The following is a 144,179-nucleotide window of genomic DNA, read 5'->3' as shown; positions in this document are numbered from 1 at the left end:
TGCAACTGCAAGAGGAATATATTATTCCTGCTTCACACAAAGGCACATTACAATGCCTTAGTTGCGAAATGTGTAACACAAAATAAATAAAGTCTATACCAGGGGTGGGCAACATACGGCCCGCGGGCCGGGGCCGGCCCCTGAAGGGATTTTGACAGGCCCACCGGCTGTTACCGACCATATTTTATTTCTATACAAATTAGTGAGTGTTAGTTTGGCTTAAACGGTCGTTTTGAACACGGTTTTTTAATTTTTCTCCTCAGGCGAGTGGCAAGTAAAAGTTAGTTGGTGTTTTCGCGTTATAGGATAATATCTTAAGGATAAGTGTCTTATGGTTACAACATCAATAGTTTTTCATTTAGATATTTTATTTAGAATTGTGATAAGGATATGTCTGATTAATATCAAAATAGGTAACACATGTGACCATTATTTTCTCACATGTGATCTGCGTGTGACACATATATTCAAATGTGAACTGTAAATGATTTGAATTTCATATATGTGAAATTATGTTGGAACACGCTGTTATATATTCTCAAATATAAATCACATATCAAAAGTAATCCACATATAAAAAGAACATGTGACTTTCCATTTCTTTTATTTAACCATGTGTGAGATAATTATCCAAATACAAAACATATGTAGTGACAACTAAATGACATATATTCAAAAAAACCTACTTGTGAAGCACATGCTGACCCTATGAGTTTTTTCCATTAGGAGTAACATTCTGAAATATTGTCCATGAAGCTTCAACCAAAGATAATTTTTGTAATCTGTTATGAAAAAGCATAAATTTCTTGCATATTTCTATAGTACCTTGCAATTTAACTTCAGAAAAACAACATCTGGTGACAAATTGTTTAAATTCTATAGTTAGAATTAAATAGTTAGGCAATGTTTTTTTTACAAACAAATCAACAATGTCTGTGAGGCAGTGTGGCCGAGTGGTCTAAGGCGCTGGTGTAAGGCACCAGTCATGTAAATGGCATGGGTTCGAATCCCATCACTGCCAAAAATCCTTTCAAAATGGACGTTTTTTAATCAGCTTTACAAAAATATCCAAAACTAACTTCTTTTTTGTCGTTTTTTATTCTTCATGTATTGTTTACAAAGTGTGTTTACATTTGAACGTAAATTTACGCGCTTTCGAACTTGGTCTATAACGGAAAATAATGGACAAACAAAAACGTTTCTGAGGCAATAGAAGCCCACCATTTTCCTGGAAGCAAATGGGGTTTTTTCACAAGTTTTTGGTAACTGTCAAATGGGCAGCGTGGCCGCGTGGTCTAAGGCTCTTGTTTTAAGCAACAGTCATGTAGGAAGCATGGGTTCGAATCCCATCGCTACTAACACGTCTTAAATTTAAGAGTTTATTTCGGAAATTTCAAAAAACCTTACGCATATGTGGAAATTTTACGTAAAATACAAAGGATGACAATTCTTAATTTTTGTACATTGATTTCATCATATTTTGATGAAATTTTGTGGTTTGTGAACTGCCATTACAAAATTAATAAGCAATATCAAAAGGTTTTACAAATTTAGGAAGTAATATAAAGTTTTCAATAAGGTTTTTCTAAATAAAAGAGTATGTAGTTAGAGATGGGTATTGTTTCCGCGTTCTTAAATGCACCATCTTAAGGATCCTTCTCTTAAGGTTACAGTACCAACAGTTTTCGAATTATGTATTTTATTTAAAAATGTGATCAAGATATGTCAGATTTATGTTCATAAAGAGGAAACAGGAAACCTGTAATTTCTCACAAGTGATCTGCATTTAAAACATACATTTATTTCACACATGTGACACAATGTGGGAACATGCGGGTTGTATTTTCTCATGTGTAATTCGCATGTAAACGATTAATCCTCTTATGAACTACATGTGAATTTCTATTTTACACATCGAATCATGTGTGAGATAAGTATCCATAATCAAAACACATGTAATAACACATAAATAGCCTCTGTCCACGTAAAACCCACCTGTGAAACACATGAGGTTTCTTTATGATTTTTTCATAGAAGTCATTCCAGACAATTTTCTATAATGCTGCAGTCAAAGTTGATTTTAGTCATTTTGTTAGTAAAAGCATAATCTGCTTGCAAAATTTTTTGCAGTACCTAGCATCCTACTTATCAAAACCATGAAAATCTAAAATGATAGTAAGTTAGTGTGGGCGAGTGGTCTAAGGCGCTGGTTATAGGCACCAGTCATATAATTGGCATGGGTTCGTATCCATGAACCTCAACCGATAACGACTTTTTTATTCAGATTTACAAAAATAACCCAAACTACTAAAATCCATGTCAAAATATAAGCTTTTTATTTAGGTTTGCAAAAATATTTAACTAACTTGTTTAGGTATGAAAATAAGCTTGAATGACAAAATCATGAGCAAAATAAACTCACCTTGTGTAGACGTATGTAGCAGTGATACAGTTTGCAAAATGGGTAGTTTTTCCGAAAAAAATAAGTGCAGGAAACAGTTGCTTACCAATGATTTGATCTGGTTATTGTAAAAAAGATCAGGTTTCAATTCAAAAAAGTTGCATTTTTTTTAATTGTCCATTGGAAACACGGACTTTTTAATTAATTTTTTTTTTGTTTTACATAGTACATTGCCTGTAAGCTTTTTGTTAGTTGTCCGTCAGAAAAATATAATTGTTAATTTTTTTGTTTTATATAGTGCCCGTAATTTGTCAAATGTTTTAGCTTTAATTTTACCATTAATATTCCAATTTTGCAATTTATTTTCTTATGAAAAACTAAATAAAAATGTAAATTGCACGTTTTTTGAACGTAACTTCTTTAAATTGCCATATTAATCATTAATCATTTTTTATAAAAAGCGTGTATTATAAATTTTGATGAACTTTTAAAATTATAAGAAGCATTTACAAAAAACAAGTTAATTTATTATTATGTCCTTATTAAACCAGCGCGAGGTTATTATAGAGAAATATCGAACAGAATTATTTTTGTACAAACCGAGAACATAGAGCAAAGAAAAAGCTTGTTTTTTTCCCGTCCTTTCTGTTTTGCATGGGTTGGCTTTCTCCTTTTAAACTATCCTCAATAAAAATAAGTCCTTTTACTTTGTATGGTCTAGTTAATTATACTTTTCTTCTAGTGTTTTACTTTCCACTCGCATTCATAAATGAGTTTTTTTGTTTTTTTTGGTCTTTTTTGTTTTCTTTACAAAGTATTTTTACATTTGACTGTACAATAACGCGTTGCTGACCGTGGTCCATTACGGAAAACTAATGGAGGGGCTAAAATATTTTCAAGGTAATAAAAGGGAGCGATTTTTCATGAAGTGACGCTCGCCAAATAATAAAAGACTTTTTTACATAATAAAAGAGGTTTTTTCGTTTTTTTCTATATATGCGAGTAGCGAGTAAAAGATCGATGTTGTTTCCAAATTCTTTAATGCACTATCTTAAGGATCAGTCTCTTATTGTTACAATACCAACAGTTCTCCAATGTTATATTTTATTTAAAATACGATCAGGATATGTAATATTTATATTAATATAGAGAATCGAACAAATGTGTTCTGTATTTTCTCACATGTGATCTGCGTGTAAAACATACACTCAGATGTTAACTGTACATGATTGAAATTTCGCACATGTGAAACTATGTAGAAACAGGTTTGTCATGCAGAAAATTAGAAAAAGGCGCATTATCGCGAGTCTAGAGTCTCAAATGATACTCACATCTATTATGCAAACATAGATCTACAAGCAAAATTTTATAACTATATAGTAAAATAAAATAAGACATGGATGTCTACAGTGACAATTAGCAATTGCAAACATCTCAATTGCGCGTTTGTTGATATCAGAGTGGCGAAAAGAGAGTTATTAAATAAACACCAATGTAACAGTGTTTGGGAGTCATAACTATATAAAATACCCTAAATCAATTTATAAATTTTATATAAAGAACTCTTACACCTAAAAACATGCACAATTTTTTATATTAAAAATATGAATTCAATTAGTTTTAATACTAAATTATTACAAAGCTGAACATATTATAATAATATCTAACTCCATTGCTGCAAATTTTGCCTTATCTACTTTACCTGTATAAAATTTATGAATTAGGGTCTTGTAGCAAGATATTTATGTTCCTGAATTGGTGACAAACGCCAGAAAATAAAATAAATTACTAAACAGCTTGTTTTTCAAAATAATATTTCAATTTTTCATTAATTTATGTTTAACACCATTTGAAATTTCATTAATTATCTACAGACTTAAACATTTTATCCATACATTTATATATATGTATGTATATAGCAATAAAATTAATTTCTTTTAAAAGTGAGAATGTCCTTTTTGTGGGCATATATTTCTTTCTCATGCTAGTTAAAGTCAAATTATTACACAGAAATTTTCCATATGAAAACGCATTACTATCGGAGGTCATCGTATTGCTATATTAATGGTGCGTGCCAAGAATCAAGCACATCATACAGTAAGACTTGTTCCTTTTTTGAATGTAAAGATTGATTTGTTGGTCAACGTTGTGAAAAGAAAGAATGTCTTGTCAAAATTATTTCGTTTGCTCAAATGACTGGTATAAATCATTTAGAAAAGAAAACAAAATTTGTCAAAGTCTCCTCTCAGTTAGATTCTGTGATTGCTTGGACATTGGTTATGCCGTATAAATTAAAATTCCCTTCTTACCATAGATACAAACCATACTATAAAAGATTCCCTCGAAATGAATCGTTCGAAACATGGGAAGATCACAAAGTCTCATTTCATGCAATGATCAGTATAAAAAATGATGGAAACATGTTCTGGCGTATCGCTTGCTCATACGTTGAGAAAGGCTGGAATGAAAGAGATTTGGCAATTGAAAACGATGAAAATGCACCAGTTTTGAAAGAATTTACTACAGTACCAGCTTGCCTAAATGTCAGTTATATCGATATCCAAGACTACAACTGTAAAGATTACATCATTCCATTTATTGAAAATAACCAATATATTTTTATACAGACAATAGCCATGGCTTATATGGAGAGAATCTAATGAATTTCAATCATCTGGTTATAACAATGACGGGTTTTATGGAGTAGAAGATAATTTTGGACATTATGTATAAAACAGAATGTGATTGTGATCTAAATGTTATAACAGAAAACATCGTTGCTCATCGTCAGGAAATGCAACAACACAACTATGGTTTGATTAACGTTTTTAGTTCAATTAACAAAAAAGAAACCCAGTATCCCTGTTAAAGCTAATTTAACATAAATTGTATATTGATTGTTTGTCGTTAGAAATTTAAGTAAAATTTTTCCTTAACAAGACAACTTAATCAGAGACGACTCTTTTGTTTAATCAGCACACAAGTATTTGAACCTATCTTTCACCTCTTTGTCATGTTAAACAAAAGAAAAACTATTAACAAAGAAGTCGGAATGTAACGCAAATTTATTCATTAAAGTTATTCATCAAAAATTGTTTGTCTTAAATTTTAATGGCCATAGTTGATGCGAGCACCTCAAAATTACGGATTTTGATGTCATGTGTATGAAGATTACAAAAATCAGACCAGCTTTTCTGTTGGATTGTTACATATTTAAGAAGTCACGCATTTCTCATTATATTGTTACGTTAAGGTACCTAAGTTTCAACGTTGCACGTCTTTCATTAATTGCACCTAGTACTATAAATAGAACAAAACTCACAAATGTGTAAGCGTTCAGTACTAAATAAATATACGTTGCTAAGACTTATTAGAACCTAGCCTGTTTCCTCTGCATCCGACGAAAGGACATTTAGTTGTTTAAAACGTGTCAAACCTATATGCGTAGCACATCGAAAGAGAATCGATTGTCCAACCTTGCATGCATCACCAATAAAAGGGAACATGTCTTTTCTTTTGCACCGAGGGAACTTAAAAAGTTATCTTTAAATGCAAGGACCTGAAAAGAACTTTTTAACCCATAAGTGACAATTTCATTATCTAACAAAGTTTTCACAGGGAGTTTTTTGTTACAACTGCCTCTGCCTTGTTTTTTTTTCAATTCTTCTAAATTTCCGACTCATCGGTTAATACAAGATGGTGTTTAAAAAACGAAGAATAAATAAAAAACGTAAGTTTGGAGTTTTAGCCAGTTACGAAATTTTGTGATCCATGCTGTATAATGTTTAGCATTTCCACTGAACTAAGCCACTTAATTGTTCGACTGTCTATTTTCAATATCCTAGGCATATAACCTGTAAACTTTTAATGGAACTGTTGCGTTATTTGAAAAAAGAAATTTGCATTTAGATAAGTGCCTTTTAAACCCATAAAGCCCGCCGCACACTGGTAAACTTGCCACGCGTACTTGTTACTTGTGACAAGTGTGATCGACAAAATTTCCTAATGTGAGAGGACGTTTTGAACAACATTTGTCATTCGTGACAGATGAGCCAAATATCAAACGCGTTTGATATCACACTTAACAAGTACGCGCGGCAAGTTTACCAGTGTGCGGTGGGCTTAAAGGACAATTGTATTATCGAACAAAGTTTTTACCGAAAGTTTTCAGTTACAACTGCCTCTGCTTTGTTTTTTTTCAATTCTTCCCAAATTTCTAACTCTTTGGTTGATATAAGATACTAAAAAAAACAAAAATAATTGAAAATCTTCCCAGAATCTATTTCATCTGCCCTTTCGTTTCCATAAACGCTGTAATTTTGTGCTCCATGCTGTGTAATCTTCAGCATTTCCACTGAAACTAAGCCACTTAATTTTATTTGACTGTCCATCTTCAATGTCCTGTGCCCATAGCCTGTTAACTTTCAATGAAGCAGCTGCGTTAATGGAAAAAAGAAATTTGCTTTAAATAAGAGACAATAAGTGGCAGACTCACAAATAACTAGTGATTGTTAGAAGAATGATTTTGGTAGAGTGCTAATTAACTAATGTTGCTTAAGCCCGCCGCACACTGGTGAACTTGCCGCGCGTACTTGTTATTTGTGACAAGTTTATTTAACGCGTTTCATATTTGACTCATCTGTCACGAATGACAAATGTTGTTCAAAACTTCCGCGCACACTAGGAAATTTTGTCGGTCACACTTGTCACGAATAACAAGTACGTGCGGCAAGTTCACAAGTGTGCGGCGGGCTTAAAATCACACCTGTCACCAATGACAAATACGCGCGGCAAGTTCACCAGTGTGCGGCGGGCTTTATATCCTTATGCATCAATCATAAATATGTATGCCTTGAATATACAAATATATCGATTTATCAACTATTTCAAGTTTTCTTATCGCTGATATATGATTATCGTCTTATTATTTTGTATGGTGCTACTGACTTTGAAATAAAATTATTAATATTTGATGACGTTTAAACTGACGTTTTGCTTATATTTGTTATATTTTCATACATTTTAGTAAATGGTACATTTTCATACTGAAGCACGTTCAAAAGACTAAGATGAAGATAGAACAATCCTTAACAGATCATATAGTTGTCGGTGATCTCTCTGCACATACAGCGTAAACTTTGAGTGTTAATATTTGATAAAGGCAATACAGTTATCTGCGTCAGAGAAAATTAATTTTAAATAGATCAATATCACTCTACATATTAATACATTTATTCTTTGATACAATCTTTGCTATAAAGACATTTGCTACATAATATCCTTCAATAAAGCTTATGCATAATCATCCACAAAAGTTCTAAAATAATGTCTCATAAACGAAATAAAACTTATCAACAATAACACACGTATGTTTCACTTTTTCATTTCCGCTTTTGAGTGGTAACTTGCGACACGTATTTTTTAATAAAAGGCCATTAGCAAAATTTAAGACATTCCCAATTCGCAGGTGGAAAGAAAAGTTTGTTTACATAAGCGCACTGATGCTTATAAAAATGGCAGTGAGGACATGAAACAAATGGAAAGTAAGAGAAGACGGAGACAACATATCAAGACGGCATTGCATATGATATCAAACGTACAAAGGTAATATCAATTACACAAATATATTTTTCACAGCCCAATATTGCACTAGTATGTGTAAAATTGCTGATTGATTTTAGAAAATATTTAGTGCATGATTCATCTGTAAATTGTGAAATTTTTTTCTCATATTTCTGCGAAACCACTATCAAACCACCTACAAATGCGTTAATTTTGTTTGTCACTGTGTTACTATCTGTTTTTTTTAATAGTTGTTTCATCTCCAGCAAATTTAATTAGTATTACCGACGTGATTGTCAGTTAAAATGTCTCTCATTTTTCAATTCTATAACATATTAGGGAGTCTTTTAATTTGAAGTTTTCATAAAAGGGTTAATAAGCAATTATTGGATGAAGATAACAATGACTTCGGTCTAGAATTATTCAGATCGAAGTCATTGTTATCTTTCGAAGCGAAACTGAGGCGGATAACATTGTCCGAAGTCTGAATAATTCTTGATATAATGCGAAAAACGAATTCAATAGTTTTTTTTATTCATTGAAGTATTATGAAAACATATCAATACAAAACATTTTTCAAACCTTCGCTAATTTGTTTTTGTCAGACGCGTTTATTCAAATTCATCTTGTTTAAAGTGGTTTTAAATGTGTTCAAAGCCAGCTTAACCGCTTTTTCTATTTAATTAAATAACCCTTTTAACTTTGGAAGCTACAAGCAGCGGGCTGTCCAAATTACCCACTTTAATCTCACAAGTAAAGTGGCACACAAAGTCATCCTTATAAAATGCTTAAAGCAATTTGAAAAGACGCAGTATGTTCCCAATTTTTTTGCGTTTTTTTTGTTACATAATCAACCCAAGCATTTTTACGTTTACTATCTTCTGGTCTGTGTCATTTGCCTATGGGATTCAACCGATAGCAAAGTCTTTCTTCGAATTTATTGTGTTTTTACATGTAAACGCGACACATCTGTGTGGCACCTTATCAAAAAAAATTTTTAGCAAACGTTTAAAAAATTTTTACCTTTGGGTTGCTATAATAAAAACGTTATCGACCATAACAAATGCCTTCCCGATGTGACTTCACGCAAGCCATTTTCTTCGTTAATCACCAGTCTTTTTATACTCACGGTCCATAGGAAGTTATGTTTAAAACCCGCAAATTTAAGAGGCTCACTCTCCATCAACATAAAATTTTTCATTTATAAAATATGTTGCAAATTTTTGTAAAATCGTATAAACTACTATAATATTGTCTGCTTGAAAACATGTCATGGATAATTTTGTTGTATTGCAAATTTTTTATTGTCTTTAAAAAATCAACATAATATGTTTGCCAAAATTTAGTGAATTTTCCAATATTGTAAAATGCAGCACACATGCTCATCGTATGACAACAAGAAGTGGCCAATTCTGACATTACTTTATATTTATATTGATATCTCGCTGTCACAATGGTCTATTTTGATGCTTCGTACCTGACTCGATAAAGAAATTACACATCTGACAGCTATCTACTGCTTTTGGCGCAATGATGCTGTAATTTTAATAGATGTTTTAATATAATATAGCAATTTAGCAGTACTGGATAGCTAATGTAGATGTTTGTTATGCTCGACCTGTGGGCTCCCTGTGGTATTACCCACTTGCGACACCGAATAAAAAGCCCTGGCAAGTTTAAAACTCCGTATACCCTTGGCGTACCAGGAATAATTACGCTTCACTTTTGACACCTATGGAAGCTATACCCAGTCAGATCAGTTTCTAGTCAACAGGTCTGTTGCGGGAACCCTATGAATTTTAATAAGCGTGAATTTCGCACTTACCATGAATTTTTTCGCTTAATATGAATATTTGCATTCTAGCAGTTTTGTCCGCTTGAGAGCCTCATAAGTGACTAAAACTAGTCTGTATACCTAATGGCATGGTTTTGAGTGCAATTTGGGAAAAACATGCTCGAGTAAGTTTTACAAAGACTATTAATATTTTCAAAGAAATATGACTGCTTATTTAAGGGATTTTTAACTTCAGCGCAGGTACATTTCAAGCGGCAAGTTATCGGCCGGCACGTATTTTTTCAATTCGCCCAATATTATTTTTTACAACACCTCAGCTTCCACACACACAGCTGGAACAAGATATCTATTTTTAGCAGTGTTTATATTTTCGTCCAGAAACGTCTTACAAACGATAAACGTAAAAAGAAAATATACTTAAAGCCATTAAGATTGCTTTGTTTACAATAAAGAAACGCTCCCGCATTTGAAATGTTTTATTTTGATGGGCTCTTAGATCATTGGTTGTTTGAAAAACCCGTAATGAGCGTATTTTTTTAATATAATTTCCATTCGTTTTTTCACCGGTGTTTTCATATCTTAGCACTAGTATTTAATGTAAAGTGCATTGCTCTTAACCAATCAGAATTGAAATTTTTTTCATGTAAATTTTTAATCCGAAAACGTTAATCATAATACCATGAACATTGTTTGTAAGTCTTTGCAGAAATAAAAAACATGGTTTATTTGTAACTTTTTGCTGTGTTAGTAAATTGATATGCTGTTAAAAAGTATGAAGTTGAAAAAAATAATCAATATTTGTTTTCGGTTAATAAATCTACAAGCAAGCATAACATAAGTAGCTCATGATTATTTCATTAAAAAACTTTCTTGCACGTTTTTAAAAACATTTAAAAATATAAATGAATATCGTTGATGACATGTCAAAAATCGGAATCAGTCTTTAATTTCATAATAATTGAGCATTTATGAACTTTTTATTTCTAGGTTGAAATTTATGTAACAATGCATTATTGGATTGCTGTACTCCAACTATTTTGCGTTCTTCCCTTTATTTCTACTAACTACCAAGTGGAAATAAAAAATAGTCTAGGAAGGCTGTCATCTCACTTCATTTTAAGAAATATCAGTACTTCCAGCATTCATCAGTGTCTGCACAACTGTTTCGAAGAAAGTTCCTGTTTATCTTTTCAAATTTGTGGTACAGTCTGTCAACTTCTTTCCACTAACGCAAATGAAAGATCTTTAGAAGAAGAGGATCAATGTATTCATTTTACCATGAACATTTCTAGTATCAAGGTGAGTTTTTGAGGTAAAAATATTGTTACGTCTGGCATTTTGAAAATAACAAATCGACGTTATTCAGCTATTTCTCTAATAATATTTCCATTATGGTAAAAAATGAAATCACTCTAAGTATTTGTCTTCATATTTTTATTTAAGTTAAGGGAGTGATAATGAAAAAACGTTTCTTTTCAAACTTTCAAGGCATTTGCAATGATTTTGGATGCTTAAACTTGCGCATCTTACTCTGCCAAATATCCCAAAATTTTGTTAGCTTGTAAAATATTTTTCAATTTTTTAGCTTTATTTGTTAAAAATTCTTGTTAATAATGTTATTTATTTGCATGCCTAAATTAATTTAAATGTTCATTCGGAAACACAAATATACACTTTAGAAAAAAATATTTCCAACTTTTGTTCCACAAGTCCTTACAAATCTTGCAAGCCTTAATTGACGAATTTAGCGTTGCTATTTATTTAATTTTTTGTCATATTAATAGGACCGTCGCTAGGACGTTGATTGGGTTTAGTGCATTTATATTACTTTAGGAAGTTGTACTGGATTGATTTCATTTGCAATCCACTAGGCTTTCTAAAAAACAAGAGGCATTATTAAACATATGAAGAAACACCTCCCCGATTAGTGATCTAGCCATGGCCCTGATATGTATATAAATCTTGCGAACAAAAATATTGCTTAACAAAATATTGATATTAGGATAAACAAACGTTGACGAAAAACACCGTTTTTTGCGTTCGTTGCTTTCTTAAAAAACTATCTTTAAACTTTTACTTTTACTTCGTAATGTTAAATGTCTCAAGAGAAAATTTCACATGTGAAACAAGTTCATATGTGAAATTTAAACACGTTTTATGTGAAATGAGTTCATATATGATTTGTTTGACTAACAAATATATTTCACATATGAACATAATTTACATATGAACACATTCCCATATGTATACACTTTACATGTGAAAAATTTCACAAATGCTAATAGCTATAGAAGTATACATGTAATTAAATGTTACACTGTTTCCCCAAACATTCTTAGTGGGCAGATGATATTCCAGATGTTATTCATGCAAAGTACTACAACTAACTTCTATTGCATTGAGGTTGACTGTTGAATGAATAAGAAAATGTTTGTCAGTGAGTTAAAACAAAAATCGTGCGTTTGCATTATGGAAAAAGCAAATTCAAACCTAAAATAACATTAATAACTGAGCTAGAAAAAAATCATTTGTTTCTTTCAAATTTGACGAGTGTAAAGTTGATGAACTTTTGTCTTGTACGTAGCAAAGCCTTTATCTTTCTGAATTAGAGGAAAGACGCCAGAAAATCTAATAAATGTCTAAGCAACAAATGTCTCAATGCAAAATTCACATATTTCATCAATATGTTTTTAACACCTTGAATTTATGACGGAATGCTAGTCTTTTTTGAAAATCTGCATTTTGTTATTTACGTTGAAATTTCAAATCATCTACAAAGTTAAACAATTGATTTATACATTTTAGTGATAAAATGTGGCAGTTAAATAGCCAAGACAATGTACTCCAAAGTAAATACACATCACCATACCTAAAAACGTAGTTGTTAACGAGGATTTTTAAAAATTTTATTATGATTTTCAATCGCAATTAACCAGCAACAATAAAATTTAATGTAAAAGTACATTTTTCAGGTATTTCCCTTATTAGATTTTTTTGTTTGATGTTTTTATCCAAAACACAAAAATTAATTACTTCTTAAAGTAAGATTGTCGTTTTAATTTTTTGTTTCTCTTGCTAGTTCAAGTCAAAATATTGTACAGAAAGCTTCCAGTTTCCATCGTATTGCTTTAATAATGGTACGTGTCAAAAATCAGCCGCTCCGTACACTGAGACATGTAACTTTTGTGAATGTAAAGAAGGATTTGTTGGTAAACGGTGTGAAAAGAAAGCAATATCTTGTCAAAATTTTCATGGCCAGTCTGATGGCTGGTATACAATATATACAAATAAAAATAAAATGGCCAAAGTTTATTGTCAGTTTGATTCCGTGAATGTTTGGACATTGGTTATGTCCTATAGCTTTAAACTACGTTCTCAATATAGATATCAACCATATTATAAAAATTTTTCTCGTAACGAAATGAGTGAAACATGGGAAGATCACAGACTTTCTTTCAACGCAATGATGAGTATAAAAGAAGAAGGAAACACGTTATGGCGTATCACGTGCTCATATGGTGACAAAGACTGGAATAAAACAGATTTGGTTGTTGCAACCCATGAAAATGCACCAATTTTGAAACTGAAAAATTACGGTGTCGTTTGCCTAAATGTCAGTTTTATCGATATCAAAGGCCACAACTGTACAAATTGCAGCATTCCTTTTTGGCAAAATGACAAACTTATTTTTCATACAGACAATACCCATGCCTCAATTAAGTGCAATCTGAAGAATTTCCAATCATCAGTCTGTAGCGATATAGGAGAAGATAATTTTGGATATTATAATTGCTATGACACTGCACATCGTTGTGCATCATCAGATAATGCCACAACACAATTATGGTTTGGTCAACGCCTAAATTCGAACTGATAAGTACTATGTACGACTTTTAAGTGAAGCCAATTGATAAAAAAAAATTAATTGGACGTTGTTGATATAAAAATTTCAAGTAAATACAGCTACTTATAGAAGAGACGGGCATTATTTAAAATATTTAGTCAATCGTATTATTAGTGAAGAGAATTCTACTTTGCTAGTTTAAGTTTACTGTAAACATAATTATTTAATAAATAATAGGGAAGAACTGACGAATTTTGAAAAAATTAAAATAAAAGATGGAACAGCTACTTTGCTTTTTAAGTCAAACATAAATATTTTGTTTGACCCTTAAGTTTCTTTAAATAAATTGATTGATAAATTTTGTGTTTTTTGTTTTTTTTCTTTAGCGAATCGTACCTGTAAAAAAGCATGTGTTAATAGTTTCGAAAAATTTTTGACATCATAAGTTAGACTTTTTCACAGAGGATGATAACCATAGATCTTTATAGTTGCACTCAAAGAATCGCACACAATAAAGATTATACAGAAGGGTCTCTTGTGTTGAAACTTTAGATGTTTTTGGCCTGACACAGATTGTGCTGCGCACAACGGTTGAAAATATTTGTGGAGCATGTCGTTAGAGTCGTTACCTCTTCCAAACTTATAGAATAGTACAAAGTCAATTCTTAAGACAAAATATTCTAGAATTCAATATTCAAAAATGACGTCATGTAAATTTAAAGGTTAGAAACAAGTGACAAATCCTAATTAAACGGCTGGAATAATTGCTGACGTAAGTTTTGAAAGAGCATTCTGTAAAATAAATATTCAATGCTTGCACAACTTTAATAGGTCAGTATTAGAAACTAAGCTTGAATAACCAATGTCATGATATGAGGAATCCCCCAGTCTGAGTTGTTCTTTTTATATTCTGCGCAAGCGTGTAAGATGATTGAATATTGAGCAGGAAGAAACTACGAGCTGAGAGGTATTTTACTGAAAATCAATGATTTTTATGTTTTAAAATACAATTGATTTGACATAGTTTATCTTCCATCGATTAAATAAGAATTATTTGATATTAAAGTATTATCAAAAATAATGATTATACAGAAGGGGCGATGAATTGTGCACTCTTTCCCATGGTCGCCATTATTCCTGCAAGATGCTTTGGATTTTTCACTTGTTTTCGCAACTGCAAAAATATTAAACCTGTATAACCTTATATATCACTTAGCCTTTTTTTTTCATATCCAATACAACCTATCCAGCACATCTTCTTTTAGACGTTTGTTCTTAAAGTATATTTACGTGTTTTTAAGACACTATTATAATCTGAGAGGGAGTGAATGTTAAATTTTGGAAAAAAAATGAATTGTTACCTTATTTGAAATATTATTGAAACTGTCCTGCAGTGCCGTAACTTAACAACAATCAATTAACATAAATAATATGAAGAAAGTTGAGGTGCTTTAGCACATATGTGTTTCTTATTAAAATATAATACTTGTCTTTGTTATCGCTTAGTGTATTCACTGAAACTGAAAATTTATATCACAACATAATATATTTTACATGTTAGTAGATGTAGATCGCCCATGTTAGTAGAGTCTTGAGAAGGACTGGTTTTTTTTGTTATTGTCTGATGTTTCGACAACCTTAGCGGTAGTCATCTTCAGAGTCAAAAATCTTCAGGTTGTCGAAACGTCAGTCAACAACAACAAAAATAGTCTTTATAAGGACCATACCAACCTGGACGATTCACATTTACAAACATGTAACCATACTCTCGGGTTCAAACCATTTACTTTATCATCCAAACTTGTTATCTGGCTTTTAAGTCATCGTATTGTGTGAACAGGAAATTTTTGAGTGTCTGGGTTTCGATTGTGTATTGCTATCGTGGATTAGTCTAAAGTAGTGTTAGTTGCTTGTTTCTTTTTTGTATTGTGAATGTTTTGTTTTTAAGGTGGTGGTAATTGTTGTGATCTGATCAGGGGGTTTTGTTCTAAGTTGGTATATTAACTTTCTAATGTAAGCCGTTGTCTATAGTCAGTGCTGTAAGTAATGCATTTTGCCAAGTCCCAATCAATGCTGTGGTTTATCAGTCGGTGATATGATTGGTTTTGTTTGGTTTTTTAATAGCTCGTTTGTGTTCATTAAGTCTTATATTTATGTTCTTGCCAGTCTCCCCGATATAGGAATCGTGGCAGTCGGAGCAGTTTAGTTTCTAATCATTAGGTTGTCGAAACGTCAGTCAACAACAACAAAAATAGTCTTTATAAGGACTATACCAACCTCGACGATATACATTTACAAACATGTAAACATACTCTCGGGTTCAAACGATTTACTACATTATCCAAATTTGTTATCTGGCTCTTACGTCATCGTATTGTGTGAACAGGAAATTTTTGAGTGTCTGGGTTTCAATTGTGTATTGTTATCGTGGATTCGCCTAAAGTAGTGCTAGTTGCTTGTTTTCTTTTGTATTGTGGATGAGTCGTTTTTAAGGTGGTGGTAATTGTTGCGATCTGGTCATGTTGTGGTTTGTTAGTTGGTGATGTGATTAGTTTTGTCCTGTTTCTATGTAGCTCGTTTGTGTTCATTAAGTCTTATATTTTTGTTCCTGCCATTCTCCCCGATATAGGAATTGTTGCAGTCGGAGCAGTTTATTTTGTAAACTGCACCTTGTTGTTCGTTGTGTTTTTCTGTATCCTTGATCATCCTTAGACCTTCTATTGATGGACACAGAACTCTTCTCACATAAACTCCACAACAGATGTGCTCCACTCAACTAATGCTGGGATTGTATAGATGACATAACACTGCCAATTCTCAGAACCATACGATGTCAACGAGCTCTGCCTCTCCTCTGAATTCTCCTTCCAAAATTCATATTACCGACAAATCTCAGGAACACCAGTGGGTTCTCCTTTATCCACCTTCCATGCAGAAGCTGTTATGCAACACCTTGAAAAGCAGTCAGTAACTAACAACACACACATCAGAATATGGAGAAGATTTGTCGACGACATGTTTGCTATCGTCGAAAAAGACCAAACAGAACACATTCTACGCACAATAAACAACACCACACAGAACATAGCTTTTACAATGGACAAAGAACAAAACAAACAACTTACCTTCCTAGATATTCTACTTACCAGATCACATGAAGGCACATTAAACACACAAGTATACCGCAGAATTACACACACAGACCAAATACTCAATTTTAAAAGCAATCACCCAACACAAAACAAAATGAGTTGCATACGAACTCTCTTTAACAGGATTAAAACACACTGCAATACAGAAGAAGCCAAGAAGAATGAACGCAACTACTTATACTCTACATTCATAAACAACAATTACCCACGAAACTTTATCAACAAAGTATTAAACAAAATACACAACAAACCAGAAACTGAAAAACCTAACGAAGATACAGACGAACCAGTAAAAATAGTGACATTGCCATATACTTCAATAAACATAAAGACTGAATAACGACATATGACACAACTAACGCGATCTAAATGATACCATGTAAAGATTGAATTAAACAGTACATAGGACAAACATTCAAGAAAATTGAAACAAGACTCACTGAACACAAGAATACCATCAAACGACGCGACCCAAAATCACTAGCAGCAGAACATACCAACGATACCAACTACACATTTGACTGGACAGAAACACCACTTCTTGGACGCGCAAAGATAAAACACGCACGAGAATTCAAAGAGGCATGGTACAGCAAAGACAACAACACTATAAACAGACATATTGACATCCCCATCATCTATTTACAACTAAAGAAAAAACCAAAACAACAAACTAATAACACAACGACTAAAATAAAACACTCAAATTTCATTAACGCAATCCATACACCCGAAACCATGACAACGCATCTTATAGCATCCAATACTATCAACTCAACTACTAACCAACCAATCAGACGCTCCAAACGACTACAAAATCATTGTAAATAATATATTCTTATATTCGGATGAAGGCTCGAAGCACCGAGTTGAAAGCCTAATAAAAATTTCAAAATAAAAATCCAGAGAATCCTTAATGTTATCATATATATCCCTGGGTTACCAATTTTCAAATATATATATATGTATATAGCAATAACATTAATCTCTTTTAAAAGTGAGAATGTCATTTTTGTGGACATATATTTCTTTCTCATTTCAGTTAAAGTCAACTTATTGAACAGAAAGTTTCCATATAAAAACGGATTACTGTCGAAGGTCATCGTATTGCTATAAAAATGGTACGTGCCAATAATCAAGCACATCATATAGTAAGACTTGCTCCTTTTTCGAATGTAAAAATTGATTTGTTGGTCAACGTTGTGAAAAGAAAGAATGTCTTGTCAAAATTATTTCGTTTGCTCAAATGACTGGTATATATCATTTAGAAAAGAAAACAAAATTGTCAAAGTCTCCTGTCAGTAAGATTCTGTGATTACTTGGATATTGGTTATGCCGTATAACTTAAAATCCCTGCTTAGCATAGATACAAACCATACTATAAAAGATTCCCTCGAAATGAATCGTTCGAAACATGGGAAGATCACAGAGTCTCATTTAATGCAATGATCATTATAAAAATTGATGGAAACATATTCTGGCGTATCACGTGCTCATACGGAGAGAAAGGCTGGAATGAAAGAGATTTAGTTATTGAAAACCATGAAAATGCACCAGTTTTGAATGAGTTTACTACAGTACCAGTTTCCCTAAATTTCAGTTATATCAATATCCAAGACTACAACTGTAAAGATTACATCATTCCATTTATTGAAAATAACCAATATATTTTTTATACAGAAAATAGCCATGGCTTATGTGGAGAGGATCTGAAGAATTTCAATCATCTGGTTATAACAATGATGGGCTTTATGGAGTAGAAGATAATTTTGGATATTATATATAAAACAGAATGTAATTGTGATCTAAATGTTATAACAGAAAACATCGTTGCTCATCGTCAGGAAATGCAACAACACAACTATGGTTTGATTAACGTATTTAGTTCAATTAACAAAAAAGAAACCCAGTATTCCTGTTAAAGCTAATTCAACATAAATTGTATATTGATTGTTTGTCATTAGAAATTTAAGTAAAATTTTTCCCTAACAAGACAACTTAATCAGAGACGACTCTTTTGTTTAATCAGCACACAAGTATTTGAACCTATCTTTCACCTCTTTGTCATGTTAAACAAAAGAAAAACTATTAACAAAAAAGTCGGAATGTAACGCAAATTTATTCATTAAAGTTATTCATCAAAAATTGTTTGTCTTAAATTTTAATGGCCATAGTTGATGCGAGCACCTCAAAATTACGGATTTTGATGTCATGTGTATGAAGATTACAAAAATCAGACCAGCTTTTCTGTTGGATTGTTACATATTTAAGAAGTCACGCATTTCGCATTGTATTGTTACGTTAAGGTACCTAAGTTTCAACGTTGCACGTCTTTCATTAATTGCACCTAGTACTATAAATAGAACAAAACTCACAAATGTGTAAGCGTTCAGTACTAAATAAATATACGTTGCTAAGACTTATTAGAACCTAGCCTGTTTCTTCCGCATCCGACGAAAGGACATTTAGTTGTTTAAAACGTGTCAAACCTATATGCGTAGCACATCGAAAGAGAATCGATTGTCCAACCTTGCATGCATCACCAATAAAAGGGAACATGTCTTTTCTTTTGCACCAAGGGAACTTAAAAAGTTATCTTTAAATGCAAGGACCTGAAAAGAACTTTTTAACCCATAAGTGACAATTTCATTATCTAACAAAGTTTTCACAGGGAGTTTTTTGTTACAACTGCCTCTGCCTTGTTTTTTTTTTCAATTCTTCTAAATTTCCGACTCATCGATTAATACAAGATGTTTAAAAAACGAAGAATAAATAGAAAACGTAAGTTTGAAGTTATAACTAGTTATGAAATTTTGTGCTCCGTGCTGTATAATGTTAAGCATTTCCACTGAACTAAGCCACTTAATTGTTCGACTGTCTATTTTCAATATCCTAGGCATATAACCTGTAAACTTTTAATGGAACTGTTGCGTTATTTGAAAAAAGAAATTTGCATTTAGATAAGTGCCTTTTAAACCCATAAAGCCCGCCGCACAATGGTAAACTTGCCACGCGTACTTGTTACTTGTGACAAGTGTGATCGACAAAATTTCCTAATGTGAGAGGACGTTTTGAACAACATTTGTCATTCGTGACAGATGAGCCAAATATCAAACGCGTTTGATATCACACTTAACAAGTACGCGCGGCAAGTTTACCAGTGTGCGGTGGGCTTAAAGGACAATTGTATTATCGAACAAAGTTTTTACCGAAAGTTTTCAGTTACAACTGCCTCTGCTTTGTTTTTTTTCAATTCTTCCCAAATTTCTAACTCTTTGGTTGATATAAGATACTAGAAAAAACAAAAATAATTGAAAATCTTCCCAGAATCTATTTCATCTGCCCTTTCGTTTCCATAAACGCTGTAATTTTGTGCTCCATGCTGTGTAATCTTCAGCATTTCCACTGAAACTAAGCCACTTAATTTTATTTGACTGTCCATCTTCAATGTCCTGTGCCCATAGCCTGTTAACTTTCAATGAAGCAGCTGCGTTAATGGAAAAAAGAAATTTGCTTTAAATAATAGACAATAAGTGGCAGACTCACAAATAACTAGTGATTGTTAGAAGAATGATTTTGGTGGAGTGCTAATTAACTAATGTTCGCTTAAGCCTGCCGCACACTGGTGAACTTGCCGTGCGTACTTGTTATTTGTGACAGGTTTATTTATGCGTTTGATATTTGACTCATCTGTCACGAATGACAAATGTAGTTCAAAACTTCCGCGCACACTAGGAAATTTTGTCGATCACACTTGTCACGAATAACAAGTACGCGCGGCAAGTTCACAAGTGTGCGGCGGGCTTAAAATCACACTTGTCACCAATGACAAATACGCGCGGCAAGTTCACCAATGTGCGGCGGGCTTTATATCCTTATGCATCAATCATAAATATGTATGCCTTGAATATACAAATATATCGATTTATCAACTACTTCAAGTTTTCTTATCGCTGATATATGATTATCGTCTTATTATTTTGTATGGTGCTACTGACTTTGAAATAAAATTATTAATATTTGATGACGTATAAACTGACATTTTGCTTATATTTGTTATATTTTCATACATTTTAGTAAATGGTACATTTTCATACTGAAGCACGTTCAAAAAAATAAGATGAAGATAGAACAATCCTTAACAGATCATATAGATGTCGGTGATCTCTCTGCACATACAGCGTAAACTTTGAGTATTAATATTTGATAAAGGCAGTACAGGTATCTGCGTCAGAGCAAATTAATTTCAAATAGATCAATATCACTCTACATATAAATACATTTATTCTTTGATGCAATCTTTGCTATAAAGACATTTGCTACATAATATCCTTCTATAAAGCTTATGCATAGTCATCCACAAAAGTTCTAAAATGATGTCTCATAAACGAAATAAAACTTATCAACAATAACACACGTATGTTTTACTTTTTCATTTCCGCTTTTGAGTAGTAACTTGCGACACGTATTTTTTAATAAAAGGCCATTAGCAAAATTTAAGACATTCCCAATTCGCAGGTGGAAAGAAAAGTTTGTTTACATAAGCGCACTGATGCTTATAAAAACGGCAGTGAGGACATGAAACAAATGGAAAGTAAGAGAAGACGGAGACAACATATCAAGACGGCATTGCATATGATATCAAACGTACAAAGGTAATATCATTTACACAAATATATTTTTCACAGCCCAATATTGCACTAGTATGTATAAAATTGCTGATTTATTTTGCAAAATATTTAGTGCATGATTCATCTGTAAATTGGGAAATTTTTTCCTCATATTTCTGCGAAACCACTATCAAACCACCTACAAATGCGTTAATCTTGTTTGTCACTGTGTTACTATCTGTTTTTTTCAATAGTTGTTTCATCTCCAGCAATTTAATTTGTATTACCGACGTGATTGTCAGTTAAAACGTCTCTCATTTTTCAATTCGATAACATATTGGGAGTCTTTTAATTTGAAATTTTCATAAAAGGGTTAATAAGCAATTATTGGATGAGGTTGAGCATGATATCAAGAATTATTCGCACAGATGTCATTGTTATCTTTCGAAGCGAAGCTGAGCTGGACAACATTGACCGAGGTCTGAATAATTCTTGATATCATGCAAAAAACGAATTCATAATTTTTTTATTCATTGAAGTATTATAAAAACATATCAATACAAAACATTTTTCAAACCTTTGCTAATTTGTTTTTGTCATACGCGTTTATTCAAGTTCGTCTCGTTTAAAGTTGTTGTAAATATGTTCAAAGCCAGCTTCACCGCTTTTTCTAATTAATTAAGTATTCAATGCCAGACACTTACGTTAATTTTATCCATTTTAAGTTTGGAAGCTACAAGCAGCGGGCTGTCCAAATTACCCACTTTAATCTCACAAGTAAAGTGGCACACAAGTCATCTTTATCAAAATGCTTAAAGCAATTTGAAAAAACCCAATTTTTTTGCGTTATTTTTACATAATCAACCCAAGCATTTTTACGTTTATTAGCTTCTGGTCTGTGTCATTTGCCTATGGGATTCTACGGAGAGCAAACTCTTTCTTCGAATTTATTGGATTTGTGTATGTAAACGCGACACATCTGTGTGGCACCTTATCAAAAAAAATTTTTAGCAAACGTTTAAACAATTTATACCTTTGGGTTGCTATAATAAAACGTTATCGACCATAACAAATGCCCTCCCGATGTGACTTCACGCAAGCCATTTTCTTCGTTAATCACCTAAAAACTTGCTCTGCTTAAACTTGCTCTGCTTAAACTTGTCTGCTTAAAAACTTGTCATGGGCACTTTTGTTGTATTGCAAATTTTTTATTGTCTTTAAAAAATCAACATAATATGTCTGCCAAGCTTTAGTGAATTTTCCAAGATTGAAAAATACGGCACATGGGGTGTAGATAAAAAGCGGACGACAGACGCAGACGGCGGAAGCAAAACGAGCAAAATAAAATGCTTTTTGTCCGATCGTAAAATACTCTTATTCTACTTCGAAAAATAAACGAATAATGCATTCTCACAACGCTAGTGACAGATTTTTGCGTTTAAAACAAAGAACATGAGTGTTCTAACCCCATGTTGTCTCCAAAAACATATTCAGGTTTGCATAATTATATACACATGAAGACTCTCGCAGTGAACTTAGCATCAACTTCATTATAATAACAAACGGGATAATAGAGTGTTTAATGGAAGTGCGATGTTTTCAATGGGGAGAAAAGAGATCCAACTGGTGGATAAGTGTGTTTTGGTCACCTTTGGTCACCTTTCCCCGCTGTGTCCTGCTCGGGTAGCGGGTCTTTGCCAGAGACCCAGTTCTATCAGACTTCTTCAGGCTGCTCTGTCCTGGGTATCCTCTTGTTTGACACCACATAGCTGCATGTCTCTCCTGATGGTATCCTTCCACCAATGCTTTGGGCGTCCTCGTTTCCGTCTCCCCTCCACTTGCATCTCATAAACTCTCCGAATGTCTACATCTTGTTTTATTTACATGAAAAATTGGCAAAAACTTATCGTTTAAAACAGTTCGATGATGTGAATGAAATGTCGTCCATTTAAATAAATAAAAAAATTACATAACTTATACTGGCTAAAATAATATACAATACTTGCTTTACTATTTTTGATCCAACCGGTTGTGATGTTTGTTGTTATTTTTTCCTTGTAGCTTCTCAAAAGAATATACATTCCAAGTATTCCGTGTCTTTCAAGCAATGTTTAATGTTTTAAAGAAAAACACTTAAAGGGGAACTCCTCCCTCACATAATGTTGGTGCGAAAAGTTCCATTTTTATGCAAAGGTTACTATATTTTGAAATTTTGACATTAGCTATTTTATTTTTGACAAAATCGCGTCTTTAAGTGGGGTGTAGATATAAAGCGTCCGCCGTCCGCGTCCGCCATCCATGTCCGCCGTCCGCACCCGCTTTATATCTACCCCCGCGGCACACATGCTCATCGTATGACAATAATAAGTAGCCAATTCCGACAGTACTTGGTATTTATATTGATATCTCGCTGTCACAATGGCCCGTTTTGTTGCTTCGTACCTGACTCGATAGAGAAATTACACATGCTGGTACAAAACTCTGACAGCTATCTACTATTTTGGGGCCATGATGCTGTATTTTAATTTCTCGTTCTAATGATAATTTACATCGGATTTTTCGCAGGTTTTGAATCTGAATATAGCAGGTCAGAATAATATTGTTCGGTAAAGTGGAATGGAATGCCGAAATCCAATTCATCATCCCGTCTACTGAATCATCCCGTAAGGCCTTCTCATGTACAATTGCAATTGATATAAACAGGCATTAAAGTCTTTTGCAGTTGATGTTAAACAAAACATATGTCATCGACATTTGCGTGTAAAAATAACTCCGTGTAAAGCCGTCTAAAAATAACGAGAGAATATAAAATTGAGAGCAATAACAAAAAAATTTTTATGATTTTAAAACCTGCCATCAAAATACGCGCTTGCATAATGCCTGAAATTAAGTATTAAAAAAGACATGTCACATGCTGCCATGCATTCACCCTCTCTCACATACTTTCTTTATTGTCATCTTATTAATGTTTTATGCATTTTAATTAGTGTATTTTTATGTGTGTGTTAGTGTGATTATCGTAAACCTCCGTATTCACGGAGCTCTTTCTTTAAAAAAGTTATTTTCACGCTATCAATTTAGCAACTTTTACTTCACTTATATGTGAATGAAATTTTTAAAACGTTTTCTTGAAATATCAGTAATTTATCTATTGTATAAAACGAAGCATTTACTAATTTTTCCTTTAGATAGACATTCATATGAAATGTTTTTTTGGATTCTATTTATCGACTTTTTATATCTACCTGATGTTGTCTCTATGAATGGCAATGTCCAACTTTATGCTCGCCATGGGTCGCTGCCATCAAACTTCATTATGAAAAACATCACTAATTCAAAGATTGATGAATGTCTAGAACAATGTTTAACAGATTGCTCATGTTTATCATTTCAAATTTGTGGTACGGCGTGTCAACTTCTTTCTACAACCATAACTGAGGAGACAAGTAACAATGAGAAAAGTCAATGTCAACATTTCACAATGAAAATATTGAACAAAGAGGTAAAAATATTGCATTAAAATAGAAATTTCCCTGCGTAAGCGTTATTGCTGGATGATAAAATAGTCAAATGAGGAGTTCTTGTTATTTTGTTGTTGTTTTTTGCTGTAGGGCTGTAAAGACTAGCATCCAAATCAATTACTAGCAACTAAGTTTGGAAAAAACAACTGTGAGCATTGCAATCTTAGAAGCAACTTAGTTAAATTGCTGTGAGCAAAATTATAGCCAGATCTTCAATTAAAAAAGTTATTAAGGATTGCAAAAGCTTTGAATTTATTAAGAATTTCCTACACTGCAACTCAAATTATGACATGAACTAAATCTTCCTTTTATCACTAGAAAATATGTATAGCATTGTTGTCATGGAACTACGTTTTGTTAAGTATATACATCAACAAACGTAGACAATATAGTATTAAGGTAGAGGTATTGCTGCTTCTTTCCAGTCATTATTAACAAAAGCAAAGTGATTCATTAACCAATGAACTTGTTTATTACGTGCGTAGGAATGTAAATAGAGTCTAAATTGCGCTGCAATAATTTATTTTGAGGTACCCAATATATCCGCCACTAAAAGAGATTATATAGATAAGACCTGAACGTCGTTAAAATTATATTTCTTTCTTTATATATGTAAATATACACGTACAAATGGTAACTACAGTTGTTAACATCTCATTGTCACGTTAAGGTACATAAATACTTAAAATGGAAACCTATATCTGCAAAATTATAGCATGTTCATGTTTTCTCTCTTTTTAGGATAATTCAAGCTACCCCGACGGCACATGTCATGTGAAAATAGATTGCTGTCTTACATCAAATTACTGCAATAACAACGGAAAATGTCAACTATCAACCTCAAGTTCGAGTAAAGTGCGCGCCTTTTGCGAATGTAAAGAAGGATTTGTAGGTAAACGTTGTGAAAAGAAAGCAAAGTCTTGTCAAAATTTTCTTGGTCGTTTAAATGGCTGGTATCAAATATTTGCAAATGAAAGTAAAATGGTTAAAGTTTACTGTCAGTTTGATTCTGCGCATGTTTGGACATTAGTTATGTCCTATAGCTTGAAATTACGTGCTCAATATAGACTTCAACCATATCATAAAAGCTTTTCTCGAAATGAAACGAATGAAACATGGGAAGATCACAGACTTTCATTTAACGCAATGAAGAGTATAAAAGAAGATGGAAACACGTTATGGCGTATCACGTGCTCATACGGTGACAAAGACTGGAATAAAACAGATTTGGTTGTTGCAACCCATGAAAATGCACCAATTTTGAAGCTGACTAACAGCGATGCCGTTTGCCTAAATGTCAGTTTTATCGATATCAAAGGCTACAACTGTACAAATTGCAGCATTCCTTTCTGGCAAAATGACAAACATATTTTTCATACAGACAATACCCATGTTCAATATATATGCAATCTGAAGAACTTCCAATCATCAGGCTGTAGCAATATTGGTGGTAAAGGAGGAGAAGATAATTTTGGATATTATGATTGCTATAACACTACACATCGTTGCGCATCATCAGAAAATGCCACAACACAATTATGGTTTGGTAAACGCATGAATTTGAACTGATAAGTGCATTGTACGATTTTTAAGTTAAGCGAATTAATAAAAATATTAATTGGACGTTGTTGACATAAAAATATCAAGTAACTACAGCTACTTGTTGAAGAGACAGGCATTATTGAAAATATTGATTCAATCGTATTATTAGTGATAAGAATTCTACATTGCTACTGTAAGTTTACTGTAGACATAATTATTCAATAAATTATACGGATAGAAGAACAGCCGAATTTTGAAAAAATTAAAATAAAAGATCGAACAGCTACTTTGCCTTTCAAGTCAAACACAAAATTTTGTCTGACCCATATGCTTCGCGAGATAAATTGATTGATAAGCATTGTGTTTTTTGTTGTTTTCTTTAGCGAATCGTACCTGTGAAAAAGCATGTGTTAATAGTTTCAAAAAAATCTTTGACATCATAAGTTGAACTTTTTCAAAGAGGAAGATAACCATAGATCTTTATACTTGCACTCGCAGAATCGCACAGAATAAAGATTATACAGAAGGTTCTCTTGTGCAAAAAATTAGATGTTTTTGGCCTCACACAGGTTGTGCGGCACAGAAAGGTTGACAAAATTGGTGGAGGATGTCGTTAGAGTCGTTACTTCTTGCGAACCTTAAGATAATACAAAGTCATTCTTAAGCCAAAATTTTCTAGAGTTCGCTGTTCAAAAATGAGGTCGTGTAAATTTAAAGGTTGGAAACAAGTGACAAATCCTCATTAAACGGCTGGAATAATTGTCTACGTAATTTTTGAAAGAGCATTCTGTAAAATAAATATTCTATGCTTACGCAAATTTAATAGGTCTGTATTAGAAACTAAGCTTGAATAACCAAGGTCATGGTATAAGAAGGTCCCCAGTCTTAGTTGTTCTTTTTATATTCTGCGCAAGCGTGTACGATGATTGAATATTGAGCACGATGAAACTACGAACTGAAAGGTATTTTACTGAAAATCAATGATTTTTATGTTTTGAAATACATTTTATTTGCCATAGTTTATATTCCAACAATTCAATAGAAATTGTTTAAAAATTTTTAAATTTTTGTCGTGTAGAAACTCATTATTTCATATCTATTTACGAATGCAAAATAAAAAGTATTATCAGAAAATAATGATTATACAGAAGGGGCACTGAATTGTGCACTCTATCCCATGGTGGCCATAATTCCAGGAAAATGCTTTGGGTTTTTCACTTGTTGGAAACTGTAGTTATAGACTAGCGCTTTGAAGTTTGACGTCTAAAGTAAAAGAAAATTTAGTTTCATGTTTACCGCAAAAGTTGTCCTGGCACAAAAATTTATAATGGCGGCAAGAACGCAAACATATTTGACATTTTTTAAAACAAATCTGTGTTTTTTTTTGTTTTCTGTTTTTTCCTTTCTATTTAAACATACCTAAAATTAGTATGTAAAAAGCTCTTAATTTATTACAAACATTTTTTTATCAGAAAGGACTTCAATAAAGTTTTTTACCTTATGTTGAATCATAGTACGAGCTAAGAAGACACAAGTAGCGAAAGTGAAGATGACTTAAATTATTGCTTTTAGACAAGATGTTGACACAAAAACGTCTATTGACTATCCATATCAACCTCCAAGTTATAAATGAATTTTAATGTGAGCAATGGTTTAGGTTTCCAGCTATAAAGCTATATATTAATGACTTTGGCAAGGAGACTAAAAGCAAGAAAAATGGTAATTTCTTCGGTATTTTTTACTGCAAGATTTCAAAAAACAGAGAAAGAGCGATTTTTCTTTGTCTCAACGCACCAAAAATATACTAATTGATTATCTCTCACTCCCATAAAGCCCGGCTAGCTCAGAAGGTAAAGCATGAGACTATTAATCTCAGGGTCGTGGGTTCGAGTCCCACGTCGAGCGACACTTCATTCAAGTTGCATGATTGATTCCATATTGTGCTCTCTAGCATACATATGCTAGTAATATTATACTAATGTGACGATAGTATTCTTTTTTTTTCTTTCATTTGATGACGAAATCGTCTGCAAAACGACTGCACAATTTAATTACAAAAAACAACATCTCTATATATGATTAGAGAGCTACAGATTGGCGATCACATTTTAAACCTCATACCCCAAACGACAATTATAGATTAGCGGTTTAAAGTTTGACGTATAAATGAAAAAATACTTTAGTTTCATGTTTACAGAAAATTGCATGTTTTCCTGGCAGACAAAGACAAAATGGCGTCAAGAAGGCAAACATAAATAATATTTATTACAAGAAATGAGGGGTTTTCAATTGTTTTTTATTTTTTCCTTTCTATTTAACCATACTTAAAGATAGCAAGTAAAAAGCTCTTTATTTATTATAAACATTTTTCTCAGAGAAGACTTCAATGAAGTTTTTGACCTTATGATAAATCATAGTACGAGATAAGAAGACACATGTAGTGAAATTAAAGATGACTTGGAATTAGTGCTATTAGACACGATGCTGACACCAAAACGTCGATTAATTACTCATATCAACTTCCATGTAATAAATAAATTTAAATATCAGCAATGGTTTAGGTATGCAAGCTAAAAGCCATACGACGGTAGCAAAGAGACTAAAAGCTGATAAAAATGATAACTTCCTCAATATTTTCTATTTCTAGATTTCAAAAAAGAGTATGAAGCGACATTGCTCTTTCCCACACTTGCTGCTGTGGACAACTTCAAACAGTATCACAGCTCTAATAATAATGTTGAGAAAGATAACATATACCAGCGGATTGTGCAATCTGGTTACATTATTTGGAATGACTGAACAAGAACCAAGTGGCATCTTTGCTAAGGTTATTATTTTCACTAGCTATTTGCTTTAAAAAAAGCCCATAAAGAAGCGATTTCCTAAAAAATCCCATTGAATAGCAACCCGTTTGTTTCTGCAGTCTACCAATGACACTTACAACCGGCACAGCCATCTGCTATCATCCTCAGACTTAGTTCTCGTTCAAATGTGTCTACACGACTTTTTACTATTTGATTGTCTTTACTTTAGCAATCTCGGCTAGCTCAGACGGTAGAGCATAAGATTCTTAATCTCCAGGTCGTGGTATCGAGCACTGATGAACGATTGATTCCATATTAGATGCTCTCTAACACATCTTTTTGAGCAATATCAAAAAAATCATGCCTCTTGTTTTTTGTTTTTTTTGAAACTTCAATTTGATGACAAAGTCAATACGAAAATGATATTATCTCAAGAATAATTCCTCGATTTTTAGTAATAATCCCAACGTCAATCCATTACGCGAAATCCGCATTTATCTACGGACTTAAGATAACAAGAAAAATATGACATTGCTTATTACTTGTTCGACGTTGGTCATAATCATCCATTTGCGAATTTTAACTCTTTGATTGTCTTGCAATTTCATCAAGTCTGGCTCGGCTAAATCTTTCATTTGATGATAAATTTGTCTGGAAAACGACTGCTCAATGCAATAAGAACAACAACATTTTTACTCTATTTCCTTAATAACATCTCTTCCCTTTTTGGTAATAATCCCAACGTCACTCTATCTCACGAAATGCACGTGCGTCAATGACACGACCAAAGAAAAGAAGACAATGTTTTTATCAATTTTGATCAAATAGGGACGAAGTTGGTGCCACTCCACTGACGTAGAGGTAATGCAATCATAAAGCGGTAAGTTGTATTTCGGAGAAGATCTTTGCTTTTCGTGCCAAGACAGGAAGATTGCCAAATTTTAAATGCACATTGGAATATCCATAATTTCCAGTGCTACTTATTTTCGCAAGTGCAGGTGGTTCCCAAAAGCGACAGCTATAAATATAAACTATAATGCAAATCATGGCAGACAAGGGCAGAGGACCAATAATAACATTCATGATTGCTAACTACCAAACGTTTCAGTTGCAACATTTATAGTGATTTCAATGCAAGGCCTTGATATAACAACTGTGTACTCAGTAACTCCTAAAGATTTACCTTGGAAATTTGTTACCTTTTGGATGTAAAAGTTTTCACATTGTTTCTGATACATATTTAGATATATCCATCGAGCCCAAACAAACGATGAAAGGAGATAGAACATTGAAAACAAATTATTCATTTTTTAATATATGTTTGTAAATTTGGGAGGAAAAAATATTGTTATTGTTCATGCCTAAGGACACGGGATGATGTTAGCAGAATGTCACGTGATATGGGCGAAATATGAATGATCGTGTCTTTATATATTTATTATTGTGTTCTACTACCGCCATGTCATCTTGGCTCTTATCAAAAGATAACATTTCCTTCTTCAATAAACCTAAAAATTCCATCAGAAATTAACATGTTATGTACCCAGGTTACTGAAGATGAGCGGACAAACAATTAAATGGCAAATACCGTAAATTATACAGCATGGAGTACAAAATGCACGGGTTGGATGCAAACGAAAGGGCTGTTCAAATCGTTAATTGGCGAGGAAATCACACCAGAAGAAATCGCTCCTTTAACTTTCGAAGCGACAGCTGAGCAGATTACCAAATGGCCAGATAAAGTAGATGACAAAACAAAGAAAGTGAAGCAATCGAGCAGCAAATAACAGCGTTTGCTGTCATATTGTGTTAGCGCTTGACAAAAAAAGTTTCTGTATAATTGACATAGTTGTTTATCCCCAAACGAGATAAAAAAGTAATTAAAATATCATATATATAAGTACAGTACTTTATATACTTCAATATACAAAATATACTTCGTGTACTTCATATACTATCGGTTAATTTTGTTAAAAGACATTTTATACTAAAATGGTGTCTTGCATTTTTTATAAATTATATAAGTGTAAGCAGCCTTAACAAAACCAGTTAATCTATAATTAATGGCATTAATAACAGAGCACGAGGTCTTTACTGAGAAATATTACAAAGAAATACTTCTGTATAAACCTAGCACGTAGAAAGAGAAACAAAGCTTGTTTTCTTCTTTGTCATTGCTGTTTTGTACGGCTTGGCTTTCCCTTTTCCAGTTTTTGCATGTAAAAACTAAATCTTTTTAAATTATATAGCCAAAAACAATAAACTGTATTCCTAGTTCTTTTGCTTTGACTCACATTCATAATTGATTTTTGTCTTTTTTTATTTTTCATGTTTTATTTACAAAATGTGTTTACATTTGAACGTAAAATTTCCGTTTTTGACCTGGGTCTACAACGGAAAATAATGGACAAACAAAAACATTTCTGATGCAATAAGAGCCCACCATTTTGCTAGAAGCGACGCTAGCCATAAAATAAAAAAGATTATTTCAAAGCTTTGGTTAGTGATTGATTGTCTTTAAAATGCTTTTTATAGTTTTGGGGTTTATTTCACAAGATATTGTTAACTAAAATAAATGGTTTGAGCCCGGGAGTATCGTTACATTTTTGTAAATTTAGATCGGCTAGGTTGGTAACAGATTTTCTGTATCAGAACATTTTGTCAGCTTATCTAATAAATGTCCATTTAGAACACGGTTTTTTGAATTTGTTTACATGAGCAACTGGCAAGTAAACGTTAGGTGGTGTTTTTGTGTTCTCTTATAAACTATCATAAAGATAAGTGTCTTATGGTTACAACATCAACAATTTTTCACTTAGATATTTTATTTATATTTGTGATAAAGATATGTTAGATTTTTATCAAGATGGGTAATACACGTGACCATTATTTTCTTACATGTTATCTGCGTGTAAAACATATATTGAACTGTAAATGATTTGAATTTCGCATATGTGACATTTTTTTTGAAAATTCGGTTCAATATTCTCAAATATAAATCACATGTCAAAAAAAATCAAAAAAATCAAAACAACGAGCACAATAAACTCACCTTGCGCAAACGTAGTATCAGTGAAATAGTTCACAAACCAGGTAGTTTGTCCAAAAAAAATGAATAAAGGAATAGCAGTTGCTTGCTAATGATCTGATGTAATTCTTGCAGAAAAGATTAGGTCTTAATTCAAAAAAAATGCATTTTTTTAATTTTTCAATCGGAAACACTGACTTTTTAATTATTTTTTTTTTGTTTTACAAGTGCATTGATCTGTGAGTTTTTGTTAATTGTCCGTCAGAGAAATATAACTGTTAGTTTTTTTTGTTTGATAGAGTACCCACAATTTGTCAAATGTTTTACCGTTGATTTCACCATTAAAGAATGAGTGTCAACCAAGATGCATTGCGCGTTGATCACGGCGTGGCGGCCATTTTCTGGGACGCGAAAATGGCAGCTTGTGTTATTAATTGTTGTTCAAGGAACTTTGACAAAAAATTGTTAATTTTTTTTTCTTTTGTAATGTACAAAAGTTTGTCAAATTTTCCAACATTAATTTCACCATTAATATTTTAATTTTCACCATTAATATTCGAATTACAGATTCAAAACTGCTAATGTCGCTTGTGCGCTTTATAAGATTTTCCTTGACTTGCAAAATTTTGGCGCCATAAGGAGTTATATAATTAATTTTGTTTTTAGCTGCATGAGAAAGTTTTTTAGACTTGATGATTTTTATTAATTAGGTCCCAGATGAGTAATATTTTACTTTTCAAATTGGAGGAAATAGGTTTTTTATAGTCGGAGCAAAAATTAAGAGGTTCAGTCGACGGGAAAGAGATCTCAGTAGGCTGTAATTGTTTAGAAACCATTTTCAAATCTCCATCTTTATCATTATTATCTTCCACTTCTAGCACATTGAGGCTGTTTGATATGGTAATAGTATCATCAATAACAGTTTTTTCCTACTATGGAGAGGTTTTTTATTTCCACGAACTTTGGACCACTCATTCTGCTTTATTTCCAAAATTAGTTTCATTTCCGAATTATCTCGTATAAGTCTTCTTTTATCAAGTCTAAACTTTCCACCATCTTGTTAACCGCAAATAATAGATCTGTTTCTTTAGTATTTGTTGCAGACAAATCTTTCGCGGTGCTCTGATTTTCCAAGAGTTTTATAATTTGATTTTTATAGTGTTTATTTTCTCTTTCAAAATGTTTATTCTTGATTTCATTTTTAACGTAAGTAAAATGATCACATACGAAAGATTGAGTGTTTTTCATGTTAAAGATAGTTATGAGAAACTATCAGTATTTGAAAGACTTTAATCAAGGAAATTAAATGATGAAAAAAAATTTAGAAAATTACTAATTACACTAAATATCCAACATGGGGGCCACTAATTAGCCAATTAATTAACTTCGCTGCGAATGTGATATCTTGGGAAGAAATGATCCAAATTCAATGAGTAATACGTTTTTTAGAAGCTTAGAGCTTAATCTAGTGCTTGACTTTTTTCAATTTTTTATTGATTCTTTATAAACAATAATATATGCAAAATTTGATTTTCTTGAGTAATTTCGTATTATTGGTAAACATTTTATGACATAAGAGTAAAGATTTCAATACAGCATTTTTCATCACGAAGAAGCATACAAGCGCGCACGTGTTCTTCGATGTTTACCGCTTCTGGTCGTTCTGTTTTCTATGAGTATTGATCGGGAATGTTCTCCAATTTTACACCATACTCCTTTAAAATAGCCAGGTTTCTTCGAAATAGTCCATACCATTTTAACAAGAATTCATCGTTACTAAACTGCCTTGTGTCACTTCCTGGAGAAGACCTTTCCCTGTTAGCTTTAGACATACACAAACGTCTTAGAATTATTACGAGATAGGTTACTTTTAGTGCTTGAATTTTCGTTAACGTCGCAGTTACAAACATTTTCAACTCTAGAATTAGTATTACAGCGAGAGTTACGAGTATCATAAAAGGACGCCATATTTTCTTGCCACTGACAAATGGTTTTTTGCTTGTTTTTTTTGCTTTTTTCTGTTTGCTTTACAAAGTATGTTTACATAGGAAAGTAAAATTACGCATTTTGGACCGTGGTCCATTACGGAAAATAATGGAAATCAAAAATGTTTCTAAGGCTATAAAACCTGCTATTTTGCCGTAACAGACGCTTGACGCATAATAACAAAAATTATTTACAATTTTAATAATTGATTGATTGTCTTTAAAATGCTTTTCAATTTTTTTGTCAAATTTTAATTTTTGTTTGTCAAATATGGAGCGTGGCCGAGTGGTCTGAAGCGCTGGTAAAGAAAGCCATCGCTCCAGCACGTCCTAGATATACGAGTTTATTTAAGAAATTCTAACAACCTAACGCAAATGTTTTGCGTGAAATAATTAGCACATCAACTCTTAATTTTTGTACATTAAGGGCATTATAGTTTGAGGAATTTTTACAATATGGAAATGCCATTACAAAAATCGATATGCTATATTAGAATATTTTTCAAGTTTACATAGTAAAGGATCGCTTTGAACACGGTTTTTCGTATTTTCCTACATAAGCGAGTAGCAAGTTTAAGATAGATGGTTTTTCCGTGTTCTCTTAAGGATCAGTCTCATATAGTTAAAATATCAACAGTGTTTCAATTATGTATTTTACTTAAAAATGTTATCAGGAAATGTTATATTTATATCAACATGGAGAACACATGTGATGTGTATTTTGTCACGTGTAATGTGCATGTAAAACATACAATTGCCCCATGACAAAACTCTCTATTATCTTAATATCAACTCATCCCTTTTTAAAAAGAATCACAATGACAATTTATGTCCTCAAGTTTTTACCATTTAACTGCCAGTTTTTAAAATTTGGTTCAAATCTTTCTTTTGATGACAAAGTCTTTGTCTAAAAACAGGATTGCAAAGTTCATTAACAAAAACATCTCTATAATATTATTTAAATAACAATTCTTCTAGATTTATTAATAATCCCAAAGTTGAATAGTCCCAATTCTTCTCGATTTATTAATAATCCTAATTCTTCTAGATTTGTTAATAATCCATCAAGCGAAGTTTTGACATCTAAATGTAAATAATACTTTAGTTTGATATTTACCGCAAACTACGTGCTGTCCTGGCTCAAAAATAAAAAATGTCGGATAAAAGGCAAACATCTTTGACATTATTTAAAATAAATTGTGGTATTTAATTGTTCTCTATTTTTCTATTTAAGCACACTTAATGTTAGCATGTGATTAAGCTCTTTATTTATTACAAACAGCTACAACAACGTCACCTACGCGCAATCCTCCGCATTTCCTATCAACAAAGAGTAACGAATGACGAAGTTCTGACGAGAGCCAACTCCATGGACATTGAGATTACCCTCGCCAAAATGCAGCTAAGATGGGCTGGTCATGTTGCTCGCATGGCAAACAATCGATTACCCAAACAGCTACTCTTTGGAGAGCTCGCTGAAGGAAAGATACGTACTGGTCGTCCGCTCCTGCGTTGGAAAGACTCTCTCAAATACACTTTGAAAACATGTCAAATTTCAATAGATAATTGGCAACTCGAAGCGAAAGATCGATGCGACTGGAGAGACAAGTCACGTAACGGTCTCAACAAGATGGATGATTTGAGGCGGCGGAGCAACGCTGTTAAACGATCAAGACGTCACGCTACCAGGAACGCCTCCACTGTCGCAGACTCGGGAGAATTTCGTTGCCAACAATGCAACAGGACCTGCGCAAGCCGCATTGGCATGTTATGTCACGAGCGCGCTTGTGGAAGTCAGTGAACTAAATGGACTTTTGCAGACAGCGATCGTCGATTCGACGGGCAGCATCTCTCTATTACGAACAGTTATTTAGAGAAGACTTCAATCAGGTTTTTCACCTTGAAACATATGACAAGCTTAGAAGACACAAGTAGCGAAAGTGAAAATGACTTGGAATTATTGCTTTTAGACACGATGTTGAAACCAAAACGTCGACTAAGTTGATATAAATGTATTTCAGTGTGAGCAATGGTTTAGGTTTGCAAGCAATTAAGCAAACTATATATTGACGACTGTTACTAAGAGACTAAAAGCAAGAAAAATGGTAATTTCCTAAGTATTTTTTATTCTAGATTTCAAAAAAGAGACAAGGAGTTAAAGATTGGCGTTCAGTTTTCAAACCTCTTACCACAAGCTTCAGTTATAGATTAGCGATATGAAATTCGACATCTAAATGTAAAAATTACGTTCGTTTAATGTTTACCGCAAATAACATTTTGTCCTGGCACAAAAATAAAAAATGGCGGAAAAAAAGCAAACATCCTTTACATTACTTGAAATAAATTGTGTTTTTTAATTACTCTCTATTTTTTTTTATTTAAACACACTTCATGTTAGCATGTGAATGAGCTCTTAATTTATTACGAAAAGTTTTTTAGAGAAGACATCAATCAAGTGTTCGACCTTATTTTGCACCATATAATGAGCTCAGAAGACACAATGAGCGAAAGTGAAGATGACATGGAATTATTGCTTTAAGACACGACGCTTACACTAAAACGCCGACTGAGTCCCCGTACCAACCTCCAAGATATAGATAAATTTCAGTGTGAGCAATGGTTTAGGTATGCAAGCAATTAAGCAAACTATATATTGACGTCTGTTGCAAAGAGACTAAAAACAAGAAAAATGGTCATTTCCTCATTATTTTTTATTCTAGATTTCAAAAAAGAGACAAGGAAGGAATTTGCCCTGTCCCAACGTAACAATAAATAAACACTTGCTGCAGTGAACGTATGCAAATGGTGTCGTAGCTCTGATATTTATGTTGAGAAGGATAACTTATACAAGCAGATTTTGCAGACATTTAAATAGTTAGTTCTCCTTCAAATTTATCACAACGAATTTTGGTTTTACTATTTGATTGTCCTTCATTTTCAAAAAGCCCGGCTAGCTCAGTCGGTAGAGCATGAGACTCTTAATCTCAGGGTCGTGGGTTCGAGCCCCACGTTGGGCGACACTTTATTCACGTTGTACGATTGATTACATAATATGCTCTCTCCAGCACATATATTTAAGCAATTCTAAGAAAACGTGACGTTATTTTCTTTTAAACTTTCATTTGATGACGAAGTTGTCTGCAAAACGACTGTGCAATTCAATCTTAAAAGATAACATATCTAAAATATAATATTACAGAGTTAAAGATTGGCGTTCAGTTGTCAAACCTCTTACAACAAGTCACAGTTATAGATTAGCGGTTTGAAATTTGATATTTAAATGTAAAAAATACTTTAGTTTGGTAATTACCGTAAACTACGTTTTATCCTGGCACAAAAATAAAAAATGGCGGCAAAAAGGCAAATATCTTTGACTTTACTTAAAATAAATTGTAGTTTTTATTTAAACACATTTAAAGTTAGTATGTGAATAAGGTCTTTATTTATTACGAACAGTTTTATAGAGAAGACTTCAATGAAGTTTTTGATCTTATGTTGAATCATATGACGAGTTTAGAAGACACAAGTAGCGAAAGTGAAAATGACTTGGAATTATTGCTTTTCGAAACGATGTTGAAACCAAAACGTTCACTGAGTCCCCGTACAAATCTCCACGTCATAGACAAATTTTAAAATGAACTATAGTTTAGGTATCTAATCAATTAAGCAAACTATATATTGATCACTGTCGCAGAGGCTAAAACCAAGAAAAATGACAATGTCCACAGTATTTTCTATTTCTAAATTTATATTTCTAGATTTATAAAACGAGACATGGAGAGACTTTTGTCTACAGTTCCACTACAGTTGGAGGCAACATAGTTCGCCTGTGCCGCCGGTTAAGTACGCTTAAAAGTGCGAATTTAGATTTTTCATGCTTTCGGCAATCGCCTAGTAAATGATGCATATTGACCTTGTCAGTTTAAATTAATATGGTGGACTTTGAACGAAACAGTAAATAAATTAAGCTGACAAAATAACCGCTGTTTCTTCACAGTCCACACAAGCGCAAAACCAATCTTTCCTTTCACACCAAGACTGTTAGAACCCTTTATCTCTTGTTTTCAGGGTGATAGTAGGTGTTGGTCGTGACATACAAACAACATTTTTCTACTCTATAACATTGCGTGAAATGACAATCTTTCGTAAAAGTTCAGAAACAATATCTCTGCCTATTTGAGCTTAAGACGCGACGTTTCACCGCCCCTGATTGATTTCCATGTTCACCCTCAAAAATAAATTCAATAACGCACTAAAACGATGTATAAGTCGACAGTATTTGAAATACTCGGGCTAATAAACTTGAGCACGTCTAAACGAAAATATTCTGCGATTAAGCATGCGTGCGACGCCTAATATATTATTAATAATTGCTTTTGTCGTTCTCGCCCAATCAGAGCATGACTAAACTAAGGCTGATTAAGCCCATTTTAAGAGGCTGTGAGGTTATCAAGCAAATCAGCGCTTCGGAATATATATTTTGGCGGGGCTGGCCTGATTACAGCACGACTAAAACGGCCGCGAATGCCGTTCCATGTGTTTTTAGGCAAAGATTAAGGCAGATGTCGGGCAGAAACCTAACTTAGTGTAAGAGACTTGAAGTTTTTTTACAGAAATTGCTAGATAATAAAAAATTGCAGAAATATTTGCATACAAGCACAATGATTGCAACTAATATTTTTATTTTACGTACAATCTTGCTCAAAAAATGCCAAACTTAAGAAAGAACTAGAGCTTTAATACCATTATACCATTAAAGTTAACGATATTGATGGGAAACTTGCTCCCACACAAATAGCATTTTAGAAGGAAGTTACTATGGCAAGGAGAATTAAATGCTGCTCTGCCCCTCCCCCCTTTTTACTCATAAGAAACAAAGTCACGCGCTCGGAAAGCCGGCAGAAAACTCGAGCGAGTATAAGTACATCTGCTTTGGGTGCTTTACTTGCAGCGATTATACAGACGTTCTCGAAAATTTAACATTTATTTATTGCTATTTTTAATGAAAACCGTTTCTATTGGATAAATAATACATCATCAATTGTCGTCCAAGCGCTTTGTTAAGAGTAACATCGTCGTTCATAGATAAATCGAACAAAGTTTACAACAATGTTTGTTGGGCTGGAGGTATACGACGCGTTTTTATCGAATTTAAAGCAGACGAATTCGACGCAAATTCTTTGAGAAATTATACGTCGAATTTCCGGATCGGCGTTAGATCATAGTGAGCGTAAGAACAAATTCGAGACTGCCTTAACTATGCGTCGGTTAACCCAAATCTTAACCCTGACTCTAACCCTAACCCTACCTAGGTATTGTTATAATTTTGATTTGGTTAACAGAAAATGAAAGATTGAGGGGATTTTTAGAACGACAAAACATCATATTTCGACAAAATCTGATATGCAGGGGTAGGCTTAAACTCGTGTCCAGCTATTGATTTCATACTCTCTGTACTTATCAGTTGGCTAAAAAAAACATCAAACTTTTACAAAATGTGGCTGTGCTTTTTTGTACTCTGACAAATGATGAAAGTACTAAATACATTGGTGGGAAAAAATTAAATTCACTGTTTAATATCCCAGCTTAGAAATCTTTCGATTGAAAATATATTGGATCTTTATTTGGGAAAGTTGCGTCTAAAAGTAAGTAAAAAAGGTTTTTATAATGAAAATTTACTATCAATGTATAAGTTTTCTAGAACGTTATAAAACTCAACCACACAACAATTGCATATATTTGGAAAAGAAAAATTTATTGAAGTAGTATGGACTACAGATGCATGATACATTTACTTTATACTCAAATTAATAACAAATAGGAAATGTTAGCTTAAAAATCCACCACCTTTGAATCAATTAACGAAGACCAATGGCTGTACCAGTTGCATCTGTCCATCGGTCACTGGATGTGTACGTTCCACAGCCTCCAAAGTGCAACTCAGTAAGGAAAAAGAAGTCGCATGGTAAACGACCATAACTGCGTAAATTCAGACCAGTCTTCCGCCAATCAACTGCAACACCACGCCTTTCAAAAACCAAGTTGTTTTTGAGGTATGTACTTGGTGTAATTCCTTTATGGTTAGGGAAGAATGCAAAGTAGGAATTCGGATTTTTATCGCAGTTTTTGAAGACAATTTTACGATAATTTGATCTAAAGTATAAGAATACACGTATTAACCTCTGCCCTCACTTTGCAAAATGTTATGCAGATGTCTTCACTTTATGTTCAAAATTAATTACTATCTATCTTAATTGAGTGTCAGCTTTTGACTTCTCTCATGAGACACAGATATTGGTAAAGTTGCTTTCTACCTTACAAATCCAAATAATTTTATTACCAAAGCGTATTTACCTGAAACCTTGTTTAGCTTTATTTTGCGCCCTCCACTTTGGTAAAATCCCAAGGAATAGATAATCACGTAAATAGTAATTTAAAGGACGTGTGTAACCAACATAAGAGTGCATCAAAACTTTCAATGGTATCCTTCTGTTACGATAAAGTTGACTGATAAGAGTGAAAGGTTGAGACCCGTCTCTCTTTTGAATGCGAAGCAAGACATTTTTTTTATTTTTGAAAACCTGTCTGATCAGCGTTGTTAGTCTACCCCTCCTGACTGCGTGAGTTGGTATGAACGTGTATCCACCTCCATGATATTTCATTTCACAGTAGACTTTGACACGAATGTATTTCACATAAATGAAGTAAAGACCACTTGGTGCATTTCGTCGACTTCGTTTTATTTGCAAGCACGATCGATAACAACCACCATTGCATGAGGTCTTTATAAAAAATCGAATTAATATGTTTTAATGGACAAGACATGCTGCATTATTGACTTTATACTTACCACATAGATGATAGAAATAAACAGAAGAAGAATAAAGCGCGTTAAATTCGTCATTCTATAAGATAAAAAGGGATAAACTAAATGATTATTTGGTTCAAACTTTTCAATTTGTCGACCGAGTGGATCATATTTTGCACTACGGTATGATGCATGTATTTCTGTGTCTTAATAATAGCTGTCATTATTGATGTCAGTTTTGAATGACGCTACAGACAAAATCATTATGACTGGGCATTTATTTTCTACTTAAATAGACTTTCTACATTTATATTCACTATCTTGAACTACGCCCATTATGGGTTGCGTTATTATTTAATTATTTCGTTAAAGATTGCTACATTAACGTTAGTAAAAGGACGTACTGTCTAAATGTCAATGCAGAAAACTATAACTATAATTTTTCCAAGATTGGAGCTCCCTTATAAAGGTATATTGCATTTCTTGGTTTAACAAAGAATTGCTCTATATCTTACCTCTGTCTCATAGAGTTGTAAAGCCAATTAAGAAACCACTACAGCTTTGGGTTGCCAATGCACAAATATGAATGCAAAATTTGTCTGTAATCTTCTATTTATATAGTAAGTACGAACTAATTTACATTTGAAAACCATCTTCTTTGAAGTAGGAAAGAACAAGGTCTTTTAAACTGACGTGCGTCATCATCCACAATATCAAAGACAAAGTCGATAATTAAACATCCTGTGTGTGTACTAACCTTAATTTTCATATGTTGTTGCCAGAAAATTGTAACTACATACAATTGATACAAAGGATTTTTTATTTAGGTCGACTAGACAATGTCAAAAAGATATCCTCCTTTCCTCTTTTCTTATTAGATTTAACATTTTCATGACTTATCTCAATTGATTTAGTTGGAACAGTTGATGAAGTCTAATCGTTTTAGTGAGTAATGATCCCCCCAGCGTATGCAATTGAAATTCTGCTTTCACAGAAGGCCTTTGTTGCGAGACTGTCATACTTTTTATTAAAATGATCTCGATGACGTTTATTCACGAGTATCTGAGTTATTAATGGTTTGAAGTTGGTCCTGAAACTGTAATCAATACCAGTAGCGAATCTCGGGGTAATTAAAGCGAGCCGCAGCGAGCAAAATAAATTAAAGCTGCTTAATTTTAATTTCAAAGTACTTTCAGAAAAACACTATTGGTTTTGAATTTCTAAAGAATACAATTCACTAATGGCCTTGTCTCTGAAGGGTTTAGAAATTTAAATATATTCCAAAATGTCCTGCAGTAATTTATTTTGACTAACCCTAGATCCGCCACTGATCAATACAACTGCTTCATGTATCTTTATAACTATCTCAGCTGAGGAAAGGACTGGAAATATCAATGTCTTTAAGGCTTTTGAAATATTTATTTAGGTCAATTTTAATCATAAGACTGGATGTTTAAAAATTGTAAAGTAAAATTTTAATATTCAATAAAATATTTCTTTGTGTCAGATCACCAACATGGCTTAACTTCAACTTAAGGATTAGGCTAATATAAATTGTCTATTTATCATACATCAGCAATTCGTATGACCAAAGTTTGATCTTAATGCGCTCTAATCTTGTGCAAAAACATAATTTAAAGTCTTGAATATTAACCATATTTGTTTTAGACATTTAAATTGGGTTTAATTATATTTTCCCTGAATAGCCACTACCAGCTAAATTGTTCGCTTACTAATTCTAAAAGCTCTGTAACACACAAATTTATTGCTACTTCGCTATATATAATCTTTGGGAAGATGTATAATTTGAACAAACACATTTGATTTATAACTTTTTGTAGAGACAAATGTTTTACGCAACTGAGCTCGCTGTTTTGGATTGCCAAAGACTAGCGTCTTAAAAAAATGTCGATTGCAATATATTGGATATAGTAGCTACGAGTCATTGTTTAAGCGAATGGCGACATATGTCTGCTTTGCCATATCCGAATAGACTTTTTTTGAAAATGACATACATTGAAGGTCATGAGTCAAAAATAAATTAGCTAAAGTGAAAAGCAAAATTTACCGTTGTATATCTTAGCTATGTACCACTCGGCACTATATAAACTTTTCTCGTTTATATAAGACATGCAATTGTAAGCGAACTATGTTTTTTCTTCTTCACACAAAAGTACATTACACTGCTTTATTTGAGAAGTGTGTTATACAAAACAAGTAAATTTATTCTCGGCGATCATATACTCATTACGATTGCATAACGCAGATATTGCTAACGGTTGGGCTTGTTGAGTCAAATTAGTTTGAAATAGCCCTGACCAAAGCCAAGAAAGAATAATGAACTTTTTTTTCGATTGAAATTATTGAGTAGATTGGCTTAAAAGTTTGCAGAGAATTAAAAGAAACAAGAAATATCAAATATACTTGTAAGAATATACTCTAAACTAGATGGAATTTGATGTTTCTAGAAGTGATCAGGGTGACAAAATTATTTTGTAATACTTAACAATCGATACATAAAGCTAAAATCTTTACAAAAACAATGAAGGGATGTTAACGATATTGATGGAAAACTCACTCCCACACAAAAAGCATTTTGATTAATATTCTTGTGCCTGCCTTATTAACGTATGACCATATTATAGAAACTGTTCATTGCAGTGTGTGCCATACGATGTACGTTTACACATTGTTTGCATTGTTTTGCAGTCACCTTTAATGTTGAGCTTTGCTTATCGTAAAAGCCGTGAATGTCTCATTGTACTTCAAACAATCAGAGAGCGCTCTAACTACGCATATATGAGTGTAGGTTGTGACATTATATCTCTATTTAATTATTTTTATGAGCATTGCAGTTAATTGTCTACGCTCGTTAGTCATTAAGCTTTTTTATTTTCCGCGCAAAATTAGCTATATTTTTATATAAACTTGTTGAACATTTGGAATGATTCTTTTCCCTAACAACTTAGTGCGTTCTGAATAAACAAAGAGCACACCTTTCTCATTCAGAGTCTTTATAAAACAAGTATTCACCTTATAGCCGTTTGTTTCTTGTTCATTTGGTGCTATAGTTGCTAACAATCATAATTGACCATTTTTCATTAAAAACACGGGTGCTTGTCATTCACAGTACAATGATGACAATAAGTTATTTAAGTCAATTACGCATAATTATTCAAACTGGTAGTTTGAGTTCCTGCCATCTTTAAAACTCAATATTAGGCTTAGGATAAAATTCAAGTTTTAAAATCTTACTTGCTTTTTAATATATTTTCTGTAGTAAGCTAAAAAATGCAATAGTGAACAGACAAGCAAGGAATTTATCTTTTCCTTTCTTTAGTTGTCTTATTTCGCATTCTCATATGTATTCAGCCATTCATACAACACGTTAACATATGATTACATCATTAACCATATAAAAATGATCGCGTGGAAATCCCTAAACAAAACTTCTAGATAAACATGTCAAAAACATTACGAAGACATTTAAGTTTGCTCACTTGAATATTTACTTTCGGAATACTAGTTTAGAACATGCTCGAAAAATCGTATAGTCACGCGATAAGACTCTTGTTGCGCGATAAGACTAAATGTTTAGAATTTCTTCCCAAAATGCATATGGTGATATAAATATCTGTTTTTAAAGCAACAAAAAGATACAAATTTAAGTACATTGTGTAAAATCAAAAGTTGTAGATGCGTAGCCCGTAACAATATTTTCATGAGCAAAAAGGATTCTCTTTGTCGGGTAGGGGTAAAACGCGGAATAGATGGTAATAAAATGCTGTATATGGTAAAATAATTATAAGTTTACGTAAGTATTGATTTTAAGAATTACTTGCACTTTCCAACGATTTGGAAGTTGCTTTTCTCAGAAACAAAGTGTTTTATTTTTCAACGTATGGGACCGGAATTTTGCAGCAGGAAAATCTCCTCAATCTAGTCTTCGTCAGTGTCAAGAGTTGCATGATCTCCAGTATAATATTTGCTAAGAGTTACATCCGAGTAGATCTTGTACTGCTAACGTTGAATGTAGTAAATATTTTTCGACGTATACTAAAAAACACATTACCCGATAATGCTTTCTCACAACGCTAGTGACATATTTTTGCGTTTAAAACAGAAAACATGAATGTTGTCTCCAAGAACATATTCAGGTTTGCATAATTATAAACACATAAAGACTTTCGCGGTGAACGTAGCATCAACTTCATTATAATAACCAATGTGGTGTGAAAATAAGCAATAAGTGTTTAATGGAAGTGCGATGTTTGCAATGGTGAGAAAAGAGAGATCCAACTGGTGGATAAATGTCTTCTATTTACATGAAAAATTGAAAAACTTATCGTTTAATACAGTTCGATGACGCGAATGAAATGTCGTCCATTTAAATAAATGAACACCATTACGTAACTTGTACTGGCTAAAATAATATACGATACTTGCTTTACTATTTTTGATCCAACCGGTCGTGATTTTGTTGTTACTTTTTCCTAGTAACTTCTTCAAAAGAATATACATTCCAAGTATTCCGTGTCTTGCAAGCAATGTTTAATGTTTTAAAGGAAAACACTTTACACATTATAAGTATCTGAAAATAATTAATTGTATTTTCTGCTCATACATTTGATGTGTATATTGTGTGAGTATTTGCTCTCATTTGAGATTATGTAAATTTGCACAAAAAATATTTGTAAAGTGTGGAAGACTGGAAAGCGAAATATATTCATTTGCTTTGTGCCTTTCAATAAACTCTACTGAGAGCGAAATGAATCAACCAATAAATAAATTAAGGTAAATGCACTAAGCTGATTGAATACGAGTATACTGCTACCACTAACTTTAGGTTTTTTGTACCGTATGCACGAACGAAATATAATTGTTATTGGTGATCGACTGCAAAGCTTGCATTTGTCTTGTATCCTGAGCTGTTTAGTTATAATTATTTTCATGACTTGTTTACAACGTTTTGTGAAGACTATGCCTCCGATGATTCGCAAGTCAATTGCAATTTGCAAATACGCACGAAATGCGGACAAAAGGAGGGAAATGCACAGTAAAGACGAAAAACATTGTGAATTAATAAAACAGAGACTTTATCGTGGTGACAAACTTAAAGATGGATTTCAAAAAAGCAAATACCATAGTGAATGGATAACAACAATGTAATAGTTCTTAAAAGAACTGTTTTAACCAGAACACTAACCCAACAATTCAAAGGAACCGTTATTTACAGCTAGAAAGAGACACTATGCATTTTGGCAGACTAACTCGTCAGGTGTCAACGTCTGCTAAATGAGAACCTCCAAATCATGCTATATTTATAATATTACAAAAGGTCAATGTCATCCCTATTTTTAGAAATGACACTTAAAACAGAGACAGATTAAACACATAATCCTTTTGTTGGCAAAGGACAGGATTAGTCAATTTAATTAATACCGACTCCATGACGCGTAGCTGGAATAACGAGCGACATTTTTTAATAATTTTAAAGTTTTCATCAAAATAAGCATTGGCACAGCGAGTGTTGCTTAAAAAAAGTTTTCTAATCGCTGAATCACATAGAATCGGATTTTCACTTTTACACCCACGTTTTAGTAGTTGTCGTAAAGGAACAGTTTTATTCCTGACAGAAGCTGGCACATGCTGTTTTATTCTTTCACTCAACCTTTGAGAAGTCCAACCTACATAGCGAGCATCACACTCACATTTAAACTCGTAGACTACATTGCTTGATATTTGAGCAGGGAGAGACTCTTTAAGAGTGGGTGGAAGAATAGTTCTTTTTGACAATATAAAGACCACATTTCATGCAAAAAACAAACTCTCAGTGATATTTTTAGTTTCCTTCTCGATGTCATTAGAGGCCTTACCCATCCAGGGAAGTTTAAAGAAAACAGGCACTTGGCCAGTCCGAAAAGTTTATTCCGTTCATTGTTAGTGGATAAGAAAAGTTTGTCTAGCAACTTTTCCGGATACCCATTTAACACAAAAATATTCTTCAGTAAGATAAGATCACTATCAATACACTCTTTTAAGGACAATCTATGCGTTCGCTTTATCAAACACTTCACTAAAGAAATCTTTTCGCTATGCGAAGAGAAAGAGTCAAAGCGTGTGTAAAAACCAGTGAAAGTTGCTTTGGGATGAATGCTTGTTAAGAACTGACCATCGCTTATTCCGCCCTTTCGTCATTTTGTTGCTGCTTGATGGGTTTTTTTACCCGTACTCTGTGAACTGTTAGTTGTGACAAGTGAAGTAATGTTTATTTATTCGGGTCCTTTCTTTACAAACCAACCAACAAATTTGGGCAGCATATTTGCTTTCTCAGCAACTGCAACAACATGAGAGCAAATTATTTTCGCCTTATCTGATGGACAATCATCGCAGCAAACGCAACCGTTTTTTTAAATTGTGACGAAATTGTGAGGTTTAAAAGAGGTTTGGCTTTCCACAATGAACGCAGTGTTGTTGGTGTTTCCTGGTGCAGGAAGTATAGCGCCGTCCGAAATTAACAAAGTCTCAGCTCTCAATTTTATTGATTTAAAAACATCTGGCGGAACTGAAGTTATATTTGAATTTTCAATTGCTATCGACAAAGAAACAGGACTAGAAGCCGTTTCTTTATCCCCTTGAGATATGATACACTTTTCAGTTGCCAACATGCCTTTCTGATGGAACGCTTTAAGGAGTCTTTGCCGGCCTCAATTGTCACCTTTTCTTCCATGAAGTCGTGAAATGACGGTTGCACATTTTTTAGAAGACAACATCCTTCAATTTGATCCCATTTCTCTTTCACTGCAGACAATTTAGCATCAAAATCTTCATCGTCGTCAGCGTCCATTAGACCTATGCACAAAGCATTTGATACAAAGTCAACGACAACATCAATTTAAATTTTTCACATGTTACATAAATTTAATAATATTTTTGAAGAGTACGGTGTACGGCTAAAGTAATTCGACCGTTTGCATGTCCACAAACCAAAGTAAAAATGATGTGTATAAAACGCTCCTCTCACAAAGGAAGCATAATAAACTATAAATCAACAATTAAAATTAATAAGATTTTTCTAGTTGGGAGACTATTGTTGCTTCCATAGACTTGAAATACAAACACCAGACACGTACCTAATATAAATAAAATTTACATTTAAACATGTTACACGAATGACGAAAAGTATATTACCCCGACATGCATAACCTACTCTTACATTTTACAAGCAATAAGTCCTCACAACACTCAGTTTTTAGCTTTCATTTTGCATTTTATAATTTATTCCTTTTGACCGCTTAGGCACGTTTAACTTATCTTGCATGAGGTAAAAACAGTAATGGGGTCACAACCAACTGCTTTCTTTGCCGTTACTTATCTTGCATGAGGTAAAAACAGTAATGGGGCCACAACCAACTGCTTTCTTTGCCGTAACTTATGATGCATCAAGTAAAAACATTAATGGGGCCACAACCATCTGCTTTCTTTGCCGTAACTTATGATGCATCAAGTAAAAACAGTAATGGGGCCACAACCAACTGCTTTCTTTGCCGTAACTTATGATGCATCAAGTAAAAACATTAATGGGGCCACAACCATCTGCTTTCTTTGCCGTAACTTGTGATGCATCAAGTAAAAACAGTAATGGTGCCACAACCAACTGCTTTCTTTACCGTAACTTAAGATGCATCAAGTAAAAACAGTAATGGTGCCACAACCAACTGCTTTCTTTGGATCGTGACTAAAACACCACACGAGTACATACGAGTACATACGAGTGACATACGAGTACATAAAAGTACATACGAGTACATACGAGTGACATACAACTATATACTGGTCAACAAATGAGAAACAACACAATTTCTTCAAAACATTGATATTTGCGTTTACTTTTCCTTGTATTTGTGGGAACTTTGGGGCAACCTCTGAGAAATGACTTTTGAGAAATTATTCAATGTGCAAATTTAAAACCATCGGGCGTTCTGAGATTCAATTATATGTTTATTTTCGTAATGATTTTCACACACTTAAAGTGATATACAATCATCAACAAAGTTATTAAACTCTAGACGACCCAAAGCACCCCGTGCTTTTTAATTCCGTCAACACGCACAAAAATTTTGTTGAACTATTGTTTATTAATTAAATAACTAATTATCAATAAAAAACGCTCTGAACAGGCCGCAGATTCTTCACAACAATTGACTCTCGTTCTTTGGGTGGCTCACTAAAGCACATTCCATATTTACATGGTCAAGAAAAATATTGGCGAAGAAATGGACAAAGGGGTGACTCCATTGCAACGCCGTCTTTTAGTTGGTAATAATTATTGCTAAACAGAAAATGCGAACTTTCGAGCAATATGCTAAGTTTTTTTTAACTCAAACAAGCTAAAGCCATAAAAATACGAAGAGTTGCGAGACGCTCTATTAATTATGTTAATCGTTTCCCGCGCTTGAAAAATCCAGCGCTAATGTCATAACTGGTTTTGTAACTATTTTAAACTTTTTGTGGCCTTTATGACGCACAGACCTGGCTAATGTAGGGTGTTCCACTGACGTTCTTGTAAAAGATAAGCCTGCAAGTATTTAAGGTGTTCACATAAACAACTTTCGACTTCTTTACTCGCTTGCTAGGATATCACTTCCGATGGGGTGAACCTTGTCCCTTGTAAAAAGGAATCGGCCATGAGACGATAATGCCGCAGAATAAATATAGCGAATAAAAACGGTTGCCTCCATGGGTCATTTGTATATTTTGCAATGAAAATCCTTAATAATACTAAAGGAAATGGCTTAAAACTTTTGAAATCTAAGTAATGTAGTAATTAATGATTTAGTAAATTATTACTCCACATCATTTTTATAAGAAACAAGTTGACAATAAAACAATTGTGTTGAATCATAAATGTCCAAGCTCGATGTTAATAAAATATTTCTGTATATAATTTGTAAGTGCATGTTTGATGTTTTGACTAAGCAATGCTGTATATATGTCGACGGATTAGTAGTTCAAGATAGTTTCGCACGAGATGTACTTGACCCTACGTAAGTATATGATATCAAACCTAACTACAACTGTTGTTGCCAGATCTATAGCATACACTACATACAGAGTCAGCTAGTTACTTCTAAAATTACAAAATTACGATTTCCGATTTATTACTTTAACTATGAAGTCCAGTGAAGACGACATACAACTTTACCATCATCACACCTTTTTAAACAACAATCCATAAGGCCGAACATCGTGAACACCGTTATCCTTGTCTTGCTTTGGTGACACCCAGCATTCGATTCCAGCATTTGTTTTGTCGGCGGTGATGATCTCCAGACGACCCGGGGCAGGATTAACGCGGTTTTGCAGAACGATTTTCCACTGACAACCATTGTGCGTGAATTCATGAGCATACGTAGCAGCAGTATTTACATCTGGACTTGAATAAACGCCTTCAAAATGGCGTTCTTTCTGTCCAATAGTGTACCCTGCTTTCAAAATCGCTGCTTGCAATTTCGTGCCATGATAAGAAACAGGCCATTCACCTTGCGCTTGTTCTGTTCTCATACCGTCTGGTCCAAGCCATTCGTTGGAACCGTAAATTCCGAGGACTTTAACCGCATATCTATTCCATCCATAAGGACGTTTGTATTGCTTTCCTCCTCTCATGTATACCTTCCCATCATCAGACGCGCTCGTAAAGTCATAGTTATATCTTGGATCAAGGTCGCTGGGATCCAACTGAATGTCAGGTCCTCCTTCTTTGGCGCGAATAAGAAGAAATATTGTACCAGACGGTTGGACTCCGAGTTCGGCGATTGTGTGGTGGTCTTGTAAACGAGTTTTATTGAACATAAGCTGTTGATCACGAGCTGGAATTTTCGATTTTATTTCAACTGCTGCTTTTACTTCACCAATGTTGTGGTCTCTGGTAACTTGAATAGTTGTAGTCGATCCTGTTATCCTTTTAATGTGAACATCAAACAGGTCTTCGGGAGGCACATTTTCGAGCGATCGCGGAACGTACGTACAGTAGAAGAGTTCATGAATAGAAAGTTTTGGCAGTCCGTGGCCAGCAGGGCCATGAACAACATGAAATCCGAGAATTCCGCTAAATCCAGCAGCAATAAGGTTCAAATCTTCCTCGGACATTATTTTGGAAGTTTTCTTTTGCAACATGGACATGTTCTTATCGACGGTAAACTAGGAGTTCTGATGTGAAAAAAATATTCATTTAGCTGTACAGTTTAATGTATATAGTAGAATCGAATACTTAGAAATTGTTCTTCTTCGAAGAATTGAAATTGTTATTCTGTACTTCCGCTTTCATTTTCCGCTTTTGTAGTGACATGCATAATTTTCATTTATTAGATACATAAAATTTTTTCTCTTGTGCTATTATCCATGAGTAGACTCCTTGTACCACGTTTGGTAAATATCGTAAACCATTAATTATGGAGCATTGCAATGTTCCGGTTTTGGACGAAGGTCCAGCTCTATCCAAACGGGATAGTTTTGGTGAATGTAAAGCAGTGTTGAGAATTATATTACTGAGCAAGAAATTGACACAGCGCATAATGTGCTTCGTCTATATATCTGCGATTTATGATACTTTTTTATTCATATTGCTGGCATTTTTTTCATACGGTCATTACATACACGCATTTGGTGCTCAATGATCAAGGTCGCTTTAGATCAAAGGTATTTATTGGCTCTGTGCTGTCAAATCAATATTTGAATTAATAACAAAACTGTGTCGTTTTAATTATACCCAGATTGTTCTTTTATGTGACTAAAATTGTTAAGTAAAAAGTTCGTTGAATAAATACTTACCATTCCAATCGAACCTTAGTGTTTGTACAAAGAAAGGTCTCTAACCCAAATCAGCTGAGCCAGCCAACAACAATCATGAATTCTTTTCCATCTTTAACTATAGGTAATACTAGGTAGCTAAGTGCTGTTAAGTAACTCTATGAATTAGTGAATCGCTTAATTTGTATCTGGTATTAAGAATAATTAAAATATTGATTTGTTCTAATTTAGAATTTGCAAGATTAAATCAATTTTTAAATAAAGTATGTATTTTTTCCAAGACACAAATCAAGCAGTTCATGAATCATTACATTCAAACAATTATAAAAAAGCACTTAGCTACACCAGCCATACTGAAACATTTATGAAAATCATACACAGCATATGCCAATAAAAAAGGTCAAATTTGGATTATTGATTTGTACTCGAAAATTGAGAGATGCTTGCTATTCAAACAAGACTTAGGAGAGAAATGAATCACAAATAAACATTTAGCAACTCAACTATGATTGCATGATTTGTAATTTCTAACTTTTTAGTGAAAATTTCCACCATTCCTTTAGATTAAACAAGTGTATGTAAGTTATTTTTCAAATGCATTCAGTCATACAAATCAGCTGACTGTAGATATCAGCTTATATCCAAAAAATGAAGCAATTTTTGAGTTATGTTGAATTGGGTGTGTTGCTTAAGTACATACATATTAGATACATATTACATATCGTCACTGGGTTATCTGGCAGCCCAGCAAGCCTGTAAATTTGTTCATGCTGTGTAACTTTTTTCAAATTAGCTATATTAATCTCTTTTAAATTCTTTTGTTTTTACAGTGAATTAATACCTAAATATTTACATATAATGAACAAACTTTTGGGCTGGCTAAGTCACTGGGTAAACATTCTTTCATATCACTGGGTATTACTGAGTAACTTACTTAGGTTCTTTACTTCATTGTTCATTTTGTTTTTATTCATTATTGTTTGCTTATTGCAAAGTGAATGCAGATATTGAGTAGAATGTAATTTGCATAAGTAATTTAACTTTGGATTTGGTGATTAGAAAAATTATCTATTTTTTAACAACAATCTAAACTTTGATTTTTATGAACATTTTTTATTGCTTAGTTACTAAAATATTTTGTAATATTTAGCACTTGCTGTGCTGTACTGCAGTTTAATTTAATTGCATCTTACGTATCTGCTGACAATATAAAAACTATTAACTTTGCTTAATATTTTTACACTTCACCCCTCATTACAGAACAAATTCTTTCACCAGAGCAATTTGCATTAAAAGTTATTTGAAAGTTATATAATATTAGTAATATATGTCTTTAAAGTTGCTATCATTATTATGCTTAGTAGATAATCATTGATTCATTTCAATAAGAGATTTATTAATTACCTCTTTTTAGGTATATTCTGAAATACAGCTACGAAAGCCAGATAACTTAGTTATTTTTCTGCACACAGATGAAGATTTAATGCACCTTAAACAAGTTAAAACAGAATTAGCAAAGGAAAAGGAATTTTTGGAAGTGGAAAGAGATGAAGATAAAGTGGATCTGGTGATGAAATATCATGCTGAAGATGAGGATTGTATACTTGAAGGAAAGCCATTAAAGAAGTTTGATCTAAAAATCACTACCCTCATTCCTTTTGATACTCTCGGAATCAGGTACGTAAGCTTGATGATACAATTAGGTACACTTCTGCCCAAGGACCTTTGTACGTAGTATGTAGATTATACTGCATTGAATTTCTCTTGTTTTCCAGTTTTATAGGTGTAAATTTAAACATTTTTGTTTAGTGACAACAGTTCTTAATTTAGCTTTAGACGTCTGTATTCCTTAATTATTACAAAGAGGTGGTTTATGTTTTGATATCAAAGGGAACATCTAGTTTTATTTTAACATAGATGTTTCTACGTATGGTTTCAAGTTCACCATCTCATATACAATCAACCAGATTATGTTTCTGTCTTCAAACTTCATATTTAAAATAAATACTCAACTTTCTGACTTTATTTCCTCTTTCAATGAATCTTTTCATATGCCTTTTAACTTGCAGTTTGGAATTTGTTGTCCCACTACCCCCACTCTTTATTCATCCACTGTACAGAACCTGTCTAAGTCTACGCTTGTGAAATTTCTGTGAAAGATCCTATTGATCCTATAACATCCTGGATAAGAAAAATTTGGAGAATTTGACATAATTCTCTTCTTTTTTTGCCTTAGTCATCTTTCTCTGGCTTTGTATTGAGTGCATGTCACATGTGCTATGTATAAACCTCTTACCACATTCTGTGTTTGTACTTAACACATGTGTCAAAAGAACCTTAGCATCTTTATCTCAGCAACCTGAAGTTTTTCATTGTTTTGTTTTCTTTGAATAACTGTCTTTCAACAATATAACTTTGTTGTTCTTACTTTGCTTTCTTGAAAAACTTACTTTTGTTTATGCAGATATTGTTTTTGCACTCAACACACACGATGCTACACGATATGCTCGATGACCTTTTTCACATTGCTCTGATCATTATTCTCTGTAAAGAACCAATTAAAATGTTCTGTTTTTTTATCTGTACTTTCTATAACTTCATTAGATATTCCATTTGTGTGTCATCTCACTCACAATTACACAGGTATTCTGTATTTTTAGCCTAAGCAAGTTTTCTCTATACTTTGTTAAACATGCGCACTGCTCTTCCTATTTCTTTTACATGTTACAACATTTTTTGCAAGTATCACAGTCCTTCTGAACCAATTGTAAAATTAAACTACCTAACAGCTTGGACACATCGCTGCTCTCTTTTTCAATCTCTGTTTTCATCGTTATCTTTTTACCATTTGGAATGTAATTAAATCAATTGAGATAAAAAAACTCATCAGACACTTCACCTAGACACTTACTACCTTTCATTATCTTTTGGGAATTTCCAATGCCATTGCCTATTGCTCTTTTATGTCGCTGTATTAATTCGCCACAACTATTTACAGTGTGTTTCCAAAGCTTACCCCTATCTGTACTTCTTTTTTTATTCTTCATGTTCTTCATGAAACTCCCTTATTTCCTTACAAGCAACCGTCATTCGGGACTGCTGTATACATAGATATAATCCTTAGCATAGTTGTAGCCTTATTTTTTGTTGTTTTTTTATAACTTTAGATACAGTGACCACGTTGACTTTACAAGTGAATTGCCACAAACGAAAACGGCTCCTTTATGCACCGTCAGTCACCATTCAGCATAATCACCATGGATCATCTTGAAGGACTGGTAAAGAGAGACGAACTTAAGAATTACTCTGAAAAGGAACTTAACAGACATTTGTTTGCCGAATATCAGCTGGATAGTTTGGGTAACCGATTGAAGTTTTCAACAGATAAGGTGATTGATTTAAAGTGCCTACGTACGTATATCTTGGTTAGGGAAATAACTTCTTTGAATATTTAAGTTGATTTTAAGAACATTTGCAATATATTTCATTGATCAAAAGTTTTATCTTCATAGACTTTTCTGATCGTGAAGACCTAGAAGTGGGTAACTTGCGCTCGTTTTGTTAAGTATAAACACCTTATTGCATTATAGATTTTTAGTGGGAAATACGTAGCGTCCGAACAGTTCTACTTTTATTGTTTACTATCAACCTGTATCATGAAAGCTACATATATCGATCTTGAAAGAATGTGTTCTCTTAGTTATACGTCACTTGATAACATTTTCGTCCTATAGATTATAGTGCAAATGTTCTTAAAATTGATTTGTAAAATCAACACAATAATATGCATGCGGTGATTGGTCTATGCGTTATTATAGGTCATAATTTATCAATGAAATCAATCAATCAATGAAAGAGAAATTGCAAATCAATCATGAATATGTTTTGGAGAGAAAATTAAAACGCTTTTTTTAAAATTTATCTTTTTCATGTTATTGTTATTTAATGGAAAGCTGACAACGTTTGTGAAAGCTGACAACCACTCAAAATCAAGGGGCAATAAACGGTTTTCAGTTACAGGTAATCAACTCAACCGCATCACGCATCTTACCCCAAACTAAAGCGGGAAAACGCCAAGAAATTTTCAACCGACGCACGAATTTGGCAGCCAAGCCTGCTACATTTTTCCCCCTTCTCCTTTAATATTGCATGACCAATTAACATTTTATAGTCGCAAAAGCATTCTATTATAGAGTGAGAAGAATCGAATCTAACAGTCATTTCTATCTATATTAGGTAAAAACTCATTAGGAAAAAACCGTTCAATGACTCGCCAATTATTTTGCAATCTTTTTTAAATACATTTATTGTCTAACACATCTGCATAGCTTAGCATAATTAGAATGTTTTACTTAAAGACAAACAAAATGCTGAAAAACATATCATTAATTTTTTCTAGCACCGCCAGTGTTTGAAAGCAAGAAGGGAAATATTCCAATTGAATTTTTTGGAATCCGTTTTTGATTGTGAGCAACGAAACAAGACATTGTTTGCATGGGAGCGCAAAAGTATGTATTTTTCGTTATGATCAGAAGTCAAAATCTCAGAAGTCAAAAGGTGTCTTGATCAATACGTTGAAGACACTTTATTTCCACAAAACGGGCAAAAGACTATACCGCGCAAGACAAATAAACGGTACTATCCAAATAAAAAGGATATTCGAAACCACGTAGCAAAAGCAATAGAGTCCCTTAAGGACTGCAAAGACCGTCAAGAGTCCCTGCGCAGGAAGGTAGAAACCTGGACACAGAATTCTCCAAGCTGCAAGTTTTTCTACCGCTCAAGAGATAACGCTTCCAGCAACGATATTCCTCCAAAGGAGGAAAGAAAGTTTTGTTTGTGCATGAAGAGCGTGAAGAGCAACAACGAATGTTGATTCGTTATGGCGGACAATTGTGCCTCGTGGACGCAACGTACAAAACAACAAATTACGCAATACCGCTTTTCTTTGTGTGCGTTCATTCAAACGTTGGCTACAAATTTGTGGCTAAATTTATGTGCCTGATGGAGACCGAAGAAACTATAGAAGAGGCTCTGGCTATTATAAAAGGGTTGAATCCAGTATGGAACCCAAAATATTTTATGGTGGATTACTCATTAGCAGAAATAGTCGCGATAGAAAAAACTTTTCCCGATGTACAGATTTATGTTTGCGACTTTCACAGGTTGCAAGCGCTAAAATGGTGGGCTTTTGCAAACAAGAATGGATTGTCATATGAACAGCAACGACACTTCCTTTTGCAAATGAAGAAGATTGCTAATGTCAGTACCAAACAGGAGTACGACAAGGCAGTAAAAGATTTTCGCAAATCCAAAGTGTATAAAGAATCTATGTATCGTATTGCGGTGATGTTGGTTGAATCTTTCATTCCCGATGCTCTTTAGCACTATTTGGATGCAAACCTGCGACTGAGCAACGCCTACTGCAAGTACAACCCATCAATCCCAAAATACTTGCACAACAGACCTCCGCACTTTTTGAAATGTTGTCTTAAAATTGATACGCTTTAGCCATTTACAAACAGGACGACATAACTCCGGTTGAATTAAAGAAGAGCACGTTCAATGTCAAAAGCGAGAGCAATGTTGGAAAGAAATATTTCATAGACTTCCGAGAACCAAATTGTACCTGCAATATATGGCACACTACCCGTTTCCCTTGTAAACATTTTTTCGCAGTTTTTTCTTTCTATGACGAGTGGGATTTCGAAAGCCTTCCAGAAGACTACCGAAATAGCGTTTTCATCACTCTCGACAATGAACCTCTTGGATTGCCACCAGATAGCACACTAAGAGAACTAGAGGAAGCCAATAAGTCATCATGGATCACCATCAAAAGAGACGTTGTTTTGCATGAATCGTTGTCTTCTGATAACAAAAAATATACCCACGACTTACCCCACGAAGAAGCAGTTAAGTTTGAAACTACTTCAAACAAAAGTTCCAAAAGACTAAGGAAGATCTTGCAAGAACAACTCGGTTAAATACACAGTATGACCTTCCTGATCGATAACGATACCACTCTACTAGAGCAGTTCAAAAAACCAAAAGCTTGAAAGAGTTTCTTGAACAAAACTTTCCCACAGAAAGCCGAAAGCTTGAATGAGTTTCTTGAACAAACTTTCCCACTGAAAATGGTTTGTCCCTTCGATTGAGTCCTGTGAGAAAAAAATTAAAGGTTACTGAGACAAAATGCCATCAAAATTTTTGTAAGGCCCTACCTCCCAGACGACGCAAGACAAAAAAATCATTTACACCATTTACAATAGATCTTACTAATGTGGCACATTGTAATGGCACAAGTAAAAAAGGTTATTAAATTGCTTTCTTGTCATTTCTTAAAAAAGCTTCTCTCAAATGATTACTTTTATTTTTAAAGAATAAGTTAGGCGTCCTAAAAGAGTAAAAACGCTAAAGCACTTATCTTACTTTCCAATATATTTTTAAAGTATTGTTTCAAAAGTAATTTTCACCAGCCATTAGATATACAATACGAAGGACATCACCAAAATTGTGGGTTTATATCTTCTAAATCTCACTCATTTTTGCCATACTCGAAATAAAACAACGCTTGAAAAAGTTGTTTGTAATTCTTTAGATTACATCTCGCCACGAGTATTTTCTAAAAAAGTAGTCTTTTTATTTTCATAGGTAACCACAAATTTGCAAAACCAGGAGAACGAAAAAAGCAATTCATGCAGGTACAAACATATAGAAATAGAGAAATATTGAATGGAGAAAAATTTTCCAAAAATATTTGTGCAATGATGAGAGGGGGGTAGTAGCATTTCAGTATAGTATTTATCTAACTATTTAATATGAGTAAGGACTATACCATTAAACATAGTCCACTTTCCTTAAATGGCAACTGTAGTATTGAGGTCTCAGCTGAACATAAGCAAATCCACTGGATGGCTTACTGAAGGCCTCTCTAACTGGAATTGAGTTAGGAGATCAAATGCTAGAATTTGGAGCAAACAAAGCTACTCTTCAGGATTTATGGACCTTATTCCACCAAATGAGATCACTAAATATGCAAGAGAATAAAAATTACAATAAAAATTACGATAAAAATTATCTCTACCGATAAAAATCACGCGGCCTGAGTGCAGAGCATCTTCATTTAAGTGGCTAAAGACAAAAACAGAAATAAGAAAAATAGAAGGAACAGAAAACTGGATTTTCTTTTTCAGTGTTATGCTGCAAGAAACAATGTTTCTTAATGACTGTAACCAGGCTATTGACCTGACATCAAGATGGATGAAATAGAGGAGCAACAAAAGAGCTACTGTAAAGACGAAGTAGTTAATTAATAAATATGTGGTGTTGAATTTAGGAAGTTAAGCAAATAAGCCCTAAATCTCGTGAGTCTTTATATATTAGCAGTTCGGACTGGATCAACTTCTGAAGATAATGGATAAATGTGTGTTTTTTCTTAAATCCCAATCATAGCTGTAATCATAAAGAATACAGTGATCGAATACACCTACAACAGTATATCAATAAGTCTTACCTAATAAAATTATGATTTGAATGTGAAGTTTGATGTAATTCTAAGTTAGAATTGCAATTACTCAAAACTAATATCAATAACTTTTGAATACTCGCAAATCATATAGTTGCATGACAGATTTATTAGATCCAAATAAAAAAAATTGAAGCAGTAAATTACAAAAACAGAAACAGAAAGAAATATGTGTTAGTGCCCTTTGTGAATGATATTCTTTATTCTAAGGCGAATCTTCCTTTAATGAAATTTTTACACCTCGTTTTATACTTTTTAGATAAAATTTCCACGTGGGACATCATAGATGATTTAATGTTGAGTGTTATTGTAGGCAAAATGTATACTATTAATTGTTGTTTTTTTACTTATTTAGACAATTAAAATCAGCTGTTTTCGTATGGATTTTTTAATGGTTAGGTACCATCCTCTAAAATTTCCGGATACGTGCATTCTATTTTATATTTACATTATAAAGTTTATAATTACTTTAACAAAATGCGGTGCTTTTATAAGTTTGTCTTTTGTCTTCATTAAAGGAATACGATGATACAATTACAGTTTTCATGACGTCTAAGTACTGCTAGGCGCCAAACCACAATTGTGTGGTAGAATTATCAGAAGACGAGCAACTATGTTCTGGGTTTATGCAACGGTACATTCCAAAATTATCTTCACCGTGGCTACCATAGCATGGAATTCCGTTCCAACTTTTAGTGTTTTCACAACTGCGACTAAAGAATGAATCCATATGCAGAATGTACACCTCGTTTTGCCAAAATCTAACGTTGCACTTACTGCATGAAACTCCACGAAGGTTTGCATGATCAACTGGAAGACATTCTCCATTGTGCTTTGAATTAATATTGTCCAATAGTGAAATGTTTGCATGAGTTGCTTCAATTTGATCGCCGACGTTCCAGCTAATGTTTATGTAATTGCAAGTTATGCGCCATCTTTCATTTTTGTCTTCTTTTATGCCAATCATTGTCTCCAAAGAAAGTCTGTAGTCTTTCCAAGATGGGCTTGCTACGTTTCTGGGGAAATTTTTAAAGTAAGCTTTATTTTGGTAATTTATTGAATTTTCTAAACTAAATGATTGGACAAGTGTCCATGCACGATTCCCATCAAAATGACAGTAAACTGTAATTAATTGCTCGTCAGAAGTAAATATTTTATATTGTCCGTTTTGTTGACCACGATAACTTCTACACGATCTTGCCATAGTTTGACAACGATCTCCAACATATCCGTCATCACAGTTACATGAAGCTCGTCTTCTACTTGATGGCTTACTGAGTTCACATTTTCCTCTATTATTACAATGACTGGACGTTCGACAACAATCAATTATTGTTTGGCAGGTTTCTTTGCAGCAACTTTGATTTTTCTTGAAAAAGAAATCTAATGTGAATAACTCAGTGACAAAAAGCAATAAACAGGTAATGAATTTAATTTTGATGCCATAAGTAATAAGCAGATAAACGTCACTCCTGAACAAGGATTATAAAGCGACATGCATGCAAAACAAAAGTAAACGCCAGGGAAATGCTATAACCTACTTAAGACGTAAACGAATGAGACAAAGAAGGAGAGTAAAGATTTTATTTTGTAATTGCTGATTTTATAATAGCATTTCAGTGTTTAAGTTGAAGCTTATTCATTCAAAGATGATTAATAACTTAAGCGCTTTTAGTATCTTTTGTTAACCCTTAAATTTATATGAATGTTTTCCCACCACATTATCCTTACTTATCGCAGTGTTGGGTCTACTAACGCAAAAAAATTGAATGTCATGTAACAAAAAATTATTTCGGATCAGATTTTTAACAATATATCTGAAAATTTCCACCTTGACATACTTGAAATTCCTTATACATTTTGTTTTAAATCCTTCGCCAATAGAGTGTTTTTTTTTTGTAAAGCTATTAAAAAACTCTTTGACGAAGGTGTGTCGATTATCATTAATGCATTAATGATGAAGTTTTTTGCTCTATAAATTTCGATATATATAGCCAAAAAACAAGCTTACCACCAAATTATATTTTGAACAATGTAATTTCTATCTGGTGAATTTTATCTGTTTTGACACTATTTCACTCAAAATATCTGGCTTTGTGTAAACGTAAAAACAAAATTTGCATGTATTTAACTGTTTACAAGTTTTATTTTCATGTATTTTGCAAAAAATCCATTCAAATTTCACTTTAAAAAGACTGAAAGAATCGTCATTATGAGAGCTTTCTTTCTATCATATCAGCGTGCTCATATGATGCATATTATATCTTATATGGGGGGTATTGTTGGCCTAGCCAAGGAGACAATGCAAAGTTGCGCTCATCATGATGCAATTCCGTCACTTGAACCGTAATAAGTTGGTAGGTGATGTGTATATTAATATATATTTTGCTGGCCTCACTTGACAAAATAAAGCAGGAAACACAGCTTAGGACGCACTGCAACTATTTTCCATATAGTTCGCGGACGATCTCAGCGTAAATCAGCAAATGTATTTTTTACGCCACAAATGAGATGAGTGTCTTTCTATGACAGGATTTTAGTAGAATCTAATTTCTTTGTATTGGCTATTGTAGTTTATCTTTGGTAAAGAGTCTTGATAAAAATTAATAGACACATAAGGATATACACCAAACTTGGTGGTATATTAATTGTCTCCAGAAACAGCGCGTACGATAAACTATAAAGAACCATATTGCTTTTATCTGCAACCAATAAATTTAGTAATTTATTCACAATGTAAGTTTCATATGTTTTTCAGTATGAAGACGTTGTATAAACAAATCATGCTAAGTGAATAAGTATTTTACTACACAGAGAAATTTAAGACTTCTAATATAAGGTAAAGAAGATTTTCCATTTTCGTTGAATCTTCAACTATTATAAACTCACCTTGATATCGGATATATGCATTGTGAAAAGATTACATTCACTAATTCCATCTTCTTTTAATGATCCTTCTGTTATTGTAGTGGAAAGTAGTTGACAAACTGTACCACAAATTTGAAATGATAAACACGAGCAGTTTTCCAGACAGTTATGCAGACAACGGTGAATATTGGAACTACTGATGTTTCTTATAATGTAATTAGAATGCATTCTTGCTAGATGACCTTTGATTTCCACTATGTAGTTGCTGGAGCAAATGGGAAGGAAATACAAAAGTTGGATCACCTTAATCCAACAGAGCATAATTACTTAAACCTTTGCCTAAAGATAAACAAGTATAAGTTTTATATAATTGTGATAAGTAAGATTACAGTTGCTTAAACAATTTTTGCTATATGATTTACATGTTTTCAAGCAACATAATAATAATATCATGGATATTTTTTGATTTGTTGCATGGACGTGACAACGAAGTTACAAAAAATAAAATATTAAAGTTAGGGAATTTATTATATCCACAGCAAATCTTTTATTCTTACACACCTGTTAACTTTATGATTTATTTTTTACTTTTGCAGAGTTGTCGAATCTTCCATACAGTTGGCGACTCTGATTTTTAATGAAGTTTAATGAGATAATAAAACTCATTTTATAGCAAGGCAATATTCGTCAAAATGAATTGTTTACTTGTCTTACATTTTGTTTAGATAGTTATACGTTCACAAGTTCACTTTTATAGAATATCTAGCAATAATGCAATAATACATTTCATAACATCTGCATGCTGTCTCTTCCACCTGCAGTTAAGTGTTGTGTTAATGTTGGTGTTTGTGTTAAGTCTCATCAATATAATTTTCTTGAGTCAATTTTTATTAATTCTTCCCATTGAATAGTTTTCATTTTCAAACGTCCCTTTCTCCATGAAGGCTGCTCAATATTTCTCAATATTTAAGGCCATGCTCCTACTTTTTGTATAAAAAATTAAACTTCAAATGCGGTAAAAGATGCTATGCAGCCTAAACTTTCTAAAGCTTTTGTTCATTTTGTGCAGTGTTATTTATATTTCAATAAAGTTTGCCATATATGTCAGAAGCATTTTAACGATCTCACTGTTATTCGATATTAATAAAAAGAGAGTTAAAAAAGTTGTAATGAATTTGGATCAGCATGCATAAGATTTTTTTTAAATATTTAACTTTCTGAAAAAATATAAAAACTCACAGCCTAGCTACTTTTAAAAGCAAATACAAATTAAGTTTTTCTTAATAAAAGTTGCTCCGTGAATGTTTTGCAACCAATTTACTTTATATAAATATTTAAAATATTTGTATTAACTAGTTGAAAATTAATGGGTCGAAAATTGTGAATAGATGCACGTTATACGTGATAGTTATACGTGCACAAGTTCACTTTTCTTAATATATTTTGTTTAAACAGTAAAGGACATCAAGAATATCTAGCAATAAAGCAATAATACATTTCATAACATCTTTATCAGCAAGTGTTGTGTTAATGTTTTATTGAACAAGTCTTATCAATGTAATTTTCTTGAGTCAATTTTTATTAATTTTTTTATATATTTTTTCAGAAAGTTAAATCTAATTTTTTCAGAAACTTAGCAAATATTCCAAATATCGCTTAACAAATATCTCTTATTAGCATTTAACTTTAGCTGCACTTAGTGACGCGATCATTGACAGAATGTTTTCGTGAACGAAATTGCAGCATCTGTTGAAACAGAAAACTATTTACCAGATAGAAAGATAAAAATGATGAAAAAGAACTCCAGTCTGATATATGGTAAAACGAAAAGTTTACTAAATAAATTTTGACTTAAAAGAACTAGTCAAATGCTACTGCTTTTTCTTGCAAAAAAGAAAGAAAAAATTTTCTATAAATGGCATCAATATATCCTTAAACATTCACACATTATAAAGGTACTAGCCTACTAAAATATACTGTTTTGACAATTTTACCTGAGTACAATTGATGTATTGTATTAACGTACAGTTACTTCTCTTGTGTCTTTGTTCGCAATTTGATGTCTGCCAAATCTGGTTCAGAGGGTTTTATTTAAACATATGCTTTTGTATATAATGCTTCACTTACCTGCAAGTATTTAATTATTTATGTTTCCCATTTAGTGCTTTGCTCATAAATTTATAATTAACAAGAGACAATTGTAAAGAGTTTAATTGATAAATGCATAATTGATGGAGTTTTTAAGTATTTTGTTTTTGCTAACACATCACAAGTATTAGGAGTTTTCTTAAATAAAATAATTATTTATATAAACACAATACGAAAGCAAACTTTTCTCTTGTGTTTTTAAAGCAAAATATGATATTTTTCTTCTTTTCTTCCCTAAATTACGTTTTCTTCATTAAATTTCTAATTTTGAATTTAAATTCATCATTTGTGCATAGTAGAGACTTTTAGAATTTATGTATATTTTATTTGCAAGGTTAGAAGCTTATAACAACTAGACTTCCTTAAACTAATAGTTAATGCATGATTGGTTTGTTCATTTAGTCTCTCAAAGATGTCACTAAAAGTATCAAAAAGATGATGTTTAACTTCAATGCCGCCAAATTTTACGTCATGATTGCTTACGAGAGTTTTCGTGACAATAAATTTTGATGAAGGCTAATTTATGCAAATAAAGCAGTGACCGTCAAACAATATTGAGCCCTTAGTTCTTAAACTTACTACACATGATTGGCGCTACGCTACTTATGCTCTCTTGTAATTATACTTCTTCAATTTTGTCGAAACAGCAGTTAGTAGAGCATAGTTTCCTAAGAAGATATTTTTGTGTTTTGGTTAAATAAGGCGTTATTCATTCCTTACCATGACACTTCTCACAAACTTTTAACAGAAATGAATCACATTGTGAAGTTTTTGAATGTAAATTTGGATGCATTGAATTATTAACACGATATTAAATATCGCAGAGTCAATTTTTTACCGAGTGGTCCCTTGATTCGAATCGAGCATTACAATCAGAAAAGTACCGAATTTAGTATACTTGTAAAAGGTGTTTTATGATAAAGGAAAATAACCATGAGATCACATATATAATCTTTTGTAGATCAAATGACGTAATCTTATTATATTACATGCACTATTTATGCACTACCAACAGTAATAAGTGCGGATGTCATTATGAATAACAACACAGAAAAAATTAACAAATTCAATATGGCATCAGTAAGTTATGGTAATAGCAATTACTCCAAAACTTCTTTTTATCCTTCTAACTCATATTTTTATATAGCTCAGCGTTACAGGATTGAGCACTCTGGTGACTCTATACATAACAAACCATACAATGTGTAACCGTGCATCCTGATAAATAATAAAAAATATAAATATTTTAATTGCTGTAAAATAAAGTATGCACTTTTAAACAAGAAGAGTCAAGTCATATAGGCAAGCATGCAAACATACAGATTAATAAGGTTTTAATGTTACTTTAAAATGTATTCATAATTTATGTGAAAATTCTCTTTGATTGACAGATCGATTTGACTGATTGATTGCAGAACGGTTTGTTGCAAACATGGCTATTAACCAATCAAAGGATACGTTTTATTGTGCTTCTTTTATAATGCTTGATACCACAAAACTTGTACAGCACTCGCTCTGCCAAGCGTTAAATGATTTTGGCAAATGGAAAATATTCAATACTCATCATCAGATAAATCTTCTCAAGTAATTTCACAATATTTTGATTTAATAACTAAGCAAAACATTTAAAAATAAAACAACTAAATTGCCCTTATTTGAGGCTTACAGCCGGAATGACGTGTGGCGCTTTGTAAACAGTTGTACTTTTTAAGCTTTGAGTTTTAGCTCCTTTCAATTCCTCGAAATCATCAGGCTAGCTCGCTAGTTTATTTTATAGTTACTCCTCATTTGACTTTGAAGATGTCTACTGATGTCTAAGGTTGTCAAAACGTGAGTCAACATCAATTTCAACAATCCGTTTTTTGGAATCTACCAACCTGGATGAACTATATTGACAAACACATAAATATATTTATGAATGTTTTTTAACAACACAATCGAAGTGGCCGCGCAGGAGTGATAATTGGGGGTGGGGTGGGTGTCTGGGGTTGGAGCAATATTTATATATTATGTTTTAATCTGCGTTAATCCATAAAAAAAACTGATTTCAATAGAAGCTACTTAAGTAAAACAAGCATATATGAACAATTCCAACCCTCAATTAAGAACCTTCCACGGCCTCTGAATAGCTGTAAGAATTTTTGTGAAGTTTCCGACAACAGACAGGCGTCACTGTTGCAAATTAATTTTATTTTGCATACGCAATGTATTTCCATTACAAAAAAAGTCTAAAGACACATTTCTTTTTGTACATTTTAACTATTTGTGAAAAATATAGCATTATTCTAGACGAAGAATTGTTTTCGGAATGTAAAAATTGGCAAAGCAAAGCAAGTGTCGAGCAAATCTTTTATAGTCACGTGATCAGTCTTCCAAGCAAAGTGAAAATCCCGTAGCTTTCATGGGGCAGATGTAAATATTTTCACACTCTGAATAGTTACAATTGCACCGACACTGCCTAAGAATTTTAATCTTAAAGAATTTTAATTGTTTTTTTCATCTTAGCCTTATTATCACGTGGTAGAAACAAAATACCAGAATCAAAGCCTCCTTAACACGTTTAGAGATCATATTAGAAGCTCGAAGCAGTGATATCCTTAAAAAGGACCACAAGTCGGTTATTTTTAAGCTCTAATTCCTGCTTCTACTATAAATGTCAATTAAACGTTTTTGTAAGAATGGCCTCCACACTGAAAAAGAACAAATAAATTTTTAAGAAAACATTCTTTTCTTTCGACAAATATTAGTAGTCTGCTTAAAGTAAGTAAGAGTACACTAAGAGAAGAAGATTGTTTAGAGTAACTGCTGAAGAGGAGCTGAAGTGGATTGCAGATAAGGATTTAGAGAAAACTGTTAAGAAATTTTTCCTCCATTCTTCCGGAACAACTAGTTCGCTAACGGGAAACCGTTACACCAAGCATTATTCGTCCAGGTCGGATCTAAAATTTTCGCTTTCTTCTTTGACGCTTCTTGCCGAACCGCTTGACAATTACCTTTCCCGTACAAGATAACACAGCTGGAGAATAATATTCATACGACCCTGAATGTAATCTGCGTGAGAATTCAAGATCGTAATATAAAGCCGGACGCACAACAACCTTCCGCGCTTACGCCATGTTTAAAAACGATAAATGCGAACACCAAACTGGTTCATAGTTAAAACGTCATAATTTTTTTATTTTTACGGTTTTATCCTTACGCACGAGACTAATTTTGTTCAGTTTTCAAAAAATTACACTCTGGAAGGCGTTTTCTAAAGTTTACGGTTTGTGTGGGTGTTTTACATGGATATGTGTGAATGGAACGTATATCCGTAAAATAATATTTGCGTTTTGAGATTTATCCTGATTCGTGTAGACAGGGATTTATCACTCAAATAAGTGAATGTACATTTTCGAGAATCATATCACGTCAAGCGAAGGAACATGTGACACTCGCCTGAGTTCAGTTCCGAATCGAGTGCTGTCTTTAACAAGACATCCGAGAAATAAAAGAAGTCCAACTCACCAACAAACATGACGTCATTATCTGAAAAGTATATACAACAGACGTTAATTTGACAATTTCTTTTCCGGATGACATTTATGCAATGTAAATTCCTGATCAAACGGTAAATGTTTAATCGCACAAAATATTTAAAACACTTTTTGTTAAAAAATTTTTCTGTTAAGCCACTTCATTTCGTGTTGTTTAAAAAACATGTTTCGTCATGTTTATTAACTTTGTTAGCAGTTGATTAAACAGCATAACACATTTCTGGTGTTCAAGTGTTTGTTAAACGATGTTTTCTTCGTTCAAACAGAAGCGTAAATCATGTTGACGATAACATTTTGGCATGGATAGGAGTTGCAACGCTTCCTCAAAATATGAAACAAAGATACCGTTTCAAAATTTACCAATCTATTTAAAAAAGTAATCGAACATGTTTGAGGAAAGTTCCTGTTCATTATCCACATTTAGTATAGAAAATGCAAGTAATTCACTTAACGTTCAAGATGGAAATTGGGCAAAGAATATTTGAAAACTACAGTAATTATTAACTTCATTTTCCGAGGATAGACACTCATTCGTATCTAAATGAGCTTTTCCCCATCTTTGTGTTTTAGTCTCGAGTCAACGCTAAACAAAATGAAGTTATGAAATATGTAATCAACATAACAAAAGCCAACATTGCAGTTGAGTTCTCTTAATGCATCTCTTTTCCTACTAGCGTCTTGTAATATAACTGACAGAAAAGTTTCTAAATACAGTGTTTGAAAGTTTTGATTCAATGAAAACTGCAGATGAAATATCCCTCCAAGTTATGGTGTTCGGCATTTCTTTCTGTTAAGGTAGGGACCTAGCAACCAGTTACAGAATTCTAGACAGCTTTTTGTGGGATATCGCCTCACATCATTACGATCAACGGCCTGTTGTTCAGAAATTCTTGCTTACTAAAGACTGAAGAATGAATTTGCCAACTGTCAGCACGTACAAATAAAAGGATTATATTTTAAGACGTTTTTGAAGCAGCCCTCACAACAAAAAAAACATTTATTGTAAAATATTGTAAACTTGTTAGCTCTAGAGCTTTTTCAATCAAGATTGTTTGTTTTGTTTGTATTATATGGAATAAGACAACAATGGGAATAATTAATATCTTAAATAATTTTAGTATGAATATTTCTATACATCTTATAGTACATGTATTATATAGAAATACATATATTGTCCTAGCCCGTCATTACACTCGACCCATTTTGCCAATCCGCTTACCCTTTCCCACTGACAAAATTCACAACAAAAAGGCCCTGGACAAAACTCTTCATAATACGATAACATGAGATTGAAGAAGAATGTACGAGGGGAGTAAAGATAAATGATCCTAATGCTCAGCAGAAAGAAAAATAAACTACAGCAAATAATTGGGGTTATAACAGTGATAATGATGAAGATGATAACGATTGGTTAGTAATGCATAAAATTGCTAGTCTAGTCATAAGAAGAGACTTAACATCATCGTCATTGGATCCTGGAGACCGTAAAAACCAGTTCAAAGTAAACAATCAAACTTCAACTCTTCAACATTACAACAACGGTATCATCGAGTGGCTTTTAGTTTCCATACACAGAGAGGATCATTGAGTTCTATATTCAATTCCAATCACGTCAGTTAAAGTTGGCTGACGCAGCAATATGCTACAATTTGTTAACTATCTCTTTGATTTGCCAAGATTGACAGAAATGAAATTTGAATAAGAGTTCAAGATGGCATTACAATCTTTTGGCAACATAGCTTCCAAATTTATAACAATTCGGAGAGTCTGCATAGAGCACAGTACTGTGATAAACTGAGAAAGATTGCAAAAAAGAAACAAGTGAAAGTATTTTAAGTCGATAGCAGTGGTAATCTACATACAAGTCTATTGCGCTTCATATTTTACTTACGTTTTTGCAATAATCTTTTTAATTACGTACAGTAGCTATTAAAATTATGTTTTACGTGTGTTACAAGCTAAGATGTTATTTATAATTAAGTCTGAAATGTTACTACAAAGAAAAAAAGTTTTACTTAAATACAACTGTTATTTTCTACAAATCTTTTTGATTGCCATTCACAAAATTGATTGGGCGGAGTACCGAATATATGAATCAAAAGACGTCAAAAATTTATTTATATAAATAACTTAATTTCTTCATGCTTAACTAACTTATAAAAATGTAAAGATTTTAAAGGAATAGCTGAAAACATTCTATGATCTCTTCGTAAATTTCTGTGCTAATACTTGCCAAATTGGACATTGTATATACAAGAACTTACAGTTTCATGCATATATCATTCATTGCCAAACCACAATTGTGTGGTGGCTTTGTTCGACGATGTGCAATTATGTTTAGGATTTACGCAACCGTAAAAACCAAAATTGTCCTCACCAGATCCATTATGACATGGAATTCCATTCCAAGTCCGACCACAAGAAGTTTTTGTTGAATCAATATGAAGAATCCAGCTTTCCTTTTGAAAAATGCTGATGTTGCAACGGCTGCACGAAGCTCCACGAATTTCAACATATTCCGCGAGAACACAGTTACCATAATGCTTTGACTTTTTTTCCTCCAGTAATTCAATGTTTTTATGCGTTGCCTCAAGACGATCCCCAACATTCCAACTAATGCTTGTGTAATTGCAAGTTATGCGCCATCTTTCATTTTTGTCTTCTTTTATGCCAATCATCGTCTCCAAAGAAAGTCTGTAGTCTTTCCAACATGGGCTTGCTACGTTTCTGGGGAAATTTTTGTAGTAAACTTTATTTTTGTAGTATATTGAATTTTCCAAACTAAATGATTGGACAAGTGTCCATGCGCGATGCCCATCAAAATGACAGTAAACTGAAATTAATTGCTCGTCAGAAGTAAATATTTTATATTGTCCGTTTTGTTGACCACGATAACTTCTGCACGATCTTGCCATAGTTTGACAACGATCTCCAACATATCCTTCATCACAGTTACATGAAGCTCGTCTTCTACTTGATGGCTTACTGAGTTCACATTTTCCTCTATTATTACAATGACTGGACGTTCGACAACAATCAATTATTGTTTGGCAGGTTTCTTTGCAGCAACTTTGACTTTTCTTGAAAAAGAAATCTAATGTGAATAACTTAGTGACAAAAAGCAATAAACAAATAATGAATTTAATTTTGATGCCATAAGTAATGAGCGGATGAAGAAAAAGTCAATCCTGAAAAAGGATTATAAAGCGACATGCATGCAAAACAAAAAGTAAACGCAACGGAAATGCTATAACCGATTTAAGAAGTAAACGAATAAGCCAAAATAAAACTCTTTCACTCTTTGTCCTTGCGGAGTTCTACTCCACATGTTGTAGCTTATTGCTCTAAAGATGACTATAATAACTTTAGTCGAAACATGCTATAAAAGATATTGCTGTTTTCATGATGATTCTGCTATAGAATTGGTTAAGGTGACAATAATAACTTTCGTAGAAACATGACTTAAAAGAGTAAATTTTAGTTAACACTACCCTGCTATAATGCCAAAGTGCTAAAGTTCAAATAACAAATTCATCATCGGCAAGATTTCGTTGTTTTGCAAGAAAAAGGAGGGAAAGGATTTTATTTTGTAATTGCTGATTTTGTAATAGCACTTCAGTGTTTAAGTTGTAGCTTATTGATTTAAAGATGATAAATCACTAAAGCGCTATTAATATCGTTTGTTAACTCATACATTTATATGAATGTTTTTCCACCACATCTATTCTTAATTATCGCGGTGCAGGGTCTACTAACGCGAAAAAATTGAATGTCATGTAACAAAAAATTATTTAGGATCAGATTTTTAACAATATATCTGAAAATTTCCACCTTGACATTCATGAAATTTCTTATACTTTTTGTTTTAAATCCTTCGCTAATAGAGTGGTTTTTTGTAAAGATATTAAAAAAGTCTTTGACGACGGTGTATCGTTTAGTTCATTGCTCGATAAATTTCGATTTTTATAGCTGAAAAAACAAGCTTACCACCAAATTATATCTTGAGCAATGTACTTCCTGTTTACGACTGTTTACAAGTTTTATTCTGATGTACTTTAATAAAAGTCCATCCAAATTTCACTTACTAAAGACTGAAAGAATTGTCATCTTGAGAGCTTTCTTTCTAGCTTATCAGCGCATATGATGCATATTATAACTTACATGAGCTATTAAATGAAAATATGATTTTCGTTCTTTCCTGGATAATTTAAGCATTTGTCTCATGAACCTGAAAAATTCAGGTGACTCAACGGGATTCGAAGCCGTAACCTCTGCGGTGCCGGTGCAATGCTCTGACCAACTGAGCTATGTAGTCACACAGTGGTGGGCAGGTCAATTTTGTTGGGCTCATAATTTCATTTTTCAGGTTCATGAGACAATAGCTTAAATTGTCCAGCAAAGTGCGAAGATCATATCTTCATTAAATTTTAAACACCGCAGTCCATAAAACATTTTTTCTATGGGGGCTATTGTTGGCCTAGCCAAGGAGACAATGCAAAATTGCACTCATCACGATGCAATTCCCTCTTTGTGGTATATTCATTGTCTCCAGAAACAGCGCTTACGATAAATTATAAATAACAATATTGCTTTTATCTGCAACCAATAAATTTAGTAATTTATTCACAATGTAAGTTTCATATGTTTTTCAGTATGAAGACGTTGTATAAACAAATCATGCTAAGTGAATAAGTATTTTACTACACAGAGAAATTTAAGACTTTTAATATAATATAATGAAGATTTTCCATTTTTGTTGAATCTTCAACTATTATAAACTCACCTTGATGTCAGATATATGCATTGTGAAATGATTACATTCACTAATTCCATCTTCTTCTAATGAACCTTCAGTTATTGTAGTGGAAAGTAGTTGACAAACTGTACCACAAATTTGAAATGATAAACACGAGCAGTTTTCCATACAGTTATGCAGACAATGGTGAATATTGGAACTACTAATGTTTCTTATAATGTAATTAGAATGCATTCTTGCTAGATGACCTTTGATTTCCACGATGTTGTTGCTGGAGCAAATGGGAAAGAAATACAAAAGTTGGATCACCGCAATCCAACTGAGCATAATTACGTAAACTTTTGCCTAAAGATAAACATGTAAAAGTATTAGATCGTTAAAATAAGTAAGATTATAGTTGCATAATTAATTTTTCGCTATTTGATTTACATGTTTTCAAGCAACATAATAATAATATCATGGATATTTTTTGACTTGTTGCATGGACGTAACAACAAAGTTACAAAAATTAAAATATTAAAGTTAGGGAATTTGTTATATGTACAGAAATCTTCCATTCTTACACACCTGCCAATGTTAAGTTAACTTTATGATGTATTATAAAGTTAACTTATTATTAAAGTTAAGTTTTATATAATTGTGATAAGTAAGATTATAGTTGCTTAAACAATTTTTTGCTATATGATTTACATGTTTTCAAGCAACATAATAATAATATCATGGATATTTTTTGATTTGTTGCATGGACGTGACAACGAAGTTACAAAAATTAAAATATTAAAGTTAGGGAATTTATTATATCCACAGCAAATCTGTCATTCTTACACACCTGTTAACTCTATGATTTATTTTTTACTTTTGCAGAGTTGTCGAATCTTCCATACAGTTGGCGACTCTGATGTTTAGTGAAGTTTAATGAGATAATAAAACTCCTTTTATAGCAAGGCAATATTCGTCAAAATGAATTGCTTACTTGTCTTACATTTTGTTTAGATAGTTATATGTTCACGAGTTCACTTTTATAGAATATCTAGCAATAATGCAATAATACATTTCATAACATCTGCATGTTGTCTCTTCCACCTGCAGTTAAGTGTTGTGTTAATGTTGGTGTTTGTGTGAAGTCTCATCAATATAATTTTCTTGAGTCAATTTTTATTAATTTTTCCCATTGAATAGTTTTCATTTTCAAACGTCCCTTTCTCCATGAAGGCTGCTCAATATTTCTCAATATTTAAGGCCATGCTCCTACTTTTTGTATAAAAAATTAAACTTCAAATGCGGTAAAAGATGCTATGCAGCCTAAACTTTCTAAAGCTTTTGTTCATTTTGTGCAGTGTTATTTATATTTCAATAAAGTTTGCCATATATGTCAGAAGCATTTTAACGATCTCACTGTTATTCAATATTAATAAAAAGAGAGTTAAAAAAGTTGTAATGAATTTGGATCAGCATGCATAAGATTTTTTTTAAATATTTAACTTTCTGAAAAAATATAAAAACTCACAGCCTAGCTACTTTTAAAAGCAAATACAAATTAAGTTTTTCTTAATAAAAGTTGCTCCGTGAATGTTTTGCAACCAATTTATTTTATTTAAATATTTAAAATATTTGTATTAACTAGTTGAAAATTAATGGGTCGAAAATTGTGAATAGATGCACGTTATACGTGATAGTTATACGTGCACAAGTTCACTTTTCTTAATATATTTTGTTTACACAGTAAAGGACATCAAAAAGATCTAGCAATAAAGCAATAATACATTTCATAACATTGTATCAGCAAGTGTTGTGTTAATGTTTTATTGAACAAGTCTTATCAATGTAATTTTCTTGAGTCAATTTTTATTAATTTTTTTTATATATTTTTTCAGAAAGTTAAATCTAATTTTTTCAGAAACTTAGCAAATATTCCAAATATCGCTTAACAAATATCTCTTATTAGCATTTAACTTTAGCTGCACTTAGTGACGTGATCATTGACAGAATGTTTTCGTGAACGAAATTGCAGCATCTGTTGAAACAGAAAACTATTTACCAGATAGAAAGATAAAAATGATGAAAAAGAACTCCAGTCTGATATACATGTAATGATAAAACGAAAAGTTTACTAAATAAATTGTGACTTAAAAGAACTAGTCAACTGCTTCTGCTTTTTCTTGCAAAAAGAAACAAAAAATTTTCCATGAATGGCATCAATATATCCTTAAACATTCACACAGTATAAAGGTACTAGCCTACTAAAATATACTGTTTTGACAATTTTACCTGAGTACAATTGATGTATTGTATTAACGTACAGTTACTTCTCTTGTGTCTTTGTTCGCAATTTGATGTCTGCCAAATCTGGTTCAGAGGGTTTTATTTAAACATATGCTTTTGTATATAATGCTTCACTTACCTGCAAGTATTTAATTATTTATGTTTCACATTTAGTGCTTTGCTCATAAATTTATAATTAACAAGAGACAATTGTTAAGAGTTTAATTGATAAATGCATAATTGATGGAGTTTTTAAGTATTTTGTTTTTGCTAACACATCACAAGTATTAGGAGTTTTCTTAAATAAAATAACTATTTATATAAACACAATTTGAAAGCAAACTTTTCTCTTGTGTTTTTAAAGCAAAATATGATATTTTTCTTCCCTAAATTACGTTTTCTTCATTAAATTTCTAATTTTGAATTTAAATTCATAATTTGCGCATAGTAGAGACTTTTAAAATTTATGTGTATTTTATTTGCGAGGTTAGAAGCTTATAACAACTAGACTTCCTTAAACTAATAGTTAATGCATGATTGGTTTGTTCATTTAGTCTCTCAAAGATGTCACTAAAAGTATCAAAAAGATGATGTTTAACTTCAATGCCGCCAAATTTTTAGGTTACGTCATGATTGCTTACGAGATTTTTCGTGACAATAAATTTTGATGAAGGCTAATTTATGCAAATTAAAGCAGTGACCGTCAAACAATCTTGAGCCGTTAGTTCTTGAACTTACTACACATGATTGGCGCTACGCTACTTATACTCTCTTGTAATTATACCTCTTCAATTTTGTCGAAACGGCAGTTAGTAGAGCATAGTTTCCTAAGATATTTTTGTGTTTTGGTTAAATAAGGCGTTATTCATCCCTTACCATGACACTTTTCACAAACTTTTAACACAAATGAATCACATTGTGAAGTTTTTAAATGTAAATTTGGATGCATTGAATTATTAACACGATATTAAATATCGCAGTGTCAATTTTTTACCGAGTGGTCACTTGATTCGAATCGAGCATTACAATCAGAAGTACCGAATTTAGTATACTTGTAAAAGGTGTTTTATGATAAAGGAAAATAACCATGAGATCACATATATAATCTTTTATAGATCAAATGACGTAATCTTATTATATTACATGCACTATTTAAAGAACTGAAGCAAAACTTACCAAAGTTTTATGCTTCAAATATTTCACATAAAACAGAAATATTTTGAATTTGTATACTTTAATTACTTAATCACTTCATGACAACACTAGAGTCCTGTGATCAGAAGTTACACGTACAAACAGTATTGAGTGCGGATGTGATTATAAATAACAACACAGTAAAAATTAACAAATCCAATATGGCTTCAGTATATCACGGCAATAATAATTACTCCAAAAACTTCTTTTTATTCTTCTAACTAATATATTTATATAGCTCAGCGTTACAGGATTGAGCACTCTGGTGACTCTATACATAACAAACCATACAATGTGTAACCGTGCATCCTGATAAATAATAAGAAATATAAATATTTTAATTTCTTTAAAATAAGTATGCATTCTTAAACAAGAAGAGTCAAGTCATATAGGCAAGCATGCAAACATACAGATTAATAAGGTTTTAATGTTACTTTAAAATGTATTCATAATTTATGTGAAAATTCTCTTTGATTGACAGATCGATTTGATTGATTGATTGCAGAACGGTTTGTTGCAAACATGGCTATTAACCAATCAAAGCATACGTTTTATTGTGCTTCTTTTATAATGCTTGATACGGCAAAGCTTGTAGAGGCCAAGCGTTAAATGATTTTGGCAAATGGAAAATATTCAATACTCATCATCAGATAAATCTTCTCAAGTAATTTCACAATATTTTGATTTAATAAGTAAGCAAAACATTTAAAATTAAAACAACCAGTTTGCTCTTATTTGAGGCTTACAGCAGGAATGACGTGTGGCGCTTTGTAAACAGTTGTACTTTTTAAGCTTTGATTTTTAGCTCCTTTCAATTCCTCGAAATCATCAGGCTACTTTATTATATAGTTACTCCTCATTTGACTTTGAAGATGTCTACCGATGTCTAAGGTTGTCAAAACGTGAGTCAACATCAATTTCAACAATCCGATTTTAGGAATCTACCTGGGTGAACTATATTGACAAACACATAAATATATTTTTGAATGTATTTTTAAGAACACAATAGAAGTGGCCGCGCAGGTCTGATAATTGGGGGTGTGGTCGGTGGTGTTGTAGCAATATTTATATGTTATGTTCTAATCTCCGTTAATCCATAAGAGCAACTGATTTCCATAGAAGCTACTTAAGTATAACAAGCATGTATGAACAATTCCAACCCTCAATTAAGAACCTTCCACGGCCTCTAAATAGCTGTAAGAATTTTTGTGAAGTTTTCGACAACAGACAGGCGTCACTATTGCAAATTAATTTTATTTTGCATACGCAATGTATTTCAATTACAAAAAAAAGTCTAAAGACATATTTCTTTTTGTACATTTTAACTATTTGTGAAAAATATAGCATTATTCTAGACTAAGAATTGTTTTCGGAATGTGAAAATTGGCAAAGCAAAGCAAGTATCGAGCAAATCTTTTATAGTCACGTGATCAGTCTTGCAAGCAAAGTGAAAATCCCGTAGCTTTCATGGGGCAGATGTAAATACTTTCACACTCTGAATAGTTACAATTGCATTGACACTGCCCTAAAAACTTTAATTTTCAAGAATTTTAATAGGTTTTTTCCTCTTAGCCTTGTTATCACGTGGTAGAAACGAAATACCAGAATCAAAGCCTCCTTAACACGTTTAGAGATCATATAAGAAGCTTGAAACAGTGATATCCTTAAAAAGAACCACAAGTCGGTTATTTTTAAGCTCTGTTTCCTGCTTTCACTATAAATGTCAATTAAACGTTTTTTTAAGAATGGCCTCCAGACTATATGTCCATGAAAAAGACCAAATAGAATTTTTAAGAGAACTTTCCTTTCTTTCGACAAATATTAGTAGTCTGCTTAGAGTTGGTGAGAGTACACTAAGAGAAGAAGATTGTTTAGAGTAACTGCTGAAGAGGAGCTGAAGCGGATTGCAGATAAGGATTTAGAGAAAACTGTTAAGAAATTTTTCCTCCATTCTTCTGGGACAACTAGTTCACTAACGGGAAACCGTTACACCAAGCATTATTCGTCCATGTCGGATCTAAAATTTTCGCTTTCTCCTTTGACGCTTCTTGCCGAACCGCTTGACAATTACCCTTCCCGTACAAGGTAACACAGCTGGAGAATAATATTCATACGACCCTGAATGTAATCTGCGTGAGAATTCAAGATCGTAATATAAAGCCGGACGCACAACAACCTTTCGCGCTTCCGCCATGTTTAAAAACGAAAATGGCGAACACCAAACAGGTTCATAGTTAATACGTCATAATTTTTATATTTTTAAGGTTTTATTCTTCCGCACGAGACTAATTTTGTTCAGTTTTCAAAAAGTTGCACTCTGGAAGGCGTTATCTAAAGTTTACGGTTTGTGTGGGTGTTTTAAATGGATATGTGTGGATGGAACGTATATCCGTAAAATTATTTTTGCGTTTTCGGATTTATCCTGATTGGTGTAGACAGGGACTTATCACTCAAATAAGTGAATGTACATTTTTGAGAATCATATCACGTCAAGCGAAGGAACAGGTGACACTCGCCTGAGTTCAGTTCCGAATCGAGTGCTGTCTTTATCAAAACATCCGAGGAATAAAAGAAGTCCATTTCACGAACAAACATGACGTCATTATATGAAAAGTATATACAACAGACGGTAATTTGACAATACTTTTCCCGATGACATTTATGCAATGTAAACACTGATCTGATAATAGACTGGATATAGCTTCTACAGGTAGCAAAAGTGAAGCCTAATTATATATGCAGAATTCACTTCCGGTTACCACGGCGAGATACAAATTACTATAGAAATGTATGACGGATAACGTTTACAAACATGGATTTTCGAATATTTAAGACCTTTCGCGACTCCTTACTAACCTCAAGTATTAGTCATGGATAAAACAGGTAATGCGAATCGATTTGACATCAAAATGATTCCGATAGCTGTAAAATATCGACGTTAGTAGTGATTTAAAAGTTGTACATGCGAGAATGTATTTTGTCCCATCGTTGCCAATGCAAGATAGTTCACTGCTCGTTTTCCAATTTCTGAGGCAGTTATGATCTAGTATACGTTTCAGTTCTTTAAAATGAGGTCAGTTACTTTTTTTATCATTCTTTCTTTATGTTGAGAGATTGTTGACATTTTATTTTTGCTGTAACTTCATTTTTTCATGAGCAAAGTACTACTGATGCTTAAACAAGACAAGTCTATTTAGTTTCTTTCGCACTTTATCTTTAGTTTCCATTTCTGTGGTTGTTTTTCCCAAATGGTACAATCGCACCTTGCTGTAGCATTTAGATATGGTCTTAATTAATGAGTAAATATGATTTTCGTGAACAGTAGTATCCAACATGTGTGCATCGAGATCCTTGAATGTGGTCCTCAAATCTATACCATTTACTACAGACAAAGCAATAGCATCAGGAATTCCTTTCCCTTGCGGTAAATTTCCATCTGTAGCTGCCAACATTCTCTGAAAGCACCTCTCTGTTTCATTGCATATTACAATTACACTTGCTGTTGGCTTAAACAAATTACCCCTGTCTTTTAAAGTCAGGAAAGCAGACTCATTTTTGTAGTTTCTTGAACCGACTGCTTCATGACAAACAGGACAGTTTATTTTCTTTTGCACCATCTGGGCAACATAGCCAGCCATGTACTATGATCTGATCTATTATCAGATCAGTGCCTTTTTCACCCTGGTCTCAAAAATAATGTTCTTATACTCAGAAATAATATAAATTAAAATCTCATTTTTTGTTCTAAATTTTATTTTCCTCTTCTAAGTGCTAAGCAAACTCCAGAAGTTAGTATGAATATAATATTTATGCCTTAAATATTTTTCCCAAAACATTAAAATTATTCTTAAGATATGAATGTAGTTAGGGATGGTATGAATATGAATTGCAGTTGACATTACAATCCCTTTCAGCAACAGTTTGATCATCAGTCTTGAGTCTTGTAGTAATAAGAAAGACAAGAGCTTTATTCCACTTGTAAAGTGTGACTTCAACAATCCAACAGTTGACCAATTTACAGCTATAGACAATAAACTGTTGGTGAGAAGCAGTATTCATGGCTGTAAAGGAATTAGCACAAGACAATGTGAAACTGATATACTGGATACAATTGGACACACTTATAATTATAAACCGTGGACACAGTCATATGTTGCTGTTGATAATTTAAATTAACTTAAGGGACAAACAAAAACCAAGATGATTATAAAGAGGGCCTGCAAATTCATACCTGGCTGGCTACATTACCTTGATGTTTCAAAAGCAGTTTACTAAAGTGTCCTAATGTGTCTAGAACGCATTTGTTAGATTTTAATGTCAATGAAAATCATACTTTTCTGAATAATTAAGCGCAAAGTGCGACTATACCATTTGGGAAAAACAACCACAGAAATGGAAACTAAAGATAAAGTGCAAAAGAAACTAAATAGACTTGTCTTGTTTAAGCATCAGTAGTACTTTGCTCATGAAAAAATGAAGTTACAGCAAAAATAAAATGTCAACAATCTCTCAACATAAAGAAAGAATGATAAAAAAAGTAACTCACCTCATTTCTAAAGAACTGAAACGTATACTAGATCATAACTGCCTAAGAAATTGGAAAGCGAGCAGTGAACTATCTTGCATTGGCAACGATGGGACAAAATACATTCTCGCATGTACAACTTTTAAATCACCACTAACGTCGATATTTTACAGCTATCGGAATCATTTTGATGTCAAATCGATTCGCATAACCTGTTTTATCCATGAGTAATACTTGAGGTTAGTAAGGAGTCGCAAAAGGTCTTAAATATTCGAAAATCCATGTTTGTAAACGTTATCCGCCATACATTTCTATAGTAATTTGTATCTCGCCGTGGTAACCGGAAGTGAATTTTGCATATATAATTAGGCTTCACTTTTGCTACCTGTAGAAGCTATATCCAGTCTATTATCAGATCAGTGGTCTCGAGATCGATGCGTTTGCATTTCTGGCGAAGTTGTCTACAAATTTCTTAGTGTTTTTGTAACATTTGAACTGCTAAATTTGCTGCTTTTATTTCCCAACTATTGTTTTTGTTATTTTGTTGGGGGATTTGAAGTTAAATGATGGGAAATCCTCAAAATAGAGGTAGAAAACGGGTGAGAAAAAATGGCAAAGAAATGCAAAAATGGCGAACCTTGTGACAAAGAGGTCGGATCTTCCGCTGCGAAAATTGGTAATCAGACAGCAAATTTTGCTGTCCATTCCAACATTATAACAGAAGGTACTATATTTATGGACTTATCAGTTATATTTATAGTCTTAAATGAGATTCTGAAATGTCCGGACTGTGGGAAAGCAATGAACTCACATTCGGAAGCAGACTGCGGAAACTAAAAACCTCGAACAAAGGGAGAAAACTCTCGGATGGTAAAGGTTTTTCTGGAAAAGGTCGGCTAACTACGCAAAAGATGGACATTCTTCGAAACTATTATGGTTTGGCAATAAGGGGAAACCTTAATAGTGTTAAAGAAATGGCCAAAGCTGCTAGGGCATCTCTTTTCCATGTTGCCTCCTCAGAGAAGAATCCTCAGCATCACCTGTGTCCAAAAGGAAAAGATAGTTGGTGTGGCTACCTAAGAGATCACACCACCTACCAACACAAGACTGGTATTCCTGGGCCCATAGTAGAACTGATTGAGCCAATATTCAATGATCTAACTGACCCAGATTTGTTGAAGAAATGTACACATGGATTGACACAGAATCCGAACGAGTGTTTGAATGGACTCATTTGGGACAGATCTCCCAAGACTACATATGTTGAGCAAGAAACTGTCTCCTTAGCGACATATTTGGCAGTGTTGAAGTTTAATGGTGGAGACATAGATCTCCTATATTAACATTTTTCATGATTTAGACATAATGCTTGGGGTATTTACGACCAAAGGTGCGCAAGACTCCGACAAAGCCAGGATAAAGTTATCAGTCCAAAAGAATTCCAAGTAAGTGAAAAGTAGGAGGAAGTCACTGAGGCATCTTAGAAAGAAGTTTCTGGACAATGCTGAAGACTTGGAAGGGGTAACTTATGAAGCAGGTAGCTTCTAAGCCTTCAAAGTTGTAGATGAACTGGAATGAAACTTTATATTGGATTTTCTCATTTTCACAATAGTCAGTGATTTTTGTGACACTATAAATTTGTAAATATTTGATGCAGAGGCTTGATATTTGGCATACTTACTAGCTATATTATGCTCTATTATGTGACACTCTTGAATTTTTAATGCTGTTAATATTTAATGAATTAAAGCCAAATTTCTTTCAAATGTTTGCAATAAAAATGTGCAATAATTGAAAAAGTTCTAAATTTCACTCTAAAATTTTATTTAAGATATTAAATGAAAATTACAGAGTGTCACATAATAGAGCAGGTTCTAAGCTTTTCAAAAATATATGTTTTATTTTGTTTTAACCACTGGTTCTTGAGTTATCATGTTTACAATGGAAACAATTAAGTCTTAATTAGCAGCCGCCATCTAGGATAATTAGGCTAATTAACGAGTTTGTGAAAAAAATTTTCTTTTTGTCATTTTCTATCACCCACGCCTTTCAGAAAATGATATTTTTGCCTAACTTTACTTAAAAATAAAAAAAAATGTTTCAACGGCTTTAATTAAAACTTTATGTTGGGCATTACTTTTTATTATACGAATGTAGAATTTGTTACAGCCTGGGCAATTAATTTGATATACGAGATCGAAACGAGTGAGGGAGCAGATGTTTTCTTTGTTATAGTGAAAAAAGCGACGTTTTCGTTGTCAAAAATAATAATAAATTGACCTATTTTAATAAGACATTTACGAATTTTTTTTAAAGACAATTATAAATAATTTTCTGCCATCAACTGATATTTTAATGTCTAGAAAATGAACTGTACCCTCCGTATCAACAGAGAATATGACGTTTTTATAAAATTTGTTAAAATAGTTTTAATAAAGCCGGGATGTTGGAAAGTAACAGAGTGTCATCTACATATCTTCTATTTTATTGTGCCGGAATCAATTAAATCGGAAATGATAGATTTTTTAAATTCAGTTAAGGCCGAAACACACTGTGCAGTCGCTTTAGTCGCGCGACTAAAACTACAAAATTGCGCGGTCACTAAGTTAGTAATTTTAGTCGCGAGTCTAGCAGCTTTGGAAGTTTAGCATGTTCAACTTTTGACCTTGGTCGGCTAAGTCGCTTTCATGTGATTGATTGTTTCCTAACTCAAAATGTCAATTTATGAAGTTTACGTGAACAAAGATGGCTGGTTAAGAAGCGCTAATAAATTCTTTTCACAACTTTTCCTGTATTATTTGATCTTGCAGACAAAAATTTTAAAAATGAACCGATGATAGTGAATGCGTGGCATCAAATTCTAGACGATCTGAGAGCTGTTGGGTTACAGGAACAGGTAAGGAGCAATTTATTTATCTTTGATATTTTTCAGTGATGCGGTGATAAGAAATGTTGTCTGTTGAAATTAGGATTGTTTGACATATTGAGCATATTGTTTTATCAATTTTATCAGTTGAGGAGCTCAAGGCCAAAATGAAAAACCTTAGAGATGTATACGTCAGATACAAAAAGAAAAACGATGCTGCCATAAAATCAGGAGCTCCAGCTTTATCCACACCATCATGGGAGTTTTGGGGTTTGATGACAATGGTTGGACGATCACAGAAAGCGTGAACGGTAAGGCATACATATTAATATTTATGTCTCCTTTTATTATTGTGTTACTGTATAGGGCTGAATGTGTAAAGTAGCATAATGATCGTGGGTTTCAAGAGTGTTAATTCTTTATATAGAACATCAACTAACATGTATGTCACTGTGATTGAAGATGAATCAGTCATTGAAAAATTTCTTTCTAAAATTATTTTTATTGCTCTGTTGGAATGATGTAACATTCATATCAGTAGAACGTCGGTTCTCTTGTAAATATAGTCTTGACGATGAACCTGTAACAAATTCAAAGTATAACTATTCAAATAAAAAATTGTCTTGTTTCCTTCCCAAATATTGAGTTAAAAATGAACTTTTTGTTCGGAGTAAGCTTTATTTTTTTTATTTTATCGTTACTTTGCGTGCGTTTTTGTTTATAACGTGTTTTTGGTTTATATGCGCGTTTTTGTTTACACCGTTACTTTGCGAACAGCAAACTGAATTCAATTACGTTACTACGTCGTTTAATGATCTGAAGCTAGCAAAAAAGTATTAAAAATTCTATTTTATACCAATTGCTAAAGTTGGTCTAGTTGCATCGACTACACTAACAAAATCCGCTTTACTTTTTGCTTTACTTACCTGTCTCTTATCCCGATCCCGACCTTCACGGTCTCGAACCTCACGGTCCCGAAACTCACGGTCCCGAAACTCACGGTCCCGACCATCACGATCCCGAACCTCACGATTCCTTTCTCGGCGACGATCATGTCTATCGCGATCTCTATCACGGCCACGGTCTCGTTCGCGATCACGCCTTGAACGGTCACGATATTTACCACCACGATCACGTTCATCTCGCTCGCGATCCCTAAAAAAAATAGTAAAATCCATTTTCAGGTCAATTTTAGGCGCTGTCTCATCCAACATGCAGGCATGAGTAGGCAGGGTCTTTCCATTCCAGAAGATTGCTTCAGAGTAAAAAGTGAAGTCTTGAGACATATGAAATGTTTATTGTCATTAAAATGAACTTCGCTTTATACCAACCCGAGCATTCGTGCAAATGTTTTTCAACACCAATAAAAATGCTACAAACTGTGATTGCACAGACAAAACCTGGATATTTGACAATAATATAACTTGAATTTAAAATATTCGGGACTGCTAGTTTTTAGTTTTCCTAAGGTTCCGTACAAGTTGCACATGTTGAAATGCAAATGTCAATACTTGTCTACTTAAAATTTTAATGAAATGAAACACGTGGTTTTTATAATAATTGCATAGTACAAACATTGAAAAGCGTCAAGTGAAAATTTTAACGGTTAAAAAAATTCTTTCCTTTAGAAAACCTCATTAACCGACCAGTAACTTTAAAAACCAGCCTGAAGTAAAGACTGCAAAATCCAAAGAGCAATGGAAAGTTGGAGCAATCTAATTGCGCCACAATAAAAGTTCCACATACGCTCTGACTGGTGAACCCTTCGTAAACCAAGCACATAATCAATGCTACTTCGCGAGTGTAAAATGGTAGCTATTAAACAGCCGATAAATGCCGTTCTAGATCGCAATTTTAAAATGCCCAAGAGGAATTTGAAGAAAAAGTGTTGCTTTATATGCATCTTTGCTTTTTATATTTTACTCTAAAACGTAGCTCACCACAGGCTTCAAACAAAGTGCAAATTTCTCAATCCTTTTGTTTACATTTTCGCGTTTTGCGAGTTCTGATTGGCTAACTTTTAAAACGTAAACTAACCTATGATTGGCTCAGAACGAAACTCCCCCTTGTTCGTATATTGTAAAGGTTTGGTAATATTCTTCAAAAATCGATGCAATTTGCAATTAAGGTCTAAACGACAGTTAAGATCTTAAATCTAAATGACAGTTACTACATTTGTCGCCCCGCATAAACAAAAGAAATTTTTAAGCACTCTCTGCGACACAATTGGAACATTAATTTAAACAAACAGAACATCCGTAACATCGGCGAATTTTCAGACTGACGAATCCGACTGTCGAAAGCTCGCTTTGTATGTGCTCACACGATCCATTTTTTGTGATCCGACTAATTGGATAGTGTGAACGGGCCTTAATGCGGGGAAAAAATCACTTGATCACGTTACATCATGGTTAACTATGGGATTAATCTTTTGCTGAACAATAATTTTCAAACCACAATAAAAATAGCACTAAAACAAGTAACTGAATTACGATTATGACAAATCATTTACAGCTAACGAACATTCATCATACCTGTCAAATTTTTCGGCGCGGCCAGAATGCTTTATGTTTGCTTCAGGAGCACCATTTCGTGTGCCACCTAGCCCTCCACCTTGATAGAAAGTCAGAAAGACGTAACTTATAGCACAAAAAATATGAAATTGAAATATACCAAGTGTGTAGCAGCAGCCCTCCCTTTCTAGCCCATAAAAAAGAACTCACGAACTTATATGAGCCCAGGGCTAACAGATAAAAATTTAGGATACTAAAAATACACGTTCCTACTTATGGCTTGAAATCCTTCCTAAAATTTAGGATTGACATTGATTGATTATTTCCTAAAACTTAGATTCATACCCCAATTATTTTACATTTTGTTCGCAGTGACAGTTTCCTTCCACTCGTTGACAAATAATTTTTTTTCAAAAATCACCATCTTGTTTACCTAAACGTCGAGGTTTCCAGTTCTTCACTGTTCTTCCTCTTTCTACATCAACGACAATACGCCTGCCGTCAATCTTCTTTCCGTCAGCATGTTTATAAGCGGCTACAATGGTACGAAACAACTAAAGACTAACTCAAACAAACACCAAAAAAACCAAACAACTGCCTTGTACAAGCTTATAAGTAGGCAGGTGGATACACCGAGACCAGAAATCGACAACACTTGAAGATAAACCGACCAATCAACCTTACCCCATATTTGCTTACTGTAGTGAAAAATATTGGTAGCAAACATCGAGAAACAGCTTTGTATGATTTATTTCATTCGAGGTTTGCATCACGTAGGCTGGACGGTAAAAATAGGTACGAAATGCGTACATGTGGGTAGCCTATCAAGCGCATGGCTAGTAAATGAAGTAGATTTAATGAATATAGTTCAAAAAGATTGCATATTTAATACTATTTAAATAAAACTTGTTCACGATTTGGAAATGTTTTATAGTTACACGACCCATATATTTATTTAACTCTTTCTGCTTTTTTCGAGACTGTAGCTTAGCTTAATGTCACGTGACCGGGCTCACGAGACTCGCACGAAGAAAGTGACGTCATTTAGATCTCTCGCGACTTCGAAAGGTGTTCTTCCACCGAAAACACTTTTTCTAATGCAGTCTTTCAAAACAGTTTTCAAAAGAGTCTGAGATGTCGTTCACACAACCGATAAATCAACAGGTTTATGACATGAATTAGACTTCATATATAGACACTAGTATTGTACTATCCGCACTACTTGATATTATTTTATATATAAAGACATTAGACACTTAAATATTTAGCCAACGGGACGTGCTATTTATTTCTCCTTTTTCCTAATCACATCTTGAAAAGTTTATAAATCCAACGAATAAACGCAAATAATGTTTGAAAGTAAACGCTTTGCACATGGCAGGAGATCGCAGGTATGTTCTATTTCATGTTTATAGTTTGACACTTCATCATATTTCACCCGATTTAAAATTGAAAATTTCCACTAATATTTATATTTCGTACAAAATTCAAAAGCAAAATAAATTCCTTTGCTTTCTGCGTTTGATTAAATTCACCAACAGAGTACTGTATGTCTGTATGAGTAAACCAAGCAATGTATAAGAAATGGAAATAATATCGAACTGGACTAAATACCAGACACTACATAATACTAACGACTAATTATATAGGTTGCTTGTACCGCACACTGGAGCGAAATATAATTGTGATATACGTTATCGTCTGTGAGCCGCGCATGCGCAGGGGCTACCCACAAAAATGTGGTGAAAAAGCGACTTTGCTGTACACATTCAGCAACTAGTAATTTCCTTACACGTCAAAAAAAAACTGCAGCCATTTTTTGATATATTTATATTTCCAAACACCATAAAGGCCAGTCGATGGGTAAAATTTCATTCTTTACAAATTCATTACCAATTGTGTTGTTCTGCAGATATTTTGAATTTAAACTTGACGACGTACAATTTATTTTGACGAACGCTGGATCGTTGTTGACATGCTTGACTTTTATGGTATAAAATATAATTTGTTTGGGATCAAAACCGAAGCTTATAAAATTTGTATAAAATGGCGCCGTTACTTGACTTATATCATAACCTGTAAGTCATTTCACACTATTTCGAATCACAGGTAAACGGAGAATATATAAGAGCCGCCTATCGAAAACACCGTCGTAATTATTCCGATATAGGTAAAATAAAAATTGCTTCTGAAGACAAGGGGAATACCTCAACATTAAAATGGCAAATACTCCATACTTACAAAACACATATACTTACGCAAACATGATTCAGAGTTCTTATTAACTTGTCCAAACTTTTCATTAATTCATTCAAAACAATTATTCACTTCGAATTGAGTGAAATTGGGGACGACTTTTCCAAGGGGATATTTCAATACTTGGAGGAAGTTTTGAAGTCAAAGAGAAAGCTAGCATCGCCTATGTATATTCGAATGTATAATTTTTCATAATCTTATACTGTAGTAGACAAGCTTAGCTTTCAAAATTTAATCGAAATTGATCACATCACTTTCTATTTCGCAACACAGTGCTGTAGTACGAGAGATTTAACATTACTTAGATTTGGACTTAAGTCAAGTGAAGCTACACTTTGTGCATTTTAAACACATTGTACGCAGTGCCAAAATATTGTTGAGTAAACAATATTTTCTTTGTTTTAAAAGCATTCGAATGTAATACAAACCTATACCCACCAAAATACCCACCAGTTAAAATGAAACATTTTAAATGATCAAGTAGTGCTAGCCATGGCATAGGAGCGAGCAATCGTCTGTTGCCATTCACTTGGCAATATCGACAGTATTTGCACTGCAATGATTTAATAATAGCAGCATATTACTTTGATTGCATTGGAATTGAAAGTGTTGGAAAAACCACCGGAAAAAAATGGTGGAAGATATCGATGGCATTGCAGTGAGAAAATTATTAAAAAAGTGATGAAAAAATCGAATTTTGTTCCAACAACAACATCGTACTAACCAGGCTGTGTTCAACGACTTACCATTACAGACAACTTACCACAACACGGTCATTTAGAAAAATAAACGATTTCGAAACTTTGCGCTCATTAAAGAACTAAAATTGTTAATTACAAAACAAATGGTAGAACTTGTAATGGTAGAACTTACTATGCATGTCCCTTTCATGTTCAAACTCGACAAAACAATAACCACGAGGTTTTCCTGTGGTAGAATTGGTCACCATTTGAATCTACATGTGGAGAAGTTACAGACAATCATAAAAATCACTCAAAGTTCTTATCCTTGAAGACAACTTATTGCTTTCAAAATACTTCCTTATAAAACGTCATGTCCTAAAAACAAGTTGACCATATTTTATAAATCGAAAATTTGATCTTCGGGCATTTTTTAGAGCTCAAAGTCGGTGATGATTTGCCTGACCTTAACATCAAAAAAACTAGGGCGAATGTCTAGATCTGACGTCATATCGGGAACCCGTTTTAAGAAAACACTGTATTTTACACATAATTTCCTCAAAAGCATAGCTATATTGTTGCATTTGCTACGTGTATGACATCTTGTGTCGTGGATGTTCAAATACATCCAATTTTAAACAAAATGCATCAGATGAATTCCCGATGTGACGTCAAAAATAACATTAGTTGCCAGTTTTTTTATTCTGGCGGTCAAATAATGAAAATGGTCAATTTTTCAACTTGGAGTGCGAAAATATCCAGCAAAATCATATTTTGGAACTATAAAATATATTACAAAAATTTTTAAAGTACTCTGAACTATTTAAATGGCAGAAATGCAAAAACACGATATAGGCACTTTAAGTACACTGACCGATTGTATTGGACCATAAACCTCCATCTCTCTTTTCAGTTTTTTTTCAGATGTATCGTAATTCTAAACAAGATAAAACCTTTCAGATACATTCATAAACATACCAGGTCTCAAAACAACGACAGAAACGTCCACAGCCGCAAATGAATGAGATATCTAAACATGTCTATTTGGAAAAAACTCGTCTTTTACATTAAACAAGTATTAACGAAGGTGCTTTTACGCAATTATGTAAACATGTTTGTAGACGAGAAGGACAAAGTTCAAGTTGGCGAAGTCCTTAAAACGATTGTTGGTGTCTGAATAGGCTAACATTCCGACAAGCTGTGAGGAGTCATTTTCTGAGTTAAGCAAGGAGTAACTTTTAGAAGTAATCAACGTTTGGCTATGAAGAAGAATGCCGCCAAATTTATCGGAATACCAACAGTCTATAAAGATCCTTGTAACAATACTCCCTGGTTCGAACATTCACTTTAGGCACAACTTGCACCATAGAAGGTGAAAAGATAATTTTTTGAGAAAACAAACTCTCCTGTTGATGTTTCAAGCTGTAAAGTTGTTACCATGCATCGCACGACTGGAGTACTTGGAAAGACGTAAAAATAAGGTAGGTCAAAATGACCGGTAACGTAAACAAACCGGTCAACAAGCTTTTTGGGGCGGTCATTGCCGTTGACCGACCGTTATAGTGAGCTCTCGATAATAACCTTAACTATACATACATGTAATGGTGGGTGTAAATAACTAAAAAAACCTGGTTACATACGGTATGCATATAACGAATAATTAAAACAATTAACAATGTACTCATCTAATTAAGGGGCTGTTCATATGAGCCCGGCTACACGGGATTCATCGAGGCGTTAATTGATTTTGAGGCATTGAAAGGGGCAAAACTTCAAGCTTAAAGATTACAGCTGTTTGCTAAGTGCCACAAGCCATTCCTGTTGAAATTCTCAAATTAGGCCAAACTGGTTGTTTCAATTTTAAATGTTTTGCATACTTATTAAATCAAAATATAGTGAAGTTGCTCTAGAAGATTTATCTAATGATATGTAAGAATAGAATTGTTTCCATTTGCCAAAATCAATTAACGCCTCACTGAATCCCAGTTAGCTGGGCTCGTATGAACAGCCCCGAAGCAATGCTCAACTCCTATTCCTAAAAAATATTGCTTACCAGTCTTCCAACAAATAAAGTTTTCAATGCATCCGTGATTGCATTTGGATCAGTGTGAGGATCCCCTAAAATAATTAAAATAAATATACAGCGCGTAAATTTCACAGTTTTTATGATGTTGAGTTTTGTCCCCTCTTAGTGGAGTACAAACCACTAAAACACTAGTGACTTTGTCCATCTTTCGTGGAGTGTTAAGAGTCAGTGGCAAATGATTTTGTTGCATGGCCTGACAAATTTTGGTATTAATACAGCTTATTCCTGTTTTAGTTGACTTAAAGGCAATATAGTTAGGCTTTTTTTTTAAATTATATTGGTACAAAAATACAGGTATGTTCACAATGCACTTCATTTTGTCAATGTTAAAGGTTCGGTGCTAAGTTCAAGTGCAAAGTAAACATCACATAACATTTATTTAATCACTACTCTTCACCAACAGCCTGCAACATAAAATAAAACAATTTAGAACATTTATAACAATTTAGGATCAACTTACATTCTTCTGCAGCTTTCTCCAAATCCTCTTTGTTCTTCTCAATTCTTTCACGTTTCTATTTTCAAAAAATACAACATGTAAGCTACAGCTCTAGTTAAATATTTTACCATCAGCCACCACCATCATGTATTGTATACTAGATATATATATATATATATATGTTATAAAATAACAACTGTTTATTCTGACAACTGATCCTCTCACAAGTTTATTGAACTTCTTTAAAAAGTTGTACGATGAGAACAGTGGTGGATCCAGCCTTTTATCTTACCCCCTTCATACCATTTTGATACTGACATTAATATAATAATACTAATTAAAGTTCAAATTTTTCTGAAATGTAAGCAAAGCTCAATACAACTTTTGCCCTATCTCAAAAATCATAAGTCATAATATTTTAAATAACTCAAAATGAAAATGTATTTTAAGATAAACTCTGCATCTTCAAGACTTTTAAGCACTTGAAATAAAATGCAAATAGGTCTAATTACTAGCAGAGACATATTACAGAGAAAAGTAAACTTTATAAAGAAAACGTTGTGCTTTCATGACAAATTAAAAATGTAATGAGTACTATTAAAGCTGTGTATTTGATCTTTGTTTTTAATCCAGAGGGATATAAACTTCAGCTCTAAAATTGCAGTGAAATGCATTTACATTTTTATAATTTCCTATTCAACAATGTGATCAGCTCAGCACCCGCTTTAACATTCTCAATTTAGAATTCAGCTCTTTAGGGATAGTGTGCCTCGTACATATAGGCCAAAAGCAGAAATATTTTGAAATCCGGAATAAGGTTTTTCAAGCGCTGTTACAACCATTTTTTCATTTAGTGCACTAAAATATCCTTATAATACAGACTTTGAGTTGGAACAATGATTTGTATTGAGTGCGATGTGTTTATTTTCAACTTTTGACCTGACAGACCAGTCAATAGAAATTGACCAATGACGGTTTTCTTTGCTCTTTTGTTGACCAATTGTATTAAAGGAAAGTTTGCAAGCTAACCTACAGATCAGTCAAAGCACACTTAAAGTTGCCTGCCTGCAGACTGGTCAAAATCAATAACTGGCCAATTGAAAACATATTTTCGAGCTTTGAAGATTGCCGACAGGTCATACATTCATACAGAAACTACTGACCTCGCTGTTGAATACACCAAAGTAATGCTTGCTCTATTAGTCTTGCAGTAATGCGTAATATTATCAGATTTTGTATGAAAATGTTTTTTGATCGTAGGTAGTGATAATCTACGTTTGCTTTGATTTTGAAATATGGAACTTAGCAATTTCACAAATTTTCACCTATTTCACTTGACTGGTTTGATGTACCAACTTAAAATTTACCACCCTGAAACCAAAAACATACCTTTCTTTCTATTTTTTTAACTCTAGTTTCTCCACGAGTTGGATGAGGTGTGTCTTCAGGATCCTATGAAAAATAAGTAGAGTCGATTTTACTGATAGCACCTGCAAACTTTTGAAGTGATTCAGTTTTTTATAGATACCAAATTGGCAATGTACCTTATACACAATCACATGTCAGTTGCTGAGGAATATGAAAATCAATGTCTCTTAGTTGGGGATTAATGTTGCTCAAAAGTTTTGCACATTCATTCAAGACTTGAAAATTAGAAAAAACTACAAGGTTTAACTAAATATATCTATCACTTCGAGCTAAGCACTAGAATTGCTGAGCTTGGGCAGTTTTCAATGCAAGAAATGTGTGTGCATATAACCTTGAAATTTCAAAAATGTTATTGACTTTATTCTAAATAAATAAAAGTTCTACTTGAATTCTCAAATTATGAAAACCAAAATTCCCAAAATCATTAGAAAAATAATATATGTATAATTAAAAGCATTAATATGTTAGCATTTCTTTGTATAAAAAATCTTATTAAAATCATAAAAGCGAGCAAATCCAATTAAACACAATAGAAAAAGAAAGTTCATCAATTGATTAAATTAGACCTTTCCATTCAATTACTTTACAAATGAAATCAAAATTCACATTCTGTGTACTCAAACAGATTGGGAATAAGAATAACTTGTTAAGTTCAACTTAATGTAGCTGTCTACTTATATCATCTGGATTTATGACTGATTTAAAAACAATGAGGTACAATAAACAATAGCTATTATATGACTTTAAAAAAATCAGAAAACCCAATCATATGAGATATGTATTTGCTGTCAACTTGGTGATATAAAATATTTGGAATAAGAAAAATATATTGCATCATATTTAACTTCTAGTACATCAAATTCTTGACAAGCTTCACATGCACTTTATTGAAAAATTATGTTGATAAACCTAAATATTTTTTCATTTCAATCACGTGGTTTTCACAAGAACAAACAAGGCAGGGAAAATTTTAATACGTATATTTCCCTTGAACTGTGAACATCAAAGTTTTTCAAAAATCTTTGTATATCAGGTCGATTGCCAAAACTACTGAATTGTTTGTTTCGGTATAGAATACGCGATAACTACCCAATATTTTATAGTCAAATAAGGCGGTTTGCATCCTATGGACTATACTTCAACACATGTGAACAAAATCGAGATATCTGATTTTTCATTCCTCTAGTGTTCAAAACGCAACAACAAAACCCACAGAGGTGTTAAAATGTATTGCAACATTAAATTATCGACGTATTTAATACCTCGAAGTCAGCAACGATACTCGCAATTCCACTGTACGGCCAAGGCTTTTTCTGATGACCTAGTTTATCCAGAGGCGGAAGATATGGTATGGGAGGTCTAGCAGCAAATAATGCCAAAAGATTTGACGGTAAAAACGCGGTCATTTCGACTATAAAATTAAAATATTCGCCAACTCTGCCAGTTCCAAGGAAATAAGAACACAATAACGAGTGAACAAGTCAAGAAGTGAGGATTTCTATTGAGTTGGCCGCGTGGGCTCATGGGTACTGTGGGGACACCATTGAACTGTAATATAAACTGGAACAATAGAGTCCTTAAGTGGTGACGTCACGTTTCCATGGTGCTAAAAATCTCAGTTCCAAACATTGAACTAAATATAACTGGAAGGCTACCTTCTGATATATCGGTAACACACGAAATGAAGCCAAAATTTTGCGTGATCTGACCCTCCAGACACGCGTTTCTGGTAGTCAAATCACGCGAGTTCGGCCTCGCGATGCGTGATTGGAAGGAGTGAGTAAAGAGTCTGAACGAATAAACTACATGTTTTGGCCAAGCTTTAGAAAGGAAAATTACTGAATTTATTTAGTTTTGCTGCGTTTTCTTTTGATATTAATACAGGAAATTTAAGTTTCTTGCCGACCAAATAATTTTTACCCAGAAGGCTTACCGATGGCAAAGGATTGTGCTCGGATATTGGCGAAAACTTTCAAATGTAAAATCCCAATGGGTAAGTGTTTATTCATTGTATTCATAAAGTGTTTACACATTAAATTTATTCATTGTTAAACAAGATTAGCTTATTGAGTCGGTGCCTGTCGCTTGTTTTGCCTTTATTTACGATCTCCCTCGTATATTTTTTACCGTAGTTGAAAAGACGCAGTGTGAAATATTTGTCTGCGATATGCTTTGTCAGTTGAGTGCTGTGATCGTCTTCGATAACAGCCTCGTTAACACCATCTTCGTGATCCCTGAATAGAGGAAAGATCGATTCCAGATTAAAATGTTGGCAAACTGCAATAATCATACTGTTCTTCAACTTTGCCCTGTTACTAATATGCTGATTGTCGTTGCCTGTCACCGTTGCTTTGAAAACGTGTTCGCAGAACTCTATACAACGATACACCGCTGTGGATGGAATCTGTAAACCACCGTTGTTCACGAAGTTGACGAAAGCTGACGCTTTTCCAGCTTCATGATATTTTGTGGCAGTATAATCATGGTCATCTACGGATAACGATTTTGGTAAAGGACAAAGGCATCGTTTGCATTCTGGGCAAGATAAATTGTTGACTAACTTCGAAACTATGTATCCTGCAATATAAAATATAACGTTCGAAATAAATTCGCTGTTGCCTTCTTGGAGATGTTGCACCATTGCATTAATTTTATTGTCAGTGTCTTGGGCAGCAGTTTCTTGTGACTGATTATGTAATGTGGGTGAATGTTTTCTTGTACGAAAAAGTGGTATCAGGTTGTTGCAGCCAGTAAAGTCCAAACAGTTTGCATTTTTTGATGCAGTAATGGCATTTCTCATCAACATTTTTGAAGGGCATACTTCATTTGGAGACTGTTGGGGTTGTTGTTCCATCCACCTCTTGTGCAGGAAAACAGGAGTTCAATATGGTCCTGTGAATATTTGTAGGTTAAGAGATACTTGAATGGATTGATGGATGAAGAGAGCATCTGTGTTGCCATTGAAATAGTGGATTTGATGCAGGTAACAAACCCAATTACAAATGTTTTGCTGAGATGTACAAATTGGTTGAGAGGAAGCTGTGTTGGTTTTTAATGATAGTAAATATTCTGCTGATGATGATAACACTTCTTGCCATGTTTCCTGACTTGAAAGCCGAAGAGGTGCCTTAAAACCCTTACCCAGTGGATTCCGGGAATTAAGGATGTCAAAAAGTCGGTCGATAATGCGAATAAATGTCACTGTCCCATTACTGCCAGAGAAATTTGGTTGTTTAGCGGATTTGTCTAAAAACTCAATAGCATTTGCCACAGAGGAGCTCAATGTTTGTGCAGCAAGTCGCACATTCATTTTGTGTTTGTGAAAGTTAAGGTGATTACTCGTAAGTTTGTTTGTTAGGTTTAATCCTTCTTCCATTTGTAGGTTTTGAAGTTGTTCTATGTAACTCCACTTTATAATGTTTTCCTTGCCATCCTTAAAAGAACCAAGTTGGGCCAGTGCATTGCGTGCAAGCTTTAACATATGGCAAGGGTCAAGAATTACAAACACATCTTCGCCAGTAGTTGGATGGGTAAATGAAGACCGCATTTCATCATATGTACCGTTAAAGTTGCAACCAAGACTTTCAAATGTATGAATATTTACAGCAGTACCATCAGCTGTTACAGACCATACCTTTAAACCTGCCTTTGATGCTTTTTCATCAAAGATGGATTGGGTAGTGGAACAATGGATCGAACATATTTATAAGCTTTTGGAGAATAAAAATATAAAGTAAGTGCAAATTCTTTGATTTCATCAGAGTATCTTCTGCCTGAACGAGGACATTTTAAATTATCTCTAATATTGTATAAAAATCCCAACTGAGTATCATTGAAAGTGGACAAAAGACTTTCTGCCTCTTTTGAATTGATCACCAACTTATCTTTTAAAATCTTGACAACTTCACCCATGGTTTCAACCTTTTGTTTTGTGCGTCTCAGTTGTTGTTGCAAGTTTCAATTTTTGTTGAAGCTTATTTTTAAACAAATCTCTTTTTCTTCTGTAGATGTTTTGGAGTTTTTTTTGGGTGGAGAAGTTTCATCAACGGAATCAGAGGTAGCTGCAAAAGGTCTTTTATTTGAAAGCTCGAGTCTATTCAGCAGTGCGTTTGAGTGGGTTGTAGAAGTTGAAACATTTTGAACATGCAAGCTATTGGACATGGATGGTATGGCATACTTTTTTAGTCGGCATTTGCCATTTTGTGAGGGGGGGACAATGTAGTCAGTTAGTTGAAAATGGTCACTGCATATCTGATGTGCACTTTTGCTGTCCATGGTACTTCAAGATGGTTTACTTGTTGAACAAAATGCTCCCATAATTTTATGGCTGCCTTGTTTTTCATGGGAAATCTGTAATACATATAAATATTCATGATCTAGTATTTTAAATATTATACTTCCAGTAATTTCACTACAAATCCTTGTCCAGTTAAATAAAGTTGTAAGCCCTGTACTAACAATATGATACCAGTTATATCTACTTTACACTTTTACTGTGAAAAGTATTATTTTATTGCAATTGTGACCAGCTGAAACAAATAAATACTGTATATGACTAAACTGTCAAAATATAGAATTTATATATGTTAGTATTTAACTGAATTTTATTAAAATTTCATTTTGTAGTTGAAGCATGTTTAATCTTTCCAAATTGCAGTTTTGTTTGATGTCATTTTTCAACTTATGTATTGGAATTTTACCTGTGAAAAGCAACAGTTTCTGCACCTATGTGGTGAGAAATAGCCCTGTTCCTGCACCCAATTATGACACATGTAAGTGGCATGTTTACTGAACAATCCTGAATACTTATCTTTGTCCTAAAGACGACAATTATGCAGTGAAAAATAACTTTTGTTTGCAAAATCAAGGAAATATACGCTCTAACGTTAAAAAAAGGACTGGGGTGAGAAGAAGCTATACTTGTTTTTCTTCGTAAATATTACTTTAAAACATAATTTTGCTAACGTTCTGTTATGTTAATGTCATTATTGGTTTAACGTTTTTTAAGAAATTTTTAAAACAATACCATGCAAATTTGCAAGATGTCAAAATCGCATTTGTCAAGGCTTGTTAAGTTTGTTTTTTTTTTCAAAAAAGGCACGATTGCTTGATTGATCTATTACCGTAATCAAACTTACTATAAATGACCTGGAAAATTTACATTTTTTGCAATTTACTTCCAGTTTTTTTTCATAGTTTGCAAAATCCGCTGTCAAAATGACTAAAACACTGACATATTTTGTTTTGGTCGTGTTTATCACAAGCGTGGAAAGACTGGGAACGATACTGTCGACTTAGGCTTCAAATTTCCGGGCGAAGGTAGCCTTCCAGTTATATTTAGTTCAATGGTTCCAAACAAGCGCCCATTCGATTCAAAATGGAGACGTTATCCATCGCTTCGCTTTTTTTTTCTTCTCAGAAGAAAAGAAATCTATAAAAAAGGGGGGAAACCACTTAAGTCAGATCACATTGAAGCATTTACTTACCAGCAGAGTGTTTTACGAGGAGAAGTACACGCAAGAATGAAAGAAAAGGTTTATAAAGTGACGGTGAATGCCAAATGTCAAGATTAAGTTTTAGACTGTTTTTGTTGCCCAAATGAACACGAGGGCGTGATTTTCTCTTGTAGTGAAATAAAAAAGGCTTTTTAATGAACGATTTGTTTTAAAAAATAATGATACTCGTCGGTTTTCAGTCCTCAAATTGACCTACCACTACTAGTTTGGTGTGAGGGAGTTGTGGTAACAGGCTATACATATATTTGCATTTTTATTAATAAACACAAGGATAACATGGTATTTAAAAGACATGGAAATATGGTACATCATTTAATGTTGTTTTCCTGGGGGGAAGGAAAATTCCCATATAAAAGTGATGGGATGCTCATGGGAAATGTTCAGAAAGACTCCTTAAGGGTAACTGTGGGCAGTACTTGCTTTTATTTTTATCCCCAAAAAGACATCCATTGTAAAACATATGTCAAAACTTCTTTTAACTTCTGTTCTCCTAAACATGATAAAAGAATTCTCGCAGTGATCTAATTTGACACCTATGTACACCCAGGCTGTACCAGATGATAAATATTGTAATCCCTAGGAGGTAAAATCATCCCTTTACTGTTATATTAGAATGCTCCACCCCCCACACCCCTCTAGCTGTATTTTCTTCTAAGTAAGCCTCAGTCTACAAATTATTTTATTTCTATTTGAACAACAATAATTATTAAAAAACTGTCCAATGTAGTCTTCAAGCATAAAACTACTCAAAAACCATATCTTCGCATCCCTCTTTGATGAGAGGAAATTGCAAATTTACAAGTGTTGCACATAACTGAAACAAAATGTCAGCATAGCAGTGCAAATACAAAGGAATGGCACCTAAAATTTTGAAGTCTTTCAGCCTAGCATTGGCTCTTTCGACATGAATCTGTGCTTTAGCTATGGCTTTTGTTTTCTTGACTCTTTGTGAAAGTTCCATTATTCAGAAAAGGTGGAATATTGACACAGACACCATGTGGTACAACATCCTGGATAAGGAAACCCTTGTCCGCCAGAATCATATCTCCAGCTGTCAAGTGATTAAGGAGTCCAGACTGTTACACAATGGCCTTGTCTGAAATAGAACCTGGATACAGCCGACTGACATTAGTAATGACTCCATTTGGTGCAACACCAACTATTACCTTAAAGGAATTCATTCCTCTGTATGATAAAAAGGTTGCATTTTGCTGACTCATCAATCCCGGTGCAGCAAGCTCAATATCTGTGCAGACAGGATTCAAATTGCCTGAAAGAGGAGGGTGCAGAGATCTTGCTTTTTTGTTTCTGGGATGGAATCGACGTCATTAGGTCGTCAAACAAAATTTCATGCAAAACATGAGTGAATGCTATAACAATGTTAGAAATTGTGGCCACACTACAATGAAACAATTGGGCTAGGTGAAGCTGTGTGTTGTTCTGTCGTACTTTCATTAAAGTGATAAAAATTTGATCCTCAAAATTGATGGATTATACCTTCCAAAGCACTAAGATTTAAGGTTTTGGCTACGGAAAATACAAAGCGACTGTTAAAAAGACAACTAGCTGAAGCTTCTATCATTCAGTATTCGATGATTCTCCCTCATGTCCTGATGTCAACTCTTCACCTGAATAGAGTCCGTAAATCTCACTTAAAATCACGTAATTCATCAAATTTTCACCGAATAAGGAATTCTTTTTGAATATCAGTTCATACCTTATGAGTCGAACCATCTCTTGTACTCGTCGTTCAGCATTGTAGCACTTGGAAAAGCGAAGAACTTGCAAGTGTTGCCCTCCGACGAATGGCCACATGTAGGAGCAAAACAGTAAACCATTTTGCCCGTTTGACCCGCGTCCTTTACACTTCTTAAACAAAAGTTGATCCCTTGGATTACCTTTTAACCATTCCTGTTTTTTTTTATTGTCTTTTGTGGGATTACAATGGATAATTAAAGCTTTAGACATTCAAAACAAAGGAAGCGTGTCCAAAGCGCTCGCATCATTGAGCTCTATAAGACCTGGAGGGGCAAAGGGGCCTGGGCCTCGTGGTCAAAAACATGGCGGTAATGGCGGATTTTGGTGGTCAAAACTTCCACTTTAAAAATTTTTTTCAATATTCACTCCCTCCTGATTTCTAATACTGTTTATGTTAAACGAAAACAAGTGAGAAAAAAAAACAATTACGATACCGACAGCATATCATGTGAAAATAATGCTTCAGCATTGCGTGAAAAACACAGTACAGAAACACATCAAAATAAAGAAGATCGACGGTAGAGAAACGAATATTTTGGCTGTAACATTTAAGTTATTTTATGACATTTTAACCTTTTAAAAGTGAAAATCAAACGGCAATCTTTACTAGACCTGTCAATCTCGTCAAACTTATACATTATTTCATGCTTTTGTGTGTTTGACTGTTTGTAAACAGTTTGGTGCACCTATTTTTCTTGCTTCAAATGAATAAATCTGTGTAAAAATGCTCCTAAGGAAGCGAGAAAATGTTTGCTTCAGCCTACGACATAAGTCAACTGAAAATTTACCATGGATAAGTATCATAAGTGTATTGTCATTACCTGATAAATCTACTGAAAACTCATAAAGAAAGTATGTTGAACTAGAACAGCTACAAATATGAGAAAAAAATTCAAAACACCATGACACTGTTGCTTGGTAATTTGTATTTTATAAACAGCTTGGCAGAATCTTGGATCTATTACTGAACAGAACTACATTAATTTTCCATTGAAATTACAAACTTGGAAACTAAAGTGCATTGGTTTCTCTGACAAAAACACTGTCTATTGCTGCATGAAGGCAAAATAGTTATTTGACAGTGTAGCTGAAGAAATTTATCAAGTTCTATAGATATTATTGTGCATTACTTACAGTTTTTTTGGAATTGTGTAATATATGTCATGAACAAGATATAATTTTTCAAAAATGCTAACCCCTTCGAGCACTACTACTCTTCTGTTTTGCTTAAACAACTTACAGCTACCAATACTAATTATTTATATGTACAAACTAACATTTGGGAATTAAATGATAAACAACTTGTTAAATCTTTGTATTTTACATCAAGCCTTTGAATTAGTTCCTTTTATCTCTTGGTAAAAAAATATTAATGAAAGACTTACAAATCAAGTTTCCTGAAAATAGTATTTTGTACAAAGAAACTAAATAATTGGAAAGGTCACATGTTGAAGACAGACTTTGCTTCTTTGACTAGGTTGCTTGACCATGAGCAAATTTAAATTTGTTTACAATTTGTTCAAAGAATTCTTTTTATTGATTTCTACTAATTCTTCATAAGACACAAAGAATTTCTTTGCCATCTATTTTTGCTTCTTCTACATTCAACTTCTTTGTAACCAATGCATCTGATGTGAATTTGTGGATCACCTGGAATCATACCAAGTATGGATTTAACGAGATGAGATAATAATATGTTTAATTTTTCATGCATATTAATGATATAATCATAAGCTATTGTTGAACAAAAATTTCAAGGTAGAAACAAATCTTAGCACATTGTTCAACACACTACTTTTATCTTGGTTTTGAAGTAGTAACCTGTTTACTATAACAATAAATACTTCATTTACAGAAACGCTAAGTAGTACTTTAAAATTGTTTGCATAAATCCAACTTTCCAATCCCATTATAATTGTCTACACTATACAGTCAGTCAAATTGAGCAGGCAAACAGTTTAATAGTTATTTTATTATACAACATATACCATAGTTCTCATTAATTTTGCATGGCACTGCATTCAATTTCAACACAACTCTGTTGTAAACTTTCCCTTCATCTTTTCAAAAAAAACATGAACAAATTATGCCCCATTTTTGGAGGTAAACTCAATTCAAATCAGGAGAGTTTAGCTTGATGCCTTGATCATGATACAAGATGGATGCAAAACTCGATAAAAATTGACAGCTTCGCCACGTCTGGCGAGCGATTAAGTGAAGAACAAACAAGACTGGACCAAAATAACTTTAAATTAAAACTTAGTAGTAGAAACACTCTTCAAGTATCGTGTTAAAAACAAAATAGTAAAACTAATACTGTGCTACTTACCGGAGTCAAGAAATGTTCCCTTTTCTGTCGCTATTTCAGCATCCCCAAACCACAGAAGTTGGCAGTTTAATAAATAAAGTTTTAAAAAAGTGTTTATGTTAGGAAAATAAATAGTTTTGATGTTTTCTATACTCGCAATCGTGGTGGTCAAATCAGGGTGGGCGACAAAAATTTTATTTCATGAGCCCGCGTCTCTCCGCTGACTTTGACCACCAAAATCCGCCATGTTTTTGACCACGCGGCCGCGCTAATAATTTATACTAATTTTGTTGACGTTTCCCCTCCAGTTATTATAGAACTCAATGGCTCGCATACGATATTTTGTTTAGAACTGCATTTTTTAGCTCCATGGTAACGTGACGTCACACTTTAGGACTCTATAACTCCTATATAAACCAATATAAACTACGGTGGCACGTATGTGCAATACACGAATAAATATGTAAGTGCGTAAAAATTATAAATCTCCAACAAAATAATCATAACACAAATCAAACTACTAGATACAAGTAAATAAGGTTTATTAAGTGTTAATTATTGAATAATACGCGACAAAAAGCTGTCAAAAACACTACTAAATCTTTCACTTGCGTGAAATGTAGAATCAACTAAAATATTTTGAATACAAAATACAATGGCACATGTTCCCAACTTGGCTTGCTTTCAACAACCAAAGCACACACGTGTATTCTCTGGTTTTCTCAGGAGTTCACTGGGTATTCTCAATTGAGTGGTATTCTCATTTCCGACGAACTTGCATGCTAATTCCTTTCACACGCCACAAAATCACGCAAAATGTATTGTTGCTTTTGTGGGTATAAATTAGAAGACAGCTTTGTCTACTGCCCGTCATGTGGGCGAAAAAAAAGTGAAACAAGTGGTGCCAACGCCGAGATAGATCGCTCAGCTTCTACTTCCAGTACTAATAACAATTCACGAGTGGGACGCCATCAATAGTATCCACGTTCGCCGATTTTAAAAAACCAAAAGAGATTGAGAGGCAGTCACATTTTAAACCTAATAAAAGAAATTGACAGGCAGAAGGGACACGCAGCAAGTCAAAAGATGAGGTCATTATCAACGTTGGTTTAATGGAATACGAGTATGGTGAGGCGAAAGTACAACGTGGCAAATCTTTTCCTGTGAAGTTGACAAAGCGAATGAGCTATTCCTTCGAATGAGCTATGACGAAGTAAGGGAAAGAACAGTGAAGAAGTGGGAAGACTATGACAGAACCTTCAGCCGAGACCGGGGTTACGTATTGGTTTTCCTGATGGAAAAATAGCTAAAAGATACCTGGACTGTGAAGAGTTCACTTTGAGAAAATACAAGGAAGGCCTTGCTAAAAGCTGTAGCCGAATTACTCTGTATCTTTGTCCAGAAACTGAAAAGAAAGAGACCAGTATGCTACCTATTACAAATTGGTTAAGTGATGAGGAAAATGAGATTCGTGCGATAGAGAGAGCTATGGGCTGTGATTCTGATGATGACTGGATTGACTGCAACAATCTACCATCATCAAATAATGTAATTGGCAAATCCAGTGAAAATGTTGATAAACCATCGATTAATCTGAATAAAGCTGAATGTAATCATTCCGTTCCACTGTTTGAAGTTGCTGATCTCTTGTGAGTACTTGTCCTTTTATGTTAGTTTGAGTTTGTAATGTTTTCAGTAATTCACTTTTGTTTCAACCTAATTTCTATTGTAGGCCTGTTGGTTTAAATGAGAACATGGCTGTCCAAAAAGCTATAAATGAAAGCATCCAACAACTTGGAAGTAATGCGCAAAAATTACCCTTACACATATTGGCCATTTCTTTCAAAATATTTCCCAAACTCGTCCATTTTAATAGTCGAATTATTATTTGCGATTTTTTACACACGTGAGTCCAATTTTGTGGTAATCAACAAGCGGATTAAGCCACAATCACAATAGTTAGGATCTTTATCACGGACTTGCTTGGGGATGTACGAAAGGCTACTATCAGTACAGGAACTACTAACGTAATCGTAACCATGTTTACGCAACCAAATTAATGAGATGTACTCGTGATGAAAAACTTGTTGCCATCGTTGAGTATATGCAGTGTTGGCACAGTACATAGAGATTGCAATATGCTTCGCTTCTCTACCCTCCATGGAGTTTAAACCTAACACTAACCCGTAACGTGCTTTCATTTCCTTGGTATGAACTGGAACAACAAAACCTAAAGTCCATACGGTTGGATTCACTTTCAAATAAAGCCAGTAACCACGATGAAAATTTTCACAGTAATGCTTTAGTTGTATTACCTGCTCATCATTAATATTCACACGACTAAACAAAGCAACTGCATTTCGCAAGCAAAGACAGAGATAGGCTTGAATGTGAAGAATTTTAGAAGTTTTATCAGATACACCATTTTCAAGTTCATCAATAAGAAACATGAAATTATGTAGAAACATCCGAGAGTCCTTACCTGTAAATCTATAGTTAAATGCCATTCCGTCGATCTTTGCATTTTCGTCATACCATCGAATAATTCTTTTCGCCAGCCTATTAAGATTGCATTTTGATCGTAAGACATCGATGAACTTGTAAAATGGAGTACCTGGTGGAATCCGAGAGAAAGAAGATGGCAAATTAGGTTTTGACATTTCAATGGCTTGATTTAAAAGATAACTATGAGCTAAGGCGCATGCATTATTTTTTAAATGAAGCGATTCGACATGGGCTTTATCAATTAGCTCAGTCACCTAAGGAACAAACTCTTGGCGACTTCTTTGCTTGGCAATAAAAGCTGTAACATTTGCTCGTTTGGTGCTGGCTTTCACATTTTTGTGTTCAATTGATTTTTTATAGTTATAAACTTTTTTTGCCATTTTAACTCTCTCCGAACACTTCCAAGGTTTCCACGTATCGTGCACATCACGGCCAAACGTTCCATGTCCACTAGTTGACATTGACTCCTGACTAACATCTGCAAAAGTAGAAAAATATGAGGCACTGTTAGTAAGTTCTTCAGCTGAGAAAGCGAGCATTTTCATATCATTTGGCAATTCAGAAAATACAAACTTCACAACAATGCTCTCTTCATTAACTACAATAGAGAACGTTGCACTTTCAATTCGTTTTATGTCAGCCATTAGCTTGCTGAGGAAGCGTTTTACAGGGAGACAGTTCTCTAAACAATTAGCACCAAAGAGCAGGAAATTTTCATTGCTGCTCAACACGCCATGTCCAATGTTTAGAAAACTTACCAGCCAAGAGCACGCTGAATCATCTCTTCCAAAAGGGGCCCCATCTCCACCAATAGCAACATGAAATGTGTTTGGCTGATTAAAGTTGAAAAGTTTATACTTACCACTGTTCAAATAAAATTCTGCAAGCTTAACCAGAATATCTTTTATATCTCTGTAAAAACCATTGACCTTCTCACACTCATCCAGCCCATTGCACAGATGTTCACGAACACTAAATAACTTACCAATATCAATAGATTTAATGTATTGCATTAATCTATCATAGGGAACCAGCCGAGGGGTGGGACATTTAGCAACACTAACACGCTTAGCTCTCTTACTACCACATATCTGCTCATATGAGCTAGCCTTATAAACTCTTCTATACTTTTCTTTGCCCATAACTCCTTTGCTCTAATACACAGCAATCGATCTTAACATATTCTCATCTGATCTTTCGAGCTTCTCCAAATCTTCTTTGTAAATTTTTGGAAAAACCTTGCTCTTAAGCTTACTGCACTTTTCTAATCCTTTTACTATATCACCCACTTTGCACTTTTTTTCTAATGTCTCCAATATTCCAATGGTACCAGACTTTGTATCATCCTTACTACCTCCATGAATGGCATTAGCTGCCAACATTGTCTCCATCCTGCGTGTTCGACCAGTGGACTCCACACAATTGTAATGTTGATAAAATGCCGAGAAAAAACGTTTTAGAATAGTCATAGTTTAATGACACAGTGACTTGTCTATTGACATTTATGTTGACCTGATGAAAGCGTTGCTTAAGAATAACATCTTTTGTTTACACTTCATCATTCTTCAGAAGATATCTAAATGAGATAATTTAAGTAAATGTCACTTCACAATTTGTTCAATATTTTACAGACAAAAATGATGAACGTAAATGAAAACTGACAATGAACATAATGTTTAGTTTTAATTCTTTGAATGCCAAATATTGTCGTCTATGGAATTTCATTTCATTTAGCGTTGTGTATGGCGACGACATGCAAAACATTAAAGCAGCGCAAGGGAAGAAATATTTTAAGAAAAGTTACAGAGCTTCATCACTGCATTGTACAAAATGTTTGTTATTAAGTACGTGTAGTTCAGATTCGAAACACCACATGGATGTCCACCGTCAACATTAAATATTTTCTTCAGTTATACGTACGAGTCCACATTCATAAACTAAGAACATTTAATCTTTGTTTCTCCATATTATTTGTGATCATTTGCCGTACAAAAAAATAACTTTCAAGTCTATATTCAAGCATAGAACAAACATTAGTTTCTAAAACGTAAACTTTATGGCAACAAATATTTAAACCTCACACAGCACAATAGAGATCATCGTAAACATTTTGAACTTTAATCAAATAAAAAGAACTCTGTCAAATACATTTACCTGAATTTGCATGCTTACAAAGAACTCCAACAAATATTTCACAGAAGCGTGATTTGTATTTCTACTAACTATTTTTCAAGTACGTATTAAATGATGGCCAGGTAGATTCAAACGGCAGGTCACGTGTTCTTTGAGTTAATTTTAAAATATGCCACAAAATGCACAAGCACGTACGTCTTTTGATTGGTCAGTTTCTAGGTGTTCTGTCAATTGTACAGGACGTATATATAAAAAGGGTCTTTGGAAATTAATCTATTGCTATAATTTCAATGCCCTATGAATTTGCTATGCCTGTGTATGCCTGCATGATTGTCAGCTACATGCATATATTACAAATACTTGTCACATTTGCTCACGGGAATTTTAAACTTAGTTCACAAATGGTTGTAATTAATGTAAACCTTCATTGCCGATAGAATTACAACAATACAGCTATATGTGAACTAGGCTTAACATAACTCAGTTCTAACATTAAAATCGACTAAATAAAGCACCTGTGGGCGAACAAAGTTATCAGACATTGAATTGTTCTATTTTCAAACACATAAGTTCTCAGACTAAGGTAAATCGTAAAAACGACAAGTTAAATGCTTCTCATTTATTGTTGCGTTCATTAGGCAACGGTTTGATTTTTATTCTTACCATTTCAATAGTACATCTTGTATAGTTTGTACAAGGAAATTACAAAAAGTTAAGTATATTTACTGAGCAATTGTTAAATGGGTCACTTCAGTTTATTGAGTTCAAGGCTAAATCCACGGTAAACATCATCTCTCTCAATTGTTATTTTAAGCAAGGCAGACGGAACATTAATAATTGGGGTACTATTTATATATTTATGTTGTACTTTAATAGTTTCTATTGAAATATATTGTGTTTACGGATTATAACATATGAATATATGAATATAGCCCTCACCAAATTATCAATGTTCTTCCGCCACTGATTTTAAATGTTGAAATCTAGTAGAATTAAATTCCAATTGTTCTTGTTGAATTGTTACATAAAAGGAGAAATTTGAAAATCTTTACCAAATACTTAAATTATCGTCACTAGTTATACACTAATTTTGTATTTATCTGATAAGTCATAATAAATTTGCGTTCTTTAATGAATGTTTAATGATAAAATTGTGATTCAAGTTCTTTTATGTTGAATGATTGATGTGAATGATGTACTTTCATGAATGTTTAATAATAAATATGGTATAACGTTATTGAACAACTCTCACTGTGATGACTGGTTAACACTGTCTGTAGATACGCCCAAAATTATAATCGTAATTAATGAATTAAAAAACTTTAAAGAATCTCTTCAAAATTTCCCCAAATCATTTGGCCACAACACTATTACTTCCTTCTCAACATCCTAGGTTTGATGTCTAAATTCTCTAAATTTTAACCAAATATCCACAGAGTTTATTTCCATTATTACAGTTCACATTTAAATCCTGATTTATTTTCAGTGTCCACTGATCACTGTACGTAAAAATACACGCGTGTTTTGTGCGTGGAGTTTCACGAAAACACGCAAATATGCATTCGCCATCGCAAAATAGGTACGCGATGCGTACAAATGTGAGAAAGAAGTGGATACGTGAAGAAGACACGGATAATTAATTTCATTGATGCTCATCTTCTTTTTCTGACATGACACTTATTGACACATGTAATTTATCAATATGACACAGCATAAAATGTACTAACAATTTGTTAGCATGACACAGCAATTGATCGCAAACCTTTATGGTAAGCTTGTGCTTTGAATGTATGTCATATGTCTATGGATGATAAATACTCAAACATACTCTACACTGCTCAATGAATAATCAGTAATAGCATTCTTTTTCACATGACTTTGTTCGTTGCTAAGATTATTTGACTGTAGATAACCTTTGCTTGTTTCTGTAGTGACAATATCATCAAGTAGTAATTTCTTCTCGCCAGGCTTAAAAAAAACTGACTTCTTTGTTTGCCTGCGCCAAGCAATAAAATATAAATATCAAAGCATCCTGAAACGAAAACTAAATAAATCAGATTTAATGAATAGATTTCAAGTGGTAAGTCCGGACCCCATTTTGAAGTTTACCTGTCATAGTGTCATTATTTTTTCTTATGTCTAGAGTTTTGTTATGATCGTCATAAAAAACCTAAATGTCGTTTTCGTGGTGGAATTCGCACTTCATATGTTTTATATTGATGCATCTGTTGATTTTCGTGGGATTTTCCCAATAACACATTAGATAATTTATCATTTCAAAATAATGACCTTTCTTGCCTTATCACCAACAATTAATTTCATTAGTCTTTTAAAATATCATTGGTACGGCAGGGCTAAAAAGTCAACAAGATGAATCAAAATTATGACATGTCACAGAATTTCAGTTTTGCATATCATTATAGGCAATAATTTTAATTTTATGTAACATGACTTTTTTTCCTCATTCATGGTCATCTATCTTTTTATCTTATTCTTATCACAGATGATGACATGAAAACGTTTTGCTAGGTATTTCTTTAGAGTTTAGACATTGCGCCTACTTAGAGTGAAAAGCTTACTTCTTCACGTGATAGTAGACGTGATTTTTTCTGGTCTATGATTGTTAAACTTGTTGTAAGATAGACTATTTAAAATATTTGTTTGTGTCAAAAGTTCACAAAATGACAAAACTTTAAATGATGAACTGTCAAGTCCAAACTCCATCAATTTTGAAGTTTCTCTGACTACTGAGATGTGACAAAATTATTCAAAATTAGAGACTTCCTTTAAAGAGTGGCCAAATTTGGCCCCGTTTATTTTGCCAATTTTACGCCCAAAACGTAGATGAGACAGCCCCAGGTTAGAGGACCAATTTAGCCCGATAGTGAGCTATTTTTCCCCTTTGGTGTGAAATTCAGCTCTAGACAGAATAGCCAATTTAGCCCCAATATTTCATCAAATCGGCCATAGTTAAAAAGCAGTACCGTGCCCAGAAAAGAAGTGAAACTACCTAAAGTTTGCAATTAACAAGTCTTGTACAATATACACATGCACATAAATGTTTAATATCTTCATTAAAACACCTTAAACAAATAAACTACAAAATATAGAATTGAAATAAAACATGCTCGAATATAGCATACATGCTGGCTGGTACATGCATCATTACTTGGAGACATTTGATAAAACGTACTTTATTATTATAGAATATAAGATTGTTAGTTGAATTTTCAAGCCTGCATTAGCTAGTTTTTGTAGAAACGACCGCATGTAGTGCTCTTGTCACTATGAATAATTTATGTATGTAAAAGTTTTATCGTGACTTGACATTCTTCATTTGCAGACTGTTTATGTTTTATAAGATATGCTAATTCTATATGTCAAGGAAATGCTAAATACAAATGAGAGGAAATAATTTCTGAGAGTTTAAATCAAATGGGGGAACTACAAATGTAAGCAATATTCGTCAAAATGAATTGTTTACTTGTCTTACATTTTGTTTAGATAGTTATACGTCACAAGTTCACTTTTCTTAATATATTTTGTTTAAACAGTAATACTTTTTTAAATTTTCTCTTCTTGTCACATTTATTTAAAGTTACACGCGCAAACGTTTTGAACTAAAAGCAGATGACCGCGACTACATACAAAAAGTATTCAGTATATTTGTTATTTTATATGAACATATACATTTAAAGCTATGTATATACAACAGAAATTTATGACTAAAAGATGTCTTTTACCGCTATAAACACTTTAAGCAATTCAAATATATTCACGCAAAGAAAAATGTCAACTTTACTTATAAACTGTTTTGGACTGTATTTTGAGTTTTATCTTCTACCAAAACAAAAAAGAGAAATTCACAAATAATAAAATTTGATTGAAAATTGGCGTTGCTTCTACTAATATCTTTTGTCATAAGTAGTTTTGTGTATATTGCTTTTATTTTTAATTTTACTTGTAGTAACTTGAAGTGTGTAATAATGAAAAAGCCGTAAGCACATAGGTTTTTAAAGACAGGTGTGTCTTACAAAATTTCAACAAATTTTGTAACAGATTTTACGATTCTCTATATTTTCGTCTGTATTTAAGTTTCCTTTTCGTATTTTGTTCAACATAAATGACAAGAATACATATTTTTTTAAGTTGCTTTATGTTTTTTAAACACTCAAGGATATGCATTTTTCTTAAAAAAGCCAACTTTAATAAAGCCAACTTTTATAACTTCAAGATGTTTGTTTTGCAAAAGTGATGCGGAAAAGTTTTTTATGTAGCTTTAAAATTTCATGTGACATCTATCTAAACCATACAACAATTATAATATGGAAAATATTATGTATAACTGTATGCAAATACCTAATTATGAATGAGCAAATTATAATATTACATTTACTTGATCTATATCATGTCTTTTAATTTTAAAGTTTTAACTATATATGGTTTCGAAACATACTATTTTATTAAACATCATATTTTTTAGACTTTAGGCTACTTGATTTGTTCCATATTAGTTTTAAAATCACGAAAAAATTTAATGTCAAAGTTTCTTATATATTGGGTGGTCTTCGATAGTTCGCATATTATTTATCTGTTGATAATAAAAATAGATGTGCTAGGTTACTCAATTTCCAAAGCTTATACAACATAACTATGTCGTAGATTGGGCTGTATTTCTGAAATTAACGTTTTTGTTATGCTATAATGTGTGCAAAGTTGGAATCGCATTAACATAATAGTAATTAAAAGCTACACTGTCAGATGTTGTTTAATATGGCTTTACAAATATTACACTTTATTAAAAACATATATAGTCCATGGGCCAAGTGATAAAAATGTGCCTAAAAATTTATGTTGTATACGCACCTAGGGGAACTATATGAGTTTTACATACTAGTAAGTCGAGATATTTTGAATACTTTTTTAATGTATGCTGCATGTCTGAAAGCTGCACAATAAGTCTCAAATCAACTCGATGTGTGGCAAATATTTTCAGCCTTTGGCGACCATTTTGGATTGTGTGAGTCGAGACCATTGTACTAAATATAACTGGAAGTCCATCTTCATCTTAAAGTTTGAAGCCAAAGTCAACAATACTGTTCTCAGTCTTTCTACGCTTCTGATAAACACGGCCCAAACAAATTATTTCAGTGTTTTTGAAGAAAACTAATTTACAAAAAATAGTTTCAGAAAGATGTAAATTTGTCCAGCTCATTTATAGCAATATTTTTACTCTAAGATGTCGTTGAAGCAACCGTTTCTGTGGAAAAAAATGAAAGACAACAAACTGTGATAAATGCAGAGGTTTTTGACATTTTGTAAAGCTGCATTGTTATGTTGACATTTCTTAAAAAAATGTTTAACCAATGATGAGACTGACATAAAAACACATCGAAGAGCACCTGAACGTGAACAAATCTTTGTTTTAACGTGCTATTTACAAAAAAACATCGTACTTTCATCTCACTCGGGCGAGAACGAATCCGAGCAAAAACCTTTGCCATTTGTAAGTTTATTGTGTAAGAAAATATTTGTTTGGCAGGAATATTAAACTTCCTGTATTAATATCACAAGAAAAGAAAAATACAATAATTTTCCTTTCTGTAGCTATGAGAAATTCCCCTTATAAGCATATTGCTTATTAATTTGTTCACTTTGTTTACAATTTCGCATTGTGAGGCTGAACTCGCGTGATTTGACTTCCACAGTGTCTGCAAGTCAAATCAGACAAATTTTGGCTTCATTTCGTGTGTTAACGAATTATTAGAAGGTACCCTTCCAACTATATTTAGTTCGTTGGTCGCGACTTAGCATCACTTCTAGATTCAATAAAGCGTAAATAAATCAGGTATACCAACTATTTACGCATGTTACTTAATAAAAAACTAAACATGTCAATATTCTATTTTTACATTGTCTTTTTTATTAATATTTAACAGCTTGTACTCAGCACGCCATACATTGTGTCCTTTATACAGTAATCTACTTCAGTGGCGAGTAAATGCACAGTAACTACTCAACATTATAACTGCAGTGCAGGGTGTTCGTTTTCCAAGTGTTCTATTTAGGTAAAGACAAAAAATTTTGCAAGGTACTCTTTTGCTATCACTTCATACACTTCACATTGCACTTACAATATAACCCTCTTCATCACTATCCTCAATCACCAGCCTCGTTTTTATTTGAATAATTTTGACATTTGCACTCTAGCGTATGTGACAATTTTTTTTACACATCGCCACGTATATAGGCTGACGTAGCTGATTGTTTTTCCTTTTAAAGAGAAATAGAAGTGAATACATGTATGTTACTATCTTATACGAATGATAAAATCGATATAATTAATTATAATCATTATGTGACTGTCATAATTTGTTATATATACCCCTATCTGAACATGCTTTTGTTTTCCACAAACACTGCACAGTTTTAAGAACCTCGTCAGGAACAGGTGCTAAATCACACCAGTCAATAAGTGAGTACTTTCATCAGAAGGCGTTGGTTAGTCCTGATTAGGCTCCAAACATTTTGACTAGACAGCTGCTTGGTAGTTCGCTTGCATTACATGCTTTTAAATAAAATCTTTTGTTAGAGGCAATAAAACATCAGAATGTCAAAATGAAACAATTTGTACCTGGCTATATTGACACATATGCAGTCTTCTTAACAATATAGTTGTCAAACAAACTTCTCTACTTTTTTGAAAATGTCGTCTGAAGGCTCGTATTCCATGCCTAGTTTTCCTAGTGCCTGCTGGAAAGTCTTTTCCTTAAACAATAACTTCGCACATTTCACTTTGCCTTTGCTAGAGAATGTACTAACTGAATCACATCGAGGATGAAATATCATATCCATCTTGAAAATTTTTCTTCTTCTAGGAGATAGAGAGATAGCTATTATTTTACTTTGTGGAGTATTATTGCCACTGATTTAGTTCAAATTGCCAGCAACACAACATTTTCCACTGCATGGCTGCTCGTCGCTATTAATGCTATACGCCATGTCAGAAGGTAGTACACGTTTCTACATTATCGCCAATGTCAAAAGTTTGAACAAAAATTGACAAAATCGCAACTTTAGGCGAGTGTAGAAACAGTTTGAAAAAGTCAATTTTAATACTGTTTTCAGAATTCCAATCTGGAAAGAGACATTTATAAAATAAGCTCATAAAAAAAACAAAGAAAACAATTCGTTGCATAACCACTTTAAAATATTTATCCATTAATGACACTCACAAAAAGAAAACACAATTGAAAAGTATCTATGTTTTAAAATGTTATTTACGAAAGGCATCGTAGTTTCTTTTCATTCGGCTAGTATGAACCAGGGGCGGATCTAGGGGTAGGCACCATAGGCAAGTGCCTATGGTGAAATTACCAAAATATACTTCGACTTAGATTCGATACGAATTTATCGAATTATGAAACTATGAATAGCACTTTATCGCAGTCGAATCATCTGACTTTTGTTTAGAAATGTTGTGCAATTAAATGACGTAATTTTGATATGAATCGTAGTCCAGATGCGTATGATTATCTATAAAGCTCCGTGTCGTTAGGCAAAGCAGCCATTTTGCCTAAGTCAAGAAGGCGATCTAGCCATTTGATTGGTTGTTAGCAATTTGCCTAAACAAGATGAATTTGCCTAACTTGACATCGTGTATAGGTATTCTGATTGGGCAATTTTTGCAACCGTATGCTTTCATTGGTCAATTTTTTGCCTAACTTGAGCAATTCCAACCAATCATTGCTGTTGATAAGCATAGTTGAGCTAGGCAAATTAGGCAATTGAAAATTAACATACACTCGTATTGTTTCTGAACAGCCTCTGTGCTCAGAGTACGGTTTTGTGATATTTTATAATGTCTTCATTGTGTTGTGGTAATTTATACGAGACTCAGTCTGCGTTGCCCAAAAACGATTTAAAATGCCTTAATGAGCTTTATTCTCGTTTATTGGTCGACGTTCGACCTATGTTTACTAACGAGCAGCTGTTAGATAGAATTTATGACCCCGACCATACTCTGTGTCGAAATTTTGGAGCTGAAATATATGTGCCAAAGCACGCTCATGACGGAAAGACTTGTACTGCAATAAGGTAAATATATTATAACTATATATATCGTATTGTAGTATTTATATATACGTGTAAAATGGTTAAATCTCAATTTCGCTAGGCTATATCTTTGTCTACAGTCAGCAATTCATTCATACAATGCAATCAATCTACCAAACAAAATATTAATTTCTTTTCTTGAATATTTTTTAAGATCTGAAGCTTCTGGCAATTGCCTCTACAGTTCAGCTTCCCTAGTTCTGGTAGGTAACAATGCATTGGTCCCTACTTTGCGATTTTAACATCGCTTGAGCTATTTATTCATGCTGCTTTTATGCTCAACACCCATGCATTTTGTCTGTTATAAGTGAGCACAGTGATTACTTTGCCCAAAGCTTAAACAATCTTTTGCCTTTGTCAGTGTCTAAAGAATGTTTAGACACTGGATATACAACAGATGAACTGGTAAAACAGGAGGCTATTTTAAATTGTAATGACCAGAAATGGTCATCTTTTCTTTGTATTTTGGGCCTATCTTCTGTTTTAGGTAGAAAAATTCATACTTTTTATCCTGATTCTGGTGAAAGTAGATATAAATTGTTATTTAATCGTATTGTTCAGCCCTGGTTATTAAGCCAAAGAGGTTTGGATGCTATTAATATTTTGTTTTGTCATGAAGGATCTGTACAACCAGGTGAGACTTTTCAGTCTAATCATTTTGTGCCTCTCATTTTCCATGCCCACAGGTTGAAGCGAAAATTGTCTAATTCCTGTACACAGTCTAATTCTAGCAGCTCAACAACAGAGAAACGAAAATTTGTCAAAATTTTTCCAAATATTGCACCAAAACAGTTGACATTTCAAATTTTTACTTCAACTAATAGGCCTGCTGCCCAACCAACTTTTAAAAGGATGCCCAATGAGAGTTTTTCTTCTGCTGCAGCTCTTGCTCAGACATTAAATAAAGCCAATAGTCTTTTGCTTCACACATCATCCCAGGAACTATTGCCTGGTATTCCAACTTCTGGTGATATGCAACCTGCTGTTTTAACCCATAATTTTGATGTTTCCTTGTATAGGGAGAAAGTTAAGGGTATGGATAATTCTGAAATATGTCATTTGATAAAAAATGTATATAAACCAGATAAAAAGTATCATTTTCCTAAATCTAATGGCAGATCATTTAGGCATGATTGGCTAGACCAGCATGAATGGCTTTGCTATTCACCTTCACAAAATGGTGCGTATTGTCTATCGTGTGTGTTGTTTGGCAATAGATTCCCAGGCAAGGCCAGTAAAGTAAAAAAGTTGTTTACTGAACCTCTTCAAGATTGGAAGAATGCTAAATGCTCTTTCACTCAACATGCTGGAAAAAGTAAAGGAGGGAAGTCGGTTTGCATGCATCCACATCACCAATTTTGATGCTTTGCATTCCCAAATATCAGGTACTCTGCAGCCTATCGAGATGATCATGGATGCTGGTATCAAGAAAGAAATAGAACAGAATAGGAAATACTATCTCCAATTATTGATTCTGTCATTTTTGTGGACGTCTAGGTTTACCTCTTCGTGGGCATCGTGATGATTCCAAGTATCACCCTACTGTTGGTTGTTATTCATCTGGAGGTTGGTAATTTCATTGAAACACTCAATTATGGAGTTAGGAGAGGGGATAAAGTTTTAGAAAATCATTTAAAGATTTGTGGTAAGAATAGAAGTTATATTTCTAAAACAAGTCAAAATAAAATCATTAAATGTTGTGGCCAGGTAATCAGTAATCAGATTATTTCTGATATCAAAAAAGTAAGTTTTTTTCTGTTATTGCTGATGAAGCATCTGATTCTTCACATAAAGAACAAATGTCTCTTGTTTTGCGCTTTGTTGATACCGATATGAATATCAGGGAAGAATTCATTTCATTTCTTTTTGTAAGTGGGGACTAAGTGGTGCTCAACTTGACAAGCTACTTTTAGAGGCTCTAAAGGAACTGACTTTATCAATAGATGATTGTAGGGGGCAAGGTTATGATGGGGCTGGTTCAGTTGCTGGTTGCACTAATGGTCTAGCAGCTCAAATTTTAAAGCTTAACCCAAAGGCTCTTTATACACACTGCTATAGTCATAGGTTAAACTTATCCATTTGCGATTCTTTGAGTATACGTGTTGTCAATGATATGTTGAAACATGTTAAAATGCCACTAATTTTATTAAAATTTCCCAAACTCGCAATATTCCCTTTGAAAACATATACGTAATTCAGAAACAAACTCGAAAAGACTAGATTAACAGACGTTTGCAAAACTAGATGGGTAGAACGTATCGAAGGTTTAGATACATTCCAAGAGCTTTTGTACCTGTATACACCACCCTTAACGATATGTCTGAAAATCTAGATGGTGAGTTCAAACCGTCGCTTCAGTCTGATGCCTCATCTTTGTTTCAACTTATTGACAGGTTTGATTTCGTCGTTGCTTTAGTTATCACGAGAAATATTCTTGATTCAACTCTTCCAGTAACACAGTTATTACAGGGTAAGAGTATCGATATAATGGATGGTATTCATTTAATTTCAACTTTGAAAACTGAGGTGGTGAACATGAGGAATTCCTCTGATTTTATCATGACACCTGGTATGACGAAGCGCTTGAACTGGCAGCAAAAGTTGGCATTGAAGAATGGAAACCAAGAACAGTGCGCAAACAAACGACCAGGGAAAATATTCCCCACAACCATTTCTGAGTATTATAAACGTGCAATTACTCTTCCTCTACTAGATCATTTGCAATCTTCTTTAGAATCACGATTCGACCTTGAGAGTGTGAATGTCTATAAAGGCCTTAGCATTGTACCGACGAAAATGATGTCCATGACAAGAGATGGGGTGGATTGGAAAGAGCCATTCAAAACTGTGGCTAACTTTTATTATGATGATTTGCCAAATCCTTTGGCCTTAGATGCTGAACTTAGGTTTGGTACACTTATTGGGAGACCCACTGCGGCCTCCTTCCTGATAACATTGCCCAGACTTTAAAATCTGTTCATTTCGCCGGATTTGAAAACATTAAAATTTTACTACGTATTTTAGGAACGCTCCCCATTACCTCTTGTGAATGTGAACGATCTATTTCTTCCCTTAGGACACTTAAAAACTATCAGCGAAGTACCATGGTTGGGGAACGCTTAAATGGTTTGGCCTTGATGCAAATTCATCAGGAAATTGTACCAGATATTGGTGAGGTTATTAATACTTTTGCTGTTGGAAATACAAGGCTAAAATTTGCATGAATTTATTCATATCCTAGTTTTTTATTTTGTTGAAATGTCCATATGTTAACCATTTATTGTGCGTTGTACACAATAGTAACGTCAATAGAATTTGCATCAAACTAATAGCTCGCCCGATAAAGGTTTTTTTCCCTATATACATTCCAATCTTAAAACTGCTGAGTACGTGTATGGTACTCGGCCGTTGTCCACATAAATTTACTTTCACAAAATTGTTAAGCATAAATAGAATAATTTTTCCTTACACCAAATTTTAGTCTTCACAAAGACTCTTTATACAAAGCTCTATTTTGACTATTACATTACATTTACATTCTGCTCATTTGTTGGCAAATGAGAGTGCACATTTTAGGTGGGGGGTAAAGGGTTGGAATTGACTGGGATGGTGTAAGAAACTGAGCAATCTTACATCCATGAAATGTCCCACATAGTCACCCATTTCTAACCAAACTCCTTTTGCTATTTGCTAAAGGTGTGAAAGGCGAGTTTCTGGCGCCTTCAAAAACCAGAGTGCTCATTTTTAGGTGGGGGGTAAAGGGTTGGAATTGACTGGGATGGTGTGAAAAATTGAGCAATATCACATCCATGAAATATCCCATATAGTCACCCATTTCTAACCAAACTCCTTTTCAAAGGTGTGTAGGCGAACTTCTGGCGCCATAACCAGTCTGCTTAATTCGGCTCTCACAGGGCTGTCCATGCCGGATCACGATTTTTTGTTTTGCGTTAAAGTGTTCCTAGGCATGCTGATGAGCCCTGATATGGGGCGAAACAGTCTTGTGTGCATCAATATTCTGAATAGTGAAAATCAACGACCTTGTGATATGTAAGTATAAATATACAATGTTTTTATGTATTTATACGATTGAGATCTACAAGATTCTGCATAGCTGAATGATTAGACTGTTTGATTTAAACAATTTATCGAAAGCATAAATAGTGTAGTATGTTTTGCAAAGTATGACGTCATAGGTTTAGCACTGAATGACGTCATAATGTTTTGCCTATGGTATCCAAAATCCTAGATCCGCCCCTGGTATGAACCAAGCACAAGAATGTTGGCATTTGTACGTTTTCTGTACAAAAAAATTACTTGGTTGGCAGGAAACTTCAATCTCTTGTGTTAATAACTCAGTACAAGGCTGTGCAACAGAAAAAATCCAGTAATATTCTACCCTTTAGCGTAGCAGAATACATTCTTTGTTTGGGTTACAATCAGTCAATCACGCGTCGCGAATTTTTGCAAAGCTAAAGCTGAGCACGCGTGTCTGTTAGTCATATGACGCAGAATTTTGGCTTCATTTCGTGTGTTCCCGATATATCAGAAAGTAGCCTTCTACTTATATTAGGGAGTTTTAGCAGAGCCTACGAGTACGACTACGAGTACGATTTACGTCATTTTGGCGCGAAAACATTGTTGCGACAACAAAAACACGTAGCCGTCATCAATCTGAGTACGATGTTTTGTAAAAAATTCGTAGTCGCGACTACGATGTCTTTTTAAGCAAAGAAAGTAGGTATATTTCTTCATTCTGTAAGAAATTAGTTTACAGTACTATTTTCGAGCATCCAGGCTTTAATTTAGAACCCTTTTTGAGCGCAGATGTACATTAAAAAGGAAAATATGACCTGCAAAACTTTCATGTATTTCGTACGCAAAGTGAAAGGTAAACAAACAATAAAATAGTACAAAATATATCGTACATAAAACTTAAAATAGTGAAGATTTTTCAGTCTAAATAGTCCTATATTCTTGCAAAACCAGTATTACCGAGTCATTGATATCATTATTGACAAATAGAGCCGTAGCTGCTTCGCAAACGTCGGTGTTTTTCACAATAAAAAGGCTTGTTCTGTTGTTATAGCTAAAACTAAATTTTGACGAAGCGACAACGACAACAAACTTCCTCGTGCCATTCTCTTACACAGTCAAATTTCGTACTCGTTCTCGTAGTCGTACTTTTGCTAAAACTCCCTATTTAGTTTAGTAACTAGAACGTGAAAATGGCGTGGCATGGCGTGCTTCAATTTCTGGTCAAGTTTAATTAGGACAGCGTTTTTGTGAATTTGAGGATGTGAAATTGGGTGATTTGACGTCGTGCTCAAGACGTAAGCATTTAGAGGCTATTTTTTCTATTAAAAAGGTAAGTGAGTGTTTCATTTTAATGCATATTAAACCTTTGCAAACTTTTTTTGCATTGTTGACGACCAATTGTCACAAAAGCCAAAGAACATGCAAAAAAGTGACAAAAACATAGAGCGGAGTTTTCCTTGAACGGTGCACTTTTTTTTTAATAAAATTTCGGCCTTGTTCGCAGCGAATCTTAAAAAAACATAAGTTTTTCTATAGTTCTTTAAAGATTTTTACATATCGTACACTTATCAATACAAACTATTAACAAAAACTTTATGTATTGTTACAGCTATATACTTATCAAGTTGCCGAAGAGATGGCAGAACCACAAGAGGAATCCCAGATAAAGATGATCAAAAAAGTATAAATAAATAAACATATTACTTGAGCTTATGGGCTTGAATAATTACGATTTCAATATTATTCGGACACTTACACACATGGCTGTTGATGTCTATATTGACAGCAAAGAGCTGACACCAACAGCCAGATCTTGGCCGTCAAGATCACTGTGGGAAAACAATTTGATCATACAGTTATACTTCCGAAAGTGGAAAAGGATTGATTGTCTGGTTTTCAACCTCAAGCTATCCACTTGCACTGCCGTGATCCTAATCCCTACGATGAAATGCTTGGCATTGAAGGCGACCTCAAACGAGAGAATTTGAATGGCGAACTTCTAACTTACTGTTGTTTTGCGGCTCAGGTGGATGGGTCTGATCATACGAAAAATTTTGTATTCCTTCGTTGTAATCGTAAACGCACCCTCTTTCCATCTAAACACGTTTAGTATGTGTTAAACAGGTCAAGAAACGCAGTGCCGAAGTTTTTTTAGATGCTGTAGTTTCTTTATTAAAACATTTTGGACTAGGTACATGGTGCAAATATTAAGGCAAAATATTAAGGTCTGACTACAGACGGCGAGTCCGCAAATATTGGTCAGAAATCAGGTGTTTTGGGCTCGAATAGAAGAGAATGTTGGCTAAGAAACATTTAACTTCTGGTGTGTGTGTCACAGATCTGACTTGGCCGTGGAAGACTTTATTGAATCTGTTCCAGAATTAATAATTTGGAAATCCAACTTATTTCTGTAGAAACTTTCAACCGTTCGTCTGGTTTGCGATCCAAAAAACTTGAGACATTTATTTTAAACATAAAACTAATTGCTGCACACTACGATTTTCGATTCGCGCAACATTTAATACAGCAATCCAATGCGGTCCTTAACAATCTTGATGGTTGTCGTCTACATTGGAAGAAAATCTTAGATTCACCAGCAGCAGCTTGCGATAAGATAGAGAAGGGCAAGGCAAAAAGATTTCTCAAGACATGGCATCCTTCAACACTTCAGCCATGGCTAAAAGCTCTGATGACTGACATCTGCTCAATCTTTAGGCATATCGAAAAGAATGTATGAAAAAGCACATCATTCTTCTTAACGTTTTGAGGACGATGAAGCTGATTATTCTGTTCCAACATTCAGATGAGGATGATGATGAAGAAGATGATCAAAGTCATTGATTTCCTCAAAGAATAACAGTTCATTCGCTAGTGACGAGATTCCAATGAACAACAGAGCTAACTGGACTTGAACTTGTAGAGTGTTCAGAAAACTAGCTAAATGTAAGTAATTCACTTAACGTTGAAGATGGAAAATTGGACAAAGAATATTTGGAAATTACACTAACTAATAACTTCATTTTCCCAGGATAGACACTTATTCGTATCTAAATAAACTTTTCCTCTTTTTTGTGTATTAGTCTTGAGTCAATGACGAACGAAATGAAGTTATGAAATATATCATCAACATAACAAAAGCCAACATTGCAGTTGAGTTTGTTAATGCATCTCTTTTACTACTAGCGTCATGTAATATAACTGACAGAAAAGTTTCCAAATACAGTGTTTGAAAATTTTGATTCAATGAAACCTGCAAATGAAATATCTCTCCAAGATTATGGTGTTCGGTTCTATTTTATACTAAAGTAGGGACCAAGCAACCAGTTACAGAATTCTTAACAGCTTTTTCAGCGATCTCGCCTCACCTCATTACGATCAACGGCCTGCTGTTCAGAAATTCATGCTCACTAAAGACTAAAGAATGAATTTTCCAACTGTCAGCACGTACAAGTAAAAGGATTTTATTTTAAGACTTTTTCGAAGCAGCCCTTACAACAATAAAACATTTATTAAAGAATATTGTAAATTTGTTAGCTCTATAGCTTTTTCAGTCAAGGTTGTTTGTTTTGTTTGTATTCTATGGAATAAGACAACAATGGGAATAATTAATATTTTAAATAATTTTAGTATGAATATTTCTATACATCTTATATAACATGTATTATATAGAAATACATATATTGTCCTAGCCCGTCATTACATCTTGCCAATCCGCTTACCCTCCCCCACTGACAAAATTCATAAAAAAGTCCCTGGACAAAATTCTTCATAATACGAGAACATGAGATTGGAGAAGAATGTACGAGGGGAGTAAAGATAAATGATCCTAATGCTTAGCTGAAAGAAAAGTAAACTACAGCAAATAATCGGGGTTATAACAGTGATAATGATGAAGATGATAACGATTGGTTGGTAAGGCATAAAAATTGCTAGTCTAGTCATAAGAATCGACTTAACATCATCATCGTCATTGGATACTGGAGACCGTGAAAACCAGTTCAAAGTAAACAATGAAACTTCAACTCTTCAACATTACAACAACGGTATCATAGAGTGGCTTTTAGTTTCCATACACAGGGCAAGATTATTGAGTTTTATATCCAATTTTAATCACGTCAGTTAAAGTTCGCTGACGCAGCAATATGCTACAATTTGTTAACTATCTCTTTAATTTGCCAAGATTGACAGAAATGAAATTTGAATAAGAGTTCAAGATGGCATTACAATCTTTTGGTAACAGACCTGCCAATTTTACAACAATTCGGAGAGTCTGCATAGAGCACAGTACAGTAATAAACTGAGATAGATTGCGAAAAAGAAACAAGCGAAATTATTTTAATTCGATAGTAGTGGTAATCTACATACAAGTCTATTGTGCTTCATATTTTACTTACATTTGCATTAATCTTTTTAATTAGGTACAGTAGCTATTAAAATTATGTTTTACGTGTGTTACAAGCAAAGAAGTTACTTATAATTAAGTCTGAAATGTTTTTACAAAGAAAAAAAGTTTTACTTAAATACAACTTTTATTTTCATCAAATATTTTTGATTGCCATTCATCAAATCGATTGGGCGGTGTACCGAATATATGAATCAAAAGAAGTCAAAAACTTATTTGTATAAATAACTTAATTTCTTCATGCTTAACCTACTTATAAAAATGTAAATATTTTAAAGGAATAGCTGAAGACATTCTATGATCTCTTCGTAAATTTCTGTGCTTATAATTGCTAAATTGGACATTGTATATACAAGAACATACAGTTCATGTCTATATCATTCATTGCCAAACCACAATTGTGTGGTGGCGTATTTTGACGATGTGCAATTGTGTTTAGGATTTTCACAATGGTACAAACCAAAATTGTCCTCACCAGATCCATTATCACATGGAATTCCGTTCTAAAACCGACCACAGAATGTTTTGTTGAATCAATATGAAGAATCCAGCTTTCCTGTTGAAAAATGTTGATGTTGCAACGGCTGCACGAAGCTCCACGAATTTCAACATATTCCGCGAGAACACAGTTCCCATCATGCTTTGACTTTTTTTCATCCAGTAATTCAATGTTTTTATGCGTTGCCTCAAGACGATCCCCAACATTCCAATTAGTGCTTGTGTAATTGCAAGTTATGCGCCATCTGTCATTTTTGTCTTCTTTTATGCCAATCATTGTCTCCAAAGAAAGTCTGTAGTCTTTCCAAGATGGGCTTGTTACCTTTCTGGGGAAATTTTTGTAGTAAGGTTTATTGTCGTAATTTTTTGAATTTTCTAAACTAAATGATTAGACAAGTGTCCATGCGCGATGCCATCAAAATGACAGTAAACTGAAATTAGTTGCTCGTCATTAGTAAATATTTTATAATGTCCGTTTTGTTGACCACGATAACTTCTGCACGATCTTGCCATCGTTTGACAATGATCTCCAACATATCCGTCATCACAGTTACATGAAGCTCGTCTTTTACTTGATGGCTTACTGAGTTCACATTTTCCTCTATTATTACAATGACTGGACGTTCGACAACAATCAATTATTGTTTGGCAGGTTTCTCTGCAGCAACTTTGATTTTTCTTGAGAAAGAAACCTAATGTGAATAATTCAGTGACAAAAAGCAATAAACAAGTAATGAATTTAATTTTGATGCCATAAAAAATGAGCAGATAAAAATACGTCAATCCTGAAAAGGATTGTAATGCGACATGCATACAAAACAAAAAGTAAACGCAAGGGAAATGCTATAACTAACTTAATAAGTAAACGAATAAGACAAAATAAAACTCTTTCGCTCTTTGACCTTGTGAAGTTCTACTCCACAAGTTGTTTCTGATTGCTCTGAAGATGACTATAATAACTTTTAATATACACGACAACTTTTTTGAAAATAAACATGTTTCGACATCTCATGATGCCATCTTCAGTATGAATGAAATAATAGGTGATACAGGGTTTATATAAAAGTAATATGATACATAAATTACAACAATAAAAAGGAAATAAGATAATATAATGAGGAGCGTCCGAGCGTATTATAAACTAAATATTGTATTGAATTTAAAACTTGAACATTGAGGTCAGGGTTAGTTTTGTTAATATGGAGTGCTTCTTTGATTTTAAAGTGTGAATGAGGTGTCAGCAGTGTCGATGATTTTGAAACAAGAGGGTGAATAGTTGGTTTTGCATGAGTGTGATTTAGAAGGTGTCGGTAGATGTGAGAGTTTTGTCTGTTGTGGTATGTTCCCTGATTCTGGTGGATAAATGGCGTTTCGCCAATGTATCGGGAATTACATCCCGCGCAATTGAATTCATATACCACCATAGATTTAATTGAATCAGGGATCGGGTCTTTAAATGAAAAAGGTTTTGATTTTGAATGATGTGAAAATCAGTCGAATGTCAATATCTGTACAGAAGCGTTTCATAATGTTTGTAAGTCTGCGTTGTGTGTCGTGAGTAATGTCCGATGGTGGTTTGAAGTATAGAGTTGTTATTTTGGAATTTTCATTTTGTTGGTTGTGATCGTCGTGTCAGGAGTTTTGGTGTTTAGGTTGAGGTTGTTGCTATGTTTGTTGTCGAGATATCGTTTTGGTTCTGTTAATAAAGAAGTGCAAAAGATTTCGTAAGTGGATAAACCTCCTGACTCTTCCCACTACGAATAACAACCAACACAAAAATCTTCAACTAACAAAATAAAACAAATAAATTCAAACAAACTCTATACACGCACATCAGACATTACAGACTTACAAACTTATGAAACGCTTCTGTACAGATATTGACATTCGACTGATTTTCACATCATTCAAAATCAAAACCTTTTTCATTTAAAGACCTGATCCCTGATTCAATTAAATCTATGGTGGTATATGAATTCAATTGAAATTTGACTTCATGCCATTTATCCACCAGAATCAGGAACATACCACAACAGACAAAACTCTCATCTACTGACACCTTCTTAAATCACACTCATGCAAAACCAACTATTCACCCTCTTGTTTCAAAATCATCGACACTCATTCACCTTAAAAATCAAAGAAGCACTCCATATTAACAAAAACTAACCCTGACCTCAATGTTCAAGTTTTAAATTCAATACAATATTTAGTTTATAATACGCTCCTCCTCATTATATTATCTTATTTCCTTTGTTGTTGTATTTATGTATCATATTACTTTATATAAACCCTGTATCACCTATTATTTCATTCATACTGAAGATGGCATCATGAGATGTCGAAACATGTTTATTTTCAAAAAAGTTGTCGTGTATATTAAATGTGTATTGGCAATAGTGCTTTTACGAAATTATATAATAACTTTAGTCGAAACATGCCTTAAAAGAAATTGCTGTTGTCATGATGATTCTGCTATAGAAATGGTTAATGTTATGTTTGTTAACCAATTAAGGATCTGAATAAAGTAGGATTAAAAGAGTGATAGGATGAATCTACTACAATAAATTTTGGTTAACTCTACCCTGCTATAATGCCACAGTGCTAAAGTTCAAATAAAAAATTCACCATCTGCAAGATTTCGTTTGTTTATCAAGAAGAAGGAGGGATAAGATTTTATTTTGTAATTGCTGATTTTATAATAGCATTTCAGTGTTTAATTTATAGCTTATTGACTTAAAGCAGAAACAGCGCGTACGATAAGATATAAAGAACTATATTGCTTTTATGTGCAACCAATAAATTTAGTAATTTATCCACAATGTAAGTTTCATATGTTTTTCAGTATGAAGACGTTGTATAAGCAAATCATGCGAAGTGAATAAGTATTTTACTACACTGAGAAATTTAAGACTTTTAATAAAATATAATGAAGATTTTCCATTTTCGTCGAATCTTCAACTATTATAAACTCACCTTGATATCAGATATATGCATTGTGAAATGATTACATTCACTGATTCCATCTTCTTTTAATGATCCTTCAGTTATTGTAGTGGAAAGTAGTTGACAAACTGTACCACAAATTTGAAATGATAAACACGAGCAGTTTTCCATGCAGTTATGCAGACAATGGTGAATATTGGAACTACTGATGTTTCTTATAATGTAATTAGAATGCATTCTTGCTAGATGACCTTTGATTTCCACGATGTTGTTGCTGGAGCAAATGGGAAGTAAATATAAAAGTTGGATCACCGCAATCCAACAAAGCATAATTACGTAAACTTTTGCCCAAAGATAAACATGTATAAGTTTTATATCGATAAAATAAGTAAGATTATAGTTGCATAATTAATTTTTCGCTATTTGATTTACATGTTTTCAAGCAACATAATAATAATATCATGGATATTTTTTGATTTGTTGCATGGACGTAACAACAAAGTTACAAAAATTAAAATATTAAAGTTAGGGAATTTGTTATATGTACAGCAAATCTTCCATTCTTACACACCTGTCAAAGTTAAGTTAACTTTATGATGTATTTTTTACTTTGCATAGTTGTCGAATCTTCCATACAGTTGGCGACTCTGATGTTTAGTGAAGTTTAATGAGATAATAAAACTCCTTTTTTAGCAAAGCAATGTTCGTCCAAATGAATTGTTTACTTGTTTCTCATTTTGTTTAGATAGTTATACGTTCACAAGCTCAATTTTTATAATATATTTTGTTTAAACAGTAAAAGACATCAAGAACATCTAGCAATAAAGCAATAATACATTTTATAACATCTGCACGTTGTCTCTTCCACCTGCAGTTAAGTGTTGTGTTAATGTTTTATTGAACAAGTCCTATCAATATAATTTTCTTGAGTCAATTTTTATTAATTTTTTTTTTATATTTTTTCAGAAAGTTAAATATAATTTTTTCTGAAAGTTAGCAAATATTCCAAATATCGCTTAACAAATATATCTTATTAGCATTTAACTTTAGCTGCACTTAGTGACGTGATCATTGACAGAATGTTTTCGTGAACGAAATTGCAGCATCTGTTGAAGCAGAAAACTATTTACAAGATATAAAGATAAAAATGATGAAAAATAACTCTAGTCTGATATACATGTAATGGTAAAACGAAAAATTGACTAAATAAATTGTAACTTAAAAGAAATAGTCAACTGCTTCTGCTTTTTTTTTTGCAAAAAAAAAAACAAAAAATTTTCCATGAATGGAATCATTATATCCTTAAACATTCACACAGTATAAAGGTACTAGCCTATTAAAATATACGGCTTTGACAATTTTACGTGGGTACAATTGATGTATTGTATTAACGTATAGTTACTTCTCTTGTCTCTTCGTTCGCAAATTGATGTCTGCCTAATCTGTTTCAGAGGGTTTTATTTAAACATATGCTTTTGTAAATAATGCTTCACTTACCTGCAAGTATTTAATTATTTATAGTTCACATTTAGTGCTTTGCTCATAAATTTATAATTAACAAGAGACAATTGTTGAGAGTTTAATTGATAAATGCATAATTGATGGAGTTTTAAGTATTTTGTTTTTGCTAACACATCACAAGTATTAGGAGTTTTCTTAAATAAAATAATTATTTATATAAACACAATTTGAAAGCAAACTTTTCTCTTGTGTTTTTAAAGCAAAATATGATATTTTTCTTCCCTAAATTACGTTTTCTTCATTAAATATCTAATTTTGAATTTAAATTCATAATTTGCGCATAGTAGAGACTTTTAAAATTTATGTATATTTTATTTGCGAGGTTAGAAGCTTATAACAACTAGACTTCCTTTAACTAATAGTTAATGCATGATTGGTTTGTTCATTTAGTCTCTCAAAGATGTCACTAAAAGTATCAAAACGATGATGTTTAACTTCAATGCCGCGAAATTTTTAGGATACGTCATGATTGCTTACGAGAGTTTTCGTGACAATAAATTTTGATGAAGGCTAATTTATGCAAATTAAAGCAGTGACAAATCAAACAATATTGTGCCCTTAGTTCTTGAACTTACTACACATGATGAGCGCTACGCTACTTATACTCTCTTGTAATTATACCTCTTCAATTTTGTCGAAACGGCAGTTAGTAGAGCATAGTTTCCTAAGAAGCGATTTTTGTGTTTTGCTTAAATAAGGCGTTATGCATCCCTTACCATGACACTTTTCACAAACTTTTAATAGAAATGAATCACATTGTGAAGTTTTTAAATGTAAATTTGGATGCATTGAATTATTAACACGATATTAAATATCGCAGAGTAAATTTTTTACCAAGTGGTCACTTGATTCGAATCGAGCACTACTATCAGAGAAGTACCGAATTTAGTATACTTGTAAAAGGTGTTTTATGATAAAGGAAAATAACCATGAGATCACATATAAAATCTTTTATAGATCAAATGACGTAATCTTATTATATTACATGCACTATTTAAAGAGCTGAAGCAAAACTTACCAAAGTTTTATGCTTGAAATATTTCACATAAAACAGAAATATTTTGAATTTGTATACTTTAATTACTTAATAATTTCATGGTAACACTAGAGTCCTGTGATCAGAAGTAACACTTACCAACAGTAATGAGTTCGGATGCCATTATGAATAACAACACAGTAAAAATTAACAAATCCTATATGGCTTCAGTATATCACGGCAATAATAATTACGCCAAAAACTCCTTTTTATTCTTCTAACTCATATATTTATATAGCTCAGCGTTACAGGATTGAGCATTCTGGTGATTCTATACATAACAAACCATACAATGTGTAACCGTGCATCCTGATAAATAATAAAAAATATAAATATTTTAATTTCTGTAAAATAAAGTATGCACTTTTAAACAAGAAGAGTCAAGTCATATAGGCAAGCAAGCAAACATACAGATTAATGAGGTTTTAATGTTACTTTAAAATGTATTCATAATTTATGTGAAAATTCTCTTTGATTGACAGATCGATTTGATTGATTGATTGCAGAACGGTTTGTTGCAAACATGGCTATTAACCAATCAAAGCATACGTTTTATTGTGCTTCTTTTATAATGCTTGATACCGTAAAACTTGTACAGCACTCGCTCTAACAAGCGTTAAATGATTTTGGCAAATGGAAAATATTCAATACTCATCACTAGAAAAATCTTCTCAAGTAATTTCACAATATTTTGATTTAATAACTAAGCAAAACATTTAAAAATAAAACAACTAAATTGCCCTTATTTGAGGCTTACAGCCGGAATGACGTGTGGCGCTTTGTAAACAGTTGTACTTTTTAAGCTTTGAGTTTTAGCTCCTTTCAATTCCTCGAAATCATTAGGCTAGCTCGCTAGTTTATTTTATAGTTACTCCTCATTTGACTTTGAAGATGTCTACTGATGTCTAAGGTTGTCAAAACGTGAGTCAACATCAATTTCAACAATCCGTTTTTAGGAATCTACCAACCTGGATGAACTATATTGACAAACACATAAATATATTTATGAATGTATTTTTACCAACACAATCGAAGTGGCCGCGCAGGAGTGATAATTGGGGGTGGGGTGGGTGTCTGGAGTGGGAGCAACATTTATATATTATGTTTTAACCTGCGTTAATCCATCAAAACAACTGATTTCAATAGAAGCTAATTAAGTAAAACAAGCATATATGAACAATTCCAACCCTCAATTAAGAACCTTCCACGGCTTCTAAATAGCTGTAAGAATTTTTGTGAAGTTTCCGACAACAGACAGGCGTCACTGTTGCAAATTAATTTTATTTTGCATACGCAATGTATTTCCATTACAAAAAAAGTCTAAAGACACATTACTTTTTGTACATTTTAACAATTTGTGAAAAATATAGCATTATTCTAGACGAAGAATTGTTTTCGGAATGTGAAAATTGGCAAAGCAAAGCAAGTATCGAGCAAATCTTTTATAGTCACGTGATCAGTCTTCCAAGCAAAGTGAAAATCCCGTAGCTTTCATGGGGCAGATGTAAATATTTTCACACTCTGAATAGTTACAATTGCACCGACACTGCCTAAGAATTTTAATCTTAAAGAATTTTAATTGTTTTTTTCATCTTAGCCTTATTATCACGTGGTAGAAACAAAATACCAGAATCAAAGCCTCCTTAACACGTTTAGAGATCATATTAGAAGCTCGAAGCAGTGATATCCTTAAAAAGGACCACAAGTCGGTTATTTTTAAGCTCTAATTCCTGCTTCTACTATAAATGTCAATTAAACGTTTTTGTAAGAATGGCGTCCACACTGAAAAAGACCAAATAGAATTTTTAAGAAAACTTTCCTTTCTTTCGACAAATATTACTAGTCTGCTTAGAGTAGGTGAGAGTACACTAAGAGAAGAAGATTGTTTAGAGTAACTGCTGAAGAGGAGCTGAAGTGGATTGCAGATAAGGATTTAGAGAAAACTGTTAAGAAATTTTTCCTCCATTCTTCTGGAACAACTAGTTCGCTAATGGGAAACCGTTACACCAAGCATTGTTCGTCCAGGTCGGATCTAAAATTTTCGCTTTCTCCTTTGACGCTTCTTGCCAAACCGCTTGACAATTACCCTTCCCGTACAAGATAACACAGCTGGAGAATAATATTCATACGACCCTGAATGTAATCTGCGTGAGAATTCAAGATCGTAATATAAAGCCGGACACACAACAACCTTCCGCGCTTACGCCATGTTTAAAAACAATAAATGCGAACACCAAACTGGTTCATAGTTAAAACGCCATAATTTTTATATTTTTACAGTTTTATCCTTACGCACGAGACTAATTTTGTTCAGTTTTCAAAAAATTACACTCTGGAAGGCGTTTTCTAAAGTTTACGGTTTGTGTGGGTGTTTTACATGGATATGTGTGAATGGAACGTATATCCGTAAAATAATTTTTGCGTTTTGAGATTTATGCTGATTCGTGTAGACAGGGATTTATGACTCAAATAAGTAATGTACATTTTTGAGAATCATATCACGTCAAGCGAAGGAACATGTGACACTCGCCTGAGTTCAGTTCCGAATCGAGTGCTGTCTTTAACAAGACATCCGAGAAATAAAAGAAGTCCAACTCACCAACAAACATGACGTCATTATCTGAAAAGTATATACAACAGACGTTAATTTGACAATTTCTTTTCTGGATGACATTTATGCAATGTAAATTCCTGATCAAACGGTAAATGTTTAATCGCACAAAAAATTGAAAGCACTTTTTGTTAAAACATTTTCCCGTTAAGCCACTTCATTTCGTGTTGTTTAAAAAACATGTTTCGTCATGTTTATAAACTTTGTTAGCAGTTGATTAAACAGCATAACACATTTCTGGTGTTCAAGTGTTTGTTAAACGATGTTTTCTTCGTTCAAACAGAAGCGTAAATCATGTTGACGATAACATTTTGGCATGGATAGGAGTTGCAACGCTTCCTCAAAATATGAAACAAAGATACCGTTTCAAAATTTACCAATCTATTTAAAAAAGTAATCGAACAAGTTTGAGGAAAGTTCCTGTTCTTTATCCACATTTAGTATAGAAAATGCAAGTAATTCACTTAACGTTCAAGATGGAAAATTGGACAAAGAATATTTGAAAACTACAATAATTATTGACTTCATTTTCCGAGGATAGACACTCATTCGTATCTAAATGAACTTTTCCCCATCTTTGTGTTTTAGTCTCGAGTCAATGCTAAACAAAATGAAGTTATAAAATATGTAATCAACATAACAAAAGCCAACATTGCAGTGGAGTTATCTTAATGCATCTCTTTTCCTAGTAGCGTCTTGTAATATAACTGACAGAAAAGTTTCTAAATACAGTGTTTGAAAGTTTTGATTCAATGAAAACTGCAGATGAAATATCCCTCCAAGTTATGGTGTTCGGCACTTCTTTCTGTTAAGGTAGGGACCTAGCAACCAGTTACAGAATTCTAGACAGCTTTTTGTGGGATATCGCCTCACATCATTACGATCAACGGCCTGCTGTTCAGAAATTCATGCTTACTAAAGACTAAAGAATGAATTTGCCAACTGTCGGCACGTACAAGTAAAAAGATTTTATTTTAAGAGGTTTTTGAAGCAGCCCTCACAACAAAAAAACATTTATTGTAAAATATTGTAAACTTGTTAGCTCGAGAGCTTTTTCAATCAAGGTGGTTTGTTTTGTTTGTATTCTATGGAATAAGAGAACAATGGGAATAATTAATATCTTAAATAATTTTAGTATGAATATTTCTATACATCTTATAGTACCTGTATTATATAGAAATACATATATTGTCCTAGCCCGTCATTACACTCGACCCATTTTGTCAATCCGCTTACCCTCTCTCACTGACAAAATTCACAACAAAAAGGCCCTGGACAAAACTCTTCATAATACGATAACATGAGATTGGAGAAGAATGTACGAGGGGAGTAAAGATAAATGATCCTAATGCTCAGCTGAAAGAAAAGTAAACTACAGCAAATAATTGGGGTTATAACAGTGATAATGATGAAGATGATAACGATTGGTTAGTAAGGCATAAAATTGCTAGTCTAGTCATAAGAAGAGACTTAACATCATCGTCAATGGATCCTAGAGACCGTAAAAACCAGTTCAAAGTAAACAATGAAACTTCAACTCTTCAACATTACAACAACGGTATCATCGAATAGCTTTTAGTTTCCATACACAGAGCAGGATTATTGAGGTTTATATTCAATTCCAATCACGTCAGTTAAAGTTGGCTGACGCAGCAATATGCTACAATTTGTTAACTATCTCTTTGATTTGCCAAGATTGACAGAAATGAAATTTGAATAAGAGTTCAAGATGGCATTACAATCTTTTGGTAACATACCTTCCAAATTTGAAACAATTCGGAGAGTCTGCATAGAGCACAGTACTGTGATAAACTGAGAAAGATTGCAAAAAAGAAACAAGTGAAAGTATTTTAAGTCGATAGCAGTGGTAATCTACATACAAGTCTATTGCGCTTCATATTTTACTTACGTTTTTGCATTAATCTTTTTAATTACGTACAGTAGCTATTAAAATTATGTTTTACGTGTGTTACAAGCAAAGAAGTTACTTATAATTAAGTCTGAAATGTTTTTACAAAGAAAAAAATTTTTAATTAAATACAACTGTTGTTTTCATCAAATCTTTTCGATTGCCATTCATCAGATCGATTGGGCGGTGTACCGAATATATGAATCAAAAGAAGTCAAAAACTTATTTGTATAAATAACTTGATTTCTTGATGCTTAACTTACTTATAAAAATATAAAGATTTTAAAGGAATAGCTGAAAACATTCTATGATCTCTTCGTAAAGTTCTGTGCTAATAATTGCCAAATTGGACATTGTATATACAAGAACTTACAGTTTCATGCATATATCATTCATTGCCAAACCACAATTGTGTGGTGGCTTTGTTCGACGATGTGCAATTGTGTTTAGGATTTACGCAAATGTAATTACCAAAATTGTCCTCACCATATCCATTATCACATGGAATTCCGTTCCAAAACCGACCACAAGAAGTGAATGTTGAATCAATATGAAGAATCCAGCTTTCCTTTTGAAAAATGCTGATGTTGCAACGGCTGCACGAAGCTCCACGAATTTCAACATATTCCGCGAGAACACAGTTCCCATCATGCTTTGACTTTTTTTCATCCAGTAATTCAATGTTTTTATGCGTTGCCTCAAGACGATCTCCAACATTCCAATTAATGCTTGTGTAATTGCAAGTTATGCGCCATCTTTCATTTTTGTCTTCTTTTATGCCAATCATCGTCTCCAAAGAAAGTCTGTAGTCTTTCCAACATGGGCTTGCTACGTTTCTGGGGAAATTTTTGTAGTAAACTTTATTTTTGTAGTATATTGAATTTTCCAAACTAAATGATTGGACAAGTGTCCATGCGCGATGCCCATCAAAATGACAGTAAACTGTAATTAATTGCTCGTCAGAAGTAAATATTTTATATTGTCCGTTTTGTTGACCACGATAACTTCTGCACGATCTTGCCATAGTTTGACAACGATCTCCGACATATCCGTCATCACAGTTACATGAAGCTCGTCTTCTACTTGATGGCTTACTGAGTTCACATTTTCCTCTATTATTGCAATGACTGGACGTTCGACAACAATCAATTATTGTTTGGCAGGTTTCTTTGCAGCAACTTTCATTTTCCTTGAAAAAGAAACCTAATGTGGATAACTCAGTGACAAAAAGCAATAAACAAGTAATGAATTTAATTTTGGTGGCATAAGTAATGAGCAGATAAATAAAACGTGAATCCTGAAAAGGATTATAAAGCGACATGCATGCAAAACAAAAAGTAAACGCAAAGGAAATGCTATAACCTACTTAAGGAGTAAACGAATAAGACAAAACAAAAATCTTTCACTCTTTGTCCTTGCGAAGTTCTACTCCACAAGTTGTAGCTTATTGCTCTGAAGATGACTATAATAACTTTAGTCGAAACATGCCTTAATAGATATTGCTGTTGTCATGATGATTCTGCTAAAGAATTGGTTAATGTTATGTTTGTTAACCAATTAGGGATCTGAATAAAATAGGATTAATAGAGTGATAGGATAAATCTACTGCAATAAATTTTGGTTAACATTACCCTGCTATAATGCCAAAGTGCTAAAGTTCAAATAACAAATTCACCATTCGTAAATTTCGTTGTTTTTGCAAGAAGAAGAAGGGAAAGGATTTTATTTCGTAATTGCCGATTTTGTAAAAGCATTTCAGTGTTTAAGTTGTAGCTTATTGATTCAAAGATGATTAATCACTTAAGCCCTTTTAATATCTTTTTTAACTCATACATTTATATGAATGTTTTCTCACCACATCTATCCTTAATTATCGCGGTGCCGGGTCTACTAACGCGAAAAAATTGTATGTCATGTAACAAAAAATTATTTAGGATCAGATTTTTAACAATATATCTGAAAATTTCCACCTAGACATACATGAAATTTCTTATACTTTTCGTTTTAAATCCTTCGCCAATAGAGTGTTTTTTTTTGTAAAGATATTAGAAAACTCTTTAACGACGGTGTGTATCGATTAGTTCTTTGTTCAATAAATTTCGATATATGTGGCTAAAAAACAAGCTTACCACCAAATTATATCTTAAACAATGTACTTCCTGTTTACAACTGTTTACAAGTTATATTTTGATGTATTTTAATGAAAGTCCATCCAAATTTCCCTTTGTAAAGACTGAAAGAATTGTCATCTTGAGAGCTTTCTTTCTAGCTTATCAGCGTGCTCATATTATACCTTATATACGGGCTATTAAATGAAGATATGATCTTCGCACTTTGCTGGATAATTTAAGCAGATCTCTCATGAACCTGAAATTTCAGATGACTCAACGGGACTCGAACCCTTAACCTCTGCGGTGCCGGTGCAGTGATCTGACCGGTCAATTTTGTCGGGCTCATGTTTTCATTTTTCAGGTTCATGAGACAATTGCTTAAATTGTCCAGCAAAGTGCGAAGATCATTTCTTCATTTAATTTCAAACACCGCACTGCATAAAACATTTTTTCATATGGGGACAATTGTTGGCCTAGCCAAGGAGACAATGCAAAGTTGCACTCTTCACGATGCCATTCCGTCACTAGAACCGTAATAAGTTGGTAGGCGGTGTGCATAATAATATATATATTTTGCTGGCCTCACTTGACAAAGGAAAGCAGGAAACACAGCTTAGGACGCGCTGAAACTAATATTTAATATAGTTCAAGGACGATCTTAGCGTAAATCTGCATATATAATTATTACGCCACAAATGTAACGAGTGTAATATGACAGGATTTTAGTAGAATCTAATTTCTTTCTTTTGGCTATTGTAGTTTATCTTTGGTAAAAAATCTTGATAAAAATAAATAGACACATAAGGATATGCACCAAACTTTGTGGTATATTAATTGTCTCCAGAAACAGCGCGTACGATAAATTATAAGTAACTAAGTTACTTTTATCTGCAACCAATAAATTTAGTAATTTATTCAGAATCTAAGTTTAATATGTTTTTCAGTATGAAGACGTTGTATAAACAAATCATGCTAAGTAAATAAGTATTTTACTACACTGAGAAATTTAAGACTTTTAATATAATATAATGAAGATTTTCCATTTTCGTTGAATCTTCAACTATTATAAACTCACCTTGATATCAGATATATGCATTGTGAAATGATTACATTGACTAATGCCATCTTCTTTTAATGATCCTTCAGTTATTGTAGTGGAAAGTAGTTGACAAACTGTACCACAAATTTGAAATGATAAACACGAGCAATTTTCCATACAGTTATGCAGACAATGGTGAATGTTGGAACTACTGATGTTTCTTATAATGTAATTAGAATGCATCCTTGCTAGATGACCTTTGATTTCCACGATGTAGTTGCTGGAGCAAATGGGAAGGAAATACAAAAGTTGGATCACCGCAATCCAACAGAGCATAATTACGTAAACTTTTGCCTAGAGATAAACATGTATAAGTTTTATATCTTTTTGATAAGTAATAATATAGTTGCGTAAACTGTATTTCGATATATGATTTACATGTCTTCATGCAACATAATGATAATATCATGGATATTTTTTGATTTGTTGTATGGACGTGACAACGAAGTTACAAAAATTAAAATATTAAAGTTAGAGAATTTATTATATTTACAGCAAATCTTTCATTCTTACTTACCTGCCAATGTTAAGTTAACTTTATGATGTATTTTTTACTTTTGCAGAGTTGTCGAATCTTCCATACAGTTGGCGACTCTGATGTTTAGTGAAGTTTAATGAGATAATAAAACCCCTTTTATAGCGAAGCAATATTCGTCAAAATGAATTGTTTACTTGTCTTACATTTTGTTTAGATAGTTATACGTCACAAGTTCACTTTTATTAATATATTTTGTTTAAACAGTAATATGTTATTAAATTTTCTCTTCTTGTCACATTTATTTAAAGTTACACGCGCAAAAGTTTTGAACTAAAAGCAGATGACCGCGACTACATAAAAAGTATTCAGTATATTTGTTATTTTATATGAACATATACATTTAAAGCTATGTATATACAACAAAAATTTATGACTAAAAGATGTTTTTTACCCCTATAAACACTTTAAGCAATTCAAATATATTCACGCAAAGAAAAATGTCAACTTTACTTATAAACTGTTTCGGACTGTATTTTGAGTTTTATCTTCTGTCAAAACAAAAAAGAGAAGTTGCACAAATAATAAAATTTGATTGAAAATTGGCGTTGCTTCTACTAATAACTTTTGTTATAAGTAGTATTGTGTATATTGCTTTTATTTTTAATTTTACTTGTAGTAACTTGAAGTGTGTAATAATGAAAAAGCCGTAAGCACATAGGTTTTTAAAGACAGGTGGGTCTTACAAAATTTCAACAAATTTTGTAACAGATTATACGATTCTCTATATTTTCGTCTATATTTAAGTTTTCTTTTCGTATTTTGTTCAACATAAATGACAAGAATACATATTTCTTTAAGTTGCTTTATGTTTTTTAAACACTCAAGGATATGCATTTTTCTTAAAAAAGCCAACTTTAATAAAGCCAACTTTTATAACTTCAAGATATTTTTTTGCAAAAGTGATGCGGAAAAGATTTTTATGTAGCTTTAAAATTTCATGTGACATCAATCTAAACCATACAACAATTATAACATGGAAAATATTATGTATAACTGTATGCGAATACGTAATTATGAATGAGTAAATTATAATATTACATTTACTTCATCTATATCATGTTTTTTAATTTTAAAGTTTTAACTATATATGGTTTCGAAACATATTATTTCATTAAACATTATATTTTTTAGAATTTAGGCTACTTAATTTGTTCCATATTAGTTTTAGAACCGCGAAAAAGTTTAATGTCAAAGTTTCTTATATATTGGGTGGTCTTCGATAGTTCGCATATTATTTATCTGTTGATAATAAAAAATAGATGTGCTAGGTTACTCAATTTCCAAAGCTTATACAACATTATTATGACATAGAGTGGGCTGTATTTCTGAAATTAACGTTTTTGTTATGCTATGATATGTGCAAAGTTGGAATCTCATTAACATAATAGTAATTAAAAGCTACACTGTCAGATGCTATTTATTATTGTTTTACAAATATTACACTTTATTAAAAACATATATCGGCCATGGGCAAGTGATAAAAGTGTGCCTAAAAATTTATTTTGTATACGCACCTAGGGGAACTATATGAGTTTTACATACTAGTAAGGCGATATATTTTTGAATACTTTTTGAATGTATGCCATGTCTGAAAGCTGCACAATAAGTCTCAAATCAACTCAATATGTGGCAAATATTTTCAGCCTTTGGCGACCATCATGGATTGTGTGAGTCGAGAGCATTGAACAAAATATAACTGGAAGTCTATCATCATCTTGAAGTTTGAAGCCAAACTCGACAATATTGTTCTCAGTCTTTCTACGCTTCTGATAAACACGGCCCAAACAAAATATTTCAGTGTTTTTAAAGAAAATTAATTTACAAAAAATAGTTTCAGAAAGATGTAAATTTGTCCAGCTCATTTATAGCAATATTTTTACGGCAGGATGTCGTTGAAGCAACCGATTCTGTGTAAAAATAACGAAAGACGTTTAACGTAAAAAGATGTTTAACCACTGATGAGAATGACATAAAAACAGATCGAAGAGCACCCGAAGAGCATCGAAGAGCACCTTTTACACATATGCAATCTACTTAACAATATAGTTGACAAACAAACTTCTCTACTTTTTTGAAAATGTCTTCTGAAGGCTCGTATTTCATGCCTAGTTTTCCTAGTGCCTGCTGGAAAGTCTTTTCCTTCAACAATAACTTCGCACATTTCACTTTAACTTTGCCAGAGAATGTACTAACTGAATCACATCACGGATGAAATATCATATCCATCTTGAAAATTTTTCTTCTTCTAGGAGATAGATAGATAGCTATTGTTTTACTTTGTGGAGTATTATCGCCACTGATTTTGTTCAAACTGCCAGCAACACAACATTTTCCACTGCATGGCTGCTCGTCGCTATTAATGCTATACGCCATGTCGGAAGGCGGTACTCGTATCTTTATCATCGCCAATGTCAAAAGTTTGCACAAAAATTGACAAAAATCGCAACTTTAGGCGAATGTAGAAACAGTTTGAAAAAGCCAATTTTAATACTGTTTTCAGAATTCTAATCATGAAAGAGGCATTTATAAAATAAGCTCATAAAAAACAAAGAGAAAAATTCGCTGCATAACCACTTTAAAATGTTTATCCACTAATGAGACTCACACAAAAACACAATCGAGCACAAGAATTTCGGCATTTGTACGTTTTCTGTACAAAAAAATTACTTGGTGGGCAGGAAACTTCAATCTCCTGTGTTAATAACTCAGTACAAGGCTGTGCAACAGAAAAAATCCAGTAATTTTCTACCCTTTAGCATTGCAGAATGCATTCTTTATTTGGGTTACAATCAGTCAATCACGCGTCGCGAATTTTTGCAAAGCTAAAGTTGAGCACGCGTGTCTGCGAGTCAGATCGCGCAGAGTTTTGGCTTCATTTCGTGTGTTCCCGATATATCAGAAGGTAGCCTTCCACTTATATTTAGTTTAGTAACTAGAACGTGAAAATGGCGTGGCATGGCGTGCTTCAATTTCCGGTGTCAAGTTCAATTAGGACGGCGATTTTGTGAATTTGAGGATGTGAAATTGGGTGATTTGACGTCGTGCTCAGGACGTAAGCATTTAGAGGCTATTTTTTCTATTAAAAAGGTGAGTGAGTGTTTCATTTTAATGCATATTAAACCTTTGCAATCTTTTTTTGCATTGTTGACGACAAATTGTCAATTTGACGACAAATTGGCAATTTGACGACAAATTGTCACAAAAGCCAAAGAAGATGCAAAAAAGAGACAAAAACATAGAGCGGAGTTTTCCTTGAACGGCCTTGTTCGCCGCGAATCTTAAAAAAACATAAGTTTTTTCAATAGTTCTTTAAAGATTTTTACATATCGTACACTTATCTATACAAACTATTGACAAAAACTCTTTGTATTTTTACAGCTATATACTTATCAAGTTGCCGAAGAGATGGCAGAACCACAAGAGGAATCCCAGATAAAGATGATCAAAAAAGTATAAATAAATGAACATATTACTTGAGCTTATGGGCTTGAATAATTACGATTCCAATATTATTCGGACACTTACACACATGGCTGCTGATGTCTATATTGACAGCAAAGAGCTGACACATACAGCCAGATCTTGGCCGTCACGATCAATGTGGGAAAACAATTTGATCATACAGTTATAATTCCGAAGGTGGAAAAGGATTGATTGTCTTTTTTTCAGCCTCAAGCAATCCACTTGCACTGCCGTGATCCTAATCCCTACGCTGAAATGCTTGGCGTTAAAGGTGACCTCGAACGACAGAATTTAAAGGCGAACTTCTAACTTGCTGTTGTTTTGCGGCTCAGGTGGATGGGTCTGATCATACGAAAAATTTGTATTCCTTCGTTTTAATCGTAAACGCACCCTCCTTTCATTAAAACACGTTTAGTATGTGTTAAACAGGTCAAGAAACGCGGTGCCGAAGTTTTGTTAGATGCTGTAGTTTCTTTATTAAAACATTTTGGACTAGGTACATGGTGCAAATATTAAGGCAAAATATTAAGGTCTGACTACAGACGGCGAGTCCGCAAATATTCGTCAGAAATCAGGTGTTTTGTGCTTGAATAGAAGAGAATGTTGGCTAAGAAACATTTAACTTCTGGTGTGTGTGTCACAGATCTGACTTGGCCGTGGAAGACTTTATTGAATCTGTTCCAGAATTGATGATTTGGAAATCCAACATATTTCTGTAGAAATTTTCAACCGTTCGTCTGGTTTGCGATCTTGTCAAAAAACTTGAGACATTTATTTTAAACATAAAACTAATTTCTGCACACTACGATTTTCGATTCGCGCAACATTTAATCCAGCAATCCAATGCGGTCCTTAACAATCTTGATGGTTTTCGTCTACATTGGAAGAAAATCTTAGATTCCCCAGCAGCTTGCGATAAGAGAAAGGGCAAAAAGATTTCTCAAAACATGGCATCCTTCAACACTTCAGTCGTGGCTAACAGCTCTGATAACTGACATTTGCTCTATCTTCAGGCATATCGCAAAGAATGTCAGAAAAAGCACATCATTCTTCTCAACGTTTTAATGTACAAACATGTGGCTTTGCAGAAATGGAGTCAACTAAAGCTAACCTTACCCAGGTAAGATCAGTTTCTTTTCAGCCGAAACATGTAAATTGTGTTGACTACTGTAAATATATGGCGTTCATTTTCAAGCATTTATGGGTATCTATATGGCTGGTCAAAAAGAGAAGCTTGGAAAGCCACATTCAGTTGAAGACGATGATGAAGAAGATGATCAAAGTCATTGATTTCCTCAAAGAATAACAGCTTATTTGCTGGTGATGACATTCCAGTGAACAACAGAATCAATTAGACTTGAACTTGTAGAGTCTTCAAAAAACTATCTAAATGTAAGTAATTCACTTAACGTTCAAGATGGAAAATTGGACAAATAGTATTTGAAAACTACACTAACTAATAACTTCATTTTCCGAGTATAGACACTTATTTGTATCTAAACAAACTTTTCTCCTTATTTGTGTTTTAGTCTCGAGTCAATGATGAACGAAATGAAGTGATGAAATGCATCACTTTTCCTACTAGCGTCATGTAATATAAATGACAGAAAAGTTTCCAAATACAGTGTTTGAAAATTTTGATTCAATGAAACCTGCAGATGAAATATCCCTCCAAGATTATGGTGTTCGGTTCTATTTTAAACTAAGGTAGGGACCAAGCAACCAGTTACAGAATTCTTAACAGCTTTTTGAGCGATCTCGCCTCACCTCATTACGATCAACGGCCTGCTGTTCAGAAATTCATGCTCACTAAAGACTAAAGAATGAATTTTCCAACTGTCAGCACGTACAAGTAAAAGGATTTTATTTTAAGACGTTTTGAAGCAGCCCTTACAACAATAAAACATTTATTGTAGAATATTGTAAATTTGTTAGCTCTAGAGCTTTTTCAGTCAAGGTTGTTTGCTTTGTTTGTATTATATGGAATAAGACAACAATGGGAATAATTAATATTTTAAATAATTTTAGTATGAATATTTCTATACATCTTATATTATATGTATTATACAGAAATACATATATTGTCCTAGCCCGTCATTGCAATTTTCCAATCCGCTTACCCTCCCACACTGACCAAATTCATAAAAAAGGCCCTGGACAAAACTCTTCATAATACGAGAACATGAGATTGGAGAAGAATGTACGAGGGAAGTAAAGATAAATGATCCTAATGCTCAGCTGAAAGAAAAGTAATCTACAACAAATAATTGGTTATAACAGTGATAATGATGAAGATAATAACGATTGGTTAGTAAAGCATAAAAATTGCTAGTCTAATCATAAGAATCGACTTAACATCATCATCGTCATTGGATCCTGGAGACCGTAAAAACCAGTTCAAAGTAAACAATGAAACTTCAAGTCTTCAACATTACAACAACGGTATCATCGAGTGGCTTTTAGTTTCCATACACAGAGCAGGATTATTGAGTTTTATATTCAATTCCAATCTCGTCAGTTAAAGTTGGCTGACGCAGCAATATGCTACAATTTGTTAACTATCTCTTTGATTTGCCAAGATTGACAGAAATGAAATTTGAATAAGAGTTCAAGATTACAATCTTTGGGTAACATACCTGCCAAATTTATAACAATTCGGAGAGTCTGCATAGAGCAAAGTACAGTAATAAACTGAGAAAGATTGCAAAAAGAAACAAGCGAAAGTATTTT

At 33.3% G+C, this 144,179-nt stretch overlaps 8 protein-coding genes, 3 long non-coding RNA genes, 3 other non-coding genes and 2 pseudogenes across 20 annotated transcripts; 9 read left to right on the top strand and 7 right to left on the bottom strand.

Annotated features, from left to right (window-relative positions):
• Window positions 1-939: 939 nt before the first annotated feature.
• Window positions 940-1,021, top strand: Trnal-aag. The gene has a single exon. It is a non-coding gene; the product is annotated as a tRNA-Leu (tRNA).
• A 6,868-nt stretch (window positions 1,022-7,889) lies between these two features.
• Window positions 7,890-13,960, top strand: LOC124458384. Of its 2 annotated transcripts, none has more exons than XM_047008410.1 (3): window positions 7,890-8,005; window positions 10,966-11,057; window positions 12,838-13,960. In XM_047008410.1, exons 2-3 carry the CDS (start codon window positions 11,037-11,039, stop codon window positions 13,630-13,632), a joined length of 816 nt encoding a protein of 271 aa, XP_046864366.1. In that variant the 5' UTR covers window positions 7,890-8,005; window positions 10,966-11,036; the 3' UTR covers window positions 13,633-13,960. The 2 variants fall into 2 exon arrangements, with proteins under 2 accessions (XP_046864366.1, XP_046864365.1); XM_047008409.1 differs by having other exon boundaries at window positions 10,746-11,057.
• A 7,365-nt stretch (window positions 13,961-21,325) lies between these two features.
• LOC124458312 lies at window positions 21,326-26,713 on the top strand. Of its 2 annotated transcripts, XM_047008353.1 has the most exons (4): window positions 21,326-21,409; window positions 23,426-23,557; window positions 24,553-24,866; window positions 25,627-26,713. In XM_047008353.1, exons 2-4 carry the CDS (start codon window positions 23,524-23,526, stop codon window positions 26,452-26,454), a joined length of 1,176 nt encoding a protein of 391 aa, XP_046864309.1. In that variant the 5' UTR covers window positions 21,326-21,409; window positions 23,426-23,523; the 3' UTR covers window positions 26,455-26,713. The 2 variants fall into 2 exon arrangements, with proteins under 2 accessions (XP_046864309.1, XP_046864310.1); XM_047008354.1 differs by lacking the exon at window positions 23,426-23,557.
• Window positions 26,714-28,259: 1,546 nt separating this feature from the next.
• Window positions 28,260-28,332, top strand: Trnan-auu. Its single transcript has one exon. It is a non-coding gene; the product is annotated as a tRNA-Asn (tRNA).
• Window positions 28,333-37,188: 8,856 nt separating this feature from the next.
• Window positions 37,189-37,261, top strand: Trnak-cuu. The gene has a single exon. It is a non-coding gene; the product is annotated as a tRNA-Lys (tRNA).
• A 2,719-nt stretch (window positions 37,262-39,980) lies between these two features.
• LOC124457519 lies at window positions 39,981-41,658 on the bottom strand. Its single transcript, XM_047007752.1, has 4 exons — window positions 41,568-41,658; window positions 41,095-41,149; window positions 40,599-41,026; window positions 39,981-40,397 (listed from the first exon to the last, which is right to left on the bottom strand). Exons 1-4 carry the CDS (start codon window positions 41,576-41,578, stop codon window positions 40,103-40,105), a joined length of 789 nt encoding a protein of 262 aa, XP_046863708.1. The 5' UTR covers window positions 41,579-41,658; the 3' UTR covers window positions 39,981-40,102.
• An 8,130-nt stretch (window positions 41,659-49,788) lies between these two features.
• LOC124457716 lies at window positions 49,789-51,540 on the bottom strand. The gene has a single exon (XM_047007909.1). It carries the CDS (start codon window positions 51,232-51,234, stop codon window positions 50,263-50,265), a length of 972 nt encoding a protein of 323 aa, XP_046863865.1. The 5' UTR covers window positions 51,235-51,540; the 3' UTR covers window positions 49,789-50,262.
• Window positions 51,541-60,764: 9,224 nt separating this feature from the next.
• LOC124457717 lies at window positions 60,765-62,935 on the top strand. The gene is made up of 4 exons (XR_006952748.1): window positions 60,765-60,807; window positions 62,145-62,225; window positions 62,356-62,467; window positions 62,851-62,935. It is a non-coding gene; the product is annotated as an uncharacterized LOC124457717 (long non-coding RNA).
• A 6,872-nt stretch (window positions 62,936-69,807) lies between these two features.
• LOC124456830 lies at window positions 69,808-72,773 on the bottom strand. Its single transcript, XM_047007160.1, has 2 exons — window positions 72,722-72,773; window positions 69,808-71,018 (listed from the first exon to the last, which is right to left on the bottom strand). Exons 1-2 carry the CDS (start codon window positions 72,740-72,742, stop codon window positions 70,218-70,220), a joined length of 822 nt encoding a protein of 273 aa, XP_046863116.1. The 5' UTR covers window positions 72,743-72,773; the 3' UTR covers window positions 69,808-70,217.
• Window positions 72,774-81,103: 8,330 nt separating this feature from the next.
• LOC124456834 lies at window positions 81,104-84,180 on the top strand. 3 transcript variants are annotated; one of them, XR_006952497.1, is made up of 5 exons: window positions 81,104-81,399; window positions 82,036-82,120; window positions 83,486-83,571; window positions 83,689-83,852; window positions 83,969-84,180. It is a non-coding gene; the product is annotated as an uncharacterized LOC124456834 (long non-coding RNA). The 3 variants fall into 3 exon arrangements; XR_006952498.1 differs by lacking the exon at window positions 82,036-82,120; XR_006952496.1 differs by lacking the exon at window positions 81,104-81,399 and having other exon boundaries at window positions 81,408-82,120.
• Window positions 83,867-94,455, bottom strand: LOC124456829 (U1 small nuclear ribonucleoprotein 70 kDa-like). 2 transcript variants are annotated; one of them, XM_047007159.1, is made up of 10 exons: window positions 94,206-94,455; window positions 92,905-92,967; window positions 91,537-91,591; window positions 91,044-91,108; window positions 89,865-89,927; window positions 89,184-89,265; window positions 86,488-86,589; window positions 86,076-86,154; window positions 84,553-84,696; window positions 83,867-84,019 (listed from the first exon to the last, which is right to left on the bottom strand). In XM_047007159.1, exons 1-10 carry the CDS (start codon window positions 94,347-94,349, stop codon window positions 84,013-84,015), a joined length of 804 nt encoding a protein of 267 aa, XP_046863115.1. In that variant the 5' UTR covers window positions 94,350-94,455; the 3' UTR covers window positions 83,867-84,012. The 2 variants fall into 2 exon arrangements, with proteins under 2 accessions (XP_046863115.1, XP_046863114.1); XM_047007158.1 differs by lacking the exon at window positions 83,867-84,019 and adding an exon at window positions 84,024-84,121 and having other exon boundaries at window positions 84,468-84,696.
• Window positions 94,456-95,813: 1,358 nt separating this feature from the next.
• LOC124456833 lies at window positions 95,814-97,565 on the top strand. Of its 2 annotated transcripts, XR_006952495.1 has the most exons (3): window positions 95,814-95,926; window positions 96,326-96,676; window positions 96,951-97,565. It is a non-coding gene; the product is annotated as an uncharacterized LOC124456833 (long non-coding RNA). The 2 variants fall into 2 exon arrangements; XR_006952494.1 differs by lacking the exon at window positions 95,814-95,926 and having other exon boundaries at window positions 95,960-96,676.
• Window positions 97,566-98,699: 1,134 nt separating this feature from the next.
• LOC124456832 lies at window positions 98,700-100,422 on the bottom strand (annotated as a pseudogene).
• A 3,845-nt stretch (window positions 100,423-104,267) lies between these two features.
• On the bottom strand, window positions 104,268-106,043 carry LOC124457147 (annotated as a pseudogene).
• An 8,981-nt stretch (window positions 106,044-115,024) lies between these two features.
• On the top strand, window positions 115,025-119,332 carry LOC124457145. The gene is made up of 3 exons (XM_047007433.1): window positions 115,025-115,260; window positions 118,355-118,449; window positions 119,235-119,332. The coding sequence occupies exons 1-3, from the start codon at window positions 115,025-115,027 to the stop codon at window positions 119,330-119,332; spliced, it is 429 nt and encodes a 142-aa protein (XP_046863389.1).
• Window positions 119,333-134,217: 14,885 nt separating this feature from the next.
• Window positions 134,218-138,077, bottom strand: LOC124457698. Its single transcript, XM_047007899.1, has 3 exons — window positions 137,967-138,077; window positions 137,426-137,743; window positions 134,218-135,428 (listed from the first exon to the last, which is right to left on the bottom strand). Exons 2-3 carry the CDS (start codon window positions 137,723-137,725, stop codon window positions 134,628-134,630), a joined length of 1,101 nt encoding a protein of 366 aa, XP_046863855.1. The 5' UTR covers window positions 137,726-137,743; window positions 137,967-138,077; the 3' UTR covers window positions 134,218-134,627.
• Window positions 138,078-144,179: the final 6,102 nt, after the last annotated feature.

Source organism: Xenia sp. Carnegie-2017, unplaced genomic scaffold (genome assembly GCF_021976095.1).
Source record: "Xenia sp. Carnegie-2017 unplaced genomic scaffold, XeniaSp_v1 HiC_scaffold_6, whole genome shotgun sequence".
Taxonomy (NCBI): domain Eukaryota; kingdom Metazoa; phylum Cnidaria; class Anthozoa; order Malacalcyonacea; family Xeniidae; genus Xenia; species Xenia sp. Carnegie-2017.
This window is presented reverse-complemented; position numbering and strand designations above follow the sequence as displayed.

Excerpts from the sequence above, each read along its gene's own strand:
- LOC124456829 (XM_047007158.1), bottom strand. The coding sequence starts at position 94,349 with ATGACCGCGTTTTTACCGTCAAATCTTTTGGCATTATTTGCTGCTAGA. Across the intron at positions 91,592-92,904 it reads TTAAAAAAATAGAAAGAAAG|AAACGTGAAAGAATTGAGAA; the intron begins GTATGTTTTTGG and ends TTTTGAAAATAG. Across the intron at positions 86,155-86,487 it reads CTGGAAACCTCGACGTTTAG|GTGGAGGGCTAGGTGGCACA; the intron begins GTAAACAAGATG and ends CTTTCTATCAAG.
- LOC124457698 (XM_047007899.1), bottom strand. The coding sequence starts at position 137,725 with ATGCTCTGTTGGATTGCGGTGATCCAACTTTTGTATTTCCTTCCCATT. Across the intron at positions 135,429-137,425 it reads TGCATATATCTGATATCAAG|GAAAATGAAAGTTGCTGCAA; the intron begins GTGAGTTTATAA and ends TTCTTTTTCAAG.
- LOC124458312 (XM_047008353.1), top strand. The coding sequence starts at position 23,524 with ATGTTGGTGCGAAAAGTTCCATTTTTATGCAAAG. Across the intron at positions 23,558-24,552 it reads AGTTCCATTTTTATGCAAAG|ATAGACATTCATATGAAATG; the intron begins GTTACTATATTT and ends TTTTTCCTTTAG. Across the intron at positions 24,867-25,626 it reads TGAAAATATTGAACAAAGAG|GATAATTCAAGCTACCCCGA; the intron begins GTAAAAATATTG and ends CTCTCTTTTTAG.
- LOC124457145 (XM_047007433.1), top strand. The coding sequence starts at position 115,025 with ATGTCTTCATTGTGTTGTGGTAATTTATACGAGACTCAGTCTGCGTTG. Across the intron at positions 115,261-118,354 it reads AAGACTTGTACTGCAATAAG|GACACTTAAAAACTATCAGC; the intron begins GTAAATATATTA and ends TTCTTCCCTTAG. Across the intron at positions 118,450-119,234 it reads GGAAATTGTACCAGATATTG|TGTTCCTAGGCATGCTGATG; the intron begins GTGAGGTTATTA and ends TTTGCGTTAAAG.
- LOC124457716 (XM_047007909.1), bottom strand. The coding sequence starts at position 51,234 with ATGTCCATGTTGCAAAAGAAAACTTCCAAAATAATGTCCGAGGAAGAT.
- LOC124458384 (XM_047008409.1), top strand. The coding sequence starts at position 10,764 with ATGCATTATTGGATTGCTGTACTCCAACTATTTTGCGTTCTTCCCTTT. Across the intron at positions 11,058-12,837 it reads TGAACATTTCTAGTATCAAG|TTCAAGTCAAAATATTGTAC; the intron begins GTGAGTTTTTGA and ends TTCTCTTGCTAG.
- LOC124457519 (XM_047007752.1), bottom strand. Across the intron at positions 41,027-41,094 it reads TTATTTCTATCATCTATGTG|ACCTCATGCAATGGTGGTTG; the intron begins GTAAGTATAAAG and ends TTTTTTATAAAG. Across the intron at positions 40,398-40,598 it reads AAAGCTAAACAAGGTTTCAG|ATCAAATTATCGTAAAATTG; the intron begins GTAAATACGCTT and ends CTTATACTTTAG.
- LOC124456830 (XM_047007160.1), bottom strand. The coding sequence starts at position 72,742 with ATGCATATATCTGACATCAAG. Across the intron at positions 71,019-72,721 it reads TGCATATATCTGACATCAAG|AAAAGTCAAAGTTGCTGCAA; the intron begins GTGAGTTTATAA and ends TTCTTTTTCAAG.